Source organism: Delphinapterus leucas, chromosome 5 (genome assembly GCF_059928025.1).
Source record: "Delphinapterus leucas isolate spDelLeu-1000000601 "Yukka" chromosome 5, BTC_Dleu_Yukka2, whole genome shotgun sequence".
NCBI classification, from domain to species: Eukaryota; Metazoa; Chordata; class Mammalia; order Artiodactyla; family Monodontidae; genus Delphinapterus; species Delphinapterus leucas.
In genome coordinates this window covers 93823865-93965569 of record NC_143133.1, presented here as the reverse complement: position 1 = coordinate 93965569, position 141705 = coordinate 93823865, and the positions used below count along the sequence as shown (strand labels likewise).

The 141705-nt window shown below is 37.1% G+C and overlaps 1 protein-coding gene across 1 annotated transcript; it reads left to right on the top strand.

Annotated features, from left to right (window-relative positions):
• Positions 1-26096: 26096 nt before the first annotated feature.
• On the top strand, positions 26097-79020 carry LOC149749186 (uncharacterized). Its single transcript, XM_089911269.1, is given in 9 exon segments — positions 26097-26337; positions 27910-28022; positions 28024-28049; positions 35072-35268; positions 37683-37760; positions 38374-38433; positions 67647-67852; positions 74383-74442; positions 75117-79020. Coding segments are annotated over 9 exon segments (1224 nt in total). The 3' UTR covers positions 75360-79020.
• The last annotated feature ends 62685 nt before the right edge of the window (positions 79021-141705 follow it).

The following is a 141705-nucleotide window of genomic DNA, read 5'->3' as shown; positions in this document are numbered from 1 at the left end:
CCTATACTCTGACTCTGGCAAAGTTGGCTCACAAGAGACTGGTGATGTCATTCATTAATGTAGGAAGCTTTGACCTGGGCTAAAAGTCACTTCTAAGATAACTCACATTGTTGGCAGAAGACCTCAGTTCTTTGACAGAGGAACATCTTGTTAGAGCTCCTTGAGTGTCTCCATGGCATAGAAGGTTTTTCTTTTTTTTTAACATCTTTATTGGAGTATAATTGCTTTACAATGGTGTGTTAGTTTCTGCTTTATAACAAAGTGAGTTATACATATACATATATTCCCATATCTCTTCCCTCTTGCATCTCCCTCCCTCCCACCCTCCCTAGCAATGAGAGAGAGAGAGAGAGAGAGAGAGAGAATGCTTTCTATGACCCAGTCTTGGAAGTTGTACACTATCACTTCCACCATATCCTACTTGTTAGAAGGGAGCCACTAAGTCCAGCTCATGCTCAATATGAGGGTATTTGGCTACACCTTTAGAAGGAAGGATGTCAAAGAATTTGTGGACATATTTTAAAACTACCTACGCTACTATAAGGGGAAATATGAGCTTATCTATTATAATAGTTAACTTTGCTCTAAATAGGGAAACAATGAGTTTGGTTCTGGTCTCACAAGTTTACCTTTGTGAAATATATATATGCCAATTTTCAGTAGAGTTTCAGATGTATGGTTTTATATCTGAGGAGAGAGATTGATTGAAGCCATGGGAATGGATGAAAATAACTCAAAGAAAGTTTGGAGAGTATAAACAGAAGAGGGCCAAAGACAGAACCTCTTCTAGAGAATCTTTTGTAGGGAATACCTACAGTAGGAAGATACTGATGGAAGTGGAGCCCAAAAATGATTCTAAAAACTAACAGTCAAACTGTGTGCGGAGAATGAAGAAAGAGTGATAGTATTTTGAAAAGGAAGGATTGGCTGTGATGCACATCACTTTAGGTTATATGCTACTCTGGGAGACGAAGATTCAGGGAAAGGATGGTGATTTTTAGTTATCTCTTATATTTTATTTATTTTTTCAATAAGACAGAGTTCAAGAAAACATGGCAAAATGTCCACATCTGTTTAATTTGAATGGTGAGCAATGAATGTCTCATATTGTTATATGTACTTTTACATTTGAAACACTTGTATATTTGAAATACTTATATTAATAAAATTCAAAAGAACTGATTAACTTTGCCAAATCCTGCAGAAGGTCAAGAAGGGCAAGCACTGGAAAATGCCCACTGGATTTAGTAATAAAGTGGTTAATAGGATTTAGTAATAACGTACTTAATAGGGTCCTTGATAAAAATAATTTCAGTGAACTAGTGGTGGTAGAAGCCAGATTCCAGTGGGATAAGAAGTTAATATAGAGAGGTTGGCTCAAAAGGTCAGAAATACATCTTTGTAGGATCAAAATTATAGAAGTTATTATACTTTTGTTACTGCTCCCTTTTAAAGCAAGGTAACAAATTTATTTAGATACTAAGGGGGAAAAGCAAAGAGGGAAGACTTGTAACACCAGACCAAAACCCCTAAAGAGCAGAACAAGATCCAGAATGCAGACAGGAGCCTTGCCGTAAAAGGACGTGGGTCTTTCTCTTTTTTGTGTGTGGTGGGGAAAAGAAAAGTGAGAGGGTAAAAATAGTGGTTCCTGTCACAGTAGGAAAGCGAGGGAGCCACTGAGACAGAGACAGATGAGAATGGATAGCTTGATGAGAGTGATGAAAGTCTGGTAACTGTTTCAGGAATCAGAAACTGACTTGTCACCAAACTGTTCCTAGTGCCTGGGAGTAACTGCGTGAGTTACACAGGCTGGTTTCTCAGAAGCAGATGGTGAGATGGAGCTTGGGATGTGAATGTTTATTGAGGATCACTACCTATGAAGGAGTGGAAATCATCGAATGATTTTTTGCAGGCCACTGGGTGAATAAGCTGTGGATCATTCATATAGTTAAAATAAGTGTATCGATATAAATCAATTGCAAGAATTTAACATTGAGTGAAAGAAAAAAGCAGCCAAATTTATCTACAATATGAAAACACTTTTCAATTTAAAAAACAAAACAATAATGTATTTTATGTTGTGGATAAATATAGAGAGTAAAAGTATGAGAACATTCCTGGGAATTATGCAAATTAACTTGGTTACCTCTGGTAGCTGATGAAATGTGAAGGAATGGGAGGCTCTGTGAGGCAAATAAGTTAAGCCTTGTGCTTGACACATAGTAAACACTATAGGTGCTAGCTAATATAATAATAAAACATCTTAACATATGTTTATTCTTACTGGTGTACATGCAGGCGTCTGTTATATTGCCTCTTTGTTTGTTGTATGTTTGAAAACTGCCATACTAAATGATGAAAAACCCCCAGCACCATCAGGGACCCTTTCCTAATTATACAAGGCCAATAATACTAATTTCCAACATAACACGTGACTTTAATCTCAACTATCTGAGGGTCAAACCTCTTTGAATTGGTGAACGAGTGAAAAAGTCAAGTCAGACATATTCTTTGGCTGGACACACACATGCACACGCATATTCACACACACGAGCATCCTCTTGGTGTAACATAAGCACCAATAACCTCGTTTAAAGGCTAAGGCCAAGTGCATTTGTCTTTTCTTTTTACCTGATGAATTCTTCAAGGGCAGGACAGTGTCCCTTGATGCTCAGCCAGCCCTCCCTGGCGTATTGTGAGTACTCAATAAATAATAATTAATTCAGTAATAATTAATCCATTAATAAATAAGCATGCATTTACTCAATAAATAATAATTAATGACAGAATGACGGAAAAGAATGGCAAAACTTGAATAAAATGTTATAAATGAACTAAAACTGTTTAAATCTAACTAAATGTAATTTTTGTGGAAGATGTACTTAGAACTTGAGTCCTATGAATTTGATATAGATATTTATGTCTTAGATTTTAGGACACTCTTGTTCTTTTAGTTCATAGTGCCATCAATGTCTCAGCTGTATTCACATCATTTATATAAACCCATATTATGCATGTGTGCATATACATATATATGTATATATACATATCCCTACATATATACACATATATTTATATATTTGTACATGCATAAACACATTTTTTTCCATCTCAGTCTATATACAACTGACCCTTGGAAAATCTGTGAAGCATTGCATTTAATCTTTGTGAGTGTGTATACAGGAATAAGCCGCTCCATCTTATAACCCTGCTGACCCTGTGATGGCCTCCTTGTGCCCCAGATCTTCTATGCCCTATGTCCTCAACTATCATAGGTGTTAGCTAATATTATTACTGTCAGATTACTATTTAGTTAATCTCATAAACTAATTTGTCATGAGGCATTAGTAGCTCAATGTATTACTTTCTTTCCTTAATAAGGACTGTTGATACTTTCCTCTGAAAAAGTGGTTGCATGAATTCCAGAAATACCTCTGTTGGAATTACAATTAAACAGGGATTCTTTTGATGCTACTCAAATTATGGCATATTTACATACTCTTGCTACTGAGTTCAGATGGCAAGTGAAATATAAATTCACCATGTCATCTGTTTTCAGACCTCTAGCTTTTTCATCGAACAGATAAAACTATTGGAAATATTGATTTTGCATTATTTTACGTTACTTTTAGGTTGTACAGACACAGTCTTATTAAAAGTTAAAACAAATTTCAAGAGACCATTTGGTAAACAGAGCAGCACTTGAAAAATCATGTGATATGTTGTAAATCAAGCTAAGTTGATATGACCACAATCATCTACCAGATTTCTAGTTTGTTTTTCACTTGGATATTTTATCTAAGACTCATTCATTTACTCCTTTCCCCTCAATAACTGCAACTGAAATGAATACCGTTCATCTCATTCAGGATCCACTATGTGCCTCTTAGAAAAACAAATAAATGTCTGTCCTTTCTGAGTTCATTCCATAAAGTAACTACCAAGAGTGAGTACCACATTCGAAGAAACATGTAATTCAGACAAGGCTTTTACTGATGAGAACAATTATGCTAAAGCCTGAAACCTTTTTTAAAAGAGGATAAAGTAAGAAATAGATGTAATAAAAGGAATGAGTCCTTTAGATGACAATGGGGTGATAATACGAACTTGATGCTGTGCTTATGAGTTATTATGTTATTTTAGTCTAATGGCCCAAAAGGTCCTTTAAAAATCATCTAGGTGAATGGATATATATCATGCGGAGACAATAGCGTACATGGTTGTTTCCATTTGGCTTTAAAATAAACTTCAAAGTCAGAGAACTTTCTGTATTATGTTGGGCTGTCAAATTATGTACTTTTGAAAGGCATGGTTTTCATATGCATATTTCATATGCAAAATATCTTCCCAACATGTGCCTATTTTAAAAGAATTCTTTTACTTGAAATGTAAAAACACAAAAATAAATACCTTAATTTAACCAGGGAAATTGGTTGAGTACTCTAAGGGAGTAACAAGTCAACTCTGCCCCTTTAAAACTCACCTTTGTCTCTAATGCCTGAGCCAACACTGAAGATTAAAGACAGGATTCAAAGAGGGCTATTCTTCATATTTTACCTGCTCATTAAACGCCAAGATAGTTTTTTACTCAATTATACATCTACCAATGAAAATAGTGAGCAAAGACAACCTCAAGGCCATGTTTTCATTTCGATCATTGTTCCCTAGTGAATTACAAGGTTGCGAGCTCTCCTAAGACAATTTATATTGATCCAGGCTTCATAAATCTGGTACAGTAGACTGAGTTGCTGAGCTGTATGTTGTGATCACGTCTTTATACCAACAACATTAATCACTTGCTCAAGAGAAAGTAGCAGTTCAAGAGTGTTCTGTCTCACCGTCTCATCAGAAAGGACATCTTAACAGAAGCCTTTAATGTTGCCCTTTCTCCCCAGTAGTTTCAGTACTCACTCCTCTCTATAGGTTTCCAAGCTCTAATCTATCTTGTCCTGCTTCTTAGGCAATGTAAGGTGAGCAAAATATTTACAAAGACTTATATACCCATGAGAAAAATATTTATTTTGTAAGCTACAATTTCTAAAGATGGAGATACAATTAAAAGGACACTAGATGTACTTGCCTATGGAAAAATTTAATCCTCCATGTCTACAGTCAGTCAAAGTTGAAAATGCATCTGAGAGAAAATGATTTTTATTTAATTTTCTCCTTCAGGCAATATTAAACTTAACCGGAAACCTGCCAACGCATCTGTCTCTGAAATGTTCCAGGGCAGAGGTACAAACAATGGTTCCAATAGATTATGCATCTGGCCACCAATATTTTAAGTGGAGAAGAGGAGGGCTGTGACTAATACACAGGAAATTATGTTATTTGACACGATATTATATTAGAGAACAAACCCCCCCCCCAAAATTGGGTTAGTATGAATGAGATGAAATAAATGAGATTGTTTTAGGTATCACATACTGTTATCATGCCATTTCTTCCCATTGTTTTAGTGGATAAACAGAAGGAAGCATCACTTTATGTTTTTTACTAAAGAATCATTAAAACTAAATGCATTACATGCCCTTTTACAAACTGATTTTTCATTTGCCCTCTTGTAACTGTTATTAGGTAACTCTTATGGGAGACTGAATTTCTTTTATTTGTAAAGTAATTTATAATCACGTAGTCAATTATTTTAAAAAGTAAGATACATTTTGTTAAACACTATTCTCCCTGACACTACTGCCTAGTCCATAGACCATTTCTTTCTTTTCTTTACAGTAGTCTCTTAAAAAAGAAGAAAAAAAAAAAACAACTTCTATGAAGTACAAAGTATGTAGGGGACACTTAGTTTTAATTCTTAAGGCAAATATGATGGCATTTTATTGGGGAGAAACAGAAGAGTTCTCAACATTTTTTTTTCTTACCAGTGTGGAACACGTGTCACACTTTAAGAAAATGTTGCTCCTGTCCTTTGTTCCATCATTTGTGATAATTTTAGAAAACCATTTAAATAAGAGTTTAATTGTATACAATTTATCAGACTGATTTCTTTCATATTGCTGGCAGTTTTAATTACTGTTGATAATATTGATTTGCCAATTATACTGAGTCTGGAAATAGGAAGGTCAATTGAATTGACTTTTTAAAAAATATAAAATGGTAATAATTTTCCCCAGCTTTTTGTACAAAAGACTAAAGTTTTAATCTCATTTCTGCCACTAACTGGCAGCTTTTAAAGCCATGGATTCTCTCAGTTTTATCTGTATGATAAAGACCATTTTTAATGCTACAATCTAATATAGAACCAGATTGCTGAAAGATTTTTTCACTGCTTATTAAGTTCTTTTTAAACCATCTGTACCTGAGCTGCATTTTGCTTACAATAAAATTAAAATGAGTCTGTAGGTAATAAAGACATTTAGAAGAATGTTGGATAATACAATTCAAAGCATTAAAAACAATACCAGCACTAATATTATTTTGTACAAATACAATGCAATATGATAGCAAAACCATTGTAGCAATAATATTTTTTATGCTGTAAAATAATTTTTACAAACAGTCTAATAACTACCAGGAGATTCTGACCTAAAGAAGAAGGTAGATTGAGATTTATGATGAGATATGAATCCTCCCATTAGTAGAATCCATCCGCTTTGTCAGGTCCTGAGTTTGAACTCTGCTGGAAGGGTGGAGAATCTTCCACTTTGGAGTTTGTTTCTGTTGTTTTTCTGTTGCAGCCTGAAGGATGCTAACTTCCAGGGCACAGGGCAAGCCTCATCTGTTTAGCCTCATTATTAAGGGAAGGGCGTTTCAGCTTTAGTCTCTCTGGGAAGGGTGGGGATGTAAATGGTTTATGCTCTTACTTGTTAATTTTAAGTACATGCAGAAAGCCAGTGGTTGAATACTAGCTTTAAGACCAAAATCAAAATGAGACAAATGAAAATTAACAAGTTCAAGACATCAGACTAAAAGATTTACGGTTTTTCTAGAGAGATGCAGGAAAATAAAGATTAACTGCACAGACCCGAATAAATATTTGAATCAGCACTTTCTTCTTGATACCCATTTACATTCCTTTTAAAGGCCCTTTTACGTCTTCCAGTTTCCCTGACATCTTTCCGCTTCACCTACCACCTCTGGAAATACACTTGCTGTATTTCTCCTGCTAAAAGCTCAATTTATTGAGCTCCAATACTAGCATATTACCTCTATGATAACATTAAATCTATATAATAACTTATGATGTATGTACTATTAATAGTCCTTATTTACAGATGAAAAGACAAAGACACAGAGAAGGTAAGTGCCTTGCCCCAAATTACACAGCCTCTAAGAGTCAACTCAGACAACCTGATAGAGAAGGGACGCTTAACCATCCAGCTAAGCTATTGTCATCTCTTCCTTGCTCTTTGCTCCCTCTTCCTCAAGTATAACTTTGTGCCTTTACATACAATATCTAATTTAATCTTTGAAAATGACTTTGAAAGGTAGGACTTAAAATCTTTACAGATTAAAAAAACAAAAAAAACCCGAAACATTAAAGTTCAAAAGGTTGATTAACTTGCCCAAGTTTGCAGGGCTAGAAAGTGTTGCTGACACCTGAATTTGAACCCGTATCTAGCTACTTCCAGACTTGTGAGTCTTTCTACCTTAGAGACAAAATTTTAACAACAGAATTTCTTCCCAGGCCTATTTGTGTTTAGATAAATTGCTAGTCCACAAACTGTGACAATTCAGGCATCTGAGGAAGTTATTTGGGAAGACGGTGTAGGATGAAGCCTCCTTAAGTGACACTTCATAGAGGTCACTTGTTCCCCTTCTTGTAAGGCTGGTGCTGATCTGCGCTGTGGAGCATATGCAATGGAGACTTGTGGGCCACTTCTGTCTTCACCCACGTGCACTGCCAGGTAGTCAAGTTCTGCTTGGCATACAGGGATTGCTATCTAAACTTGTCATTTGACATTTGTTTGGCCACTGGATAACATTACCACTCCATCCGTTTGGAATCTTCTAAATTTGGCTCTTCTTTCCATCTAACCTGGACAGTTCAAACAAGGTGGCTCATTGTGATCAGGCTTCAGCAAGTGCTGTAGAGAAGGGATTTTTAATGGATCTTTGGAATCCATTTCCGTATATGATTTACCTAATTAGGTTTTACTTAAGCTAATTTTAAAATAGTTTGCATTCTTTGGGAAAATATATATGAAAGGAACCCAGAAGTGAGTTGGAAGTCAAGAGAGAACCAGGCAGTATGAATGTAATCGAAATAGTGTGGCATCCACACAAATTGTATATGTACTTTTCAGAATCTTGAAACCTCGGTACTGTTCTAGTCAACTGATATGTTAAATTTCCCTAGGTCTTATTTTCCTTATCTTTAAAGGCAAGACATTGAACCTGTAGAGTTTTAAGATCTTTTCCTAAAAAACATTTATCTTGGGCTTCCCTGGTGGCACAGTGGTTGGGGGTTCGCCTGCCGATGCAGGGGACGCGGGTTCGTGCCCCGGTCCGGGAAGATCCCACATGCCGCGGAGCGGCTGGGCCCGTGAGCCATGGCCGCTGAGCCTGCGTGTCCGGAGCCTGTGCTCCGCGGCGGGAGAGGCCACAGCAGTGAGAGGCCCGCGTACCGCCAAAAAAAACAAAAACAAAAACATTTATCTTCTCTATACTATAATAAGCTGTACCCATATATTTTTACTTTTTAAAATATATATGTTATCATTTCATGTATTCATCACTATTATTTCATATATTCATCTTTTTGTCACCTCCCCAAATTTATTGAGAGCCTACTAAGTGCCAGGCACTGTGTTGATGGGGTGCAATAAAGATAAATAAGACATAGCCCCTGCCCTCAAAGAGATCTCTGCAAAGAATAGGATAAAACTATACAGACGGCTAATGAAATTCTCACGAGTGACAAACTTGCCAGAGATGACAGAGGACAACTGCTTTTCTTTTCATCACAAAAACATACAAAAGGTCCATTTACTTCATAAGCCAGCAGGCACAAGCCATTCTAGCCACAGTCCTACCTTCTGTGCAACTTCCTCAGAACCAGAAGTTTTTTCTTTTTCGCTTTTTTTTGGTACATAAATGAATAATACAAGAGACAACTAATAGCCAGTTTATACTCCCTGCTGTCCTTCCAAAGCTTCATAGCCCAAAATAAAGGTGCTGCGGAGGTGGAGAACCCAATTTCCATTCTCAGTTTCACACAGTGGGTTTCAGTCAATTAAAATCTCTGTTCCTAAGATACAGTTGCTTGTGGAGGCAAGCAGCACCCACATTTTTTTGGAAACAATGGTCTTGGTCTGGAGGAACTATCTTCCCCCAGTCCTTGCTGAGACCCCAGCCAAGGGAGTCTAGTCAGTTGCTGTGAGGATGTCGTAAAGCCAATTTCATTTCCTTTCCCAGGCGTCAACTTTTTATTACCTCGGGTTTTGACTCCTCTCAGTGACACGATGAACATCTTGGGAGTGGGGGAACAACGTGTTTGTCGTTCTTTTTATCCTCACTAATGCATTGGAACTAGGCCATCTGGCTGCCTTTTGGGTAAATCCATTTTATAACAAGATTTGTGTGTGTGTGATTCAGTAATTAAGCCCCTTTGGATAGAGTTCAAGATGGACCTGCCTTATGCTGAATTTTGCTTTATAGCAAACTGTTAGCCACAGGTGCCAGTGATTTATAAATCAGGATGAGAAATCTCTTACAGATTTCAGAAAATTAGTCATCTCTCCAAGTTTCCTTTGACCTTAGTTTCACTCTTCTTCAGAGGTGAGCGAAGTAAGAACATGCTTAGAGTTACCCCTGGTCTAGCATTGCTAGGATTGTTATCTGCCAACTTTATCCTAAATCTAACCAACTAGCGCTAAAATGTTGAGATTAAGACAGGAGACTTGATGTTGTTACTCATTGCTAAGGTATTAACATCATAATAGACTTAACTATTCACTCATTCATTTAAAAATCATTGCTAGACACTAGGCTGAAGATTCAGAAATAACTAGAGAAACTCATGAGTTCAGCTTCATTATAACATGATTCATTAGACACCCAACGGCCCTTTCTTGTCATCATTACATGGGGGCTTCAAACATCAAAATGTGACATGACATGATATCATCTTTGTACTATTTTCTGAGAATAATTTATTTTGAGCAAATTACCTTGCCATGTCTTAAACTCAAAAAGTGTAAATATTACAAAAATGTGGTTAAAAGTCAAGTGATCAGTCATGGTTATTTCTGATATCTGGTGGGGAAAATTTCAACTTGGCTAGTTGTGTTCCCAGTTTCTTTGGCCATGGGTAGTGGAAAGTTATAGTCAGTTTGAGAATTTTCTTCTGGTCACTGATTCATATGAAAATCCCTTTGCAAAACATGATTAATTTGATTGGACTCTACTTCTTTGGTTTTCTTTTTGCTGTCTCCTTTTACCCATTTTCCGGTTGGTGAGATGAGCCATCTCTCAACAGGTCTGCGTGTTTTCTTAGCTATGATGTGGTTATAACGTCATTCATATCAGCAACACTGAGAGCTTCTTTGACAAGGAAAGCAACCCTTTGTGACAGTTAATTGGGTAACAATTTACTTTTTTTTTTCAATTCACTTTTATATCGAGCTAGATTGTTGGAACCTTTTAAAAAGATAATGAACTTGGAACCTCTTCTCAGGCATAAGAAAAGCTTGCCTTGGGAGAAGTAGGCTATTTGAGTTCTGGCATTTTCCCCACTTGGACATAGATTTGCTTTCCTGTTTAAGACCCTATGAATGGTTACTGTGGTCTAGCCTCCTTGAGTAGAGACAGAATGATCCTGGAAATTCACCAGATGGTAACAGACTTCAGAAAACAAGGTGACTTTGACCTCCTTGTACTTCTGTGTTGGCCAACATAAACCATACCCTCACGAATGGTTAGCTGATGTTTGTAATTAGAGAAGAATGTGCTATATGGCTTATGTGTTGACTCTGCAAGGACTAATAGGGTTACTTAATGAGTTTGGGGTCCTAGACCCATGACTGGAATTACATTTGGGGTCACATTTGGGAAAGGTTTTCATCTTGCTCTCACTGAGGTTCTTAAAAGCTACTTATATAATTGTAATTCACTTTGAAACTTCCTGAAAACAAACTTCGTCGAGAGATTTTTTAGGGCATATTTAGTTCTAGTTGGGTCTCAACTAAAATTATCTAAATTATCTAAGTAGATGCCAAGACACACTGCCATCTAGACATGTTCACAAAAAGGCAAATTACTGCAGGTGCAAAACCCTCTCAAGAGCTCACTGAGTTAGATAAAATTAAACACAGTTCATTGCAATATTGTGAAATGTATTTTTGTCACACTTTCTTGTGAGTACTATGACATGATCATTTCAAAAGATTATCAAACTGATCTTGTAATCACAGTATTTTTGTGTAGTAGTGGTTTTTGACTTGTGGGCTTTATTCTTCTTGACCACAGTTGAATGCTGTGGGGATAATGATAACTGGATGACTATTGGAAGGGATTAAAAAGTATACTGATGAGTTTTACAGCTTGTTAGCTGGAAGCCCTCCTTATTAGTGAGGGGATAAACTCCAAAGATTCTCCTGATGAGAGTAAATTCCTACAGACCTGTGCTTCCTGTGCCAGTGTAAGGCAGTGTTTGCAGACTACAGCACCTAGTGTTAAAAACCTGGGCTTAATTCAGTGACTCTGAGCTAACGAAGCCTCAAGTGAACAGGGGTAGGAGGCAGAGTGAATATTTGGAACTGCAAACAGAAAATGTACATCAAGAGGACTGCCTGTGCTGGTCAAATTAGTGACCAAGGCAATGGAGTGTGTCACTGTATAAACAAATGACTTGTATTTATTTTTTTTAGGAGTCAAACCTGAGATTAAGAACCAGCAGGAGGTGGGTCAAAAAGGATAGTGCTGTGATCTATGTCATAGAGTGTTCTGCCTATGTTTTCCTCTAAGACTTTTATAGTGTCTGGCCTTACATTTAGGTCTTTAATCCATTTTGAGTTTATTTTTGTGTATGGTGTTAAGGAGTGTTCTAATTTCATTCTTTTACATGTAGCTGCCCAGTTTTCCCAGCACCACTTATTGAAGAAGCTGTCTTTTCTCCATTGTATATTCCTGCCTCCTTTATGAAAAATAAGTTGACCATATGTGCGTGGGTTTATCTCTGGGCTTTCTATCCTGCTCCATTGATCTATATTTCTGTTTTTGCTCCAGTACCATACTGTCTTGATTACTGTAGCTTTGTAGTATAGTCTGAAGTTTGACCACCACCCCCCTTCTAGAGAAATGGAAATAAAAGCAAAAATAAACAAATGGGACCTAATGAAACTTAAAAGCTTTTGCACAGCAAAGGAAAACATAAATAATACGAAAAGACAGCCCTCAGAATGGGAGAAAATATTTGCAAATGAAGCAACTGACAAAGGATTAACCTCCAAAATTTACAAGCAGCTCATGAAGCTCAATATCAAAAGAAACAAAAAACCCAATCCAAAAATGGGCAGAAGACCTAAATAGACATTTCTCCAAAGAAGATATACAGATTGCCAACAAACACATGAAAGGATGCTCAACATCACTAATCATTAGAGAAATGCAAATCAAAACTACAATGAAGTATCACCTCACACCAGTCAGAATGGCCATCATCAAAAAATCTACCAACAATAAATGCTGGAGGGGGTGTGGAGTAAAGGGAACCCTCTTGCACTGCTGGTGGGAATGTAAATTGATACAGCCAGTATGGAAGTTCCTTAAAAAACTAAAAATAGAACTACCATATGACCTAGCAATCCCACTACTGGGCATATACCCTGAGAAAACCATAATTCAAAAAGAGTCATGTGCCACAATGTTCATTGCAGCTCTATTTACAATAGCCAGGACATGGAAGCAACCTAAGTGTCCATCGACAGATAAATGGATAAAGAAGATGTGGCACGCATATACAATGGAATATTAGCCATAAAATGAAGAAAAATTGTGTTATTGGTAGTGAGGTGGATGGACCTAGAGTCTGTCAGACAGAGTGAAGTAAGTCAGAACGAGAAAAACAAATACCGTATGCTAACACATATATATGGAATCTAAAAAAAAAAAAAAAAAAAGGTTCTGAAGAGCCTAGGGGCAGGATAGGAATAAAGATGCAGATGTAGAGAATGGACTTGAGGACATGGGGAGGGCGAAGGATAAGCTGTGACAAAGTGAGAGAGTGGCATGGACATATGTACACCACCAAATGTAAAATAGATATCTAGTTATCAAATATTCTATCCAATGTTGTGTCAAATCTCTTTATTTGATGCTTGTTCAGACCATTCTTAGTAACTGACCATTTCATACTTTCCAATTGGGGTGACACAGCTAAATCAGGAAGCTTTCCTTTTTCCCATTTGAATCATAGATCCCTACTAAATTTCTCTTTTGCTTTTAAACAAAATTTAATATAGTTTATTTCACAAACAGGCTAAGAAAAAGAGAAATTATTGCTCATTCTTTGAGTGTAAAAGAAGAGTAATAATCTGATACTGAATGTCTTTACAATAGTGTCTAGCTTTAAAGTATTTCAGAAACACAAGTGTTAGAAGAGAGAGAAACATATGTCTCAGCAAGCAGGTGGCTGTACAAGAAAAGGACCTCTATAATGGCTTGTCTGCATTTCTGGAACCTTGAAATACTGTACAAGCACAGCCTTAATATAACCATAACAGACAGCATAGTGTGACTTAATGATCAACTAATAAATAGCAAAGAAAAAAATTAATCTACACGTGTTACATGGTGAAGCATGAAATGGAAACCCTGAACCATGGGGCAGAACTCAGCCAAGTAATTTTAGCACTTCTGCAGGATTTAAAGATCTCTGGATTGAACTAAAATCCTTTTAAGAAAATAAATATTATGTCTTTATAAAAAATGTTTTACTCATATGTACTCTGTCTATTATGGTAGAAATTATTTCTAATTGGCTGATATTCATTCAGTCATTTACTTAACAAACCTTCACTGAGTGCCTATTCTGTGCCAGGCCTCATGTGAGGCACAATAGAGGCAAAGACATCTCACAGTTCATAGTCTTGCAGTAGAGATGAATAGCAACTGTACAATTACACTACAGGATGATGAGTTCTGTGATGAAGGAAGCAAAGGATGCTGTGTAAGGAGGGCCACCTAACCCTGCCTAGAAGACTCTCAGAGGGAGCTGATATTGAGCCAAGTGAGACTAACATAGAAGAATGGTTAGGAGGGTCCTTCTAGGGAGAGGAAGAAGCAGGTACAAAAGCATGAGAGACTTGGGTCAAATCAGTCATTTGGAATTGAGTACACTGGTATACAGGGTGCAAGGATTGGGCAGGTAAACTTAGATAAGTGCCATTGTAGGATTTAGAAAGATCAAACTGGTGGCAGTGTGGCATGTAGGTTAAAGGGATTACAAGTGAAGGTGGAAAGACAAAAAGCTATTATAGTAAACAGAGTGAGAACTAATAAGGTTCTAAACCAAGGTAACGGCAGTTGATATATGCAGATGTCAAGATCTAAGGAATAATTTAAAAAGTAGAATCACCTGAAAATCATGAGAAATTTGATATGAGATAAAGGAATAAAAGAAGGTGTTGGGTCAAAGATGATGTTCAGGTCTCTGATCTGAACCATGGGTATGGGTCTGACCATTCACCTAGACAGGGTAGTCTGGGAAAAGAAGCTGATATGGAGGGAAACTGATGGGTTCAGTTTGAGTTGGGTTCTGTTTACAGTGTCTTTTTAGGCATCCAAGTGGAAATTCCCATAGGTGGTAGTTTATGAAAGCCTAGAGTTCAGGAGGGAGATCTGGGCTTCAAGATGTATATTGGGAGTTATTGTATAATAAGAATGGTTGATGCCATTATTATGAATATATTATCCAGGAGGATTGGCCAAGGGATAAACCTAGAGAAATACTGATTCTTAAGGAGCAGATAGAGAAAGAGGAGATTATAAAAGAGACTGAAAAGCAATAGCTGATGAAGTCCAAGTGTAACCATGTGAGAGTTGTCTCCTGGAGTCAAAGGACTTCAAAGAAAAACCCTGGGCTCCAGAGGCAACTACTTCAGCACAATCAAGTGAGTTAGGGTTACAAAGTGGAAAGAGTGATGGTATAAATTATCATTCAATATAGAATATAATTGAGAATTAAAGGGATTGTGATGGTTGATTATATGACTGGTGCCCAGTGTTTTGGTTAAACATCCTGGATATGTCCATGAGGGTATTTCTAGATGAAATTAGCATTTGACTCAGTAAACTGAGTAAGGGAGATTGCTCTCACCAGTGGGAGTGGACATCATCCAGTCAGCTGAAGGCCTGAATACAACAAAAATGCAGAGGAAGGGAGAATTTGCTCTTTCTCTGCCTGACTACTTGAGCTGCAACATTGGTTTCTCTGGCTCTCCGATTGGGATTTATACACCATTGGCATTCCTGGGTCTCAGGCCTTCAGACTTGGATTGAAATTTACACTGTCAGTTCTCCTGGTTCTCAGGCCTTTGGACTTGGACTGAAACTACACCACCAGTTTCCCTGGGTTTTCAACTTACAGACAGAGTTCTTCTCAGCCTCTATAATCATAAGAGCAAAATCCTTATAATAAATCTCTTTCTACATCTCTAATTATATCATCTATCTCTCTACCTCTCTCTCTATCTATCTATCATCTATCTAAATAATCTGTTGGTTCTGTTCTTTTGGGAAAACCTGACTAATACAAAGATTGTTATTAACAATTATGACAGGACAACAAGTGTAAAATAGATGTTTTGCAAGACAACCAGGATGCATGATCATCCTACATTTGGAGGAATTATTTCAATGATGTGGTAAAAGTGAAGCCTGTGGATGGTGAGAGTTAAGGAGTGAGGTGAATGATAAGAATTAAAGTACTTGTGTACAGACTTTTATTTTTTTTTGCAATAGCTTGTATTTAAAGGGGAGAGACTAGATGGGAGTTAGTAGGGGATACAGGGTTAAAGGAGAGTGTTTTGCATGGCAGAGGCTTGAGCAATCTTGTATGCAAGAGAGAAAATGTCAATGGAGAGAGAGAAGTCAGAGGACTTACGATAAAAGAGAATAAATGACTGAACAACTTCTGTATGGAAGCTGGAGGGGATGGCAGGATTAGCTTCAGAAAAGAGGATAGAATATTTTGTCTAGAGAAACAGGAGAAAAAAATAGAGAACAAATGTAACATATGTGAAGGTGGGTGAATGTGAAGTTGGATAAGTTTTCACCTGATTGTGTTTTCTCTGTAAAATTGGAGAGGAGGTCTTGTGCTGAGAGTTAAGGACGAAATTATGGGATAGGGAGCTTGTGAAAAGCAGGTAAGCTTGGAATGGTTATCCTGGATAGCGAGAGACAAGCTGATTAGAAACATACTACAGAATTTTCAGGCAATATTAAGGGCCAACTGGACACCATTAACTTACAGTGACACAGATCTACACAGTTTTATGGTTTATTCCCACATCCCAATCCATTTTAAGTAGTGGGGATTGTGGCCTTGACCAGATTGAGGTTATGGCAGGCAGATGCAGCAGAAGGGAGCAAAGAATCGAGACACAAAGAAGTGCCTCAAATGCTGGATTATGGCCCACATGGGAAATGGGGACAGGAGGAGGCTGATAGATGGGCAAGAATGGAACAGTCAATAAATTTCAAGTCTAGTTAGGGATTAGAAACGAAGATGTTAATAGTACAAATAAGAAAGCTAGAAGAATAGGAAACTGTGCTTCTAGAGTGGACATAGAACTTTTAAGATTTCAGAGATGTGTCAGCTCTGGTGGGGTCTGGTGCTTATGGTGAGTGTCTGCAGCAAAGAGAAGATGCTGTCTGATTGGTGGTTCCACATGCCTGTGGGAATCCGTAATTATTATGATAAAACTTAGAGCAAAGAGGAGAACTTTAAACCAAATACAAAATTAGATAACCGATGTGGACAAAAATATGGAGAAGATGGGAGTGATATAGCCAGACATATTTTTACAAGTATTTAGAGAAACAAAGGTTTGGTGTTGCCAGGTGGAGTTGAAGCTACAAATGCTGCCTTTCAGCCTAACTCCCAAGAAGGCTCCAAGAGGTATGATATCATCAGAGTCACATTTTCACAAAGACGTTGAAATCAAGGGACCGTTCTGTGATGAGGAGAGTGGAAGGGTTCACAAGGGTAAGAGGACTGGTTAAGAGAAAAGAAAAGAAGACCAGCTTGGACATAAGCATATGGGAGAAAAAAGTGTAACTGAGAGGTCTGTCTGCATTTTGGGAGGCGGGCAGAGATGATGAGGAGTTTGTCTAACTTTCTACCATGTTCTCTTCTTCATTCCTGGTGAACTTAATAGCACCTGATATATATGTGCAGAATGTGAGACCTAAGCTCCAAGAAAGCAGGAACTTGTAGTATTCTGTTCGTTGCTGTATCCAAAGCACTCCATAGCACACGGTCAGTGTGCCACAAGTATTTGTGGGAGAGAGGAATAAATGATTCCTGGGAGGTGGACAATATAAAGGAATAATTAAGACCCTGAGCTCTCAAATCAGAGAGCCCTGAGTTAGGATCCCAGCTGGGCCATCTTGGGTAAGTTGTTTACTTTCTTTAGGTTTCAACTTCCTCATCTATAAATTATGTTATCTTAGTAACTATGCTTCAGAGTTTCCAGAAGCACCTGGCACCTAGTTAGCACTCAATAAATGGCAACTATTGCCACCTCTATTGATTTTAACTGCTTTATTTGGTGGGAAGAAATATAGTGTGACAATAGTTTGAAGCTAGAGCTCTGATTAAAAATTAGGTTTCTAAGCAGAATATTGGTAAGAAATCCTAGAAGGGGTGTGCCAGGTTCAAGATTAGTTAAACTGTTAGAAAGAGAGAATGCCTTCCTTGTACTTTAATAACCACTACGAAATTTCTACTCAGTTACTCTGAACAAGTGCTTTTGGGGATACCAACTTCCTGGATAAAACTTGGATCCTCTGGGCAGAATGACAAGGATGCTTTTTAATTCAGTGAATAGTGCAGTTATTTCTCCTGTTTCAAATCTACACTTACCTTTGAAGGAGGGTGTGATGGTGGTTTCTAGTTAGTCTGTGCCTTTCCTGGGTTTCCTTTGATTTTGTAAGCTCTTGTGTTCCAGTGATAATCACTGTCTAAAGTATTCACTTTTCCCAGAAATCCCGAGTCATGAATAAGAAATCTTCACACAAAATTATTTTAAGTCATTTAATTCATAGGAATATTATACTGTATCAAATGGGCATGTGGAGAATTTGGCTGTGATCTCTATCAGCAAACCCATTTATCTTAAGCAAGTCTGACATTTTATTCTTTTCCTGGGTTCGCCTTGAGATCTTGTACCTTAGTTGCATCTTGGTTTTCTTGACTCTATACTTGGCTCTAATTCATTCTCTATCAGCCCTGGAAACATCTTTGCTGGGGATAAGTAACTCCTTCCTTCTCCAAAACTCACTCTAATAACCTTAGAATGCACATGACTCATGGGGAAGCTATGAAAATCACTTCCAACCCTTTTACACTGATTCTGGTGCAGCCTACCGTTTCCTCATGCCGGGATCCTTTTGCTTTCTTGCTTTAAAAATCCACGGACTGCAAAATAGCCCTTACCCATCTAAGCAACTTTGCATGCAAGTCATCAAAATTCACCCTGATTTTCCCAAATAGTGGAGGTAATTTGATTCCTTTCAATGTTGAAACCACTTTTGTGTCACTAGATCTCTCATTCCCCCTCCAATCCATCAGTGAATTTAGGAGCCTTCTCAAGATTTTGATCCAATGCTAAGGATGGAGTCCAACCTTCCTGTGACACTTCCTTGATTTACAGTTGTGGTGTTTTTCAAATAATGTAAGTATTGGGCATGAATATTTTAAAATGAAACTTGAGATTTTTTTTTCAACAGAGCCAAAGCCATGAATCGCTCATGTCTGCTCTTCTGTCTAGTTTGTGCTGCTGGATACAAAGCCCTCCTAAAAGCCCTGAGAGTTCAGGGGTCTTGAAATGATGAGGTGGCTCTGTTGCTATGGTGATTCTGTAGCTGGCTAAGGGGTCACAGGTTGGTTTACCCAGCAGGAGTTTTTTGCAAAAATAACTTTGATGAGAGTAAAATAAAACTCCTATTTTTGTCTCCCTTGGAGGCTGTAGTAAAGATGAATCAATAAATATATTTTCCTTAATTAACCCTGAAGAGAAAATGGGAGAGAAGTACAGAAGGTCTTTGGTAAAAGAAGTTGCTGGAACTCTACTGAAGCAAGTGCTGATATTGTTTTTAAGATCAAAGACTAGAAGACTGGAGTTTAACTTGACTTGTTTCTCCTGTGATATGTGCTGAGAACAGAGGTTCAGGGAAGTTGAACCCCCTTTATACAGAGATTGAATTATGTGGTCATGAATTTCTGTAGGACTAATTAGCTTTAATCCAATGAGAAATAACTTGATAGAGTAAGCATATAATGCCCAGAACAACCAGAGGACCTGACCATTTTTTCATGCTATGTTGTGACTCTAAATAGCATTACAATATTAAGCAGAATGAGACAAACATTTTACTTATTTTCTTTCTGCTGCTCAATTTGTTACTTAGCATCCTGACAGTTGTAAGTGCAAAATCATCTGTGAGGGAATTAGAAATCTAAATCAGGCTTATATAACTGTGTTTGTAACTGCTAAACTTATTTGGGAGATAGATGCAATCTAGCCTGACGGATTCTTAAAAAATGTGTTTTACTGATTAAAAGATAAACTCATACACACACATACATACGTTCATAAATTGATCATTAGATAAGTATTTGTATGTAGTTATTAGGTTGTTGTGTATGAGCAAATAAATGGAGAAATTTATGGCACTGAAGTAGCCTCAATGGAAGCATAATATCTTATGTATATTACCTCTTCAAAACTGTCTGATGAATGAAGGGAAAGATGAATGAAAAAGCGTACTCCTCTTAGGGTATTGGGGCACCGTTTTACCTGAAAACCCCATGTGAATTTGTATTTTTACTATGTATTCATATCTGTCTTAGAATTATAAGTGTAACATCTCGTAATAACTTTTAAAGAGGAACAAAAATAGTGAAATCTTTGAGTAAGATGGATTTTCCAGAAAGATGTGTTCAGTCTTTATCCTACACTTTTGTGTACCACTGGGCACCCTGTAGTGTTGCCCAATTCAATGCTTGTTGCTCTAATTCAATTGTTGTAGAAACACTAGGGTACCTTTTTGAAAATGCCATTGCCTGGGCCTCACTGAAGTCTAATTAAATCTGAATCTCTGGGAAAGATTTTTCTACTCTCCCCAGATGAATCTAGTGTGTACCCAGGGACAAGAGCCACCTCTCTACCTAAAGACTTAGCCAGTTTGCGAAACATGGATGAGGTTATATTAGACACCATCTACCTGTCTCCACATCACACCTCTCTTTGAAATTGTTTCCTTCATCCCTGGAACCTTAGGACAGCTGTAACTACAATGGTGAACTGATTGTAGGAAAGTGGAAACCTGGTCCTCATGCAAACCCAGGCCTTGTGTGTAGCCCCCTTTAGATCCTGATGAACAGTATCCAAGCTACTGATTCAACAGCAAATAAACAGAGCTACTACTTCTTTACGCTTGGGTCACTGATTTTTCTTTTTTGAAGTAACTTCCTATATCTTAAGAAAATTTTAATTTGACAAAATCCAAATTGTTGATTCCTGGAAATCTTTAATAATTATAATTTTATCAGTTTTAAAACCCCACAAAACTCTCCTACAATATTTTCAGTATTTGCTGAAGGATAACATCCCCCTTGCCTTAATCGTGTGCCAGATTACTCGTAAACCTGGACCATATGCCACTGCAATTTGCTGATGGGCCCAAGCTGCTTTGGTAGATAAAAAAATCCAAGGGGATTAGAATGGCTCAGTCCTCACTGTGAATAGAGCAATGACAGTAGGCCAGCTCCATGCTCTCCTGTCTTTCCTTCTCTGTCCATTACCTATAGTCTCTGCCCTAAGGTCATTAGTAACTCAAAACCCAAGGGTCACATCAGTGCCTGCAAAAATGTATTTCACCCTAATAAGGTCTTTCTTTAGACACTTAGACAGAAACCAAGTTTCAGATAAACACAGAGCATGCAAGGGATGAAATAGAGATCGTTATGTGCAAAAGTAGGAAATATTTCCCCAATTTTGGCTTTAGGATGATCCTGGGGGGAAAAACACTCTAAAATTGATGAGGGACATAAATTGCATCTTTCTCCTTTACTTGGCTCATGTGTCCTGTCTAGCACGGTTAATGATGTTATTCTCTGCCATCAACGTTTGTATGACTACAAGTTTTTCTATTTGTAATAAAATGGACCTCTATGGCTCTTGACTTGAAATCAGAATCAGGTAGTTGATTAAATTATTAAAATTTAAAATGACCTTTGGGAAAATTTAATTTTCTGAAAGACACTTTCCCACACTTCCATTTTTCCTTTCTATTGCAAGTGAAATTTGCCCCAAATAAGGAGGTCATTGTGATTTATCTCTTGTATTTTGAGATCCGTTTTCTTGATAGCAGCCACTTGTTTTAAACATCTGACATGGTGTCTCTAAAGGTAAAGCAATAAAGTATATGGATTTGAAGTATACTAGTTATTCATACAACTAAGAGTGCTTTATACAAATATAAAACAGTAGGAAAATGCTAGTTATTCAGATTTCTGTGTTACTATTAAATAATTTGCATACCGAACAGTCATGTGTGGATTTTAGAGGGTAGGATACTTAAAGTTTAGAGTTGGAAGCACTGTAGAACTCATCCAAACCAACGCAGGAATGATCTGCATTTTGTTCTACTCAATTCAAGAGTCTTCTCTAAATATCCCTGAAAAATATTATTTGAACACTCCTAATGATGAAGAATGCAAGAGAATCATTCTTTTTATTGAATTTGAATCTTACACCCTATAGCTATTATTTATAGTTCTGCCTTTTAGAGCCCATCAGAATAACTTTAATTTTGTTTTTCTCCATGACCACCCTTCATATACTTGTCTGAGAGACACAACTCTATCCTCAGGAATGTGACAGTCACGATGGCAAACTCTGTAAAAGCATTTGCCTTTCACTAGCAATCCCACTTCCTATATACAGGGAACAATGTTCCAACAGCATTATCCAATATTACAATCAGCCAATACCAATATATGTGTTCAAAATGAATCACACACATATTGACTGAGTGTCTTTTCTTGGCAGTCAGAAAGGGATCATGCTCTCCTGGGAATCCTCCTTACTTTCTTTTTTTGTGTAACATTAAAGTACAGCTTAATTAGAAGATCATGAATCATACTAAAAAACAACTCAGATCCCTTTCATATTCCCTGTGGTGGGGAGTTCTTTCTTAATCACATGTAAATTTATTAATAAATTAATTCATGAGCTTCTTACATTGTCTCTTAATCAAGTTTCTTTTAGTTGACAGTGACACAAACATAACTCCAACTCCCATTAGAAGCAAAGGGATTATTACTAAACATTATTGTTATTATTGCACAAGCAAGATTCAGGTAAAAGATTGCAGGTTTCTAGCAATGTAACCAAGACTTCCTTTCTCTTGATCTCTTGACATGTGGGGGGAAATGCACTGTTTTTCTTTACTCTCACGTGACCGTCACACTAAAAACATTTCTGACACCACATGTGTAGGTTTATTTCCCCAATGATCAATTCTCCAACACCAGCTGGGTGTCTTACAATTCAGCTCAGTTCTGACACTACTTACCTGGAATTAGCGTCAGATCACACAAGTTAAGGGTTCAGTGCCATAAGACTGTCCCCACTTCAGGTGCCAATCACAAGCCCCAGGTTGTCTGACTAACCAGCTATCAAACAGCCTTTCCACAACCATCTCCTTGGGTTGGATAATTTGCTACAAAACTCACAGAACTCAAGAAGTCATTTACTTACAGGCTTACTATATAATAAAGGATATGATCAAAAGGATAAAGATGAACAGCCAGATGAAGAGATACAGAGGGTGAGGGCCAGAAGGGCCCCAAGCACAGAAACTTCTATCCCCATGGAGCTGGGATGCACTGCCCTCCTGGAACGTGGATGTGTTCACCAATCATACTTTAGAAAATTCTACAGCGGCTTTACCATGTACACATGATCAATTATTAACTCATTTTCCAGCCCCCTCCTTCTCTGGAGAATGGGGGGATGGGGCTGAAAGTTCCAAACTTCTAATTATGGCTTGGTCTTTCTGGTGACCATCCTGCATCCAGAAGCCCACCAAGAGTCACCTCATTAAAACAAGAGATGCTCTTATGACTCAGGAAATTACAGGGGTTTTAGGAGTTCTGTGCGAGGAATCAAGGTCAAAGACCATATATTAGCAGGCACAAGAGGCAGAGACCAAAATATGTATCTTCACACAGAGGGAGAGCGTGAAGATGGCACCTGCCTTCCAAAGTCTCTGGAAAGGATTACAGTGAGCATTTAGATGTGTGTTTAATCAGAAGCCTGCCCCTTGGGCTGCAGCTGTGAAGATAAGCTAATAGACCTCTTTCACAGGAAGACTGGGTGTTTCAGTCGGCTTCTTCTGCACTTGGCTCGGGGGTGTAGCTGTGGTGAGTCCTCACTAGCCATTTAAGAACTGGTTCTCAGTTCACTATAGCCTTGTGGGTCTTGTGGACACAAGCCCCGTGGACTTTCAAAGCTAGATGTTTTGGGTGTCATCTCTCAGGTGCCTGGTCTTAAAAGTTTAGCTGCCATATTTGAGGTTGAAACCATTCGCTCCTCAGGAGAAGTTTGGGGTTGTAAGTTACTACCTGATTGTGTGGGTTGCTGTGCTGGGGGTGAGGTTTATGATGAGATAGTGTCTCAGCCTCTCCTACCCATTTTGATGTGGGTTTTTCTTGTTCATCCAATGTGTGGGAGTTGCTTAGCTAGTTTTGAGGTTTCTCTCTTAGGTGGCTGTAGAGTTGGTATGTCCATGGGAGGAGGTGAGTTCAGGATCCTTATAAATTGCCCTCTTGAACCTGATCCTCTCTGGTTGTCACATATCTATGTGTAGGTTGGTCCCTGGATCCCCAGCATGTCCAACTTGGGCTGTAATCCAGTTTGTATGGGTTGGAGGGAATTCAGGTTTCTCACTCTTCCAGATTATCACTTGATCTGTTATTGTCCCATTTTCTCCAGCTATAGCACAGGCTGTAGTATAGAGAGGGAAGCAAAGTGTCTAGAAGAGAACTATAGATTCCCCATTGTTTTCCACTTGTTTTTGTAGGTCTCATTCTGTCCTACTCTAGATAGGTGTTCTCCATGTGGCAGGTGACATGTTTACATAGCCTTGAATTCATAACATCCCAATTCAGTGGGCCTTATAGGAATGAAAAAGTTCTTGTAAGCCTCTGTATCAAAAATTCTAGGGTTGCTGGGGCTACATATATACAGCTGAACTGGTGACCATGACCACTGGATTGACATCATGATTGGTCAGGCCAGAGTCCTTTATACCCCACATTATACCCAGGTTCCATTACCTGCATTCTTACCTGGTCTCTCCATCTCCTTTCTATATTGATATGGAAGGCAAGGTGGTGTGGTTTAATGTGAACACCATGACCTTAGGACTTGAAATTCCTAGTGATTTTTGGTATTTTGAAAGCTGAAAAATATTTTTTTTAATTACTATGATTTTACTCTACTGAACTCCATCCATGAAATAGCCTAAAAAAGTGAATACAGGGCTTCCCTGGTGGCGCAGTGGTTGAGAGTCCACCTGCCGATGTAGGGGACACGGGTTCGTGCCCTGGTCCGGGAAGATCCCACATGCCACGGAGTGGCTGGGCCCGTGAGCCATGGCCGCTGAGCCTGCGCATCTGGAGCCTGTGCTCCTCAATGGCAGAGGCCACAACAGTGAGAGGTTCGCGAACCGTGGGGAAAAAAAAAAAAAAAAGTGAATACATTTCTGAAAATAGTTTTTTTTTGTTCTAAGATTAATTATATCATCAAACCCACACAAAACATCTGCCATGAAGAAAAGATACAAGGTGGATTTCTTTACAGTGATTAGAAAACAAAACAACAGAATTTATATTTAGGGCTCTGAGTTATGAGAAATGTCTTTAAGCTATTAACTTAAAAGGATTTCAAAGTCCCATTTTGTCCAATGAAAGCTTAGCAATACCAAACTGTATAAAGATGTATTTATTTAGTTTTGAGAGTTAAATAACCATTAAAAACTCTTAAAATCTTCAAACATCTTAAGCAATTCTTATAAACAGAGTACAAGATGTGGGAAGTGTGAAATCAAAAATGTTTTCACTCATTAGAGATGACCTTATATAGTTTCACCACTTATGAGTTATCAGGACATCTGTAACTTGTGAAAATGATTTTCCTATCTTATTCCCAAATATTATATATTTTCCTTTATTTTTGAAAACATGTATATATGCAAACGCACATATTGAGGGAAATATTTTTCACATTTACTTAGTTATACCAAGTTGTCAAAATAGGAGTTAAAAAATCCATTTGTTAAGACATCCCAACAAAGACATAACTAAACATACCACCAAAATTATGCATGGCCTGGCTCCTTCACAGAAAAGGTCACCTTTACCGAGGCATAACAAACTGGTGCATTGGAAGTTAGAGAAACATCAGTAAAGGCAAGTACATTTTTCACATGTGTACTGAAGGTACAGGAAAGTGAGCATAAATTTTAAAAGTTTTAAAAAGAGAAAAATGGGGAATGGAAGATCAATGAGCTGGACGAAAGCGTTAAGCAGATAAAGAAATGGAAATCTGTTTCAAATCTGTTTCCACGCAATCACTTCAAGAAGAAGAGAGAGGCAGTGTTTTAAAAAGACAGATTGGAAAATTCAGGCTGACTTTTGGGTATAATTATGCCAGTTGGCATCTGTATTGGGTGCATCACAGGCACTGCCTCACACCTTGTTGGGCCACTTTTTACTCCAGCCATTGCTGCAGCAACCAGTGGTGTGCAGCCCTAACGGGACAGGACTTGGCCTCAGCTTCACAGCCATATCTGCATCTCTATGGAGTAGGGTGAGGCAGAAATGATGCCCACTGGTGCCACCTGCTATGGGGAAAAGTAGAACACGAGAGCAGAAAAGGGTGTCAGCGTATGGAGCAGGGCGGGTTGCAATTTTTAGTAAGGTGGTCAGTGAAGGCCTCACTGGGAAGGTAATATCACAACAAAGACCTGAAGGGAGTGAGAGAGTGAGACACTCTGGGACAAGGGCCCTGTGGACACAGGAAACAGAGTGCAGCAGCTCTGAGGCCGCAGCATGGCTGGAAGGTTCACAAGGAACCCAGGAAACCAGTATTCCTGGAACAGAGTGAGCCATAGAGGCAGAGAAACAGGATCTGAGGGAGGAGGTGATGGTGCCAGGATATCAAGAGCCTCATAGGCCTCTCTAAAGTTGACGTCTTGGACTCTGATGGGATGGGAACTCAATGGGCGGTTTTGAGAGAGGAACCAACATGTCATGGCTGGTGTTGAGATTAGACTGGAGAGCATGGGTCCAAGTGTGGAAGCAGAGACATCTGTTAGGACACTATTGCAATCATTTGGTAGAGAGATCATAGCAGCTTTGCAAAAGTTGGGAGCAATAAATGCAGGAAGGTGAGGTGAGATTCTGGATTATTTAGAAGGTAGAACTTGTAGAATTTGATAACAGGAAGATGTGAAACCTGAGGAGAGGAGTGAAAAATAATTTCAAGGTTTTAATTGAGATACAGGAGGAAGAAATTGCCATTAACTGAAACTGGGAAGACTTTGACTTGGTTGTTGTGTTTGGGATTAAGTTTTGGATACAATAAGATTGAGATACCAATTAGACATCAGAATGGAAATATAAATTAAGCAGTATGCTTAATTTGTTATGTGTATGTGTCTGGAATTCAGAAGAGTGCCTGGGATGAGTTGTAAATTGGGGAGTCATCATCATCTAGATGGTATTTAAAGTCACAAAATTGGATGAATCACTGAGGTAGTGTGTGCAGGGATAAAAGAGGTATGTGGACTGAGCTGTGGGTCACTCCAATGTGTAGAGGTTGGTGAGCTAAGGAGAAGCCTGCAAAGGACCAGAGAAGGAGTGGACATTGAGGTAGAGGGTAGCAAACAACTTCTAAAGGGAAGACCAGAATGAAGTTATGGCTGAAGGGGATCTGTGAGGGCAAGAGAAGGATTCTTTGGTTAATTTTGGAGAGATAATAGCACGCGTAGAAGCTATTGGTAGGCAGGGGAAATTGGTGATGCAAAAGAAAAGAAACAATTGTGGAGCTATGGCCTCGAGTAAGCAAGAGGCCATGTGACTTCATATACAAAGGACCTTTAATAGGAACACAGGTTGTACAAAATGACAGGATAACAGGAAGCAAGCTAGGAAGGATACGTGGGCACAGATGCCGAGAGGAGGTTAGATGTGGTGATTCAAGCTTTCAAGCTTTTGAGAGTTGTTTTTTCATGGTTGCTATTTCCCTGTTAAACAGGAAGCAAGGTCAACGGCTGAAGTGATGATTGGGAGGAGGTGTTGGGTGCATGAGGACAGAGGAGGTTTAAAATGGTCCTCTGGAAGTGTGGGAGAGCTAATGGATTAGGGAAACATACATTGTCGCTGAGCTACATTAGGGACCTGTTTGACAGTGGGGCACATGCATTTAAAGTTGTGTGCTTTTCTCAGCCATGTTCAGCTGCGGGGAGGAGCAGAGCCATCAGAGTCGAATTTAACCAAGATTGGGGTTTTGCCAGTTTAATACGGTAAAATGGGAGAAAGCAGGGGACTGAGCGTGTACACAAGGAAGGAATTTCACAATAGCAATGGTTATATACTGCATCTTCATGTTTTCTTTCGAGTAAATTCCCTCATCTGACTTTAGCCTTTCTACTAAGGTATCACCTCTTATTCCTCCAACTTTGGAATCCCAGAATCACTGTTGTGTCTTCTTTCCTCTCACTCTCCAAATATACCTAATCACCAAGCAGCAGCTGTCACATCATTCCCACCCTCACCAGGGTCACTGTCACAGAAGGCAAGTGTAGGAGCTGCTGATGCATGGAACAGAGAGAACAGGGTGAGGGGGACACAGCAGTCTAGTGTCAGAAGATGGAGGGTCTAGAAATCTGAGTTAAAGGATACTACACTTAATTAAATTCTCCATCCCAGGAGAACCAGGAAGAAGTTGCACGGTTCTTTCTGACCTAACCTTAGAAATCTGAATTAAAGAGTAATCTGTTTTTGTAAATGACTTTCATTGGAACGCAGCCACATCCATTTCTTTACATGTTGTCTATGGCTGTTTTGGCACTTCAACAGCAGTGTTGAATGATTGCAGCAGAAACTGCATGGCCTGCAAAGCCTAAAATAGTTACTATCTGGCCCTTTATGAGGAAAAGTTTGCTAACCTCTAATCTGAAACACAAAGGAGTGTCCTAAGTGGAAGCTTTCAAACTGATCAGCCTTGACCTTTGTTGTATACTGACCCTCATAACATGTAATGGAAACCTACAGTATTTATAGAGCAATATCTACCCAAAGATCAAATTCCTCAGTGAGGTTAAAGGGCCATCGCTACCCCTCATTTCCTATCTCCAGAGATGCTCCCTAAGCCAAGACAAAACACATGTACTGCACCCAGATTTAAACATTAATTTTGGGATGTTTGCCAGACCAGATGTTTAGAAAAGCTAAATACCGTTGATTTATTTCTTACCCTTTATGAGGCAACATTAGAGACAATGGACCTTATCAGAACAAATGAGAATAAACAACAGAACGCAGATCAGAGGAGAATTAGGAAGAAATTCTATTGGATTTTATGATGCTATAATTAATTTTGTATGTAGAAAATCACTAATTATTAGCAAATTGTAACCTGCACCAACCGAATTTTATCTCATGGCAGCTGTGCAAGGATGGACTTTTCTGTTTCATGACTGTCACTCTTCCTTGTACAGTACTGTGAGCATAATTTCCAGTACCCTGAGAATGCTCTCCTGCAAAGGCAATTAATCACCCATCAAATGCCTTTTGAGCACTTAGTACACAGTAGAGGCTGGGAAAACAGAGATTAATAAGCCCTGATTGCGACCAACAATATTGCAGTACAGTGGCGATTTGCACCCAGAACTGCAACTATTGTTCTTAAGTTGTTTTGGATCATAGACCCTTATGAGATTGTGATCAAACATACAAATCCTATTTTTAGAAAAAAAAAATGTGCCAAGGCACATATAAACATAATTTTACATACAGTTTCAACAGGTGTTTTATTCACTGAAGGTAATTTATGAAAGTCCATATGGGAGTTTACCCCGTTTTTAGAGTCCTTGAGGTATGTAGCATGGGCACAACTGAAGAAGTGAGCTGGGGTGTGTGTGTGTGTTTGTGTGCATGTGCAAGTGCCTTATTTTCTTCAGGAGATTAAGATGGGAAAATATAATATTTTCTAGGTGGGAGGAATGGTTTATGCAAAAGTAATGAGACATGATACAGCAGGGGAATCCAGAAAGTCAAGGCAGTTTGGTCTGACACATTCCTAGGTTTTGTATATTGTATGGGTAGACTTGTCACTTTTCCTGAAGAACTGTATGTCCCTCAGGGGGACACACACTATGAGACATACTGTTTATCACATAACACTTAAGGACACATATTTGTTTGCCTTTGGCTGGTTGTTTTTTGCTGATTTTCTTGATTTTTTTTTTGCTTTCTTTCTTTTTTAAAAAAATTAAAGTATCAATTTATGCTACAAAACAAGGATCTTTATACATACTATATCATAGAATTTAATCAAACTTCGTAGCAATCTCGCTAGGTAAAATTTATATCACCTATAAGAAAACTGAGATCCAGAGAGGTAACTAATGTGATCAAGCCCACACAGCTAAACATAGCAGAGCTGGTAACAGGACACCCTTTTTTTCTGACCCTAGGTTCTATACTCTTTCCTCTGGGCTTAAGACAATGCTCCAAGTAAATTTTGTATTGTAGGATAACTGATCATTTCTGGCTAATGTAGAATACTCCCTTAGAGTAAGTCAGGATATAAATTAAAACCATACTTTTTATTTAGTATTTTACATAACAATTTAGTTTGGGCCAAGAATTTTGGAGGGAATAGGACTTATTTCTAGTTTTCTGTGATCTTTCACTCTTACCTACCCTGACTCTGGTTTTTATTTTGGTAAAGAGGAAGCTGGAGGAAGGCTTATAGCTGGGATTGAACTGAACAAGTAGGACAGACTGGTAAAGGCTTGGAAGGGCTAACACCTGGATTACAAAGCCCTGGGAATTCCTCCAAAACACAAATTCCAAGCAGTAGACAAAATGACTCAACATCATAAAGAGAATTACACGTTAAGAAGTTTCTAATACATGTTTTTAGCCTTCTTCAGGGATAGCGAAAATTTATAATGACATAACCACAAAGCAGAGAGGGCAATTATGGCCGAAGGACAGGCGAAAGTCTACATATTCATTCACATGTAGAGTCCTCTCCCATGTCCAAATGTGGCTTGAATCCTGTTAGCTTTGTTTTTCGACATAATGGATTATTTCTACAAGGTCTTTACAAAATTTAAACCCAGTTAACAAATGAACTCATATTGACATTTACATGCCAATTAAAGACTACATGTTCTGAGGTGATAGAATAAGAAGGAAGTGGCAGCACCCAAGTCCTTCTTGGCTGTGATAAGATTCAGGGAGACCAGACTTAAGAGTGGTACTCTGGCATCATATGAGGGCAGTTTTAGGATGTCTAAAATCCAACAGACAAAGAAAAGTGATTGAAGATGTCAAAGGGAGGAGGCTTCAGTAGATTCATCTGTCTTGCTTCATAAGTTATGCTGAGGGCCTGCTCTGAATACAGTACGAGAAGATCCATCGCTTGGTGAAATAATTTATAATGAGACATTGGATCATAGTCATAAGAAAGGGAAAGAAAATGTCAAAGGCACCTCCCAGTGTTGCATAAGTGACAGGGAAGCAGATCTGGAACAGAAAATGTTGAGCACTGCTTGTCTGTCCCCAGTTGAAGAACAACTTCTAACCCCATTAACCCAGAGCCAGTCAGGTCGCAGCTCTGTTTATGTGAAAGCTTCTGTGACCTTTCCGGCAGCCTTTCCCCTCAGCTGAATCCCAAGCACAGTCCCATTTCACAGCCTTGCATCATCTCCTCGGAACCAGGCCAGGTGGAGAGGGAACAGCTGGGAAGGGATGATTGTAAAAAGCCCCTACGATTCTACAGAGGGTCCAGAAATCTCCTTCACTAAGTGAACTTAAGGAGCCCAAGGGCACTTTCATCAAAGACAATGGCAGTGTGAGGAGAGACACAAAATGCGAGTTGATTGGTGTGACCACATTGCAGGGCAAAAGACATTTATAATGAAGCTAAAAATTTTATATATTTCTTAGCATTTGGTAATATGACCACAGACATGTTCACTAAAGCCTAGGAACAGATGCTCTTGATTCAACAGTAGGGCATAAAGTCCCACAGCAAATACATAAAGTTCCACTGTATTTTCATAATTGAAATGTTTAAAGACACTTTCAATTGTTCAGTGTCACTGCATACATTATGACTCATTTAAAAAAGAATCTCAGTTTCTAAACTGACTCTTTAGTGGGTTTTCAGTAGATCCATAACATGAACTGAAATTATTTTGAGTATCAGTTGGTATCATTTAATCTTATCTCATTGCTCTAAATTGAAAGCCACTGTTACTCAAGCATATCTTGGAGAGATATGATGCCATTTTCCCCCTCTATTTTGGTTGTTTGAATACATTTCATTGCTGTTTCATGATTTACAAGCTGGGTATTACTGTGGAACTTTTAATTCTCTCTGAGTCTGTGTAATTGCAGCTACAAGATGGAGATGCCATCAGAATCTACCTGATACAGTTGTTTGAGAATTAAGTGGGATAATATATGTAGTGCTTAGCAAAATGTTGGGACATAGAAAGTGCTCCGTAAGTGCTGGCTATAATAATCTTTATCATCACCATCATTATTCATCTAAATTCAGGTTAGTCAGAGGATACATTAATATTAAAATGATGAATTTTACATTTGAAGATAGCTTATAACTTCTGATTATTAACTTAATGCAATTAACAATACCATCTAATTTGAAAATGTACAAATATTTCATCATCCTCCAAATTTGCTTGGTAAGGGAGTCATATATACAGAGGGAGAGCTGCTGTTTTTAATTATTCAAAATTTTTTAAATATCCAGGTTTAATTTTCAGGCATGATAATATTTCATATTTGGGACCAATCTAAAACTCTCAATGATTAAAATTTGTTGATAATCATATTTGCATTAAACATTTTATCTTATCTTTAAATCTAATATGCCAACATAGAATCTTTGATGTTTTAAAATTTGTTTATTCAAAGAAAACATAGAAACATTTGTATACCAAAGTGGAATGCTTTAAAAAATGTGCCACTCAGAGGAAGTTGGGAACAATGTTTGACCTCAAACCCATTTGTTTGCTCTATTTTAGGGCAGCAGATTCTCAAGCTTTATTGAGAAATGTTCAGAGATGAGCAGAAAGTGTTTTGAAATCAGAAAAACAAGATGTGTGTCAGTGCTTATCTGCCACAGCAAGGAGACCTCCTTTGTTTAAAGGCCAGCCAAGTATTGTCTCTGGATCTTCATGTACGCATCCTAGTGACATAAATGGGAGTGTCAGGTTGAAATCCTTCCAGACTTGGAGACCTCATATGCTGGACCTTTTAGACCTTGATATGAGAATAGTTTCCAGGCTTAGAATCAGATGTAATGAGAATGAAATCGTTTTCTAAAAGCTTCAAATCTAATTTAATCAGGGTAAGTCCTGACATAAAGTTTCCTAGGCCCCTATGTAGAAATATAATGCCTCAAAGTGGTTCAAACTTTCATGTTTCAGAAACTTTTCATTCTGGCTTACCATGGCCTTGGCTTCCCTAATAGTAATTTTTCTTAGACATTCTCTGAAGGCAGATTCTAAGACAAAGGTTTCTGTATAGGTAGTTAATTCATGTATGGATGTAAAACAAGAAGCAAGTGATTGCAGAAAGCAAGAAGAAATGGTGGAGGGTTGAACAGGAAGGAGGAAAAGCCAATGCAGGGACTGAGTTGGCCACACTCAGTTCTGTGGTTCCTTCTGAAGAGCTTTCTCGTATGTGTTTCAGAATTGATCAACTGGGTATCAAAAGGAACATCTATCCTTAGCTTCTGCCCCTCATTTGTCAAGGGAAACCTCACTGATCCTCCCTTGCAGTTTTGAATGACGTATAAGTATTTAAAGACTTCCCATGCAGGTGCATCAAACCCAAAACCAAACATAAAGCAAAAAACCCAGGCAGGAATTGAGAGATATTAACACAGGCCTGAGTCAAGCGCTGTCAGGTTGCACCTGTGGGAAGCTGGTTGAAGCCTTCAAAGAACTGGTCACCACCGTAGTTCTGGAGTAAGATGTAGAGAGGATTTGAGGTAGAGCCCAAGAGGTATCTGCTACTCTTCATCCCTTCCACCCCTCGGTTTCTTTCATTCCCTTTACAGTGTCCCTTTCAAGGTAGTGGCCAAACTTGCAAGGACTTAAGAAAAGAGGGTTAGTTGAATGAGCTGTAGCCCTCACTGCTGTAACTAATCCTAAAGCCATAATCAGTATCTCCTCTCCTCCACGGTCCATTCTGAATTTCCCTTAAATGTGGCAAGACAGTCTAGTTGTGTGCCCGGTGGAGTGACCCTAGACTTTTATCCTCAGGGTTCAGAATCAAAAACATATTTTGGAGGTCTACGTGCCATCCTCACAAGATGCCGTATCTGACTGGTGCCTTTGCCAGGCAGTCCTATTCTATTCTACCGTTAGCTATTCTACTCAGGCAAAGTGCTTCTGAGTGATGAGGTGCATAATAAGTCTAATGCATTCTGTGAATAGGTACCCATTCTTATGTCTCTTTTGCTGTAAAACTGGTCTGTAAAGAATTCTTCTTTTCAAGATGAAGCAGACAGAAGAGGGCAAGTATATGATAAATGCACGTGCAGCTTTCTTTGTAATCTAAATAATGATTTTGGGAGGGATGAAACCCACAAGGGTACCAAGATTCCTTTTGCGAATCATTCTGTAAATTCAAACTACTATGCAAATGTTATGATGGTTAATAGTTATCGCAGGATAGGGATTTTTAGTAAGAGAGCCATCCACACTGGTGAGGAGCTATTTTTTTGGTTACAGAAAGAGCTAGGCTGATGCCCCGAAGTATGTGGAAATCCCTTAATGTTTGCTACCTATTCCTCCCCTTTCTTCTTCCTGTAGAACAGCTGTTCTTAGCTTCCTTAGCTGTTCTTAGCTGTTCCTTAGCTTCAGGAACCTCAAGTAGTCTAGGTAACTTAGAAAAAGAAAATGCAGTTTGAAATTCTGCATTTGCAAAATCCAAGAATAATTTATAGTCATGGGTTCAAAAACCAAATTTTTATTGCCCTCTCACCAGCTTCAAAGTGTTTTGTACCAGAAAAAAATTGCAATAGTGCAGTATGGTACGTTTTTCAACTTTGAATAAAGACTGCTTGAATTTAGACAGAGAGCACAAGACACAGAGAGAGAGAGAGAGAGAGAGGGCGAAGTGTGTGTACAGGCCTCGGGGCAGGCACCTCACAGCAAGTCTAGGAGGCAGATGAAGTGGGTCTGTGCTGCCGCTGGAGCTCAGACAGTGAGCACTGTAGTTACTCACCAAGAATCCAAAGCACCAACTGGGCTACAAGGGCCATGAAGTAGCTGGAGTAAAGTGAGAACCTGTGTTTAAAGACAGTAGCTTCAGGAGGCTGAAAGCAGGTGTATGAGCTCGCCCTTTCTGTCCGATCCTCGTGGAGTTTATTGTAAGGGTGTCTTGGATGTTGAGCAGTTCTCCATGGTGAAAAGAGTCTCCCTGGACCCTACAGATGACACTTTCTACACTGAATTTATTACAGGGTGTGGACACATTCCCCTGCAGAATGAGATGAATGTTTCAATGACATCACTGAAAGTGAAAATGAGGAAAATATGGCATTAGAGCTAGAAGAGAAAACATGCCACCCAGCTCCCAGACCAAAGAGAAGTTTCTTCTGGAGCCTCCTCAGAAGACGGGGCTACCTCATCAGTGGCCCCAGGGAGGAGGAAGGACCGCCCCCAGCGCTGCACCCGCTCTCTTCGCAGAACCAGATCTTGATGCCAAGGAGCACGTGCTCAGTGTTTCGTCCTATCTGAGTTGTAATAGGGCACATCTTAAAATGTAAAAAACAAGAACCAGTCTGTTAGCGTGAGGCAATGCTGTATGTGATACCATGTCGATAGGCAGGCATTAGGTAAATCCTCTAACAATCGTGCCAGAGGAGGCTCTGTAGCTATAAAAGGAAAACCCAGGTGTCAAGTCTGGTAAAGACTGTACAAGGTGGAAGAGGCCCAAAGTAAGGACGTTGGCATCAGATGGTTGGCTAGTCTCCTCAGGGGTGGTTGCTTCTGGTGGAGGGCACTCCGTAGTGGCAGCAGCTAGACCATTCTTGATGAAAGAAAACTCATGCTAGGTAGTCCGTGTACAGCCTCTGTCCCTAACGCGACGGCCACATCATTCACAACTCGCTGCATCAACCACACTGGGCTGAGTAAACAAGGCGATTGACACTAATAGGGTGGATCATCTTGTCCAGCTGGTTGTTGAGTGCGTCTTTTGTGACGAATGCATGTCAGGGGGCATTCATGCGAGACATAAGTATTTGCCTACTCTATGGCCACTTCCAGAGTTCCATCTACCTGCTTCTTCGCCAGACTTCCTTGCTTCTGATCATTGATCGTTTTTCCTTCAGGCACAGGCGTCAGTGTGTATTCATAACTCAAACCACTATCCCCACCACACATGGTAAACAATAAACTGTACTGCTCACAATTTTGAACACAGACAATCTCATTCACCTCAGTCTTTTGAGGACACCTCTGTGGAAGGCTGCAGTGTGGCAGCAGTACATTTCCTGCTAGTCCTGATGTATTACATCTTCCCATCCATGGACCAGACCTGAGTTTTTCCTCCTCTGTCAGTTGATCATAATTGTTTCAGGTTGGGTATCCCAGGATGCACACTCGGTTAAAGGCATTTAACGTGCAGGGGGATTATTAGAGTGTGCTCTTGAGGACAGTATCTGTGGAAGGAGAAGGGGTGAGGCACAACTGGGCAGAGAAGGGAGCTGTGATGCAGTATCTCTGGAGTGCCTCCGTCAGCCCTGCAGAGAAGACTGAAGACCAGGAGACTCCTGAGAGCTGTCCTGAGCCGGGACAAGAGAACCAGATATTTATATGCCTCTGCCAGTGGTCACTGAATGTCGGCTGCTGAAGGAGGGGAGTGATCTTAGGAAAGGAAGCTTTATCCAGCTAAGGCAATCCCCAAAAGGGCTGACAGCTGAGAGCTGGTCATTACAGTGTGTGGGATAATGAGTCCTTTGTTCCTGAAGGGAGATCTGGGTGGTGAATCTCAGCATACGCCAGAGCAGTCAACATCTAGAAGGTTATGATCTGAGTGAGAGGCATTGGTACAGCAGAGATGGTTTTCAGGGGAGTCTCTTCATGTAATTTGCTTGTTCTTTCTGAACCTGCTCAAGTCTGAAACCAAATAAAACTTTGTTCCCTTTCATACACAGGATTGTTGCTGTGCCCACTGGACTTTATGGCCTGGCTGATTTTATAATACTCAGCTCACGATGGGCAGCTCTGGCCCCATAGTCATCTGGTATCGCAGGTAAGGCTCCAGATCTGAATGCTCATATTTTGAATTTATGGGAGACAAGCAAGCTAGATTACCATCTAGAAATTTATCACATTCGTGAAGGAAACATGTAGCTCTGCTTTCAATCTCTGTGGTTTATTGATGACTCTAGCAATTCCATGGAGAATCAGGGTGTTAGAACACTAGGGTACAAATCAAAGTTGAAAGTTAATATACGGTGGAACAAAAAAGAACATACATGATATAAGGTAGGAATCCTTGCAAGGTATCTTCAGCTTGCTCTTTTGGAAAGCAATATCTGAAAGTCACAGTTGAAGTTTCTTTGTTTATAATGTTTTCTTCTCAGAATGTAGTTTCATAGAACGCTTAGATTACTACAGATCTTAGCATCTTAACATCCAGAGATCTTAACATCTTCTAGTTAGTGCCTTTGTCTATAATTAAACGCCTATGTTTAAAAAATCAATCCTCTGGAAGATATACCAATCTTTTAATAATCTATTTTAATACTTGATACCTGTAAGTGAATACTTCTAATATCTATACCTGACCAATAGATGTAGATATTAGGAGAATTTATGTATAAATTATTTATAAAGGTATATAATAAGTAAAGTATATAAATACATACATATATACCTCCAATATATTATATACACCTGGTATATAAATAGGAAAACTTGAGAGAAAATTAACCGAAATTTCATGGCCTATGCATATCTCAAATCTGCAGTATTATATGGTGATTTTAAGAGCAATTGTTTGAACTTTGCCCCATCAAGATTTGGAGTCTAAAGTCCCCTCCCTTTGAACCTGGGCCAGGTTCTCTTATAATTCCCTCCCTTTGAACCTGGGCCAGACTCTCTTATAATTAACAGAGTTTAGTAGATGTGAGCTCTCTAACTTCAAGGCCAGTCAGAAAAGACCATGAAGCTGGCGACCCGGCTCTCTTGGAAAGCTCACTCTGAGAGAAGTCAGAAACCATATAGTAAGTCTGATTATACTGATACCACAATGCTACAAAAGTAGACACTCTGGTCAACAGCTAAGCCTCCAGCCTATAATCAACTCCAAGTGTCAGCATTTGAGAGCCGTCTTTGACAGACTTTCGTCTGACTGTGTCCCAACCAACATCTGAGTGCAGCCATATCAGAGACCCTTAGGGCGAATGGCCCAGCCAAGCATTCCTCAAATTTAAATCTGTAACATGAGAAGCAAAGTGAAATGTTTGTTTCTATAGTTTTGGGGTTATTTGTTAGACAGCAATAATAACCAATCAGTATGTGCCAAGCGCTCTGCTCTGCGCTCGATCAACTCCTTTAAATCTTGACACTGATGCAGAGTAAGTGTTATTTCATTTTAGAGATGAGGTGTTGAAAGTGGCCATCGAGAAGACGTGACTGCCGGTTGACCCTCGAGCTGCACCTGGGCAATCAGACGTTCCCCATCCCCTCCCCTGTCCTCAGAATGTATGTTCTGCCCATCATTCCCACAGCGGGAGCCAATTTCAAGGATGGACCCTTGAGAGAGCAGTGTGTTGTTAAGACCATCTGGACAGTATATGTGACTGAACCCTATTAAGACCTCTGTATGTTTTTAAGATTCTGGCAGGCGGGTGCGGAAATTTACTCTTCTTGTGGCCGTGCAAGACAAGTCTTCATGTAAGTTCCCTTGCTTCTTAAACCTACCACCTACCAATATAGAGTGGTCTGCCTCTTTCTTCAGTCTCTCCTTGCCCTCCATGGATGGGGGCCAGTTTCAAATTTCATCTGGGAAACTCCGGGGGTCACAAACCAAGATGATGAAAGTGAGTTTCAAAGAGGTTAACACTCTTGGCATGCAGCTAAGAAGAGGCAGAGTTGAAACTCAAACCCAAGCCTTGCTGACTAACTGTAGCCTGATAAATAGGATCTAAAGAATCTTATATTTGTAGAGTAAGGTCCACTCCTTAAGCAGGCAACATATCTGATATTGATTGAATTAGAAGTACCCACATTTAAATAAAATAATTAAAACACTTTCTAGAGTTCAGCATGTGCAGGCTGGAAATGAAAACTTTGGATGAGAGGGCCCTAGTGAAAAGCAAATTTAACTATTACCATATGAACACTGTTGCCTGAATAGTGATGATGCCAAATGGCTGAGCAAAAGGTATTGGAAATAATCTGTAACAATTTTTGTAAAGATGTTTTGGCATAAAAATGAAGAGCAATTTTATTTTGAAATACTGAGAAGCATGAGTGAAAATATAATTAGTACCTGTAAAAAGTGAATAATTCCAGCACTTTCCTTTAAATGACTTTTGATTAAATTCTAGTTCTTCCATATGCCATTACCCACTTAACCTAACATAAAAAAGGAGAAATCAGTTGTGTTTTTTTTGCCTTTCATCTCCTTTATACATCTACTGTCAAAACAGAAATATCAAACTTAAACTACCGTATCATATGCCAAGACTGATTGAGGGACTATAATTATTCTTGTTCACACATTAAATGTATTTTTTATTTGTTCTGATTATGTATGTGGTTTATAGTGTATTTATACCAAATAAAAGCTCTTTTCCATTTCTATATTCTACTTCACTTATGTAGTCTTTTACATATTAACTCTGAATACTGGCAAAGAAACTTTTTATCAGTAATTACCCCTTTACCTCTCTGATTGCTCTTTTATCTCCTTCTGAGGCTTTTTACGTTATCCCTGTATGATATTTAACATTTGGGGAATAGGTTGGATGTTTAGGGTACATTTATTAGGATTTGGTTTGTTTGCTCCATGGTTCTTGAGTATTCATACGTGTAAGAATCACCTGGGGAGTGCATGATTAAAACTCTGGATTCCTGGGCCATATTGCCAGAGATTCTGATCTGAAGGGTGCAGCGTGGGGCTTAGAGATTATATTTGTAAGGAGGATTTTAGGACTTTCTCTTGCAGATGGTCTGAGCATCATATTTGGATAAACTGTCCTAACTATAATGCCAGTAATTTCAGTAACTGCTATCAGATTGCATGATGCCATTTACTATAAGTTGCTAAGCATGTAGACCTCATCCATATAAAGGTATAAAGTTTCTTAAAAATAAAAATCTTTAAAAAACCTTTCATACTTTAAAAACATTCCTCAGAATAAATAAACGCTGAAAGTAAAACCAAATATATTTATTATAGCTATTTGAATTATTAATTAAAATACAATTTTAGCAAAATTTACAGTATGCAATAACCTTAGCACAGAATGTATGCTTTATAATACTGATCATAATTATATATTATTATATGTTTTATTACATAAAATAGATTATGGATAATATATATATTATATGTCATAATTATCTAGAAAACATAACAGTTATAATTATACATTAATTAAAATAATCATTGTTTAATGATTATTGTTTTATTGTTTAATTCATGAGAGTTTGCAAATAATAAAAGGTAGTCAAGGTTTAAGCAGTTACGTAGTGCTCGCAAGCTGGTTGCTTATTTATTCACGTGCTTGCTATTGTCTTGAAATATCAGAGGTTGCTATAAAACCTATGAATGCTCTTAATGACTTAATTGCTCTTAGACTTGATTTTTTACCTGTATACTCTTGTCTTTCAGATTATTTACTTCCAGTGTTTCTACCTAAAATTTCTTCTCATAATCTACAAAATTGTCATATCTTATCTTAAAATGGTCATCAAGTGAAATTAAAAATGGAAAGGGCAAAGCCAGTAAAATTTCCCTCACCGCAATTCATTTTTGTATTAATTCGGCAACAAACCTATTAAGTAATCTTTATTACCAGATAGTCCCTCAGTACTCAAAGCAACTGCTCACTAAGATGTTTAATATAATAAGTCTCTGTACTTCAAAATCTGTTTCCCTGAAGTAATCATTTCTCTTCTATATCCCTTCTTTGCTATTAAATTAGTTAGTGTAATATACTAAGAGAGGGAGCTTTGGAGTCTGCATTTGTAAGGACTCGATTCAAATCCTCTCTCATCAATGAACTGTGATGTGGAATAAGAATAATTTCTTTATCTATAAAATAAAGACAATAATATTTAATTCACAGAGGTTTTATTTTCAAAGTATTTCAAAGTTTTCAAAAATAAAATAAGGCAATGTGGAGGGCTCTACCTCCAGTATGACAGTGTGGAGAGCTCCGCGAACCTGCTTCCCAGAGAAACCAATAAAAAATGTTAAAAAAAAAAAAAAAACCCAGCCATTTAAAGCCTCTGGAAATGGATCTAAGGGCATACAGTAAATGCAAAAGTATTCATTCAAGACAATCTACTAAAACTTGGCAAGAGCAGCAAGAGTCAATGTTATTTGAACCAAGATCCACTCCCTTCTTTTCTCTCGAATCTTAGCAAGATAGAAACTCCACTCCAGACTTATATAACCAAGAACGCAAGACTCCCTCTCATTCTAGCTCCAAGTCAGAGGGCTATTTTCCTAGGAGGGGCAGGACAACAGCATTTCCCACCCTGCTCCTTGTTGTCTCTTGCTGAACCTAAGTTCTGAGCAAGTGTGACTGACAGGTGGGAGCTCCTTTCTTCTACTCAGCCCCCACTCATGGGACAGAGACTCTACCTCGGGTACAGCACCACTGAGAATACAGAAGCTTGTCCTTTTCCTTGCATGTAAGGTGGAGGTTCCATGATGAGAGAGGCAAGCTGAGAAAACCTGAGGCTACAGTTTGCACTCAGCACTCTGCTCCAAAGCTGTATGTCTCACCATTGTCCTCACACCTAGCACCAGAACCCTGGCTAATATATTTTGCCTGAAAGGAGAATCAGGCTCTATGTTAGAAAGCTCTGAATCTTTTCCCAAAAGAATGACTTCATTTGCAACAGAGTGTGGAAAAATTTGAACCTCGGGGAGTTCTCCAAACCAGCAGGGGTTGTGGGAACAAACATTTGATAAGAGATTGGTAGATTCATTGGGAATATAGGCAAAATTGTTGGCTAGCTGTTTGCCAGGGAGAGCCAGGGAAAGAGACAGTTGGGAAGAGCACTCCTTGGGTCAGAGCAAATCTCAAGTGCTGATCTTAGGAGCTGCCCCTTCAAAGCAGCCTAAATTTCACTAGATTGGTCTGTTAAACAATTCATGCCCAGGACGTTGTTGAAAACAATAAAGCAATTAGCTGGAAATTATTGCAGTTTAACAGGTAGGTGTAGGCAGGGAAAGAGACAGTCAAAGTATGTCCTGCCAGATCACGGTCATCTGAGGGTGATGTGGGCTATCCAAGGCTGTGTGTTTTGATGAACAGCATCAGAGACTTCATGGAGTTGTGGGTGGCGGTGAGATGGGTGATATACTTCACAAAAATAGTACAGTCAATAACAATAACAAGCCCTGGAGGGGAGGGAACAGTACTAGAATTGCTTCAATGTATTATCTATAATGTCATTTCCAACAAAAACATTATGCAAAGCAGCAAGAACATAGGATCCATACATTGGGAAAAAAACAGACTGTAAGTGACCAGATGTCAGATTTAATAGATAAATACTTAAAAGTAGCATTATAAATATGTTTAAGGAAACTATGATTAAAGACATAGTGAAAGGTATAATGACAATGTTGCAACAAGTGGAGAGTATCAATAAGGAGCTATAAATGATAAAAGGAACTAAGTGGAAATTCTGGAGTTGAAAGTTTCAATAACTGAAATGAAAAATTCATTGGAGGGGATCAGCAGTAGACTTGAACAAGCAGAAAAAATAATTAGCAAAATTTAAAATAGATTGATAGAGATTGTACAATCTGAAAAGCAGAGAGAAAAAAAGAATAAAGAAAAATAAACAGACACTCAGAGAAATATGAGACAGTATAAGTACACCAACACACACGCAATGTGAATACCAGGAAAGGAGACAGAGACAAGAGCAAAAAAATGTGTTTGAAGAAATAACTTGCCAAATATATTGGAAGACATTACACATCAAGGAAGCTCAACAAGCTCATAGGATAAATGCAAAGAGATCCATAAATAGACAAGTCATAGTAAAAATGGTGAAAGCCAAAGGTATGGAGTAAATCTTGAAAGCAGGAAGAGGAAAATGACTCATTGCTTATAGGGAATCCCAAGAAAATAAACAGTAAATTCTCATCAGAAATAATGGAGGTCAGACAGCAGTGGGCTAACATTTCCAATGTGCTCAAAGTCAAAACCGTCAACCAAGAATCCTACATGCAGCAAAGCTATTGTCCAAAATTGAAAGTAGAAAAAAGACATTAAAAGGTAAACCAAAAGTGAAAGAAGGTATTATTCACAGTCCCATCTTTGAAAAATACTGCAGGTAGTTTTTCAGGCTAAAAGCAAATGATCTCATTTTTGCAAATCCACACAAGAAAACAAAGAACACTATAAAGGAAATTATGTAATTGTGAAAGAGAAGATAAATGTATATTTCTTATCTTTTCTTCTCTTAACTAATTTAAAAATCAATTATATAAGACAAAACAATATGTATATAATGGATTTCTGAGCCTATGACTCATAGAAAAGTAATATATTTTCCATTAACAGCACAAAGGAGGTAGGTGGGAACACAGCTTAGCTGGGCTAAGGAAACGAATCCAGATGCTAACTTGAATCCACAGAAACAAATCAATACATCCAGAAGTGGCAAATGATGAATATTCTTGGCGTTTCCCATAATTCCTCTTTGCTGAATGTGATACTGACTTTACATGCGCTGTTTCTTACCCTCTCCTGAAATCTCAGGTATTTCCTGCACTGGTGTGCTTTTGCGATGCAAGAGGGAAAGAAAAGAGAGAAAAGGTCAGGAGGCAGGAGCCAAGGATCAACAAGGGGCCCCTCTGCCGCATTTCTCAGGGGAGCTGAAGATGGGGAGTTAGGAGAAGTATGTGAGAAAAGAGGACTTAAAGAAGGATAGTTGTGGAATCCCATCAGGATATTCAATCAATTTGTGTAAAAAAAAGAGAACCTATTTTGAAATTAACTTTTATTTGCTTATCTGCTCTTTTGATAGAAAGCTCTCCAAACTACATTAGGTCTTAGGAAAATAGTACCCACTACATTCTCTACTAGCTTCTGCTTCAAGTGTTTCATTAGTGATTTTTTTCATCTTATATCTTAGACATTTTGCCACTTGGCTTGAGTGATAGTTTGTATTTTTTACATCAATAATGTTAATTAATAATCATTTCATTATTTTATAAATAATATTAATTATTAACATTTCCTAGACAAATAAGAGGCAGTTTGGGTAGTATAGTCATTTTCACAATGTTGATTCTTCCAATCCAAGAACATGGTATATCTCTCCATCTGTTTGTATCATCTTTAATTTCTTTCATCAGTGTCTTAAGTTTTCTGGACACAGGTCTTTTGTCTTCTTAGGTAGGTTTATACCTAGGTATTTTATTCTTTTTGTTGCAATGGTAAATGGGAGTGTTTCCTTAATTTCTCTTTCAGGTTTTTCATCATAAGTGTATAGGAATGCAAGAGATTTCTGTGCATTAATTTTGTATCCTGCTACTTTACCAAATTCATTGATTAGCTCTAATAGTTTTCTGGTAGCATCTTTAGGATTCTTTGCGTATAGTATCATGTCATCTGCAAACAGTGACAGTTTTACTTCTTTTCCAATTTGGATTCCTTTTATTTCTTTTTTGTCTCTGATAGCTGTGGCTAAAACTTCCAAAACTACATTGAATAATAGTGGTGAGAGTGCTATACTACCCAAAGCAATCTACAGATTCAGTGCAATCCCGATCAAACTGCCAATGGCATTTTTCACAGAACTAGAACAAAAAATTTCACAATTTGTATGGAAACACAAAAGACCCCAAATAGCCAAAGCAAACTTGAGAAAGATAAATGGAGCTGGAGGAATCAGGCTCCCTGACTTCAGACTATCCTACAAAGCTACAATAATCAAGACAGTGTGGTACTGGCACAAAAACAGAAATATAGATAAATGGAACAGGATAGAAAGCCCAGAGATAAACCCATGCACATATGGTCTTTGACAAAGGAGACAAGAATATACAATGGAGAAAAGACAGCCTCTTCAATAAGTGGTGCTGGGAAAACTGGACAGCTACATGTAAAAGAATGAAATTAGAACACTTCCTAATACCATACACAAAAATAAACTCAAAATGGATTTAAGACCTAAACGTAAGGCCAGACACTATAACTCTTAGAGGAAAACATAGGAAGAACACTCTTTGACATAAATCACAGCAAGATCCTTTTTGACCCACCTCCTAGAGAAATGGAAATAAAAACAAAAATAAACAAATGGGACCTAATGAAACTTAAAACCTTTTGCACAGCAACAGAAAACATTAACAAAATGAAAAGACAACTCTCAGAATGGGAGAAAATATTTGCAAACAAAGCAATGGACAAAGGATTAATCTCCAAAATATACAAGCAGCTCAATATCAAAAAAACAAACAACCCAATCAAAAAATGGGCAGAAGATCTAAATAGACATTTCTCCAAAACAGACATACAGATTGCCAACAAACACATGAGAGGATGCTCAACATCGTTAATCATTAGAGAAATGCAAATCAAAGCTAAAATGAGGTATCACCTCACACCAGTCAGAATGGCCATCATCAAAATATCTACCAACAACAAATGCTGGAGAGGGTGTGGAGAAAAGGGAACCTTCTTGCACTGTTGGTGGGAATGTAAGTTGATACAGCCACTATGGAGAACAATATGGAGGTTCCTTAAAAAACTAAAAATAGAACTACCATACGACCCAGCAATCCCACTACTGGGCATATATCCTGAGAAAACCATAATTCAAAAAGAGACATGTACCACAATGTTCATTGCAACACTATTTCCAATAGCCAGGACCATTGCAACACTATTTCCATTAGCCAGGACATGGAAGCAACCTAAGTGTCTATCGACAGATGAATGGATAAAGAAGATGTGGCACATATATGCAATGGAATATTTATCAGCCATAAATTGAAACAAAATTGAGTTATTTGTAGTGAGGTGGATGGACCTCGAGTCTGTCATACAGAGTGAAGTAAGTCAGAAAGAGAAAAACAAATACCATATGCTAACACATATGTATGGAATCTAAAAAAAAAAAAAAAAATGGTTCTAATGAACCTAAGGGCAGGACAGGAATTAAGACACAGACTTAGAGAATGGACTAGAGGACACAGGGTGGGGGAAGTGTAAGCTGGGACGAAGTAAGAGAGTAGCATTGACATATATACACTACCAAATGTAAAATAGATAGCTAGTGGGAAGCAGCTGCATGGCACAGGGAGATCAGCTCGGTGCTTTGTGACCACGTAGAGGGGTGGGAGGAAGACTCAAGAGGGAGGGGATATGGGGATACATGTATACATATAGCTGATTCACTTTGTTATACAGTAGAAAACTAACACACCATTGTAAAGCAATTATACACCAATAAAGATGTTAAAAAAAAAGACAATGACAAACTTGATTCAGGATATAAGAAGAAGTCAAAGTTGATCAATTTAACTTGGAGGCCAGAATAACAGTGATGTCGTTAATAAAGAAAGAGATGTTGGGAAAAGAAGCAGATTTACAGAGGGAGACAATCAGTTTTGATCACATAATCTTAAAGATGATGTCCATTAGAAAAGAGATGCCGCTAATTCTCCTGATGTGAGAGAATCATTTATAAATAATTAATAAAGAGAATTGCAGTGTGGGGATGGTCAGGGGATGTTCATAGAAATTTGGAGTTTTGTAGTATCATGCTTTTAAGGCAATGACAGGCAGAGTATAAAATGGGATTGTTCTGATCCAACCTGATAATTCATAGACATTTTTAAAAATTTTATAGCCCCTGAAGTCTGAGAACTGTGTTATATATCTTAGATTCTCAGACACTATTCCTGGAACACAGTAGGTACTCATACTCTCTGATGATGATTAGATTATTAGAATTACGCAGATCTCTGAAGAGGCAAAGGTACGTTTCAGGGTCATTTGAACGCTGATTCTGCCTTCTTCCTCTGGGTGGTATGTAGCCTTGCTCTCTACCATTTCATATACACAAGGCTGCAGTCAGCTTTTATTTCTAACAGCCAGCACCTATGTCTCTTGGTAGACGGACGCTCTCAGACCTTCAGATTCCCCTTTCTTACCTGCACAGAGATCTCCAATGCCTGGGCGCTACTCCTCTTGCCTCACCACCATGGGCAATGTGTAAGCAATGTCTGGTCAGAGAGGAACTAATAACTCAGTCCTGTTAGCTTCTGATCTAGGATGATGTTGAGAAATGACCCACACTGTCTCCAGAGCTCCCTTGTGGAATTGAGCCAAAGTCTTTTCCTGGGACTTAGCTTGCTATGGTTTCCTTGCGTGGCCTCCTTTCCTTCCTGATTCCTCTTTCCTACTCCCGGAAGCAATTTTTCCTGGGAACACTTCCTAATAAAACACTTTACGTAAGTCCTCATTTCAGAGTCTAAAACCAACTTAACTGAGGTGTATTAGTTTTCCATTTGCTACTGTAATAAATGACCACAAATTTGGCGGCTTACAATAGCACGAATTTATTATCCTATGGTTCTGTAGGTTAGAGGTCCAACAGGAGTTAAAGCCAAGTCACTGTTAAAACTAATGCCTGGACTAAAACCAAAGTGTTGCAGGGCTGCATTCCTTTTTCAAGGTTTAAGGGGGGAATGTGTTCCCTTGCCTTTTCCAGGTTCGAAAGGCCACCTATATTCTTTGGCTGATGACCCCCTCTCTCCATCTTTAAAGCCAGCAAAGGCTAATCGATTTCTTCTCACATCACTCCAACTTCCTCTTCTGCTCCCTCTTCTGCTTTAAAGGACACTTGGGATTATGCCGGGCTCACTTGGATGACCCACAATAATCTCATGTTAACTTCAACTGATTAGCTAACTTAATTACATTTGTGATCTTCATTCCCATTTTTCCAGGAAACTTAGCACAGTCTCAGGTTCTGGATGTGGGGGGCTTCATTATTCCACCTATAGCAGTTGTTAAACCCCGAGTATAAAAAAGGCTTGTGGTGAGAAAAATCAGACTGTTTTCTCAGATCAGGCATTATTCTACTCTGTTCAAAGTGTTACCAGTTTCTGCCTTTTTGGGGGGAACTGGAGGCCCAGGAAAAGTCATATCAAGATAAATTACGTCTGTTTCTAACTTGTTTGGTCCATTTTGCTTCTGTTAATTATTTGTGTCCTTGGCTAATTAAGTTTGGAGTTTAATCTGTGTGTATCTGGGGAGGGTAGGGGAGTCTATTCTTGCTAATCCGCAACTAACACAAAAGACTGTAAGTTCAGCAATGATGATTGTAATGCAGTATTTTTTTCAGCTTGGACAAAAAGAATAAAAAGTGTGAGCAATACTCCTTTGCAAGCAAATTCTCTTTCTATTTCAGTGTTCTAAAAGAGATTGAGTAGCAACTGCTGGAGGATATTGTAATAAGAATTCAAAGTTTGACACTTCAAACTAATATAATATTGTATGTTAATTATAACAATGAAAAAGAATTCAAAGTACGATGGGGGTTACATAAGATTGTGTCTGAGATATCTTCTATCATATGTTTTGTTATTGTAATGATAGCAACACAATGAAGTTAATAATGATTTGGGAGCTGTCTTTACTTTACAGTATAACTCAAGTTGCCATCAGCAAAGCAGAAAGGAGACCATATCTGCAGCCCAAATTGCCCACATTCTGACCAATGAAGTAATGGAAAACAAACTGGGAAAGGACAGAATTCTGAATCATGTTACCAAGGAAGCTTTTAGGTTTCCAGGGAAGTTTGGAAAACTCTCCTTGGGATACTCTTTTAAGGGACACTGAGCCATGAATTAGGTGCTCATGTGAAAGAGGACTTTTTGAAGCCAGAAGAAGATAGATGTTTAAATATGCTTATGATATTTTATTTGAAGCCAAGGAAGGAGACACTAGGAGCGTTTGTCATATATTAACTGTTGCTGAGAAACTAAGAAAGGTATTTCCAAAGTAAGATGACAGCTAACTCTGGAAACCCTTGGGGCTGCTTGCCAAGACTGCAAACCCCATTTGTCACAGAGCCTGTGTAGAACAGAGCTTCTTCTAAATTTATCGTTTCCATTCGTTTTTGTCATAGAATTATAAACAATGTGAGGTTAGACACATGAAATTGCTATATGTGTTGCTTCTTTTAGCTCTGTCAGAAGCAGCTTTGTTTAATATCAACTGCACTGCTAAAGTCTATGAGGACTCAAATCCCACTAGATCCTAAAGTTTTAAAAGAGTTAGGTATGGTTATCTTGTTCCTTTCTGTATGCTCTAAATTGCCCCAATGAATGAATGAAAGAAGAGAATGAATGAACTGTTGACTAAAAATCAGTGTAGAGGTGCTTCTTCAATGTTTTGTGAAATGTGATGTTGAGCAGATATGGTAAATAGAACCATATGAAATTGTCTATATATTATTATTACTGATCGACACAAGTGGTGATTTCTTATGGTATCTGAGTAGATGACTAGTTAGCAGTTCACTTGTATTTCCTCTCCCCAAAATATCTTATTCAGAATAAATCAGTTTATTAGGCCCCTATTAAGGTCCAGATATTCAGATAAATGTTTTTCCATGTTATCTTATTTAACCCTTAAAACAACCCAAGTAGGCAGAATTCTAAAACGGCCTCTGAGATCCCTACCCCGGTGTACATTTTTGTACATTATCCCTGGGACTGTGAATCTTGTAGATTTTATTTACATAATTACATTATGTTAAGTAGCACCACTGACTTTAAGAAAGATTATCTGGGTGAGCCAGACCTAATCACATGAACCCCTTAAATAGCATGAGTCTAGAGATCAGACACAGAGGATTTGAAGCAAGAGAGGGATTTGATGTGAGGGAGATTCTTCTGTTGCTGGCTTTGCAGATGAAGGGAACATGTGGCAGGGAATGTGGCAGCTTCTAGGTATTAAGTGTGGTCCTACACCTACAGTAATAGGAAAACGAAAGACTCAGTTCAACAACAGCAAGGACATAAATTCTTCCAACAGCCCATGTGCTTTGAAGAGGAGCCTGAACCACAGATGAAAACCCATAGATATAGCTGACACCTGGGTTTTACCGGGTGAGACCCTGAACGGAGAACCCAGTCATGTGTGAGCTATAGAAAGGAAGAGATATTAACTTTATGTTGTGTTTAAGTTCCTATGTTTGTAGTAGGTAACTGGTTACACAGCAGTAGAAAATGAATACAGATCCCTTAAGCCCTTTCATTTCATTTTATAAAAGAGGAATGGAGACCTAGTAGTAATGCCTAATTTTCTCAGGGACAAACAGAAAATATTTTAACACAAAGATTTTTGACTATGTGGTTAATATTTGTTTTTCTACTATGCCCTTTGTAAAGAAAAGAGGTTTGGAAGAAGTGAGAAGTAAAGTTCTGTCAAGTCAATGGTAAATTCTCTGTAGATGAGAGGTCACAAGAAAGTCATAGGGGGACTTCCCTGGTCGCACAGTGGTTAAGAATCTGCCTGCCAATGCAGGTGACACGGGTTCGAGCCCTGGTTCGGGAAGATCCCACACACCACAGAACAACTAAGCCCGTGCGCCACAATTACTGAACCTGCTCTCTAGAACCCACGAGCCACAACTACTGAGCCCATGTGCCACGACTTCTGAAGCCCCCACACCTAAAGCCCACGCTCCTCAACAAGAGAAGCCACCGCAATGGGAAGCACACGTACCACAGCGAAGAGTAGCCCCTGCTCGCTGCAACTAGAGAAAGCCCACACAAAGACCCAAAGCAGCCAAATAAATAAATAAATTTATTTATTTATTTATTAAAAAAAATAGTCATAGGGAAGGTCCCTTACTTGTGGCTCCACTAGACCTTTTACATTTCTGTGTGTTTTAATCAGGACCACAAAGAGCTTCTGTGAACTCAATTTGAGTATGATCAAAAGTGTTTGGCAAGAAAGAATCACATGGTGTCAGATGAGCTTAAATATCTTTCTAAAGTGAGAGATGAATTTGCGGTTTGTGGCAACTTCCCAGAGTTCATGTGATTTCTCCTTATTTCTTTCTTTCTTGCTGAGAAAACAGCACACCAAACCCAACATGTGATGAACTATTTTTCTTATAAATCACATTATACTATTTCATCACATGTTGTTGTGTTTCCTGTGGATCTCCAGGACTAAGAAAAGCAGCATATAGCAAGATCGCCAAGAAAAATCCATATCTTATTACATTAAATGTTTTGCGTGTGTGTGTGTGTTTGTGTGTCTGTGTGTGTGTGTGAGAGAGAGAGAGGGAGAGATAGAGGGTGTGTGTGTGTGTGAGTGTGTGATATCATTCTGACTTCTAAAACTATGGCATGTGATGGTCATATTTTACATAAATCATGTAACTAAGAAAAATCCTAAGAAAATTATTTTTCAAGTTACTCATAATCCCAATACATAGAAATTTACTGGTTTTTAAAAATTAGCTTTATTCTAGACATAGAATATTTATTTGCAGATAAAATGATAGACAGAACAAAAATTAATATACTATAATAACATTTTGAAATAAACAAAATAGAATTTTACTTGGAAGAAAAGAAATTAAAGCTATGCTGAACTTTAGATAATTAACTTCCTTACCCCATGACATGTTAGTTCTAGAAGAACCTCTGAAGCAGAAGTGGGAAAACTTTTTGTGTAGAGAGCCAGATAGTAAATATTTTAGGCTGTGGGCCACACACGTTCTCTCTCAGGTATCCTTGTGTGTGTTTAGGGGAAGGGACATGTATTTTACAACACTTTACAAATTTAAAAACCACTCTTAGATTCAGGGCTGAACAAAAACAGGCCATAAGCCAGAACTGGCCCAAGTAAGAATAAAATATTATGACAAATATTAAAAGATTAATTTTTAGGCAAATTCTTTTATTAAAGCAAAATATACTAAGAAAATACACAAATCATGAGCACATAGCTCAAAACATTTTCATGAGGTGAACTCACTTGAGGAATAAACTGAACTGGAGTAAAGAAAAGCTACATTTTTAGCAGCTCTGAAGCTGCCCTTCTGCCTGTTGCAGCCATGGAGGTGTTGCCCCCATCTATCTTCAAGAAAAGACTGGCTTCAGCTGCCTGGAGTGCAAAGAGTTGACTGCCCTGAGCTGCAGCTTTTTCAGCATCTGTGGCCCCTGAGGCTCAGTTCTTCTGGGGCAGCCCCAGCCAATAGCTGAACATAGTGGGGTTATTAGAGCCTGACCATTTCTGGCCAATGTAGAACTCTTCTATTCGGCAGTCATTTTGTGGAGCTTCTCATTGGATTGGCTGAGACTTTCTCAAATCTGCGTTATGCTCTGAAGCTTATCTCAATTCTGTTTTCTCACACAGGTGTCAGAGCCACACAGGGTATAGAGACTTTCACTTCTCAACCACACTACCACCTACTTATATTTTTCAAGTGTTACCTCTCAGAAACCTGTTGCCATCCTAATCCGTCTCAGCATCTGCTTCCTGGAGGGCTCAGACTGACACCTGTCCCCTTCCATCCTCTCCTCCATCATATCAAGCATAACCACTACCCTCACTTTTAATTCCCTAGGTAGTTTCCTGGATTAAACTGAGTATCAATTGAATCATACACTATGTAGTAGTTTGTAACTGGCTTATTTTATTCAATATTTTATTTGTGAGATTCATCTTTCTTATTCTTATAGTTGTAGATTGTTCATTCTTTTTCATTAGTTTTCTATTGTATGAATATACCAATATTTAGTTATCCATCCTATGATAGATGGACATCAGGTTGTTTCAAGTTTGAGGTTATTATATAGAGAGTTGCCGTAAACATTGTTGTTATGTGTCTTTTGGTGAACGTTTGATTCATACCTTTTGCTTGGGTTTATACCTAGGGGTGCAATTGCTAGGTAGGTATACTATATGTATATGCTCAGTTTTAGTCAATTTTGTCAAACAAATTTTCAAAGTTCTATTATGAATTTACACTCCCATCAGCAATGTATGATAGCTCCAGTTGCTCCATTAAAATTTTTTTTTTTATTTTATCCATTCTGGTGGGTGTAAAGATATATTACATTATAGTTATAATTTGAGCTTTATTGAAAAATGAATGCAGTTTATATGTTTAGCGGCCACTTGGATGTTCTCTTTTGTAAAGTGTCTCCAGGCATTTTGCACACTTTTCCTTCTATTGTATGCATTTTTCATATTGATTTTTTGATGTTCTGGAGAAGAACAAAGCTGTTATTTATATATATTCTGGATAGTAATCATTTGTTGAATATATACATAGTTCAAATATATTCTACTCTTTTTTACTCTTCTAATGATGTCTTTTCATGAAAAGAAGTTCTTAATTATAATGTAGTCTAATTTATTATTTTTTCTCTATGGTTAATGTTTTTTTGTATTTATTTGCCTACCGTAGGAGATAATGTCATGAAGATATTTTCCAGAGTCATGAAGATATTCTCCTATGATTTCTTCTAAAAAGATTTATTGTTTTTTGTTTGTTTGTTTCTTTGGTTTGCGGTATGCGGGCCTCTCACTGTTGTGGTCTCTCCCATTGCAGAGCGCAGGCTCCGGGCGCACAGACTCAGCGGCGATGGCTCACGGGCCCAGCCACTCTGCGGCATGTGGGATCCTCCCAGGCTGGGACACGAACCCGTGTCCTCTGCATCGGCAGGCGGATCCTCAACCACTGTGCCACCAGGGAAGCCCCAAAGCTTTATTGTTTTAACGTTTACCTTTTGACTATATTTTTTGTGTATTAAGTGAGGTAGTGATCATGATTCACTTTTTAATATGAATATTCAATTTCCCCAGCACCATTTATTGAAAAAGCATCTTTTTAGCGATGCATTAAATAGACATCTAGATCATAAAAGAAATGATGTTTTCTTTACCCTCAATTTTGTTTTATTGGTCTGTTTCTACTTCTTTGCCTTATTACCCTATTTTCCTAATTATTACAGATTTATAATATATCTTGATATCTAACATTGTAACTTCCAGCTTTGTTCTTCTCCAAGAATGCCTTGGCTATTCTTGGGCCTTTACATTTCCATATAAATTTTATCATCAACTTGTCAATTTTCACTCAGTTCTATAAATTAAATCTATGGATCAACTGAATGACAATTGATATTTTTACAATACTAAATCTTCCAAACTGTGACCATGGTATAGACTTGCGTATATTAAATCTTCTTTAATTACTCTTACTATTATTGTGATTTCTTTTTTTGGTGTGGCGGTCTTGTACATATTTTACTATATCTATTTCTAGATATTTATTAGTTAAAATAATTTTTCTGTAGATTTTTTCAGACTTTCTATATAGCCAATCAAATTGACTCTGAATAATTACAGTTTTATTTCTTCCATTCCAATATTTGCAACTTGTATTTCTCTTTTTTTTTCTGTCCTTTTTATCAACACTTAAGGCTACCAGTGCAATGTCTAGCAGTACTAAAATGATGATAACAGGCATCCATATCTCATTCTCAACCTTAGGAGAAAAAGTTTCAGTAATTTATTATTAGGTAGAATATTTGGTAGATTTTTTTGTAGATAATCTTTCAAAGATTAAAAGAATTTTTTATTATTATATAAATGTTGAATTTTGTAAATGCTTTTTTGCATCTATTGAGATTATACCATGAATTTTCTCCTTTTGTTCATTTATTTTCTATTAAGCCAAATTTATATTCTGGAGTAAGCTCCTTTTCCTATATTGTTGTATTCAGTTTTCTAATAAGTTGTTTAGAATTTCTGCATCTATTATTATGAAAAAGAATGGTCTGTGATTTTTTTCCTTTGGTATCCTTGACAGTTTTTGTATAAAGATGACCTTGGACTCATACATGAGTGTTCCTTTTCTATAATTTCTGTAATAATTTTGATAAATTATTTTTCTTAAAATTGTGGAAAAATTCACTGGAGAAACCATCTGGATCTGGTGCTTTCTTTGTGATTTCAATTTCTTTGATAGATTTAGGATCATTAAACATTGGTGTCAACATTGGTAATTTGTTTTTCTAAGGAATTTATCTTAACTACAGAGTCAAATTTTTTTGGTGTAAAGTTGTTTCATTGTAGCTTATCCCTAATTTTTTTTTATATCTAGAATCTGACTCTTGTTTATTCTTTCATCACTATTATTGGCAATTTGTGTTCTTTCCCTTTTGGGGGAGGACATCTTTCTAGGAGTTTATCAATTTAATTAATTTTTTCTAAGAACTGACTCATGGCTTTGTTGATATTTCTCTACTGTAGCTATTTTCTCTATTTCATTGACTTCTGCCTTTCTGATTTGATTTTATTTTTCCTTCTACCTCATTTGGGTTTGATTTACTACTCTTCTAACTTCTTAAGGTGAAATAGTAGGTCATTGACTTACACTTTTCTTCTTTTCTAATATAAGCATTTAGAGTTATAAAGGGAACACTTTTCTTCTTTTCTAATATAAGCATTTAGAGTTATAAATTTTCATGACTTTAGCTATTTCCTAGAAATTCTGATATTTTCTAATTCGAATCTTTTCTAATTATCTATTTTCTTATTTCTTTTTTAATGTATGAGTTCTTTAGGAGTATGTTGTTTACAGGTATTTGCAGCTTTTCTAGGAATATTAGTTTTAGCCACTTCTATTTAATTCTGTGGTGTTAAGAAAACTTACTCTGAAATATTTGTTTTCTTGATATTTATTGAGAATTTTTTTCTTGGCCCAGCATATGTTTTAGTCTGATGAACATCCTTTGTGTACTGGAAAAGACCATATTTGTGCCACTTGTTAGGTTAAATGTTTATTAACATCAAGTAAAGTAAGATGGTTGATAGTATTATTCAAATATTCTCTAACCTGTTTGATTTTTTTGACTACTTGGTCTATCAATTACTGACAGAATGTTATTAGAGCTTCCAGTTATGAAGCTGTGTTTTTCTATTTCTTCCTTTAGTTCTATCTGTTTTTCCTCCATGTAGTTTGAAGTTCTGTTATTAGGTGCATGTACATTGTGATTTTCATGTCTTCTCAATGGTTTGTTTCTTCTACCATGACATGTTCCCTTTATCTCTGGTTCCCTTTATCTCTTCAAAATCTATTTTTTTAATGTTAATATAGTCATGACAATAGCATGGGATATAGCATAATTTTCTTGTGCTTATGGTTTTCATGGTATATGTTTTCATATTTATTCCAGTTTCTGTCTTAAAATGAATCTTTTATAGAAAGCATATACTAGTTGAATCTTACTTTTTTATAGTCTGACAATCTGATTTTTTTTCTTTTTTTATTAAATGCAAGATTCTTTAAATTCTATAGTGTTTTACAAATTTCAAAAATTTTTACACATATGATTTCATATAATCTCATAATAACACTTTTCCCCCTACCCCTATATTGCCCCTCCCCCTGACAATCTCTGATTTTAAATGGAATCTTTGATCATTTTTTATAGAGTACAATTATTTCATTTCATTGGATTTATATCTACCATTTTGCTATATGATTACTCTGAATGCCATTTTATGTGATTTTCTCTATTCTAACTGAAAAGTTTTTAATCACATAGGTTGTAATTTTTTGTTGTTGCTTTCAGTGTGGCTTTCTTCTCTAAATGTATCTGTTTTTCTCTTACAAGTTGTCTTTTTAAAAGCTTGCTGGTCCAATCTCATCTCTTGATTTTGTGTAATTTCATCTTTGAAAGTTCTGTAGTATTTGTTGGGGTTTTTTTCATATACAACAATGTCTATGAAGAACTATTTTTATGATTTTCTTTTCTATTTCCATAGGTATTTACTTTTGTGATATGTGTCTTTCATTTGCATTCACCCAATGTTCCAGTCCTTTATTTATCCCCTTCCCTACCTAAGAGTTTCATGCTGATTTCATTTGTTATCACTGTTATTATTTTTTATTGATGTATAGTTGGTTTACAATATTATATTAGTTTCAGGTGTACAGTATGGTGATTCAATATTTTTATAGATTATACTCCATTTAAAGTTATTATAAAATACTGGCTATAGTCCCTGTGCTGTAAAATATATCTTTGTAGCCATTTATTTTATGCATAGTATTTTCCACTTTTTAATCCCCTACCTTTATGGTTCCCTTCCCTCCTTCCCTTTCCCCACTTGTAATCATTAGTTTGTTCTCTATATATGTGAGTCTGTTTCTGTTTTCTTATATTCATTCATTTGTCTTATTTTTTAGATTGCACATATAAGTAATAATATAGAGTATTTGTCTTTCTCTGACTTATTTCACTAAGCATAATACCCTCCAGGTCCATCCATGTTGCTGCAAATGGCAAAATTTCATTCTTTTTAATGGCTGAGTAGTATTACATTGTATATATATATTGGGTTGGCCAAAAAATTTGAGTAAAAATAAAAGACACATTTTTCATTTTCACCAAGAACTTTATTGAACAACATATTCACCCTTTTGTTCCACTACCTTCTGCCATTTTTCAGGCAACTTCATAATTCCATCTTCCCAAAATTTTTTATCTTTTTGGGAAAGAACTGTTCTAGGTGCCTTTTACAGTCTTCCAGGGAATTGAATCTTTTTCCATGAAAAGAATTTTGTAGACAGAAATAAATGAAATCTGAAGATGCAATGTCTGGTGAATACGGAAGATGAATCAGAACTTCCCAACCAAGCTCTAACAGTTTTTGCCTGGTCATCAAAGAAACATGAGGTCTTGCATTATCCTGCTGGAAGATTATGCATTTTCTGTCAACTAATACTGGATGCTTTTTGTCAAGTGCTGCTTTCAGTCAGTCTAATTGGGAGCAATACTTGTTGGAATTAATCGTTTGGTTTTCCGGAAGGAGCTCACAATACAGGACTCCCTTCCTATCCCACCATATATACATCGCCTTCTTTGGATGAAGACTGGCCTTTGGTGTGGTTGGTGGTGGTTCATTTTGCTTGCCCCATGATCTCTTTCTTCCATTCCATGTTATTGCACAGAATCCACTTTTCATCACCCATCACAACTTTTTTTAAAACGGAACATTTTCATTACGTTTAACTAGAGAATCAAATGAGGAAATATGGTCAAGAAGGTTTTTTTCACTTAACTTATGTGGAACCCAAACATCAAAGCAATTAACATAACCAAGCTGGTGCAAATGATTTTCAACACTTGATTTGGATATTTTGAATATGTCGGCTATCTCCCACAAGGTATAATGTTGATTGTTCTCAATTAATATCTCGATTTGTTCGCTATCAACTTCAACTGGTCTACCTGACCGTGGAGCATCGTCCAGCAAGAAATCTCCAGCATGAAACTTTGCGAATTACTTTTGATGAGTTTGATCAGTCACAGCACCTTCTCCATACACTGCACATATCTTTTTTGACGTATCAGTTGCATTTTTACCTTTCTTAAAATAATAAAGCATAATATGCTAAAAATGTTGCTTTTTTCTTCCATCTTCAACATTAAAATGGCTACACAAAAATTCACCAATTTTAATGTCTTTTTTTAAATGCACACTGATATGACAGCTGTCACAATCTAACAAAATTGTTTCGAATGAAGTTAAAGACAACTAAGTGCTGCTAGAGCCATCTTATGGAAAAAACCGAACCTTTTGGTCAACCTAATATATTCACCACATATTCTTTACCCATTCATCTGTTGGTGGACTCAGGCTGCTTCCATATCTAGGCTGTTGTAAATAATGCTGCTATGAACATCAGGGTGCAGTTATCTTTTTGAATTAGTGTTTTCATTTTCTTCAGGAGTGGAATTGCTGGATCACATAGTAGTTCCAATTTTAGTTTTATGAGGACCCTCCATACTGTTTTCCATAGTGCCTGCACCAATTTACATTCCCACCAATGGTGTAGTAGAGTTCCCTTTTCTCCACATTCTTGTCAACTTTTGTTATTTGTAGACTTTTTGATGATAGCCATTCTGACTGGTGTGGGGTGATATCTCACTGTGGATTTGATTTGCATTTCTCTGATGATTAGCAATGATGAGCAACTTTTCTTGTGCCTGTTGGCCATCTGTATGTCTTCTTTGGAAGAATGTCTGTTCAGTCTGCCCATTTTTAAAATCAGGTTGTTTGTTTTTTTGATATTGAGTTGTATGAGCCATTTATATACTTTGATTATTAACCCCTTATCAGTCGTATCATTTGCAAATATTTTTTCCCCTGCAGTAGGTTGTCTTTTATTTTTTATTTATGCATTTTTTTTGCTGTACGCGGGCCTCTCACCATCACGGCCTCTCCCGTTGTGGAGCACAGGCTCCGGACGCGCAGGTTCAGCGGCCGTGGCTCACGGGCCCAGCCGCTCCGCGGCATGTGGGATCTTCCCGGACCAGGGCACAAACCCGTGTCCCCTGCATCGGCAGGCGGACTCTCAACCACTGCGCCACCAGAGAAGCCCCAGTAGGTTGTCTTTTCATTTTGATGATGACTTCCTTTGCTGTGCAGAATACTCTTTGATATAAATCGTAGCAATATTTTCTTGGATCTGTCTCCTAGGCAAAGGAAACATAAGCAAAAACAAACAAATGGGACTTAATTAAACTTGATAGCTTCTTTTATTATTATTTTGAATGAAGCTAATTATCTGTTAAAGAATCATGTGGGGAGAAATGGAGGTAGTGAAATAAGCCAGTCAGCTTCTTCATAGGATTACTGTTGCAAATATACTCAATAGATTTGTCATTTCCTTGCCCTAGGGACAACTTTCCTGTTGCTGTTATTGTTGTTGTTATTGTTTAAGAGGCTTATTGAAGAAGTCTTTGGGTCACAGCTCTCTGTGTTGCTACCAGACAACCAGTTTGTACTTTTTCTCCTTGATCCTATTTTACCTTCTAGTGGCTCCCTGGGCTACCATGATGTTTGTACAAATACCTGATCAACACATTTTCTCCTTTTGCTACACCTCCCTTCACATTCCCTGGTCACACACAACATCTCTAACAGGGTCTTATCCATTTTCTCATGTGATGCACACATGCCCCTAGTTCTCTTCTCTCTCAACAAGAGATATTTGTATAGGTCACTTGAGATAATGCTTCTTAATTTAGGAAAAGTATTTTAAAAATTGGTCAAATTCATCTTTCTTCTGCATTTTGGTCCAGATTCTGAAGGATTTTGCAAGTGTGCTTTGAGTTTCACATTTTCTATATTTTAACTATTTATTATTTTTCATGAATTTTAAGAAAAAAAGAAATTAAAAAAAAGCTTTATTCTGCTATATTTAACTGAGTCCAGCCAGTACTTTTTGAAGTTTTCAGTTTATATTGCACCCTTCAGATAAAAGTAATAAAGATAAAGTGATGTCAAAGATTTGAGATGCTTCCTTTGAGCATCACACGTGTTTTAGGATTTCTTGAATCCTGGAGTACAAATTTTACTGCATCTTGAATAAAACCCTCAGCTCAAGCAGTATTTACTAAAGGAGGTAGTATAGTACAGAGGTTAATATTGTTTTTAAGTTACACAGGCCTAGGTTAAAGTGTTAGATCTAACACAGACCTGTTGTACAGTTATGAGAAAATTGCTTAATTTCCGTAACTCCTAATTTCTCTTTCTGTATGTTGGTGATGAAAATACCCACCTCACAGAGATGTGGTAGGAATTAAATGAGATAACTCAGAAAGAACAATTGCTACATAATTGTTGCTAAATAAACTGTGGAATTATGATTATTATTCTACATAAAGATGTCTGATTGAATCAAATTGTGAAATTGTTATAAAGTTTTATTGCAGAATTCCACCTTTCATAATCCTTGGGTAGAGAGATATATGTAACTCTCCACATACAAATAAAATCATTTTGCTGGAGAAACAGAAAACTGGTAAACAATAATTCCTATGTCCTAGGACATTCGTATATGAGGGTTGAGCTTACTGGGAGAAAAGTTTTTCTCATGGAAGTGTATGCCAGCTGGTGGTATGTTATCTTTGTCTTGTCTACACCCTGACCTTTCAGCTTTATAACTTCCAAATGTTTATATAATGAGAACTGCCCTTTTAAAATTGATCCAGTGATTAAAACTGAAAATGAGAGCTGAGACTTTTCTCTAATAAATAGGCTGGATCTGAGCATACATCTGTCCAGCAAAACTCTTCTAAGCAAGCAGGCACACATTTCTTTGCTTGTATCTAAAAAGTGAAGGTGACATTTATACCGTTCAATAATTTTTCTCTCCGTTTATTCAATGGTGAGATCTAAGTTGGCAAATGCTACAGTCCCATTTATACTACTCCTAGGCTATCTTTCAAGTATTCAGCTTTCAGATGGATGCATCCAGAGCGTTGTTGGCACATACATTTCTTATAAATTTCAACTTATAAGAAAACACTCCTTCAAGAAGAGAACTGTAGTCAAAGCAGAACCCACTCTACTCTCTTGGCAGTTCATCTTGCCAATAGATCTCTCAGTTCCATCAAAGTTTCCCAGATCCTATAACAGGTTTTTTTAATGACTTTCCAATCATACATATAGCTTTCTTCATACCTGAATGGAGACGTGTTGCAATTATTCAAAACCATCTTTCTCAGTGACTAACAGATAAAAAAAATCCCCACAGCATAATAAAATACCCATAGTAACTTCAGCTTTATACTTTTCAAAGAGCATAAAGATTCATAGCAAAGATTAAGTAACAATACAATATTTTTATTCAAATCTAATTGAAATCAAGTCACAGATGTGAATTGGACATAGGGATTTTAATTTCTTCTTTTTCTTACCTTGCTTTCTTCTACCTAAATTCTAGTTACAGTGGCCTTCTTATTTTTTAGAGCATGCTAAGTTAGATCCTTTTCACTAGTTTTTAGGACCTTTATCATTAGCTGATTCCTCTCCTTGGAATACTCATTCTCCATATTTTAATATGACTCTCAATTCAAAAGTCACCCCTTCAAGAGGCCTTTCCTGACCATCACTGTTTAACACAATGCCCTGTTTTATTTTCTTCAGAGCACTTAAAATTATATAAAGTTTTTTTTTTTTTTTTTTTTTTTTTTTGCGGTACGTGGGCCTCTCACTGTTGTGGCCTCTCCCGTTGTGGAGCACAGGCTCCGGATGCGCAGGCTCAGCGGCCATGGCTCACGGGCCCAGCCGCTCCACGACGTGTGGGATCCTCCCGGACCAGGGCACAAACCCGTGTCCCCTGCATTGGCAGGCAGACTCTCAACCAGTGCGCCACCAGGGAAGCCCTATATAAAGTTATTTTATTTGTTTTTTTCCTACAAAAACATTCTCCCTCCACTAGAATGTAAACTACATGACAGCAGGTATTTGTGTTTTTCACTATTTCCCTGTGTATAGAAAAGGCTTGTAATATAGTAGGTGCTCAATAAATAGTTATTGAATAGATGAATGAATGAATAATATTTGCCACCCAGATTTCAGCTTTCTTCTAAGCTTCACTGAAAGTTGATTCCAACACCTTTTGTTTTAAACTAGGACCTCAAGCTAATCACATTAAGCCATCGTGACCACACTTATTTCGTGTGCTCTCTGCTTTTCAGGGAAATAGAAGGTGGTTTCTTTCATTTCAAAAGCCTGAATCTCCTACTTGTCCTTCCACTAAGTCCTGTATCTGAATTTGAGGGATGCATCTAAATTTTACTCATTTGTTAGGAAAAGACAATTGAAATCACTGGGTCAAATAAATGTGACTCGCTGTTCACTTTAAAGTAGTTCTGTCTCCCTCCTGTGGGAAACAAAATGTTCATGACATCTGAATATCCCTATTTAGAATATTTAATCATTTAAATATTCAAGTAATAATAATAAGTTTTTCTATCATTCAGTAATCTATAACAATCCTGAGAGGATAGTGAAGTCTCATCACTTTGTAAATGTACTTTACTATCGGAGCACGGCACCATACTAATTGATAAAAGTTGAGGCATGTAAGGGATCTCAAAATTATCCAGTCCAACTACTCTTCCAGTTTCTGGATTCTCTGCATAAGATTTCTTCCAAGTGATTGTCTTGTGAGTCTGTGTCTAAACACCTCTCTTAACAGGATTGACATAATGACTTGAGACAGTAAATCCTATCTTTGGACAATTTTGATGATTTAAAGAAAATTTTCCCCTTATGCTAAATATTTTTCTGAGGTGTACTTCAATTGGTTCCATTTATACTCCATGGTACACACTGAACAACTTTATTTCCAGTTACGAAAATAATTTTTCATTTGATATTCCTATTGTGAAATAACAAGGACTTACTCAAATAATATAAAAGTATATAAAATTAAAAGTATCTCTTCCTCACTCCATCTCCTAGCCCTAGTCTCCAGAAGTAGCCACTATCAAAATTTTCTTGGGGAGTCTTTGAGAAAATTCTCATCTAAAAACATATATACCTGCTTATACAGATATAAATTATACGTATTTTTAAGTACAGATTGGTGAGAGATTAGTTGTTAAGGAAGTGACTGTTTTCTTTATTGGCCTTCAAAGATAAATGTCTAGAAATGTATCAACTTATTCTTCTATAATAAAACCATTTTATTTTGAAATAACTTTAAACTTACAGAAAAGTTGCAAATATATAGAACAGAGAGTTCACACATACCCTTCACTCAGATTCCCATAATGTTTATAATTTTCAAAACCATAGTACAATGGTCAAACCAGGAAATTAACATTAGTATGCTCCTATTAGCTGAACTAAAGACTTATTCAAATTTCAGTTTCCCCCTTATATCCCTTTTCAGTTCCACAATCCAGTTAAGATCCCACATTACATATAGTTGCTGTGTCCTTCGTCTTCTCCAAGCTGTGACAGTTCCCGAGTCTTTCCATATCTTTTGATACTTGATAATTTTCATACTCATGGTCAGTTATTTTGTAACATCTGATGTTTTCTCATGATTAGAATGAGGTTTTGCATTTTGGCAAGAAAACTACAGAAGTGATGTGTCCTTTTCACTGCATTATATCAAGGGGAAAATGATTTTTATATGCATTATAACTAGTAGCGTAAACATCAATCACAAGGCTAACATGGTGTTTGTTAGGTCTTTCCAGTGTAAATTTACTATTTTCCTTTGGCAATTGATAAATATCTTGGGAGAGTTATTTGAGGCTCTGCAAATATTCTATTTCTCCTCAAACTTTCATCCACTTCCTTTTTCATCCACTGGTGGATCTTGCTGGTAACCATTGTAACTAGGGTGTTTACCTAATGATAATTCTATTATTTCCCTGTCTTTCTACATTTATTAATTGGAACTCCTCTGTAAAAAAGAGCTGCTACTTCCTTTATTTATTTACTCAATTACTTATTTATACCGATATAGACTCACGTACATTTATTTTATTCTATAGGTTATAGTTAAATACTATCATTATCTTTTGCTCATATTGCTCCAAATTTGGCTATTGGGAGGGTAACAAAATACCACAGAGTGGGTAGTGGTACATATCTCACAATTCTGGAGGCTGGAAATCCATCAAAGTGTAGGCAGGTTTGATTTCTCCAAGACCTCTCTCCTAGGCTGACAGATGTTTGTCTTCTCACTATGTGCCTTTTGTCTGTGAGGCACATCCTTTGTGTCTCTCTTTTTATAAGGACACCAGTCCTAGGGCCCCACCCTTATAATCTCACTTAACTTTAATTACCTCCTTAAAGATCCTATCTCCAAATGTAGTCAATTGGGAATTAGAACTTCAAGGTATGAATTCAGTATGTAACTGCATTTATTTATCTTCAAGCGTTTAGCAGTCAAAGCTGGCTGCTGCCCCTTAGCCTCTCCTTCTACTCTGACAATCTGCTTCTGTTCAGGCTGCCTTGTTTCCCTGATTCCTCATTCTACCTTTTCTCTCCGATTCTCTAGGATGAAAAGGGCTATGATGAAGCGCTCACATTTTTTCACTCTTTGCATTCTTATTGCAGAGTCATTGTTTGAGCACTTCAGGCCTGGATGATTGATTATAAGGAGACTGCATAATGAAAAGATTGGTAGGTGTTGATGTCCTCTCAGAAACTTTTGTTAGTTTGCTACAAATTCTACTGGATTTGGTAGCCTTCCATCATAGTACATGGCTTCTCTGTGCTTTCCTAGTTCTACTGCAGATGGAGTTTTCCCCTCTGTTTTTCATTCTCTTTATTGTTTTTAGTTGGCTTTGAGAAGAGCGGTGTGAAATGCCTTTATTTGGCCATTCTCATTAATTATGGATAAACTAAGTTAGTCATTGATATTATTAATATTATGGAAATTCTAAAGAGAGAACTGTGAATATTAATGGAGATTACATACTGATAAATTTTAAAGCTTTCCTCAAAATATTTGTTTGTGATAAACATAATAATAATTAAAATAAGAGCCACCAACGTTTATTGAACTCTTACACTATGCCCAGTATTGTGCTAAGTATTCATAATGAAAATCTAATGAACTCTTATGACCACTCTAAGACAGAGATAATAGTGTTACATTTTACAAATGGGAATACTTGTTCAAGGTCACAAGTGTGATAAATATTAGAGCTGGATATCAAATGCTTGTCTATCAAACTAAATAACATATTTTCAACCACGATCTTGTAGAGATTATCTTAAAAGAAACAAAAACAAAGAAATAAATACAAAAGAAACAGCAACAAAACACCCCTCAATATCTTATAATACCATTTTCTTTACTGAGTATTCTATTTCCAATAACTTCCCTACAATATATGTTAACTCATAAATGTACTCATAGAATAAAACAAACACATATATGTCATGGTCACTATTATGTGTAATTTTTCACTTACAAAAGCAACATATTGTCTCTACTCTGAGTAGCCTATCTGTTTCATAGCTATTTACTTCCTTATACACAAAATCTACACAGGAAATGAACCCTGGCTCTGGTTACTTTCTACTAATATAGCCAACACAGATTGATGCAGTTTTCTCTCCATGCCCAAATATCTATTAACATGGAGAAAATCTGGATTATCTGGTACTGAATGTGCAAAAATGAGTTTAGTGCTCTGTGCTGGATGATTGATTGAATCCTTGGATCAGCCTATCAAGGTTTAATTGAACTACAAATCCAATGATAATTGGAATAGAACTCTGGTCCAAAACAGGACACCAATAATCTAAGCTTTAGTTAATGAACAGAGGCAAATGGAGATTTCTGCTGTATTCATGGTATCCTTTGATTGTATCAGTCATTCAAAAACGATGGCATTGTAATATTTACAACGAAGAGTTATATAACAACAATTATGCAGTAGTCACTTTGTGCTCAGTAAATGAGATTAGAAAAATAAGATATAACAATGGAATATTTAAAAATACCTTCATCTGTGTTTCAGCTTCCTCAAGGCTCTATGTTTCTTCATACAGTATTAATGCAGCACTAGGTACATAGTAGTTGCTAAATTCGTGTTTTATTTGTTTGTACGAATGGTTAGTCTTTGGAGGAAATAGATGAGTAGATGAGGTATAATAGAATCCATTCATGATAAAAGTTTTATCAGTTGATAAAAAGGTTTGCTTACTGAATAAGATGTACGTCTAGTTAGTACTGTAGTTGCCACTGTCAGCATTTTCATCTGATATTTTGAGTGAGCTCATTGGTTTAGAATTACCAAAATTAGTTAAACTGCATGCAAATTCATCTAACATTGTCACTTTGTCAAGGTTTGAGAGCTGTGATGCTTATTTCTGAAATATTTTGGAAAGTGTTATTACTTAAAAAATTCACATTTACAAATGTTCAAGAAACTGAAGATAAAAGTGATTGAATAAATCAAAATGACAAAGTTGTAGAGATGGAGAAAAGATTAGAGGTTAGGAGGGGTTAGATATGAGTGAGAAGAGGGAGAGGGTGTGACTATAGAGGGTAGCCTGAAGGAGATTGTTGTGGTGATGGAATAGTTCTGTATCATGAACGTGGTGGTAGTTGTAAGAATCTATACACATAATCCACATGCTTTAAATGGCATGTGTAATAAAATGGCACAGATACATTGTATCAATATCAATTTTCTGGTCTTGATATTTTTCTATTGTTACATAAGATGTAATCATTGGGGGGACCTGGGTAAATGATACACAGGACCTCTCCACTAGTTTTCCTACTTCTTGTGAATCTATAATTATTTCAAAGTAAAAGTATAAAAATGATTGGTCAGAGTTAATCTTGGCTTAGTATAATAGTTGTATGTTTCTTTTCCTTACCGTTTACAGGTAAACGTTTTCTACAATTCTAGTTTGAGTGATGCTATTTACAAGCTGTACATACTTGGACTTTCGACGAGAAGTTGCAGGTGGCATATCAACTCATCAGCTGCCTCATGGACTCTTGTTGCTAAGTGATAAATGCATGACATTCAATCTGATACTTTTCTTTAGATTGCAGAATATCTCAAGTGTTTGGGTCCAAACACTGTTGTGACACTTGCTGGTTTCTACCTTTATTGCAAATATGGTTTTATATATTTCACCAGTATAATAAATGTGAAATACTGTAGTTGTACTGATTTTATAGGTATCTCTGTGATGTCAAGTATACTCTGAAACAATATATCCATATTCTGTAATTCACTGATTCTTTCTTGTGTTTATATATATATTATACTTACATGAATGGTGTAGATCTTCCTCATAATACATATATAATGCTGCAAGACACACCGCTCGGATCTTAGTATATATGTATAAAAGTAGATGAGAAAGATATTAGAAATCTCTTTCCTTGCCTATCTCTGTCAATACTAGGAACCCCAAAAGCAAATATACTATCTCATTGTTTCAATTTGCAGTTCCTTAAAAACTAGTGAAACTGAGAAATAATATTTATTTCCATTTGTGTTTCCTAGTTTATGAATTGCCTCTTTGTAGTGATTTGCCTATTTTTTCTACTTAGATAATATTCTTTTTTTTTTTTTTTTTTGCGGTACGCGGGCCTCTCACTGTTGTGGCTTCTCCCGTTGCGGAGCACAGGCTCCGGACGCGCAGGCTCAGCGGCCATGGCTCACGGGCCCAGCCGCTCCGCGGCACGTGGGATCTTCCCGGACCGGGGCACGAACCCGTGTCCTCTACATCGGCAGGGGGACTCTCAACCACTGTGCCACCAGGTAAGCCCTTAGATAATATTCTTTTCCCAAGTGATTTAAGGAGCTGCTCTGGCTAATTATATGGAGCTTTTTTTTTTTTTTTTTGCGGTATGCGGGCCTCTCACTGTTGCGGCCTCTCCCGTGGTGGAAAACAGGATCCGGATGCGCAGGCTCGGTGGCTACGGCTCACAGGCCCAGCCGCTCCGCGGCATGTGGGATCTTCCCGGACCGGGGCACGAACCCGTGTCCCCTGCATCGGCAGGCAGACTCTCAACGACTGCGCCACCAGGGAAGCCCTATATGGAGCTTTTGTTGTATATGTTGAAAATATTCCTCAGTGTATCTTCAATGGGAGGAAGGTAAACACGGGTGTACTCAAGAAATTGATGAGAAAAGCAAGCAAACAACCAAGCAAGCAAGCTTGCTGCGGCTGATGCACAGAGAGTGAAAGGAAGCAGGAGTGGAAAACTGTGACAAGTATAGAAACATGTAGGCTGTGTAAAGGATTTTAGTTTTTATCCTAAAGCAATGAGAAGCCGCTGAAATGTTTTAAGTTCGGTGTGGGTAGGATGAAGTATGGAGATGATGGTGGTGTTGTAAATGAGGTTTATTATAAAAATTCTTTAAAAGTAGTTTATCTAAAACGCTTAGCAAAGAATGGAACACAGGGGACTTCCCTGGTGGTCCAGTAGTTAAGACACCGTGCTTCCACTGCAGGGGGCATGGGTTCAATCCCTGGTTGGGGAACTAAGATCCCACATGCCACACAGTGTGGCTAAAATTTAGGAAAAATAAAAAAGAATGGAACGTAGTAAATATTTAACAAATATCTGCTGTTCGTTGTTAATATGAATGTAATGATTACTATTAACATTTCTGTCAGAAGGAGACTGAAGTCTGGTGAGGCGAAATAATTATTCCAATGACACAGCTATAAAGAATCACAGATAGATGTTTCTAGGCTACATCTCATTCTCATTCTGATATCCAGAGTGTAAGAATGTCTACAGCGAGAAATTCATGAGCTCACAACCCAAATTTAGCCTGGGGAGTGATCCTGTTACAGACTAAACATTAGGAGTATTAACAACAAAAATTCAACCATGCATTAGGTCACTCTCACAGGCGTCATACCAAGTGCGTGTGATTAATGTATTGGAGGCCAAAAGACTCGGTTACAATAGTGTTTACACAGACTAGGTCTTGGGAAACAGTATTATCCTCATTGTAGAGTTAGTCGGCCAGGATTTACAAGTGCCATTTTTCAAAATTAAATAATCTACAAGCTTTGTGTTCACAAACACGCACATACTCTATGGGTCCTCAATAAATGTTAGCTGACTGACTGACAGATAAACACCCCCATAAACAGATAAACACTTCTAAGTGAAGTGTAGCCATATATTTAAAGAGGCAGTATCAGATCTACGTGTATAAACTAGAGATTAAATATATGAGAAACATAGCAAAAATGCAATAGTGAGCTGCTTAAATAGCAAATGAAGATAAATTCCAGCAATTATTAAAGTATCCCAAGTGAAAGTTTTATAAAGTAACTCTACTGCACAAAATACATGCTCTCCAAAGATCATAAACAAATCCATTTTTGTAACTTTAAATCTTTACCCTGCCTATCAATTAACTTGCAAATAATGGAGACAGTGACCTTGTTAATATGTGTGGTATTTCTTGAGAAGGAGGTATAGCATAAGGAAACAGCAGAGACAAAACTAAATTCAAGAAGTGGACATTTGATTACACCCTCTCCTCTCAGTTTACAGTATGCTAAAGTCTTATTAAATATTCTTACCTAAATTAATGAGTAGATTCCTAATAATTGAAATGCAGCAACACAAACTAACACTCTTGAGTTTAATACTTAACTAGTTTAATGAACTTAGGCCAGATTTAACCTTTCTTAACATTTTTTGCTCTCAATGGGAATAATTTAGTAAACTCTTTCTTTAAATGTTTCATTAAATATGTGTAATATCTGGTACAGTGCTGGATATTTAATGAGCATGAAATAAGTCTTCTTTGCAGATATTATTTACTAACTCATAGTGACGATGACAATTTCCCCTGTAACAAAGCTCCATTTAGCTTTAATCTCTCCTGACAATGGGACTGTATTGAGGAGTTCCAGTTGAGGGAGTTTAGCTCACAGGATGAGACAGTAGATTAGTCTCTGGAGGACAGGACAAGTCTGGTTAGAAGGTGCTCTCCAGGTTGGCATAGGCTGGATGCTTGAAGTGTGTAAGTTACTGTGGCCAGACCCAAAGGAGAAACTGAAGACCACAAGCTCACCTTAAGGGAGAAGATAAAGGAAGTAAAGAACTTTTAAGTATGAGTTAAGAGGAAATCCAAACCCTGGAACGAAGACATGATCCAGCCTATTGCATTAAAGGGCCAAGAAGAGGGTTTTGTTGCTGTGGTCATTTGTATGTTTTGTTTTAAGAACTTGGAGGCCCCATTCCTTCAAGTTATATTGTGTATTGAGACTAACTGAACATTTTTCAACATCACAGTCACTGCTTCATTTTCTACAGAGGTTAGAGGTTCTTTGTAAGAAGCAGTGAAAAAATATAGTGACATATTTTAAAGGTTGATGCAAGTAGTAAAATTTGTGAATACCATATTAATAGAGTATTAATGAATACTATTATTGGGGTAGAAAGTGGCTCATAAATATCTAAAATTATGCTCTTTCTATATCCATTCCTTCACTTCCCTTCTTTTGCTAGAATTGGGGCTAAGATTGAATGGAATGTACAGGCCTGTTGTGCTAAGCGTTAAATTTATCTTCTAAAATGAAATCAGATGTTTTCTTTGTAGAGTTCTTAATAATCCTGTAAGAAGTTATTTTTAGGCCAAATTTAGCTGAAAACATTGATGTTAAGAGAACAAAACTAACAAGCCTAATATTAAATAACAAGTAAGAGATGGAATTTGAAACTAAGAATGTTTAAAATTCAGAAAGACATACCATGTTTCTGGTTGGAAAGACAATATTACAAGGATGTAAAACAATCCCAATCTATATACACACAATAAAGCTGCAATCAGAATTCCAAAGCAGCTCATTTTAGCTGATCAAAATAATTTCAAGTCTGTTCTCTATGTCTGTGTCTTTATTCCTGCCCTGCCACTAGGTTCATCAGTACCTTTTTTTAGATTCCATATATGTACATTAGCATACAGTATTTGTTTTTCTCTTTCTGACTTATTTCACTCTGTATGACAAACCCTAGGTCCAGTCACCTCATTACAAATAACTCAATTTTTTTTCCTTTTTATGGCTGAGTAATATTCCTTTGTATATATGTGCCACATCTTCTTTATCCATTCACCTGTTGATGGACATGTAGGTTGCTTCCATGTCCTGGCTATTGTAAATAGTGCTGCAAAATAAAACAAAGTGAGAGAGTAGCATTGATATATATACAATGCTAAATGTAAAATGGATGGCTAGTGGGAAGCTGCTGCAAAGCACAGGGAGATCAGCTCGATGCTTTCTGATTATCTAGAGGGGTGGGATAAGGAGAGTGGGAGGGAGGCTCAAGAGGGAGGGCATATGGAGATATATGTATACATATAGCTGATTTACTTTTCTGTACAGCAGAAACTAATGCAACATTGTAAAGCAGTTATACTCCAATAAAGATAAAACAAGAATGAAATTTAAAAACATTATTAAAAAATATATATGGAACAATAAGAGTGTAAGAATTGCCAAGAAATTTTGTAAAAGAATATAAGGGAAGAACTTCCCCTATCAGTTAATAAGACATTATAAAGCTGCAAACAGAGCAATATGACAGTGGCACAGGAATAAGTGGATAAATGAATGGTTCTGGCCATAAACTCCTAACTAAAATTACATGAAGAATAAATTTCCTAAGGACTACTTACCTTTACCTATCTCTATTTCTATATCTACTCCTAACCCTAACACTGTCATTACTCCTATTCCTACCCCACTCATATCTCTATCTCTTTATTCTACCAGGACCAGAACTCTCCCTCTCTCTTCTTACCTATCTATCCATGTCTATCTCCATCTATCTATCTATCTATCTATCTATCTACTTATCTAATATATTTATATCTATGCATAGATGTGGAGGGAAGAACCCAAGATAACACAGATGTATTGGAAAAGACTGAGAGGTTTGATTACAGAGAATATTTTCAATGTTTTTAGAGAAAATACATCAGCAGCAGAATCAGAAGATAAATAATATAATTTAAAACGTCTCCAACACATACAATAATGGGTTACTCCTAGTACACAAAGAGATTTTACTAATTAATAAGAAATAAATCAAGCAGCTCAATTGTAAAATGTATAAAGGAAATAAATAGGCACATCAAAATCTATATGGAATGTTATCTCTGCAACAATGTCTTTTATTCATTAAGACACAATTAGAACCTCTGTCAAAAATTAGCCAGAATTCTGCCACCTCTATTCCTCACAATTTTCCTTTAGGTTCTCCTCTTACCCTATGACCAGAGAATTCAGTACTCTATAAAATTGGCTCTTCCCTAAAATTCTTTCTTCTCCAAAATTTCTAGACCTTCCGATTAAAATCCCCAGTTGATTAGAGCTACTAATATCAGCTAGATATTGATTTTTCAAAATACACACTAAGGTAAAAGAAGGCTTATGCCTTTTAAGGGATCTGCATTTGCACAAGTAAAAACCACAACTGTTTGATCCTGTTTTATAGGTTGAGGAGACAGAAGGCTTCTACTGATTGGTTTTACAAGATTCTGGAAAGGGCTACTTTTAATATTAGAATTAAAATTCGGGGATAATTATCTTCTAAAGAGGTTATTCCTTATCTTCAGAGATGTAAATACTCAACATAAAGTACTCAAGCTTATCTTTTAAAAACATGCAGCAATTATCAGAGAAGACCCAAACCCAGAGAGATTTGTGCTATATACATTGGATTGACTTTATACTGTGGCCCAAAGGAAAAATGCCACAGCAGTGATACCTGATATTGCAATAAAGTCAGAAGAACAGTAAAAAAGAACTATGCAGTCAGAAGCAGAAGTTGGATCACTTACGTACCTGGGCTAAAAGACGGCAAATGCCAGAAATCAATGCAGATAAACGTAGAATATTGAATCTTGAGAAGAAGCAGAGTGAATGTTCAAAAAAGTAAAATAAAACAACAACAACAACAAAAACATTGCATCATGTTGCCCGAAGAACAGATTTGAGAGTTTTGGAAAAATTCTCTAAAATGGGCAATACATTGTATAGCTCTCCAAAGATGAAGGCAAAAAGATGGTGACACAGTTCCCCTTGAAATACAACATAAACCACAGGGAAAAGGGAAGGTTTTCAGATTCTCTCTAATGAAGTAACTAAACCTCTGGAGCACATGGCTGTTATTAGCCAGATCTATGGATGGAAAAGCCTGAGCGGTGAACACTCATCATAGACAATTTTAATGGCACCAAAAATTAGAATTTAACTTTCTTCCATATTTTTTGTCAAAATATTTCTATGAATTCCCCATAGGCAGTAAACCATGTATCATTTTAAGAGTTTGAATATGTCAATGACCTTGTTGTTAAAAAGAATAAACATTTTTACACAACACTAACCTTCTAACCCAATCATCCCTCTCAAAATATTGAATTGAAAGATGTACAAATTTTTTCTACTTTAGAAACACATTATTTTGAAAATAATTCCTGTTGATAAATGCTTATTTCTTCTCTCCCTAACTCCTTCTTCTCTCCCCTCCCTAATTTTATCTTTTCTTCCCAATAGCAGTTGATAGAAATTTGTTTTCTTTTCCCTAATTTTCTACTGCTGCTATCTTTTGCTGTCCTTAGGAAGATCCTAAAAACTTATTTACTAGTTTTTATTTCCTACTGTATTACATTCCTCGGTATCTTTGCCATAACAGATATGTGATTAACATTATTGGTGATTAGAGAATACATTTTATAAGATCAATAACCAGTGAAAATCTTATAGAAATTTTTGCATGCTCACTGTGTGCCAGGCATTAAGGGCTTTATTTTTTTTATTTTTATCACAGTTTATGAGCTAAATCTTGAAATTACCTTATTTGCAAAGGAGAAAACTGAGGCTCGGAGAGATTAAGATTACAGGGCTAGTCACAGCTAGAGATGCGGTTCGTAAAGGCAGAGATGTCTGAGTCTAGAGTAGTACTTACACCCTACTGTACCACTGTGAGATAAGTCCTGGAAACAAGACTTTTAACTCTTGTGGGGACACCATATTCATTAATAGTTTCAAACAATTCAAGGCATTGAGAAATAACATTCCACTGTGCAGTCCAGTGATAAGTGAGGAACTGTGCCAAGTCCTGGGAGAGAGAGGGTTTTCCATCTCTCTGCCTACTGCTTCTCATTTCTTTATACTTGTTTGTAAGATCAAATGCAAATGGATGAAATATTTAGTGAACAACTTGGCTTTATAAAGAAGACGTGCAGCCTGCTGGTTTCATAGATTTTCCAGACAATCATTCTTCAGACATATTTACTTTTTGCTGTTTCAGTGGATAAAAGGGACCAAATTGAAACTCTGCCCTCATCTTCATCTCCTGGTTGGGACAAAGGTAAATATACCTTCAGGTTTGATTCAGTAGGAAAGGCACATCCAATCGCATTTCAGTAAGCATCTGAGCAACTATCAAAGATCCATTACCTTTAGAAGGAGAGGGAAGAAATGAATGTCAGATTATTAAAGACATGACATCCTAATTAAAAGAGTCTGTGTAGAACGCCAGAGCAGGTATAGACAGAGCCAAAGTGACTGTGAAATCTTGTCTCTGCAGATGTCAATAGCCTAAGAGCAGATCCTTTAATTAGAATCTTCTTTTATTTTGTCTACGCTCTAGACATGAAAACTCATTGCAGTCACCCTGCCTAGAAGCTGAGTTGCTTAGAACAAAAAGGCCTGTCCTGGAAAAAGAAAATCACGGTCGTAACAGTCCAAGTAGATAAATATGTATATAGACTATCATTTTCTTGTAGCAAATGGTAAAAAGATATGCGGGTGACAGTGAGAGAGTCATGCGGAGGGCCTGTTTTATCACGTACCTCTGACTATGTCTCCCAAGAAGCGCTCCTCACCTATCCCAGGCCCCTGGCCATCATTAGTCCTTGCACATGGAAGCAATGAAGGTGTCTCTTCAAGTAAATCATTTGAGGATTTTTATAATCTCAAAAAAATTTTTCTAATATTTTTTTCTAAGTTTTCCAGGTTTAAGGTTTTAATGTTTTTTTACAGGCTCCAGACGCACAGGCCCAGCGGCCATGGCTCACGGGCCCAGCCGCTCCGTGGCATGTGGGATCTTCCCGGACCGGGTCACAAACCCATGTCCCCTGCATCGGCAGGCAGACTCTCAACCACTGCGCCACCAGGGAGGCCCTAATCTTTTATTATTTATTGAGCAGCAGTTTCGTAGAGCATGGTGAGAAACCCTGGGTAAATAGTTGGATGCAAAATCTGTGCCGTCCAATGCTCTATTAAAAACTAAAGAGTTCTTTCTTTTTCATATTATCACTGTTCTATCCTCTGGTGCTTAAAAACTAATAACATGTGGGTTTATAAACCTTTGGCTGTTGATCAGTAAAACTGCTGACAAATATATTTTAGAGATTGCACGGGAAAGTCTGCATATAAGTTTTTTCTTCAACCACTGGAAAGATCATAGGCACCTATTTCAACTGAACATATTTTCCAGTGTTTTTTTTTTATGATATCGGGATAAAGAAAATTACATATCAACATAACAAAATAAAATAAATCTATTTCAAACTGCAACTTTGAAAATTAATCAGAAAAGATGTAAATAAGACAAATGCTATGGAATAAAGTTAAATATTTCTCACTTCACTACTAATGAGGATCTGATAAAATATTTGCAAATCATTGCAAATAATGTCTTCTTGTTAGAATTAATGAGAATAAAATGAATAAGGAAGAAAGTACACTGTTCTAACTTCTTTTTTGAAAGTCTTATGTCTGTATTTATTTCTGGTATCAAGTAGAATTGATTTGCATCTGCCTTTTAAGTCTTAGAACTTAAAAGGTTCTGGTGGTTAGAAATTTATGAAACCTGAAAGGGTCTGACCCTTATCTAATGAGGAAAAAATAGAAAGATAGAAAGTAGGCACACTGAGAATCAGTACAAAATATGAAGTCATAATGACTTTGACTATTGAATTATTATTCTTGTATTATCTATGCATTTGTAAGTCCAACATGTATAGGAATAAGGGCAGGAAGAAAGAAAGAAAGGAAAGAAAAGGATGGAAAAAATGAAGAAGGGAAGAAGGAGGAAGGTGAATGATGAGTGGTATGTGATGAGAACGGAATCAAATATAAAAGGGCTTTAAGTCCTATGCTGCTTATTTAACACAATTCTAGCTGTATTTTTTCTCAGTTTTATAATGAAATATCACATCTATTCTTTCAAGATAAATATCATTCTTCCTTCTCTTAGACTATGATTTTGAAAAAACTTTAATTTTGGATTATGTATGCCATTTGGACCTTCAATTTATTTGTGGCAGCAAGCACTCTGATGAATGTACTGTTTGTCCTATAATTGCTGTCTTCCAGTGAGCATTTTGTTCCATTATGATCTCCTAGAACATTTTATCCTCAAAAAGATATGACACAGACTGATTCTTCATTTTAAGGATGCTTCTTTAACTTCTCCAGGTTTTAAACTAGTTAAAATTATATTTTGAATAATAAAAAGTGGGGGAGAAAAGAATTATGAGGACTGGGACACATTTTAAAATTCATATTGAATATTTCTTTTTATTTTGGAAATGCAAATATATCATGGAATGTAGCCTAACACTTATAGACAACTCATTCATGACATGCCTTATTAATATAAATATGTGGATGGAAACAAATTTTGTTGTAGAAATACAGAGTGTTTTTAGCAAACTATGTTTTTTAAAACTTTCCTTATGCAAGCTTTGTCATGAATGCAGTAATGCTGATTTTAAAATAAAGGCTATCAGTGACAGTATTGCTGGCTTTTTTGATAAGTAAAGAATAATGACTTTATGTGTTTTATGAATGCTACATTGTTTCTTACAAGCCATCTCTGTGATTTTTGAAAATGACGAATGAGTGATTAGGAGAATGTGCATTTTATTTCAAGTATATTAAGTAATTTAATTCTCAGCAACATTGTATCAAGATCCAAGTGAGACTATCTTTTAAGAACTTACTATAGAAATAAGTATTTTCAATGTATATATACTTGTAAAAAAATGATCTGTGGTGACACACAGCATAGCAGGATGGTTGGAAATAAAGTTAGAGAGGTCAAAAAACATATTCTCCAACAAAATGTGGTTGACAAAAAAAATTACAACAGGCCCAATGATTTATATTTAAATATAGCTCTGGGCTTGCAGATTGCCAAGCCAAATAAGACTATATTTCTCAATGTATGACAAAAGAAAACATACCAAATCTTCTGAAAGAGATCACTATGCAAAGAAAGAGTATCACTATGCAAACAATGTGGTAAATAATTCTGCAAGGAAGAGGCCAATTCTCAAGGCACAGGTTATAGATGGACTTATGCAAGTATTTAGATAGAAATTTCCTAGATGTTTCAGGAGAAGGAGGGAATATTATTGCTTCCCATGACTGTTAATTTTTTATATCCAGCTAATTTTTTACATCCATTTACAAATGTATTATATAACAATGTTCTATACATTGGGGTGAGCAGCACCTTTCTCGTTTGTAGTTAGTTCTCTGCCTGAAATGCTCTCCTTTCCCACTACATTTCAGTAACTTCTCACCCTTTAAGGCTCATCACAAACTTCATCTCTTAAAGGAAGGTTTATCTAGACATCCTGAAGCTTTCTCATAGCACCCCAGTATGGTACTTTTCATTCTATATTGTTATAGTTGATTCACTTCTCCTCACTAAACTATAAACTTCCTGAAGGTATGGAATATCTTGGTTAATATTTTATTCCTAGTACTTAACATGTCTTTGACACCTAGTAGATGCTCAATAAGTCTTTGGTGGATGGATGAATGGATGAATGAGTGAATTTAGGGTTGCACTGAGGAGTCTTGTCATCAAGAAAAATCCTTGTCATCAAGGGTTTGGGGCCAGGCAGTTGGGTGGGGAGAAGGAAAAGAGGGGGAAAGACAACACTATGTATGGAGAGGGGTGGGCTTATCTCAGCTTAGAGCTCAAATTTCACCTACTCTCTTGAGTAGCTTCCCATTCATTAAAAGCCAGCATGGATATTGATTCTTGTGAGTGGAATTAGGTGAGGGATGAGAAAAGGTTTTACTTAATCACAGTTCCAAAGCTCAAGCTGCTGTATACTTGGAGGCTGAAGGAGAGAATCAGAGAAAATCTTGATAAAATTCTATTCTAGAAAATAGATTTTTCGTGCATTTGTTTTTAAGTGTCTTTATCATAGTTGCCTTTGAGGAAGGCAATTTATATTTAGCAAGAACTGCTATTAATTAGTATTCACGTGCATGGCCTTTCTTTCTGTTTGTTCTGATGTTCCAAAATTGCAAGGAAAAAGTGCCTGCCATTTAATTATATTAAATCAGATATGTGAACAACAGAATTCTGGCGTCAAGGACTGTATTAGCAAATTGTGCCAATTAGAAACACACAGCAAGTACCATGCACTTTCCTTTTGCATTAGTGGCTTTTAAATCATATAGTGGCACAGTAACAAATACAGCTAGCATGGTATGACTGTCACATTTTCCACACATTCATTTTTAGCTACTTTGCCTTTTAAAGAAAACATACAGTATGCTGTAGGCCTACACATAAAATGCTTCCCAAAATATGAGATAATTATATGCTTTAAGGAGTAATATGCAAACACTCTTCTTCAGATAATTATGAACACTTATTTTTCCACATGGGAAGCTAGCCAAGAAGTAAAGACACACTGCACTTTGGGAAGTCATCCGTTTTTAATACACGAGGCAGTGCCCTATCAAGTATCACAAAAAGAAAGTTAACAAATTTCTTGTAATCAAATGAAAAACCAAAAGTAAAAAAAATTTTTAAATGACAATTAATATCCATCACACAGTGCCCCATTAAAAAACAATGCTATGAAGGGACAAAATCTGCTATAAGAATAAATTTTGTCAGCCATAAATAAACATTCGATTTTTTAACAGATTCTGAAGATATATATATCTTCCTCCAAGAATACTCTTTGAAAATTAATAGAAATTGAAAAGTAAGTTTGTGTAAGCCATACTTTTGGGTACCTGTTATTTACACTTAAGTAAATCTTGATTAATTATGGTAAAAGATAATTATAGCATTGAATGAAGAAGATGGATAATTGAAATATACAAGATGCTAACTTATATTTTAGTCCATTGCTTAAACATTCTAAAATCTAAACTTTTACCAGGTCTCCATTATGTTTTTAAACTAATTTGAGTATTAAGAAACTTTAAATTCTATTGCTTTGGAAATTTTATTTATTTAAGGGTAAAATAAGCTGATGATTGATTTTAGTTTCTTTTAAGGTGTTTTTGTACATATTATTAATTTATTGTCTCTTGTTTTTAAAATTTGACTAATACTGTATACTATCTGCTAAAGAAATTTTAAACATTCTTTTATTATTTTAGGTAAAGTTTACATAGAGTTAGATTCACAGCCAGTACTTTAATGAGTTTGACAAATTCACACAAATATATAACTAACACCCCAATCAAAGAACACTGCTATAACCCAGAAATTTTCCTCATCCTCCATTGCATCAACCTCTCTCACCCACAGGCACTCTTTTGTTTCTATCACCAAGAGTTTAGTACGTTCTTGAACTTCAAATAAATGGAACTACCCAGTATGTGTTTACTTATGCTATTTTTTTGAGAGATTTTTGAGATTTATCTCTCTAGCTGCATGTATCAGTAGGTCATTCTTTTTTTATTACTTAATAGTACTACATTGCATTATATGCAGCAATTTATTTATCTTCCTTCCTTCTGGTACATTTTTGGATTGTTTCCAGTTTGGAACAATTATTAATGAAGCTGCAATAAAAATACTTTTACAAGTTTTATGTGGACCTATGTTTTGATTTCCTTTAGGTAAATACTAGGAGTTGAAAGGCCAGGTCATATGAAAAGCATATGTTTAACAAACTGACAAACAATTCTCCAAGTTTGGGTCAGTTTATACACTCACCATCATTATATAAAAGGGATTCATTTGCTCCACACCCTTGTCAATATTTTGTGTTTTCAGTCTTTTCAGAAGTGTGTTGCTTACTTTTCAAATATTGGAGAATTTTCTAGATATCTTCCAGTTACTGACTTCTAGTTGAAATCCATTATGGTCTTAGAACATGTTTTGTGTGAATTATTTTCTTTTACATATGGTAAAGTTTGTTTAATAGCACAGAGTATTGCCTATCTTGATGAAGACTGAGTTTATGTTCAAACAATATTATACCCCCTCACATGTAGTAAGGACCTTATAACAGTGTATTCCTAATTCCTTCCCCTCATCCTTTGTTGTACTGTGTCATATATTTTAGCTTTTACATGTGCTATGAACAGCACTGTTATCTTTTGCTCCAGTTATCTCTAGAGCAGTAAAAGTTAAGAAAAACATAAATTTAATTTATTCCTGTTTCAATGCTCTTCATATTTTGTGTAAATCTAAATTTCTTACATTCTTTCTGCCTGAATAACTTTCTTGAGTATTTATTTTCAAGATGGCCTGTTGGCAATAAATTCACTAACTTTTTGCTTGTTTGAGAAAATATTTATTTCTCCTTAATTTTTGGATTATATTTTACTGGTATGGAATTCTAAATTGATAGTCTTTCTGTTTCTTCCAGTACTTGAAAGATATCACTCTATTGTACCTTTTCTTGCATGATTTCTGATGGGAAGTCTACGGTAATTCTTAACATTATTTCTCTGTAGGTAACGTGTCTTCTTTCTCTGCAAGATTTTCTTTTCGTCTTTGGTTTTTAGCAATTTGAATATGATATGTATAGGTGTTCCCTTCCCCCTCCTAAACCAAATGCTTTTCTGAAATTCTTAAATCTGTGGTTTAGTGCCTTGTCACTAACTTTGGAGAATTCTCAGCCACTATTTTTTCAAGTAATACTTTGACACTGTTTGCTCTCTTCTTCTAGAATTCTAATTATACATGTATGTTAGAGTGTTTGATATAGTCCCACGACTCATGGACACTCCCTTGGTTTTCACTTTTTTCTCTTTGTGTTTCAGATTGGGTAATTTTTATTGACTTATCTGTGAGTTCACTGATCTTTTCCTTGTTTGCATAAAGTGTATGATGAGTCCATTGAAGGCAGTCTTCATCTCTGTTTTTTTTTTATATTTCTAGCATTTCCATTTGATCTTTGTAGTTTTTATTTCTCTCATGAAAATATCTATCTGATCTTACATGTGGTATACCTTTTCATTAAGAGCCATTAACATGTTAATTATAGTTATTTTAAATTCTTTGTCTGATATTTCCAACATTAATGTCATATTTGACCCTGGTTCTGATGAAAAAAGTTTTTTCAAACTTTTTTCTTTTCTTTTTTTTTTTTTTGCATTTCCACATGCTTTGTAAATTTTTGTTAGAAGCTGGACATATTGTATACAAGAGTAGATAATGAGATAAATACTCTTTTATACTTGGATATGTGTGTGCCTAGTCTTATGCTAGGCTTTTAGTGTGGAGGATTGTGTTAATATACTCAGGATTTGGGCTGGGTTTGCAGTTTATTGCACAGGCTTCAAATCCCCTAGTTATAGGGTGTGGATGAGCTTTCCAGAACGTTTTTACTCAATACATTCTCCCCAGAGAGAAAACAGCTCTCTAGCTACATCCCATTGTTAAAATTACCAATGCTTGCTGGCAAGGTGATGGAAGGTGGAGGAGGGGGAAATGCTCTCTGCTGTTCTGATTAAGCCTCATTCTTAGGCAGGGCGAAACTGCATCTCAGTGTGGGGTGGCTTTCACAAGTGTTTTTTGCTCTTGCTCCAGTTAGAGTACATATAATTTTGCTTAGCACACATTCCTGCCCCTTCCACAGAGGTAGAACTTAACTTTTTCTCTGTTTCTTTTCTCTAGCTTTAATGGGTTCCCAACAGTGCCCTAAGCAAGAGTTTTGTGACTATTCTCCCTGCAGACCATCTCCCTCTAGGGGAGGTAGGGGAGATGGGTTTGGGTGGAGTTTTGACAGTGGCTGCAATTCCCCGCCCCGCCCCCCCCCCCCACAAGTGTCATGAGGTAACTATTCTCAGGAATCTACACAACTTTCTCTGAGCATCTGGTGTGGTTCATGGAGAAAAAATTACGTTAGAGGGCACAGACTCCCCTATAATTGCAGCCACAAATGACTTTATACCTTCCTATCAATAGATATTTGGCCTTTAGTAGTTCATTTAAACATATTAACTGACTCTTTTTACAGCTTTATATGGCATCTGGTGGCATTTGACTCAACTATACAAATTCTGGGCTCCTTTTTATCCATGAAGTTTCTGCCCTGAAGTTAAAGTTTTCTGATAGATTCAAGAAAAAGTCATTAATTTGAAGTTTGAGGTTTTTTTGGGTTTTTTTTTGGTAATGGTGAGATCAATGTTTTTTACTGCTCTCTATATCTCTGAGATGAAACGAAGTTTATCTATGTTTTTAGTATATCTATTTTAGTGGGGGTGAAGTGGTATCTCATTGTGTATTTTAGTTGAATTTTTGATGGCTAATGATATTGAGCAGCTTTTTATATGGTTATCAGTCATCTGTATGTCTGTAGTGTAGTTGAAAGAACTTTATGTGCAAGTTTTTTTACTTGGTTTAAAACTTAATTGGTTAATTGGTTTTTTGGTCTATTATTGATTTATAAGTGCTCATTACATATTTTGGATACAAGCCTTTGTCATATAGATGTATTGCAAATATTTTCTCCCTGGCTATGGCTTGCCTTTTTATTTTTTAATTATTGATGAAGAGAAGATTTTCATTTATATGAAATTCAATTTATCAGTTTTTATGGTTCTTGTTTCTTGTGTCCTTTTGAAAAAAATATAGCCTATTCCAATAACAAAAACATTCTCTTATTATTTTCTTGTAGGAGCTTCATGATTTTAGGTATTTAAGTCTATGATCCATTTCAAATTAATTTTTGTGTGTGGTACAATGTAGGAGTGAAGGTTCAATTTTCTTTTCCCTAAATATTTATGTACTTGTTTCTAAAAGCATTGGCTGAAAAGTGTTCCTTTTCTCATTGAATTATGTTGATACCTTTGTTGAGAAACAGTTGGCCACATATATGCATGCCTATTGCTATATTCCATATTCTTACCATTAATATACTTGTCTATCCTTAAGCCGATACCACACAAGTGTGATTACTCTAGCTTGATTGTTCTTCTTTGAGGGTGTACTGAAGTTGGATGGTGTTTTATGTTGTGGTGAGAGGGAACTGGAGTTAGATTCATAAGACTCAGAGTCTTGTGTCTGTTTCAATTTCATTAGCCGTGAAATGAAGCCAAGACTTTTAAACCTTGTGAGCTTTTCTACCTTCTCTCCCACCCTCTTTTCTTTATTGACTTTCTTTTTTCCTTTTTATTTTACATACTAAAATATAATATCTACCTTGCCTACCTTGCCTAAAAATGCTTTGAAACAGCATTGCTCCATATAGAGTTATAAGGGATTTTGTATTTGCGTTATGTGAAAGGTCATGTGTACCTCTTTAGAAGCTTCAGATTTTTTATTTCTGATTTTGACTTAAAGACAAGGAGAACCAGGGACACAAAGCCATAGCAGAATGACTGTTGTATTTCAATTAAAACAGGGCCTCTTTTCTTCTCATCACCCAATACTTCTAGCTATAGTCAGGTAAAAACCCAATTAATTATTAATTGATGTGCATTAAAATTCATTAACTCTTCATGTGAGGCCTGGGCTATAATTAACTGTCTTTCTTACCTTTTGTTCTGAAATCTCTAGGTAGAAGATCCCATCACTAATAAGAAGGAGGGAAACAGTTTTGCCGCCTGTAGTTAGTCAGAAGCAAGGTCTTCAGAAGGCTGGGTGACTGAGTGCCCAATGTCTGATCATAACCAAGCAGCATTGTCAAATCTCCCAAAACTATTTTCCTATATGAAGTTTATCTTTGACATATTTGAAAAGGAAAAAAGAGTAGTAATAGTTACAATGTTCTGTTCTCATGATATTTGCACATTAAATTACACTTTGTGTATGTCTTCAACCTAATAAAAATTTATATTCAAACTTAAGATCCAAAAAAAAAATACTCCCTGAACGTGCAGTTTCAAATAGTTTTAAACTTATCAATTTTAAACTAAATGTATTGAAATCACTATATATTTTCTTAAAAGACACCTTACAAATGAGTGATAGACAAAATAAATTATCTCAGACTCAACAGAAGTAAGAATTTTCCTAAATAGCTTGCATTAGCTTCTCAGCATGACATTTGGACAGATTTACAGTCACAGTTATGTTGGAGCTTTGGTATCTGTAATCTACAAAAATAACCAAAAAAAAAAAACCCCAAAAAACCCCACTGTTATTCCCTATGATCTCAAGCTCCTTAAAAACTAATTATGCACAGACTTTAAGGGAAGATTTTAACCCATTTTACAGTGGATTCCATCCATGTGTATACTCAAAAGAAGGAAAATCATGTGAAATGAGAAAGAAATCTTAAAATTTAGAGAAAATCATTAAGAATTTTCAGTCCTTCCATTTCTCCACTCTCTAAATTGGACAGCTGGGGCCCCATGATTTAAATGACTTTTCCAAAACTATAATTCTGGTAAGTGCCAGAATTGTAGGACAAACCTGTTTTCTACCTGGTTCACAACTAGTTCTCTCCAGGACATAAAAATTAACTCTTAATTCATTCCTGAATCTAGAAAACTCTCACTCATTTTTATGTTAATCTGGAGATACTATAGATGGCTCAAGCTCCCAGAAGATAACATGTGATGCTCATAGCTGATATTTATTTCAGTGCTATTATGTTCTAGGCTTTGTTCTAAGTATTTACATCTACTAAATAATTTAACCCTTAGATTAGTCCTGTGAGATAGATCCTATTATTATTATCTCCATTTCACAGATGAAAACACTGGGGCTCACAGAAGCAACCTGCTCAAAAAAAAAAAAAAAAAAGTGAAGGTCCGTGCTGAAAGCCTATGCTCCTAACCTCTGCATATGAACGTCTATATATAATAATGACCTACTGTGGTTAAGTATACATATGAGTCCAATTCCATAATATCAGCATTATGAGAAATTTCTCCAAACTTTTAACAATATTTTCAAATAATTACCTATTGAACTACGACTTAGACAATATCCACTTAGGTCTTGCTGCTTTAGATTCTCACTAGTGCTGAGGTGAGAAATGATTGAAGAACAGGGTTCTATTTCACTACTCATATATTTAAATATCGAGAAATTATTGAATAAGATGTATTCTGATTCTTCTGGGTCTCTTTGCTGACTCTTCCTCCTCTCAATGTCAATTACCCAGAGCTAGGTCCTGGGTCCCTCTTCTCCTTCTACATTCTCTCACTAGGTGTTTCCATTCAGTCACTGGGCTTTAAATCCATGTATATGCCCATGGCAACTAAACTTCTATCTCTAGCCATGACCACTGAGTTCCAAATTTAAATATTTGTTGATGTGCCTTTTGACATCTCCACTTGAATTAATAAATATCTCAGATTTAATATAACCTAAATAGAATTCTGTAATCCCTTCTGTTCTTAAACACAGATCAGAGAACAAAAGCAAAACCAAAACTTATTCTTAGTTCAATATTTTCCATGTCAGTTAATATCACCCTTATCCATCCCCCAAATTAGAAGTCATTCTTAATCTCTGTCCCCTCATCTTCCACATTCAGACCTTTAGCACATGCTCTCAATTATTCTTCCAAACCATACTTCCTATCTATTGTCTTTATTTCTTCTTTCTGCTATCATTCTAAGCCAAATCACTTACATCTCTCACCTGGATTACTTGGGAGCCTGATATTTGATGTCCTCACTTCCACTCTTTCCCCCTTATAATAAATTCTCTATATACCAGCTAGAGGTACATCTTTAAAATGTAAATTTCAGTATGTTGCTCATATCACTTCCCTGCTTAAAGACCTCCAATGATTATCCATTGCACTTAGAATAAAAACCAGCTCTTCACTATCAGCTCCCATAATCTATAGGATCTCAGTCTCGCTTACATGTCTGATTTCATTGTCTGCCACTTCCCGCTCTACTAATTATGTTCCAACCACAAAATTTTGGTTCCAGTTGCTTGAAAAAGCCAAGCATGCTTTACCTTGGTGCTTTGCCTCAAGACTATGTTACTAAAGATTGGGAGTTAAAAAAAGTCACCAAGGTACTCTTGAAAAGGGGGTTCCTTCCCCAGCCTCCAAGTCAAGTAGTTTCAGAAACCTCCTCAGAGTACTCAGTGTGGGGTGGGAGGGGATGAAGAATACAGAAGCTGCAGCCTGACTTTCATCTGAAGATGTCTGAAGGCTAATAACCTGAGAGTGGAGTAGAGAATATTACAGATAAAGGAAGTTGGGCTTCCACTGATGGAAGGATATTGTGAATTTCCCAGTGGGGTTAGTCAGCCCTTGAAGGACAGGATTTGAAATTGAACCCTGTCTGAAGGGGCAAGGTATCCTCAACAGACTGTCTGTGTGGAATGGACTGCCAAAAGCCAGGGGTTGAAGGGCTATCATGAGCATTCAGCTGGAAAGAACATTTCCCATACCAGGAAATCCTTAGTGAAAGGTTAACAGCAACAGTAGTGCTATGGACTGAATTGTGTCCCCCTAAAATTCATCTATTGCAGCTCTAACTCTACCTGGAGGTGAGGCTTTGGTAGATGAGGTAGGTTTAGATGGGGTCCTGAAGGTGGGGCCCTCATGACAAGATTAGTGCCCTTATAATAGAGACATTATAAGAAAGACACTAGAAAGTGGTCTCTCTCTCTCTATCTCTCTGCAATGTGAAGACACAAAAAGAAGGAAGCCACTTACAAGCTAGGAAGCGAGCTCTCACCAGAAACCAGCCATGCTGGCACCTTGGTCTTAGAATTCTAGCCTCTGTAAATGTGAGAAAACAAATTTCAGTTCTTTTCCAGCAAACTATGAAATTTTGTTATGGCAGCCACAGTTAAATGGTTTTCATTTAAAGATAAAAATTTTCTATAAGTGAAAGAACCCATTATTTATCATTTGCCAGACTCAAAGAGATAATGCCATCCTAAAGCTTGAAAGGCAGCTAAGATTTTACTCTTTTCATGTAATCCTACCTCCTTTGCTTGATCTGGCTGGGCTTGAAATGGCACCTAGTGAGTTGGGGAGGAGACAGTACATGGAAGAGGAAGAATCTGACCAAAATCCCCTGCTACTTCAAGGGGATTTTCTGAGTCTGAGTCATGCCTAAACTAGAGGAAAAGAGAATCTTTAAATTGGATAACAGATTAAAGGTTTTTTTTTTAATTAAATAACTTCAAGCTTTTCCACACATGAAAAAAGATGAGAAAAATAATAAGATCCACCTAAGGTTTGATCCAGAGTCAAGGAAGAACTATTAAACAAAGTCAGCGTAAAGGGATAGTGATAAAGTTGCTCTCTGTTTTTCTCTGCAAAATACAGATTATTGAATTAACCAGATATACAATTAAAATAATGCAATACCTACCACAGAAAAGCATGGAAATGCCCTATAGGAATACACAGATTATTGAATTAACCAGATACACAATTAAAATAATGCAATACCTACCAAAGAAAAGCATGGAAATGACCTATAGGAATACACAGAAGTGGTGGGAGGGGAGAGCTTGGAACAATTCATGTTGCCTGTTGGGTCCGTAAGGCTACAGAAGGAAAAGTGGCTTTGAGCTGGGCCTTTAAAAATGAATAGAACATTCTAAGACATAAAAGGGAGGAGGAAGATAAAGACATCCCAAGAGGGGTAAATAATGTAGCCAAAGGAAGAGAAATTTGAATGTCACTCAGGGCTCATGGAATGGTGCTTAGTCAAGCAAGCCTAGAGAAGAAGGTGTTTGTGGCAGAGAAAGTTGGAACTGATTCTGCCAAGGTAGGCTGGGGCCACCTGTGCCTTGTTAAGTAATGTGAACTTGAACGATAGATGTAATGGAGAGTCACTTAAGATTTTTTAACAGAGAAATAACCTTGAAAATTATGTGCATGTAGTAGTAAAGGAGATTACTAATGGAAGACATACAGAGAGATTAAAGTGGGAGGACTGAGAATGGAACCTGGGGAAAACTCTCCTGTATAAGTTGAGCAGAGGAAGAGGATCCAGTGAAAAGTCAAGGAAGAGTCATAGAGGGAGAGAAAACCCAGAAATACAGGGTCATAGAAGCCCAATGAGAAGTGAGTTTAAGAGGGAAGTGGACAATGTCAAATCCTGCAAAGAGATCACAGGAAAGATGACTGAGAAGAGACCGCAGGTTCCAAACTTGTGTTTTAATTTCCGTATTTAGAAAATAAAGACCACTTTTCAAGTATGGTGTTGCAAACCAAACAAAATGAAACCACACAAAACTAAACACTAAGTTCTAGGAAATCCAGATTTTTCAAAAGATTTAAATTATTTTTTGCACCCTTAGAGAATCATAGAGTATGATGGGTATGCTGTGAACCATAAAGTATGCTGTGAAACTCAGAGGTTTTTTTGTTTTGTTTTGTTTACATTGTTTTATGTTTCCTCCCAATTTTAAAGAGTCATCCCAAGATTTGGCAACTGAAGATATAATAAATTTTTTAAAAGTCGTGCAAAATTGTCATTTCACCAAAAGTTATATTAAAATAGTAGAAATAAAGTCCTTTCTTTATATGTAAATGTAACTGGGATTTTACAGCCAGGCGGACCTTCGTGTCATTCAGTACATCCTCCCCACCCAGAACCCCTAATCCTGTTTTGCAGATGAGGAAACTGAAGTTCAGAGAGGTCAAAGGACCTTCTCAATATTACTTGGATAGTTATTGACAGAAATGGGAATAGAAATCAAGTCTCATGATACCTTTTTAAGGGCATTTTTTCACTATATCACACTGGTGCTTCTTAAAAATTAGTGACTGGAAAGTAGAAAATGATCATTAGCAACGGGATGAAGCCCAAGCAGATGCTCTGATGAGGTAAAGCTTATGGCACGGAGCAGAGACACAATTAACAAATACTGTTGGATTTGCCATGGAGGAAGTGAGTTTTGTGACTCATAACAAAACTCCACAAAGAGGATTTTGGCAGTCTCAGGTCAACTTTCAGCAGCCCTTGCTTAAGACTCAGCTTGCTTAATGGGCTGAGCTACCCTAAGTCCTCCTGGGGTTCAATAGATAAATGACTATGGTCTTTAGACCTTGAGATTTGGAGCTGAAGCTGCTTGTGCTGGAAGAGGCAGATTAGCAATGACTGTTAATATAAAAGAGCAATAGATCAGTGGGATTTAAATTAGGGGAAGCAATGCCAGTTCTCTTCTGAGGGCATAGAGACATCATACAAGGAATGGGATGAAAGTATGTTCTCAACTATACCTTAATCACAGAAACTTGAATCAGCTATGTCTTCTCATCTTTTTGCCCCTTCATTCTGGGTTGCACCAATAAAAGTATTATTTTCTACCTATGCCAAGAGATAAACGTTGCATTAAAACAAAACATAAAGTAAAAATGGGGGAGTTATTTGTTTCTCTGAGTAGCACAAAAAATGATGAAACTGCAACAAAATCTAACTCACAAATCTACAGGGCAGGTAACTCCTACATCATTAACTCAGGCAGCCCTTCTGATGGTTGTTACCAATTTAACATCCAAACCACAGAGCCTTAAATTTGTGTCTTTCTTCTCAAGACCTCTAGGGTTTCTGGGAAATTAAATAATAAATCTTTTTTTAATGGGAAAAAAGTCTTCTTTAAAACATATGGATACATAAATAAATGAAGGCATCTTTCACCAGCCGCATGGTCTCAGAGCCTGGTAACTGGTGTCAATAAGATGTTCTAGTCCTGGGGGAGAGGAACTTGGTCTTGCTGTCTGTGTGGATGACCTTTCAGAGTTTAACCAGTTGAAAGAAATTTTGCTGAACTTCCTTCACAGTCAGTGATACCGGTGAGATTGGATGTGCTTGACTGCATTCTCTTTTACCCCTAGAAGGGTTTCTCCTCAAAGTGGGCTGCATTAGCTTATTTAGAAACATTGCAAAAGTGATGCTAATTCCAGTAAGAGTTCGTTTCTTGCAAAGCCCTCTGGGGGACTTAGATGGTTAGGTTTTCAGTTTTAGACTGAAGAAGAGAATTCGTGAAATAAGAAGATGGGGCTGAGCCTTGCTAGTCTTATAATAATAAGGACTAAGAAGTGTGCACTAAATCTGCTGACAACTGATGCATTTTAGTTATGAAAATCTCTGAACGAATAACGTACAGTCACAAGTTTGCTGCTTGTATTGAATTCTGACTTCCATTCTGTTGGGGAATTTTCACATTGGACTGGGTTTGATATTTCACTCTGCCAAGAATAATCGTTAAAGAAAGTGGTGCATACAGATCACTGTAATTCATTTAAAAATATTAATCTTACAGTCTCCTTCCACTCAAGATTGTTTTTACAAACCCTGACAATATTATTTTCTCTTGAGTGATAGATCGATATCAGCAGTCTTGAAGGGGGGAAAAAGCGCTATTGGGAGAAGTTTTGAAAATGTAAAGCTCAACAAAATCCTTAAAAACATAAATCTATTGTTATTCTTATTTCACTAATCCTAAATTTTCTAGCATTGCCTGTGATGTCTTCTTACTTTATTAAGCAGGAGGGAGCATGCCAGTTAGAACAGTAATTAGCAAAGTGATGAAGCCAACGTTTCTCATAAGTTGCTATCTAAATACACCTATTGAGACTTCCCTGGTGGTACAGTGGTTAAGAATCCACCTGCCAATGCAGGGGACACGGGTTCGAACCCTGGTCCAGGAAGATCCCACAATCCGTGAAGCAACTAAGCCTGTGCACCACAACTACTGGGCCTGTGCTCTAGAGCCCGTGAGCCACAATTACTGAGCCTGTGTGCCACAACTACTGAAGCTCGCGTGCCTAGAGACCGTGCTCCATAACAAGAGAAGCCCCTGCAATGAGAAGCCCGCACACCGCAATGAAGAGTAGCTTCCACTCGCCGCAACAAGAGAAAGCCCACGTGCACAAACGAAGACCCAACGCAGCCAAAAATAAATAAATAGATAAATAAACACACACACTTATTTTTCTTTGATTGCTTTCCTGCACTCGCCACTGTTTCTGAATCTGGAAGTTTGAGGCCAGCAGAGAGATCAGATGGATTTGGTGGCTGATGCGAAGGCACAGGACAGTAGCAGACACGCGCTTGCCATGGATGGCCACACCGAGAGCTCTGGACCAGTTGCTTCTGCTCTATGCTCTGTGGCTGTCCAGTGGGATGACCACACCCTCTATTTCCCAATTACAGCTTGGTTGCTGTAAAAATGATGACTAATAATTGACTCATGTTGATTGTTCTTCATTTGTTTTGAGACACATTTTATTAAGTATACTTTCCCAACTTGTAAGTTATATTCTACGAGAGGTAACCCCAGAAAGTCACCCTATTTGGAATGTACCATGGGAAGGAAGGAAAGGGAGGGAGGAAAAGTGGGTAGTGCATTCACTCCATGATTCTTCGAGAAATGAAATTGCTACCAACAGGTGTCACTCTGACAAATTCCTAAGCAAATTTTAGAGGTTCGGAGAGATGTTTAAGGGGCCTGCATTAGCCAGCAGCTGTGAAGATCACCAGCGAGACTGAATGATCCTCTGCATAAACTGGGCATAAGCCCAATGAACAGAAAGATGGGGAGTGGGGAAAACAGGCATTTTTTTCCACACTTCTATGATTCCTTAGAGATTACTGAGGTGCCCTGTGAAGACCAAGAAGGTGTGTAGGGCATATTACTCTAGTCATTACTATCTATAAATGATGAACAGCCCCAAATGACAGTCTCTGTCTGAAGGAAAAAAGACAAATTTAGGAAGTGTCTTTTCAGCCCACTGAAGCAATGTCATCACCCAGCATTTAAAAAAGAAACAACCACAAGTAATAAATAGTGATTATTCCAAATATGCAGAACATAGAGACCGCACACTACTGCCTTGAAAGCAGAAAAGTTTTCTTCTTTTCTGAAATCAGTGACCCCCAAACTCTGTCATTAGTAAAAATAATTAAAAGGTGCTCTAAGAGGGAATGGATGGATGATTGCCACTAAGAGGCACATTCTCAATAATTTATTACTGATTTTAAACTTTGCTTCATTAGGACATGTCTGTTGAAGGCCATTTAGGACTCAAGGGATTTGCCTGTACTTCACGTTGCCTCCATATTGGTTCCAGGGAAGGAGGATCATTTCAGTTTGTTGTACTCCATGTACCTATACGTACAGGGAGATGGAGGGAAATCTACTGCCTTGTAAATCTTCCAATCAAGGAAGTGGTCAACTTCTTTAGGATGCTCTTGGGACTGACTGGGCTTTTAGGAGTCAGTTCTGGGAAACAATCATAAGCTAAGCAAATTGTGAAGCAGTTCACATGTCATTTATGCTTCTGCCTCAGTGAGAAGTATGAATAAAATTCGACCCTGTCCCAGATAAATTAGGTAGCTGAAAGCACACTAGGCTTAAATTCCCTCAGTATCTTTAGCTCTTTCTGTGTGTCCAGCTGTCACATACTTCATGAAGATTGCCTCATGGGAGAGGAGGAGCTCCCCTAAACATCTGATCTTAAGCCCACGCAACAGGTGCCATCACACCTGACAGTAGAGGGTTCATCTGAGAAATAATCTCTAGATGAGTTCACAGAGCAGAGATCTTTTTCTTTTTAAAATACTCTTGGCCAAGTAAATTATTCTAATCATGTCTCTGCCTTAGGGCTAAACATCTACATCTATGTCTCTTGGTTTCCCCATGTATATCTCTTGTGATGGGGGTGTAAAGACGTAAATTGATCTATCCCAGAGTTGGGCTGCCACTAAGGAGACTGGAATTAGGCATTTGTTGGCTGTCTATGGCATAATTTGCTAGAGCTTGTCTTTGTCTCCTATAAAATAGCAAATGCCATACCAAATAGCCTTGAACTTTATTTGAAAGGATCAACTATTTAGGAGTCTCTAGAGTGAAATTTTCCCCATCGATATCATTGTTTTCATTTCCACAAAGCCTAACACAAAACCTGGTATAAAGTAGAGCCTGAGTAAATGAATAATTGAATAAAGTGTTAGTTCATGTCATGGATGCAGTGGGCTTTTTTATTCTTTTCCACATGGTGTTAGGTATAGAGAATGAATCTAAGACCATCTGAAATAAATTCTTGAATAAAAACTGGAAATCATATTTGCTTTCGTCATGTAAATAAAGTATTGCTTTGTTTAATTTGGTGGAAGCCTTGGAAATCTGGATTATGCTTTTAGGTATTTTTTAAATGAACTTATTTATGACAAGAGAACATTCAAATTGCCATGGTAAAATAAATGCACAAAATGAACCCATTAACCAATACTCATAGAGCACTGTTTGTCAATGATTAACAAATCCAACTGATATTAAGAACTTAGCCCCCTCTAATGGAGCAGACCACAGGGAAATATCAAAGAAGTGGTAACAGCTGGCTTGTTAATATTCTCAGTCTTTTTTCTTTTACAAGAGAAAACAAATGGGAAAGCACAAAAGTAATTATACAGTAGTCCTCTTTAAGATAAACCATAAAAAGTAAAAGTACTGACTAGACTGAGAGCATTACCATATCCCAGATCATAAATTCTAACATTGGATATCAGGAATATAGAGTGTTATTAGCTTAAGGAACACTAATAGATAAGGAATTGATTTTATTTGGTAAATACTTTACTATTAGAAAGACACAATCACAGATCCTAATGGAGAGGAGCATTTATCTCATTAAGTCACTACTACACACCATCTGTATCCAAGTCAAGCCCCTATGAAGGAGACTTTCGAATAGCAAAAAAGAGCATAGAGATTGCCAAATCTTACCTTGCCCTCGTGGTTTTTAAAAATATCTCAGTTTATTTTGAACCACTATGAAAGTAGTTATTTGAAATGGTAAAAATGAAAGATAAATACAGAGCTAATCCTTTCAAGAAAAAGGTGCTACCCTGTCTTTCGTATTCCCTCTGCCCTTCCTCACTCCCTCCTGAACACACAAACTGGGTCAAAGTTCACTTGGTCAAAGTAGTCTTCCCTGACTCTTAGATATAAAAAGATCCCCGCTCATATAGAGTACATGTTCGCTAGATCATCATACACATCATATGCGAGTTTGTTCCATTCTTTTTAGTTCCATTCTTTTTAGTACTCAGTAGAGTGCCTGGCACATGGTAGATATCCAATCTCTATTTGTTAAATGAATGAACAAGTGGATGAATGAAACACTTAAATGGTAAAGGTTCAACTGTCCCAGCCTCACCCTAAACCAAGTAGAGATTTTTAGATAATATTTTATTAGTATTAACTGAAAAGATACATTTAAAAACACTTTTTAATCAGCAGAACTTTATGCTTATTAGGCCTGATATACATAAGGCAGAGAGGGCAGTTAGATCCCTCTATAGCCTCTTGCATTAAGATACTACTTAAATTCCTAAAAGATCATTTGTGGAAGATAATCTTTCTCTGAGTCATTGTAAGTGCCAGTTCTCAATGACTTCTTGGATCACCTGAAATTTTTTTTCGTTTTTCAACATCATTACTGGAGTATAATTTTCTACAATGGTGTGTTAGCTTCTGCTGTATAACAAAGTGAATCAGCCATACCTATACATATATCCACATATCCCCTCCCTCTTGCGTCTCCTTCCCACCCCGCCCAACCCAAAGAGTGTCCATGCCACTCTTTCACCTCCTCCCAGCCCACCCCTCCCACGCCGCGTCCTCATGTCCACGCTCCACATCTGTGTCTTTATTTCTGTCCTACCCCTATGTTCTTCTGATTTTTTTTTTTTTAAGATTCCATATATATCTCTTAGCATACATTATTTGTTTTTCTCTTTCTGACTTACTTCACTCCGTATGACAGACTCTAGGTCAATCCACCTCACTACAAGTAACTCAATTTCGTTTCTTTTTATGGCTGAGTAATATTCCATTGTATATATGTGCCACATCTTCTTTATCCATTCATCCAATGATGGACACTTAGGTTGTTTCCATCTCCGGGCTATTGTAACTACAGCTGCAATGAACATTTTGGTACATGACCCTTTTTGAATTATGGTTTTCTCAGGGTATATGCCCAGTAGTGGGATTGCTGGGTTGTATGGTAGTTCTATTTTTAGTTTTTTAAGGAACCTCCATACTATTCTCCATAGTGGCTGTATCAATTTACATTCCCACCAAGAGTGCAAGAGAGTTCCTTTTTCTCCACACCCTCTCCAGCATTTATGTTTTGTAGATGGTTTGATGATGGCCATTCTGACTGGTGTGAGGTGATACCTCATTGTAGTTTGTATTCTAGACTTGCATTGTCGATTTGCATTTCTCTAATGATTAGTGATGTTGAGTATCCTTTCATGTGTTTGTTGACAATCTGTATGTCTTCTTTGGAGAAATGTCTATTTAGATCTTCTGCCCATTTTTGGACTGGTTTGTTTGTTTTTTTGATATTGAGCTGCATGAGCTGCTTGTATATTTTGGAGATTAATTCTTAGTCAGTTGCTTCATTTGCAAATATTTTCTCCCATTCTGTGGGTTGTTCTTTCATCTTCTTTATGGTTTCCTTTGCTGGGCAAAAGGTTTTAAGTTTCATTAAGTCCCATTTGTTTATTTTTGTTTTTATTTCCATTTCTCTAAGAGGTGGGTCAAAAAGGATCTTGCTGTGACTTATGTCATAGAGTGTTCTGCCTATGTTTTCCTTGAAGAGTTTTATAATCTCTGGTCTTACATTGAGGTCTTTAATCCATTTTGAGTTTATTTTTGTGTATGGTTTTAGGGAGTGTCCTAATTTCATCCTTTTACTTGTAGCTGTCCAGTTTTCCCAGCACCATTTATTGAAGAGGCTGTCTTTTCTCTATTGTATATTATTGCTTCCTTTGTCAAAGATAAGGTGACCATATGTGTGTGGGTTTATCTCTGGGCTTTCTATCCTGTTCCATTGCTCTATATTTCTGTTTTTATGCCAGTACCATAATGTCTTGATGACTGTAGCTTTGTAGGATAGTCTGAAATCAGGGAGCCTGATTCCTCCAGCTCCATTTTTCTTTCGCAAATTGCTTTGGCTATTCGGGTTCTTTTGGGTTTCCATACAAATTGTGAAATTTTTTGTTCTAATTCTGTGAAAAATGACATTGGTAGTTTGATAGGGATTGCATTAAATCTGTAGATTGCTTTGGGGAGTATAGTCATTTTCACAATGTTGATTCTTCCAATCCAAGAACATGGTATAGCTCTCCATCTGTTTGTATCATCGTTAATTTCTTTCATCAGTGTCTTATTGTTTCCTGCATACAGTTCTTTTATCTCCTTAGGTAGGTTTATTCCTAGGTATTTCATTTTTTTTATTGCAATGGTAAATGGGAGTGTTTCCTTAATTTCCCTTTCAGAATTTTCATCATTAGTGTATAGGAATGCAAGAGATCTCTGTGCATTAATTTTCTATTCTGCTACTTTACCAAATTCATTGATTAGCTCTAGTAGCTTTCTGGTAGCATCTTTAGCATTCTCTATGTATGGTAGCATGCCATCTGCAAACAGTGACAGTTTTACTTCTTCTTTTCCGATTTGGATTCCTTTTATTTCTTTTTCTTCTCTGACTGCTGTGGCTAAAACTTCCAAAACTATGTTGAATAAGAGTGGTGAGAGTGGGCAACCTTGTCTTGTTCCTGATCTTAGTGGAAATGCTTTCAGTTTTCCACCATTGAGAATGATGTTGGCTGTGGGTTTTTCGTATATGGCCTTTATTATGTTGAGATAGGTTCCTTCTATGCCTACTTTCTGGGTTTTTTTTTTTTATCATAAATGGGTGTTGAATTTTGTTGAAAGCTTTTTCTGCATCTATTGAGATGATCATATGGTTTTTATCCTTCAGTTTGTTATCACATTGATTGATTTGCGTATATTGAAGATTCCTTGCATCCCTGGGATAAACCCCACTTGATCATGGTGTATGATTCTTTCCATGTGCTGTTGGATTCTCTTTGCTAGTATTTTGTTGAGAATTTTTGCATCTATGTTCATCAGTGATATTGGCCTGTAGTTTTCTATTTTTGTGACATCTTTTTCTGGTTTTGGTATCATGGTAATGCCAAGGCCACAAGGGTGGCCTTGTAGAATGAGTTTGGGAATGTTCCTCCTTCTGCTATATTTTGGAAGAGTTTGAGAAGGATAGATGTTAGCTCTTCTCTAAATGTTTGATAGAATTCGCCTGTGAAGCCATCTAGTCCTGAGCTTTTGTTTGTTGGAAGATATTTAATCACAGTTTCAATTTCAGTGCTTGTGGTTGGTCTATTTATATTTTCTATTTCTTCCTGGTTCAGTCTCAGAAGGTTATGTTTTTCTAAGGATTTGTCCATTTCTTCCGGGTTGTTCATTTTATTGGCACATAGTTGCTTGTAGTAATCTCTCATGATCCTTTGTATTTCTGCAGTGTCAGTTGTTACTTCTCCTTTTTCATTTCTAATTCTATTTATTTGTGTCTTCTCCCTTGTTTTCCTGATGAGTCTGGCTAACGGTTTATCAATTTTGTTTATCTTCTAAAAGAAGCAGCTTTTAGTTTTACTGATCTTAGTTATCATTTCCATCATTTCTTTTTCATTTATTTCTGATCTGATCTTTATGATTTTTTTCCTTCTGCTAACTTTGGGGGTCTTTTTTGTTATTCTTTCTCTAATTGCTTTAGGTGTAAGAATAGGTTGTTTGAGATTTTTCTTGTTTCTTAAGGTAGGATTTTATTGCTATAAACTTGCCACTTAGAACTGCTTTTGCTGCATCCCATGGTATTTGAGTCATTGTGTTTTCATTGTCATTTGTTTCTAGGTATTTTTTGATTTCCTCTTTGATTTCTTCAGTGATCTCTTGGTTATATGGTAGTGTATTGTTTAGCCTCCATGTGTTTGTATTTTTTACAGTTTTTGTCTTGTAATTGATATCTAGTCTCATAGTGTTGTGGTCAGAAAAGTTACTTGATACGATTACAATTTTCTTAAATTTACCAAAGCTTGACTTGTGACCCAAGATATCCTGGAGAATGTTCTCTGAGCACTTGAGAAAAAAGTGTATTCTGTTGTTTTATTCTGTTATAAGATGGAATGTCCTATAAATATCAATGAAGTCTATCTTGTTTAATGTATCATTTAAAGCTTGTGTTTCCTTACTTATTTTCATTTTGGATGATATGTCCATTGGTGAAAGTGGGGTGTTAAAGTCCCCTACTATGATTGTGTTCCTGTCAATTTCCCCTTTTATGGCTGTTAGTATTTGCCTTATGTATTGTGGTGCTCCTACGTTGGGTGCATAAATATTTACAATTGTTATATCTTCTTCTTGGATTGATCCCTTGATCATTATGTAGTGTTCTTCTTTGTCTCTTGTAATAGTCTATGTTTTAAAGTCTATTTTGTCTGATATTAAAATTTCTACTCCAGGTTTCTTTTGATTTCCATTTGCATGGAATATCTTTTTCCATTCCCTTACTTTCAGTCTGTATGTGTCCCTAGGTTTGAAGTGGGTCTCTTGTAGATTGCATATATATAGCTCTTATTTTTGTATCCATTCAGCCAGTCTATGTCTTTTGGTTGGAGCAGTTAATCCATTTACATTTAAGGTAATTATCGATATGTATGTTCCTATTACCATTTTCTTAATTGTTTTGAGTTTGTTATTGTAGATCTTTTCCTTCTCTTGTGTATCCTGCCTAGAGAAGTTCCTTTAGCATTTGTTGTGAAGCTGGTTTTGTGGTGCTGAATTCTCTAAGCTTTTGCTTTTCTGTAAATGTTTTAATTTCTCCATCAAATCTGAGTGAGATCCTTGCTTGGTAGAGTAATCTTGGTTGTAGGTTTTTCCCTTTCATCACTTTAAATATGTCCTGCCACACCCTTCTGGCTTGCAGAGTTTCTACTGAAAGATCAGCTGTTAACCTTATAGGGATTCGCTTGTATGTTATTTGTTGTTTTTCCCTTGCTGCTTTTAATATTTTTCCTTTGTGTTTAATTTTTGAAAGTTTGATTAATATGTGTCTTGGCGTGTTTCTCCTTGGATTTACCCTGTATGGGACTCTCTGCACCTCCTGAACTTGATTGACTATTTCCTTTCCCATGTTAGGGAAGTTTTCAACTATAATCTCTTCAAATATTTTCTCAAACCCTTTCTTTTTCTCTTCTTTTTCTGGGACCCCTATAATTCGATTGTTGGAGTTTTTAATGTTGTCGCAGAGGTCTCTGGGACTGTCCTCAATTCTTTTCATTCTTTTTTCTTTATTCTGCTCTGTGGTAGTTATTTCCACTCTTTTATCTTCCAGGTCACTTATCCATTCTTCTGCCTCAGTTATTCTGCTATTGATTCCTTCTAGAGAATTTTTAATTTCATTTATTGTGTTGTTCATCTTTGTTTGTTTGCTCTTTAGTTCTTCTATGTCCTTGTTAAACGTTTCTTGTATTTTCTCCATTCTTCTTCCAAGATTTGGGATCATCTTTACTATCATTACTCTGAATTCTTTTCAGGTAGACTACCTATTTCCTCTTTAGTTGTTTGGTCTGGTGAGTTTTTACCTTGCTCCTTCATCTTCTGTGTATTTCTCTATCTTCTCATTTTGCTTAACTTACTGTGTTTGAGGTCTCCTTTTTTGCAGGCTACAGGTTTGTAGTTCCCGTTTTTTTTTTGCACCTGCTCCCAGTGGGTAAGATTGGTTCACTGGGTTGTGTAGGCTTCCTGCTGGAGGTGACTGTGTTCTGCTGGATGAGGCTGGATTTTGTCTTTTTGGTGGGCAGGGCCACATCTGGAGGTGTGCTTTGGGCTGTCTTTGAACTTAGTATGATTTTAGGCAGCTTCTCTGCTAGTGGGTGGGGTTGTGTCCTTGTCTTGCTAGTTGTTTGGCATGGGGTGTCCAGCACTGGAGCTTGCTGGTTGTTGAGTATAACTGGGTCTTAGTATTGAGACAGAGATCTCTGGGAGAGCTCTCACCGTTTGATTTTACATGGGTCCGGGAGCTCTGTTGTGGACCAATGTCCTGAATTAGGCTCTCCCACCTCAGAAGCTCAGGCCTGCCACTCAGCCTGAGCACCAAGACCCTGTCAGCCACATGGCTCAGAAGAAAAGGGAGGAAAAAAAGAAAGAAAAAAATTAAATTAAATTAAAAGTTTATTAAAATAAAAATTAAAATTTATTAATATAAAAATTAAAAAGTAATAAAAAAGAAGCAACCAAACTATTAAACAAATCCACCAATGATAATAAGTGCTAAAACTATACTTAAATAAAGGACAGACAGAACCCTAGTACAAATGGTAAAAGCAAAGCTATACAGACAAAATCACACAAAGAAGCATACACATATACACTTACAAAAAGAGAAAAAGGAAAATTATATATATATATATTAAGAAAAAAAGAAGAGATCAACCAAATAAACAAATCTACCAATGATAGTAAGTACTAAATACTAAACTAAGATAAACATAAAACCAGGACAAATTAGATGCAGAAAGCAAACCCCAAGTCTACTGTTGCTCCCAAAGTCCACCGCCTCAATTTTGGGATAATTTGTTGTCTATTCAGGTATTCCACAGACGCAGGATACATCAAGTTGATTGTGGAGATTTAATCTGCTGCTCCTGAGGCTGCTGGGAGAGATTTCCCTTTCTTTTCTTTGTTCGCACAGCTCCTGGGGTTCAGCTTTGGATTTGGCCCCACCTCTGTGTGTAGGTTGCCCTCTGGTGTCTGTTCTTCCCCCAGACAGGAGGGGGTTAAAGGAGCGGCTGATTCGGGGGCTCTGGCTCACTGAGGCTGGGGAGAGGGAGGGGTACGGTTGCGGGGCGAGCTTGCGGTGGCAGAAGCCGGTGTGATGTTGCACCAGCCTGAGGTGCGTCATGCGTTCTCCCGGGGAAGTCGTTCCTGGATCCCGGGACCTTGGCAGTGGCGGGCTGCACAGGATCCTGGGAGGGGAGGTGTGGATAGTGACCTGTGCTTGCACACAGGCTTCTTGGTGGCTGCAGCAGCAGTCTTAGCATCTCATGCCCGTCTTTGGGGTCCGTGCTGATAGCCGCGGCTCTCGCCTCTCTGTGGAGTCGTTTAGGCGGTGCTCCGAATTCCCTCTCCTCGCACACCCAGAAACAATGGTCTCTTGCCTCTTCAGCAGCTCCAGACTTTTTCCCGGACTCCCCACTGGCTAGCTGTGATGCACTATCCCCCTTCAGGCTGTGTTCATGCAGCCAACCCCAGTCCTCTCCCTGGGAACCGACCTCCGAAGCCAGAGCCTCAGCTCTCAGCCCCCACCCATCCCAGCAGGTGAGCAGACAAGCGTCTCAGGCTGGTGAGTGCTGGTCGGCACCGATCCTCTGTGCGGGAATCTCTCCGCTTTGCCCTCCGCACCCCTGTTGCTGCGCTCTCCTCCGTGGCTCCGAAGCTTCCCCCCTCTGCCACCCGCAGTCTCCACCAGTGAAGGGGCTTCCTAGTATGTGGAAACCTTTCCTCCTTCACAGCTCCGTCCCACTGGTGCAGGTCCTGTCCCTATTCTTTTGGCTCTTTTTGTTCTTTTTTCTTTTCCCCTACCCAGGTACGTGGGGAGTTTCTTGCCTTTTGGGAGGTCTGAGGTCTCCTGCCAGCGTTTAGTAGGTGTTCTGTAGGAGTTGTTCCACATGTAGATTTTGTTTGTTTGTTTTTGGGTTTTTTTTGCGGTACGCGGGCCTCTCACTGTTGTGACCTCTCCTCCTGCGGAGCACAGGCTCCGGACGCGCAGGCTCAGCGGCCATGGCTCACGGGCCCAGCCGCTCCGTGGCATGTGGGATCTTCCCGGACCGGGGCACGAACCCACGCTCTCTGCATCAGCAGGTGGACTCTCAACCACTGCGCCACCAGGGAAGCCCTGTAGATGTATTTTTGATGCATTTGTGGGGAGGAAGGTGATCTCCATGTCTTACTCCTCCGTCATCTTGAAGGTCCTCCAAATCCACCTGGAATTTTAGTTTCAGTTTTAAATCGGAAGAGAATCCAACTAGTTATTATTCATTTAGAACTCATTCCTTAAGCCCTCTTCTTCCAGCTCTTTGAAATAATAAACTTCCTAATCATATCAGAGTATTTCCCTGCACACAACAACTTACACTAGGTCTAGGGACCCATGCTGAAAAAAATCTAACTGTATGTGGAAACTATTTGAGGATAATTTAGCCCAGCAAATAAAATTTAAGGCAAGAGATTGGTAAAATCCAGTTCTGCTAAATGGAGAAGCATTATGATTTATCACCTTATACTTTGTGTAGTAATCAAGCTCTTTCAGTTTAAGTATGTCTGAAACAAGTATATAAAAATGAAAATTAATGTTCACACACCTTCATGAATACTAAATGGCTTAGATGATGAAATAAGACAAGGAAGGAAAGAAAGGTGTAAAATATCATTCACAATTGCTTCTATTTCACTCTTTGGTGGAAGAGGAATTCTTGGTGTAGGTTACAGCTTTTAGTTGTGTTGGCTTTGAAAGATGGTGACAGCACAATGAATTAAGAAGCTGCTGTAAACAACTTGTTTTGAAATGAGCATCCACTTATATTTAATTGTACATTGTTGAACTGGAAAATGGTTTGGGGTTTTTTTTGATAGTTATATTTATAATTTTTATATTAACAAAATGTTTTAGAAAGCCATTATGTGGCAATCTTTTACTAATCATCAGATCTGATTACTGTTTTCTTTTTAAAGTTATTTTTATTGGAGCATTGTGGCTTTACAATTTTGTGTTAGTTTCTATGGTACAGCAAAATGAATCAGCCATACATATACATATATCCCCTCTTTTTTGGATTCCCTTCCCATTTAGGTCACCACAGTGCATTAAGTAGAGTTCCCTGTGCTATGACAGTATGTTCTCTTGGTTGTCTATTTTATGCATAGCATCAATAGTGTACATACGTCAATCCCCATCTCCCATTTCCTCCCATCCCCCCTTTCCACCTTGGTATCCATACATTTGTTCTCTACGTCTGTGTCTCTCTTTCTGCTTTGCATATAAGATCATCTATGCTATTTTTCTAGATTCCACATATATGCGTTAATATACATTTGTGTTTTTCTTTTTCTGACTTGCTTCACTCTGTAGGACACTCTCTAGGTCCATCCACGTCTCTACAAATGACCCAATTTCATTCTTGAGTAATATTCCATTGTATATGTGTACCACATCTTCTTTATCCATTCCTCTGTTGATGGACATTTAGGTTGCTTCCACGTCCTGGCTATTGTAAATAGAGCTGCAGTGAACATTGTGGTGCATGTCTCTTTTTGAATTATGGTTTTCTCAGGGTATGTGCCCAGTAGTGGGATTGCTGGGTCGTATGGTAGTTCTATTTGTAGCTTTTTAAGGAACCTCCATACTGTTCTCCATAGTGGCTGTATCAATTTACACTCCCACCAACAGTGCGTGCGGGTTCCCTTTTCTCCACACCCTCTCCAGCATTTATTGTTTCTAGATTTTTTGATGATGGCCATTCTGACCTGTGTGAGGTGATACCTCATTGGAGTTTTGATTTGCACTTCTCTTATAATTAGTGATATTGAGCACCTTTTCATGTGTTTGTTGGTCATCTGTATGTCTTCTGTGGAGAAATGTCTATTTAGGTCTTCCACCCATTTTTGGATTGGGTTGCTTGTTTTTTTGTTATTGAGCTGCATGAGCTGCTTGTATAAAAAATGGTTTAGGGTTTTTAAATTGCTCCTGAAATTACTTTTATTTCATTCCAAGAAAAAATCCTCAACTTTGCAAATATTTCTTTTCTGTTGTTATGTATATGTGTGTATGATAATTGTTCTGTTTCATCTTCACTTTTGTGTTTATGTTAAGTATATGTCTGTGCATATGATAATTGCTATTTTGTTTCATCTTCTTTCAGCCTCTTTTGTTCTTTTTGATTACAAAATAAGTAAACTTAATAAAAGATTATTGGAAATAAGCATTAATCTTAAACCTTTTAAAGGAAAATAATTAATGATGTCTTTTCCTTGTGCCTATTTTCAATGTATAAATATTAACATGGACTCAGCACTTAAAAGAATAGTGCTTCCAATTTATACGGTAGTGTGAGAAATTACTAAATACGTAGATTCGAGCATCTATCCTACTCAAGCTAATATTCTTCCTGTTAAATACCTAATGATCCCTAAAGGAAAACTGCAATGTACCAGAGAGTTTTTGCACTTAACAACACCCTCCACTGGGAATGCAGCAATATATAATGTAGCTAATTTCAGTATGATCTAACTTTGCTCCTATAATTATAAGTGAAAGTTTTGCTATCCCAATACATATGACATCATGGTAATCTTTTTAATACAATTTCAGAAGAATGGAGAAGGGAGGTTTACGCAGTGATGCGGGTTGAGGGATCTTAGAGTGACTACAGCAGAATAAAAAGAGGATGAGGTTTATAAATACTGATAAAAGGCTGAAGTGTGTAGTTGATGAGAGAAGAAAGTAAATTCAGGTGGGGTTAATGAATGGGGAAAGTCGTCTTCATTAAGTCTAAGGCCTAATGAAATAGGAGTAATGGACTGAAAACTGGATGAATGAGAGTATTTTCAAAGTGGGATAATTAAGTTCTCAGAGGTGAAGGAAATCCCAGTAACGATTAGGCCAGGAAGCATCAAGAGAATGTGCTGTGAAAATAGAAAAGGGATAACAGAACTTTGAGACTACTTAATTGAAAAAGTAATGACTAAAATAGCAGTAGCATTTGGGGCTGGAGGAAACCTGTGACAGAGATGCCACGGTTATCAGGGAATTTGTTAAGGGTCACTTGGAGGTAGGCAAAATCGCAGGGGGTAAGGCAACAGCAGGAGAGCCAGAGCTCAAAGAGGGACTTATCCCTGGGGTGTCAGAGCAATGGATGTATGATCTAGAAGCCACAGTGAAGAACTGTAGAAAGCTAGTTTTGTTGTAGACAGAGAAAAAGCAGGCTCTGTTGTGAGACCTGTAAGTGTGGGTTCTTTACTCATGGGCCAAGTTTCCATAATGGAAGGAAGTGAAGGAGCATCGTGTGAACAACATGAGACAGTACAGGATGCTAGCAGACACTGTGCTGGGATCCCACCCAGATCCCCTTCGATCCCTTCTATGGGTTCTGTGGGACCCGCTGCCTACATCCCCATCCCCATGCCGCCATCCCCACAGCCCTTAGGATGAAAGCCCTGCAAACTGACCTTCATAGAGTTTCCAGATTAACTAATAAAATCCAGGATGGCCAATTAAACTTGAACTTCAGGTAAACAACAAATATTTTTTTTTTAGTATAAGTTTGTTCCATGTAATATTTGAGACATACTAAAAAGAATTCGTTGTTTATTTGAAATTCAAATTTAATTGGGTGTCATCTTTTATCTGTCAACCCTCCGAGGGGACCAAACTTGCAGGTGTAATTTAAGCTGCAGAGCTCCTCTGAGGGACCAGGTGAGGCCAAATCTGTGCCTGAAAAGAAAAGGGACCCTTTCCTGACCTCTTCCCTCTCCCTGCCCTGCTTCCCGGAATCTCTGACAGGTCTCTCCCGGTACCACAGTGGGTACCTTGTACACAATTCTTGTCTCAGGGTTTATTTCTCCAGGATCTGAATTAGAATGAGGAGTTTACTTTGAGAGAAACTGAGTATAAAATTGAAAGAGTTTGCAGGGACGATGAGTCAAGAAGGAGCCAAAGGAGGGAAGTTTGGCCCAGTTTTACGGATGAGGAAGTTTCTTAACTTGCCGGGCTAATAGAGATAAAAAGTGGCATTGCTGAGGTTCAAACATAGGTCGGTCTAGTGCCTGAGCCTTTGCATATGTTTCCACCTACACTCCCTCCCTAAGGCAGAGAAAGGAGCACGTAAGGGACTGGCTGAGCACAGGGCCTTGACAATAGACCACTGACTGCTATCCACACGGTGAACAATATGCTTATATCAAAGGAAGGAGCCTGGTTTGTATTTTGTGTGGTGCCTCAGAGGAACAGAGATCAGAGCAATGGATGGAATGAACTGATTTCAAGGTCTGAGGCCTGAAAGGAACATTTTGGTAAAATTGTTAGAGTCCAGAGGTAGAATGCTTCCATGTGCTTCCTGAGCACTGAAGCCATTGGTAGCATCTCCCTGTGGCACTGGGAGGACCAGAAGTGGAATGGAAATCAGCTTTCCAAATGCCCTTAATAGAACATACACGTGTTCTCAGAAGACTTTCCAATATGAATCACTTCTGTGCTTATAGGCACATGTTTCTCCCTTATTATTTAAATTTTCATTATGAAACAAGTTCCAGGTTAAAAATCAGAAAGATTTTTAGGTGAAAACATGAGGACATTATTTTTAAAGTAAAATGTAGTTACTTAAGGTGCCTTAGTAATTTATGTAATGCTCTTTGTGATTTCTTTAATATGACCTATTTTTTAAATTCTCAACACACATTCCTTAAATATGAAATATTAATGATACTTAATAAATAATAATAGTTATTGTTTTTCAATTGGAGGAGATTAAAAGTTTGGGGAATATGTGGCTGGGGGATATGGAATACATCTTTGGCATTTGGACAGCTGTGGTTCCAAAATTTGGAGCTAAGAGGCAAGCAAAGAATGTTTTATTGCCAGTATCTAAAACAAATTTTATTGGAAACTTTTATGTTTGTAGCTTTGAGTAGTTTTTATAGTGAAGAGTTCTGAAAACTGCCATAAAATTTTGCCTTGGGGGTTATGATTACATTTGTATATTTCTCAAACTTAGATAAATAAAAAAGACAGTTTTTACTGTGAGAGCTTAAAAGGTTAGAGAGGTATTTGGTCTGTGATGAACCTTTCATAGGTTTGATGTTATAGAAATTTATTTTTAAAATATCAATAAAAGTACAACTTTAGAGGCCTTGATAAAGAAATTTCAGGAAACTTGATGTTGAAGTTTCCATTCAAATAGACTCACCAAGATGATGTAATTAACTTATTGTACTGTGCAAACTACCTTTAATATTGGCTGATGCTACAATTTTATATGGTTGTGATATGTAACTTATAATGTTTTTGGTGGCTAGATAGTAACAGATAGTAGAATTTTTCTTGCTAGAGCTGTTTAAGCATCGGCTGGACAGCCACATGGCTTGGAAATTATAGAGAAAATTGACATCTTAGAGGAGACCAGATGAACCCTAAGATCCCTTTCCAAACCAGACATTTGATTTTTCAGCTGTAAGGAGATAGTTTAAAAATAAGATGTGGAAATGTCCCCCTTTCTTCCTCTTCTTCACACCCGAGGTTTATCTTGAAAAACAGGTTCTATACCAAAAAGATAAGAGGATGTAGAAGGAAGAAAGGGTGGGAGGGAGGGAAGAAAAAAGGGAGGGGGTATTTACAGTATAAATCATGTATCACACGTGATCTAAAATAACTATGTAAAGAAGGAAATATATCCTCATTTTCTAAATAAGGTAAAGGAGTCAGCATAGAGCTAGAATTCAAACTCGAGTCTCCTTGATACCCAGACCTGTACATTTCCCCATTATATCAGTTTTTAAACTTTACTACTTAGAGTGAAAGTTGAGATGAAAAGTAAGGAAGTGATTGTCAATTTATTATGCATAGTAATTAATGTATAATAGAGAACATGGATTTGGGCTTCAAAGGCAATTGTCTGGAAACTTCTGGGTGAGTCAATCAATCAACAGATATCTACTGGGCACCTATTATGCATCAGACACTGTTCTGGGCATGGAAGACTCTGCAGTAAACAAAGTAAATAGAGTTCTTGACCTTAGAACGTTTACCTTCTAGTGGGGAGGAGACCAACAAACATAAACATAAGACAATTCCAGGCCTTGATAAATGCTTTGGAAAGAAAAAAACTGAGCAAAAAAAGTAAATTTGGTTTGGCTAAGAGTGTAAGGGAGTGAGGATGGCAGGAAAGGTTGAATGTAATTCACTGAGAGCATTGAAAGCTATGCTAAAGATTTGAGGCTTGATCTTGCAGGTAGTGGGGTATCCCATATGATTTTTTTTTCTGGAAAACTACATGATTCAATTTGTGTGTTAGACAATGGCCTCTACTGATAGTATACAGACTGTAATGGAAAGGCAAAACACAAAAGGAAAAAGCAGGAAGCTCTTCTGGTAATTCAGGAATGAATGATGAAATTACCAAGACAATGAGGTTAGATTCATGGACTATTAATGAAGAATAAGGGCAGGTATTAATGACTGGGTATAGAGATGAGGGAGACGATGAGTTGCACAGGCTGAATTTGCTATTCTTGGATAGAAAGATAGCTCTCTTAGTCTTAGAAAGATGAAGGATATAGAAGCAGGCAGAGAGAAAAACAATAAGGTGTTTTCCCAGAGATTATAAATTTGGTTCCAGACAGGTTGAATTTAAGGTACTTGTGGCATCATCCAAGTTGATTTTTTTCAGTGGTCATCTGGAAATATAGTATTCTGTTGAGAGCAGTTGGGTCTGTAGATAAAAATTAGGGAGTTAGCAAACTTAGATGTATTAACTGAAGCTATGAGAATGGATTGAAGATGACGTTACAAAATTTAGAGGAAATGGATATTACGTATACATTAAGAAATATTTGTGATCATCCTGCTTTTCTTTAGAAACTAATATAGTAAGAACCAAAGCTACTTGAAAAATATGCAACAAAGGAAGTTTCCCTGGAGTGTGCCCTCATCTTTTGCTGCCTTGTTACCAGTTTTCTCATCCTCTCTTTCACTCTTACTTACTATTACTGTGCAACTTCTTCATTCAAGATAGTTCTCCCTCTCCTCTTTTCTCTTCAATCTTATTCTCTCCCTCCCCACATGCATACAACTTCTCACTTGGTTCTAATGGCATTTTATAAGATACTCAGCATTTTCATTTCCTTTGTGATAAAAAAAACTCTTAAAGAAAATTAAAGTTATAGGAAGAAGAATGCTCTTATATCAACCTTGTACAGATGAATAAGAAGGTTACCATGGTATACTGGAAAGATGAAGAAATATGCTGTCAAAAAACCTGGGTTTCCAGTCCAGCATTTCTACTATGAGCTAGCTCATTTACATTAACCCCTTTGAATTCTGTATTCCTCTTAAGAATACACACTTCACAAGACTGTAAGAAGTATGAGACAAAATGATATATTTAGATGTGTTATATAGAGGGCTATACATATATTAGGTTTTCATCTACTGTCTGGTTTACTCAATAAATGTTTGTTGAATGAATGATCACCTCTATTAAGGATTCTTGGATCTTCCGTTATAGATCTGTCACTCTCTACAAGATTGTTTCTTTAAGCCTTTATAACTGCCAAGATTTCTGGCCTTAAGTATGTGTTTACTACCCTCCTGTATTTTTGGTTGCACCAGCTTTATCTTAAGTAGAAAAGGTATTAAATTATCATATAAAATGGGTATCATATAATTATTATTAAATTATGCTAGCAATAATACGAAATTTTTCTTTTGGGGTATGCCTTTGCGAATATCTTGATTTCTCTTTTTCTCTAAATCTTTTTCATTCAGTTCTCAACTACACACAAAGAACATAAAAATATTTTAAATACTCTATAAAACTAAACATAAAGGTATAGCAACCAGAGAAGGCTATCATTTATTTAAGTTCTCGTTCAGCCATGATTTTTATATTGCCTACTAAATCATATTTACCTGATAATATTTTTCTTTACTGTAAAATATTCAAAACTGACTTGGAGACTTGTATTAAAAACTTGAGACTTGAAAAAAATAATTATTTCTTAGACCTCCTGGTGGACCTCTCAGTATAATGATTTGACCTCAGAAGGGCATTGTGCTCCGGTCTGCAGCTTGCTTTCTCTTCTATGAGATACTATGAAGCTCCATTCCATGTTATGCTAATAGATTTGGTTAGATCTAAATCGAGTCCAAGTGAACTGTAGAGACTAATGACGAGGAAAACATGAAACTAGGCTATAGGCTTCATGAAAACAAAGGCAATGCCAGATATCTTTAATATATTTCAAGATCCAGCATAGAAATCATTCATAAAAGCTTATGTTGAACTAATAAATGTTGTGTGCAGCAAGTTTTAGATTGTGATTTCACAAATATTATTTCACGCAATTTAGAGTTTCTTTCTCAATAATTAGAAAGCATGCACTTGCTGTCCATGGGCTTCTTGCTGTTCTGTCAATATACCCAGCTTGTTCTTATTTGGGGAACTTTGCCTTAAATATTCTTTCTGAATGGAATTATCTTCCTTCATAGACCTATATATAGTTTGGTCTCTCACTTTGTTCAGGTCTCAAATGTCCTTTAGAGAGTCACTCTTTGACCACATTTAAATAGTCTTTCCCTTCCTTAACCCTAATTACCAGTCTCTGTCTCCTTTTTCTAAAAATTTTTATTTATAACATTTATAATGACCAGAAAGTAAACATTTACTTTACACTTTTATATTGTCTGTCTCCCCACAACCCAATAGACTATAAGGTTCACGCAGGCAGGGTTCTTGTCTGTGGAGATCACTGCCATATCTCCAAAGCTTAGGAGAATACCTGGCAAGTATTAGGCGCTCAGTAAAAATTTGTTGAATTGATAAATGAATTCCTGATATTTATATTTAATTTATCTCCCAGGAATCCTGGAAGACCTTTGAGAGAAGAAATTACATCCTATATCCTACCGATCCATAGAGCATCAAATTCACTGAGTAAATATTTAAATAGACCATTTATTGAGGACTTATAAGCCAGGCACTTGCATTTTCCCACTTAGTCCTTGAAACAACTTTCTGAGGTAATTATTATTATCCCATTTTTATAAGGAAACTGACACAGAAAATTAAATAATTGCCTCAGAATCATTCTGTTGTAAGTAGCAATGCTGGCATACAAATCCCATTTAGTTTGACCTAAAACCCTATGTTATCTATCATTAAGTTGTATTCCACTTCATATGGAAGCCTTTAGAAGCCTCCTGAATGGAAACACCACATTTGTTTCTATTCTACAATCCAACGGCAAAATTTTCCACAGTCTACCTAGAACTAAATCTTAAATTCAATCTTGAGTTCAACAAGTCAGCCTGATGCCAATGCTCTCAAGATTGGAAACATGCTTTCCAGCCCCAAAAACCGATACTGCAAAAACAGCTTCCCTGGACCTAAGGGTGCCCAAATTTTCTTCTATTATAATTCTTTCATCCATAACATTTTACTACCACATTTTAGCACCTGGGTGAATGTTATCTGCTCCATATCCCTCCTTTGGGCATCATATAAGTACAACTTTATTAGAATCTGTGTTGTTACTAATACACTAGGTATAAAATGATTTGATGGACAGCAGAAGTTGTCAATTCATTACTGACAAAAATAAATACCAAATATTTCAATACAGAATTGGTCCCCAGGATATGAAATCAAGGAGAGAACTGTCAAAGAAAACTTGTATCAGACAAGTTAAACAGGCAAAGAAGACTTTACTTTTTACTTATATCTTAAGCAATTGAAATAATGTGCAATTCATTGCACACAATTTCTTGATATTTTCATTATGCTTCATACTCCTAAGAGTTTATTTCTCTAATCTATTATATATGCTTAGTTGTTTTGAGTAATTGGGAAAAGGTATAATTCTGTTTTTAATTCTAGTAGTGGCACCTTTTATAACAAATAATAATGTGAAAACATATTTCTTAATCTATCATCCTCGGAAATGAGGTAATATCTAGTGAATACCCACTGTGAAATAGGAATAAATTAACACTCTTACAGACACTTTCATCCCTTCCCTCTTTCTTCTGTTTCTCAAGTTTTGTTAATTTGCTCTGATTTTTTTCCTCCAATCTATTTTAGGAGACATATTATTATTTGTTACATGGACATGAGTGCCTCAATGACAGCCTTAGGTCCATGTTTAAAGAGATTCAATGATTCCTTCCCCTCCTTTCATACCACACCTCATGGTTGGTTAATTTACACCCCCAAGGTAAATTGAGAACATAGTCTATTCTGTGCAACACATCAGAACTAGTGATTCAACAGTGGTTAGGGCAGCCTCTAAAACTATCCTACTTGACAGTAGCTTCCAGTGTAGTAAACAGAACTTCCAAATGAGGAAAGGAAAATTGCTTCACTTTTCTTATAATTTTAATAATGTTCATTAAAAAAAAAAATCTTTCATTTCATTCTTTTACTTTTCCTTGAGATCTCACTTGATAGCAGGAACCTCTACAGACACTCCTGTCTCATCATTTCATTTGTGTTTCTAGGCATGCATACTTGACATTTTAAATTTCTATTCTGTTTAATTCTCATAGCTTCACAAGCAGCTCTTCAGTTTACCTCTGAGTAAGGAATTTTCCCTGTCTCGTCTGCTTCATTCACTCTCACATATTTGTTTTGAACATTTGGATTTGTGCTTGTTCAATGGTGTGTGAGTTTGAATTGCCAGGGCGGGGTGGGGGGTGGGGTGGGGTGGTGGGGTGGGGTGGTGGTGGTGGTGGTGGTGGAAATAATTTGACAATGTAAAGTACTCAAAGTTTAAAAGCTTAATTATGTTTCAACTGCTCTACCACTTGTCAGAAGCCACTATGTTAAATCTCAGATGGTTATCAGGAAATTCCTGTGCCTTGAAAAGTATCCTGGGAATGAATTTTTAAAGCATTGTCTTAACTCATTTCCTTACAAATCTCTTTTCATTCACAAATCATTACCACTTCCTTACCAAGTTTCTTGTGAGAAGGGAATCCCTGAGAGACTTAAAGAATCACACACACACACAAAAAACAGAGCATCTAAATTGTCAAATGGAAGGAAATTCTAAAAGGTAGGAAACTTTGTTTTAATTCCACATCAGAAGTCCTTTAGCTGTCAGTGTGGTCTATGAAATTATTTTACTAATTTATCCCTTTGTGAAATGAAGGGAGGAGAAGGAAAGCAGTTGCCCTTAAATCATTGTCTTGAAAACTGGGTAAGTCCACTTGCAAAGAGATTTGGAAAGAAGTGCCACCTAAGCTGCCTTTCAACAGAATACATGTTTCTTAAAAAAGAAAAATCCATAATACAACTTTTTTCATAAAAACTTCATTTTATATTTATATTTCTGAAAGCTTCACAATGTGTATTAGTACGTAAAATGTTCTATTATGTCTTGTGAAATATAAGAAACATATTTAATTTAATTAATTAATTTATTTATTTATTGATCAGCTCATCTTTTTCCCAATTTAATTCAGTTCATTCCTCCATGAAACATTGAATACCAGTTTGTTTTTGTTGTCCTAGGAAACATAGTTTGGGGAACCTTGCCTTACAGACATGCTTCTCACGAAGCCTATGGCTTTGAGATTTAAGTTAATGATTTACTTTAACTTAAGGATGACAGAGACTCATTTTATTTTGCACTTGACTCTTGACTAACTGGAACACGCAAGTATACTTACGTCTGCATAGAAAGAATGCTACGTTGAAAAATTCTGTCTCTATACTTAGGTCCAATTCTAGAAATAGGATGAATATGTGGCTCTTTGTTCCCAAAATACTAACCTAACTCTTATCATTCCCAAATGCTAACACTTTTCTATATCATTTTAATGCATAAAAATGAAATCGTATTTAAGCTAATATTATTGGATGTATGTTCACTCTGAAACATTATTAAGAAATACCTTAAGTCCAAAAGGATTCCTTAAATTCAGAGCTAGAATGGAACACAGAATTAGTGAGATCATGAGGGAAATGGACAACTTTGTTGGCACTTGAAAAGAAATTTCCTCAACGTAGAGGTAGAGAGACTACTACAAAGATAAATTTTCCTGACTTGAAAATTTGGTCTACTACCTACTCTAGCTGTGTTACATAAAGTCACTCCTAAATGCACATTTATAAAGTGATTTTCCAAAAAGAATGTACCAATTGTTATTCAATGGTATTGTGTGGTAGATGTATCTCATTGTACTCTTGCCAGCATTATTATAATATTTTTTATCTTTGCCAGTTTTATGTAAAATAATTTCATTTGTTTGTTAGAAATTATTTGTGCTTAAATATTTTTAATTTTCCTGTGAACTATATTTCTATCTTCTCATGCAACGTGTATTGGCTATGTAGCAACTAATACTTTAATCTGAATAATTCTGTCCCCTTAATTCACTTTTGTTCTCTCAATTTTCCTGCTTTATGAACACACTCAGTGAGTATGAGGTGTAACCAAAACCAATTTGTTGTCTTATCTCAATAACCCTAGGTGTGATTTGATGATTAAGTCACTCAAAACTGTCATGAGAATACAGTGGAAGATTGTTTGTGCATTCTATTTACCATGATGTTTTTAAGTTGGCTACTTTTGTCAATATTTTTAATTTTAGCCATTCTCTTGGATTTGTAGATTTTAATTTACATTTTCCAGAAGAATAATGATTTTGAGCATCATTCATGTGTTTATTGGTCTTTCATATATTTTCTTTGTGAAATATCTGTTGAAGTCTTTTGCCCATATCTTACTGTTTTTTTATTCTTATTTTTGAGTTGTAAGGGTCATATATATATAGTCATATATATAAAATATATTTTATATGTATTTTGTCAGATATATTTATTACAAATATTTTCTCCCGAAGTGTGGTTTGCCTCATTATTTTCTTGTTTATGTCTTTTGAAGAGCAAACATTATTAATTTAAATGAAATTCAAAAATTTCTAATTTATAAATTTGTTATAGTATAAGTACTTTTTGTTTTCTAAGAAATCTTTACCTACCCTAATGTCACAAAGATTCTCTACTCTGCTTTCTTTTAGAATTTTTATGGTTTTAGAGTTCTCATTTAGGACTGTGACTAATTTCAAATTAATTTTTGTGTAGAGTATGAGATAGGGCCAAGGATTATATTTTGATCTAGTGTCATTTGTTTAAAAAGTTATCCTTTCCATTAAATTATTTTGGCACTTTTGTTTAAAATAAATTGACTGTACTGTGTGGGTCTTTTTCTGGAGTCTCTTTTTTGATCCATTAATCAACTTTACAATTTTTAGTCTATAACACATTCTCATAATTATAACTTTATAGTATGTCTTAAAATCAAGTAGCATAGGTTCTCCAGTCTTCTTTAAAAATCTTTTGAAAAGTTATTTTAGCTATTCTAGTTTTCTTATTCCACTATTATTTTATTTTTCAATTTTAGACATTATGTATTGATTACTTAATTCTCAAGAAGGGAGTTTAATTATCCTCCTTTCCCCAATGTAATTTAATCAAAAATTTTGGTTAAATTAATATTCAATTTATTATTTAGCTGATATAGATGATTCATATGATGTATAACAATTTACATTCTCCTTCTTGTAAAGTAAAGTTTCTTGCATAATTTTTGTTTCCCTTTGCCTTGCCTTACATTTCCATTTGTTTAACCTTAGATATAGCTATCTTTAATTCTCCCCTAACTCTATATCAGGAATTCAAATCTCTGCAAAATGTTCAAATATATTATTAGTGCTCCATCATCTTCCTGTTCTAGTAATAATATTTTCTCTCTAAACCTGATATAAAGTTCTCATCCCAGAATTTATCTCCATTACTCTGGGAATCCTTTTCATTTATCTCCTGTGTTATATTAGGAATTTCAGTTTCCTGCGTCCTATATCTTCTTTTACTTAGTATGGAACACATCCTCCAGTGGCTAAGTAAGAAATGGTGGACAGCAGCTAAATTGTTTGAGAAATTGTGTTTGAATAGTCTTTGTTTTTCCCCAACTGACATTGTGAATGGATGTAAAATTGTAGGTTAGAATTCATTTTTTCCCTTAGAATTTTTTTGGTATTACTCTTTTTTTTTTTTTTTTTTTTAGTTTGCTATGTTTCTGCTGAGAGGTCTTCTGTTATAGTTTTGAGTCTAGATCCTTTTATGAGTGTGAGTGTATGTTTGGATGCTTTTAAATTCTTTTCATCCTCATTTATCTGAAATTTCATGCTAATATACCTTACTGCTGGTCTATTTTGTTTATTGCACTAGGTACTTTAGGCACTTTCAGTTTAGACACTCATGCTCTTCAGTTTGGGCATATTTTGTGGAATTTAAACTACAGTTACCTGGTTTCATTTTCTCTTTTTTTTTTTCTTTTGGGAAAACCTGTTATTCAGGTATTGGATTGCTTGGCCAGGTTTTCAAATTTTTCTCATCTTTACTATGCTATATTTTATATCTTGGTACTTTTATTTTAATTTCCGGATGTTTGCTCAGATTTATTTTCATATTCTTTTTTTTCTTGAATTTTTTTACTGTAGTAAAAAACACAACAAAAAATTTATCATCTTAACCATTTTTAACCGTATAGTACAGTACTGTTAGCTATAGGCACATTGTTGTGCAACAGATCTCTAGAAGCCGTTCATCTTGCAGTGCTGACACTTTACATCAATTGAACAACTCAACATCAATTGAGACATTGGGCTATAGGAGTAGCGGGGGGGGTCTCACTTTTCATATGTAGACTTTCACATAACTATGTTTTCATTATAGCCTTTCTACTCTCAGGTTAGCTGGGTGATATTATGGCCAGGGTCCTTTTGGTTCAGTAGAGAGTAAATTCTGGATATAAGATAAAATATTTATAATGAATATAAGAATGGGAATGGGTGATAGTTACTTTGCTGTTGGTGGATGGACAGGGTCTGGGGTCTCCAGTAATATTCTTTATTGCCTTGAAATAAAGACTGAGTAAATGCTCACTGGTTGGTTGATCTTGTCTTTCAGCATTAGTGGACTGATTGCTGGCCTGAGGAGCAGATAATTTAGTCAAAAGAAGTACAAGTTCAAGAAAGAAAAATATTGATACTGTTGAAAATAAAAGTTATTAAAATTGTTAGATTTCTGAAATTCTAATTGTAACCCATTAGTGATTGTGAATATATGATATCCTCACAAAGTCATTTTTTTGTTTGTTTGTTTGTTTTTTTGGCTGTGTTAAGTCTTTTTGTTGCTGCTTGTGGGCTTTCTCTAGTTGTGGTGAGCAGGGGCTACTCTTTGTTGCAGTGTGCGGGCTTCTCATTGCAGTGGTTTCTCTTGTTGCAGAGCACGGGCTCTAGGGTGTGCGGGCTTTGATAGCCATGATGCACAGGCTCAGTAGTTGTGGCTTGCAGGCTCTAGAGTGCAGCCTCAGTAGTTGTGGCACATGGGCTCAGTAGGTGTGGCTCACAGGCTCTAGAGCGCAGGCTCAGTAGTTGTGGCGTATGGGCTTAGCTGCTCCGTGGCATGTGGGATCTTCCCAGACCAGGGATTGAACCCGTTTCCCCTGCATTGGCAGGAGGATTCTTAACCACTGCACCACCAGGGAAGTCTCCAAAGTCATTTTTTAAAGAAACAATATAGAATTTATATCTATAATATTTAAAACTCTGCTGACATAAGCAGAAATATTAGAAACTTAAATGGATAATCACTGAAGTGAACCCGTTTAGTTTTTGCATGTAGAATTCTAAATATCTCTGCCAATAAGATCAGAAATTTAAGAAATTCTTTAGGAGAACAATTTCATTTCCCCGAATAGCTCATCATTTTTCTTCTGAGGTTTTTCATATGGGCTATTTAGGTGAATATTAAAAGTGTGAATGGAAATATTTTGTACCCATGATGTTACAGATTGGCATCTTCAAAAGACAAGCGATATTGCCAAGTCTATTGCTAGTCAAGTTTTATAATTTACAACCTGTGCAAACTGTGGGCTGAGAACCACAGCAGTTGTGCTGAGCATTTCTGGGAAGTTACCATCATTCCAGGACCAATTATTAAAACCTCTTACACATATTAAAGCTATAAAGATTAAAAATATAGCACATTTGTCATTAAATATGGATGACTTCATGTAATATGCATTATATACAAAAACAATGTCCTGCCACTTGAGCTTTATCACTACCCTACGGAAAATCCACAAACCCAGAGTCCCACAACAAAACTCATTTTGGCAAAGCCAAGGAACAACTTTGTCATGCAAAATAAACACAGATGTTCCACACTCAGGCAACTGGCTAAGAGTAGATGGTACATAAGGGGATGCATAGCTCTGTAAAAGATAATGCCTTCTTACACACCCTACAGCAATCTTCTGTGGAGGCTGCAAATGCTGTTTTAAAGGACTGATTCTTCCATTAAAAAAAAAAAATGTCTTTCCCGACTATAGCTGTTAATACACTGAACTAGTTCTCTCTGCATGCATGTGGAAGTATAAGCACACTGTCTGAGGTTGTAGGTTTGGCTGTTTTGGAGCTAAAGGAGAACTAAATTTCACATGCATCTTAAGCAGTGCCTTTCTGGTCAGTGATTTATTGATTTCTGTCTGTAAGATATAATATTAATAACCATATTAATTTTAAGAAGGTCTGAGGAAGGAAAACTTTCTAGCCTCTTCCGTTAACTGACAGTTAATGCTGGGTGGTTCCAAATGACCAGACAGCTATAATTGACTTCTTTGTTCCTTTCATTCTCAGCTAATTGCAATAAAATATCTCTGCTAAATAAACATTTCTGGGACTCAAATGTATTTCCCCCAGGAACAAAAATAGAGTTGTAAAAGATGAAGAACGCATGTTTGGGATTTCTGATATGTGGCCTACAATTGCATTGACATTCAGTTATGGCCTATTTAAAATACCTGCTCAACACAGAGTTTTCCCTCTTTCCGCATATTGTCATGCAATTGAGGAGGAAAGGATAGGGTATGATTGGAAAGAGAAGGATAAGATTTGGGGTTATTGAGATTTTGGAACTATACAATTTTTGTGAACACCTCAATCTTGAAATAGTTTTAATCTGAAATAGACATGAATCTCATGGAGGAGGGGAGTGTTAGATGGCCAATAAAATCTCCCTCTGTTCTGCCAGCAATGTTGTCTTGATTATAATGGGAAATCAATCCTACTAGTCATATTCTAGTTAGTAGAAAAATATATAAAAAGCATTTTAGGAAACAAGTAACCTCTTGTGAAGACCAGGAGTCTTGCCCATCATCTTCCATCATCTTATATTTTAAGTATCATGCCTTAGGTGTGACAGGCAGAAAATTTCAGACTGTGTTCCATTTGCCTTTCATGCTGCAAGTATTTCTGTTCTCTTCTGTTCTCCTTATTGCAATGTCCTTTACACTTTTCTAACCATGTACCTTATCAGTATTTTGAATACAGACGCCATATATATATTTATTTATTGTTTTAATGACTTATAAGAATAATATATTATATACATTGTAAAGCATACTCAAAAATAAAAATCAAAAACAGAAGTGGCAAGGATAAAATTTTAAAGGGAATTTTAATTTTATTTCTTATTATTAGTTTAAAAACCCTCTAATATTGTAATTTTATTTTAGATCATAGAACCCAGAACCATGTAATCAATGTGACTATGTTTTACAAATCTAGCTTAACCCTCACAATACAGTAACTTAAGGATCTGGTTCTAAGTGCAGTTTACTTTGATACATGGTTATAGTAACTGCCATAGTGAAAAGCTACTTTGTGCAAATGTAATGAGCCAAATGGGACATTTTTGGCTGTCATTAATAAATCATGATACTCATTTAAAAAAATCCCAATCACCCAATTAAGAAAAACCATTTTTCTTAAAATTTGACTCATACATTGCCGTCTTCCCTGATGTCAATCAGGTTTCTTTGCAAACTAATAAGTGGTTGTTATACTAATTTTAGCAAATTGCTTCAATCCACTGAAAATTTTATTTTTGAGTATTCAGCATGCACAGATTTGAAAATCTTATATAGATTTATTTATTTGGGGCTAAAAATATTAATTCCCATTAATAATAGGAACATTCCCAAATATTAGTTTTCAAGATGCCCTCTCCATAGCCAAGTTACTTTCTTACTTATTATTAAAATGTTACCTTTACCTTGAAGGAACATGTTAATATTTTCCCCCAATTATCTATTTGGTAGCATACCCCTGTCAGCCACTTGTCATTGTGGAAAAGCTCAGTAAATTTGCAATACTTTACTTTTAATTAAAAAAAGAGTAACTCATATTTTAATTCAAACAACTGTTCATACTTTAACCACAATATAATCAGTGAATCTCTGTGAGCTAAAAAGGTTCATGATTTCTCCCTGTTTTATTACAAGATGATATGTGTATTCTATTATATTCAAAATATCTTATACAATAACTATATTATGAAATACTCTAGTGTTTTTCTATTTCTTATTTCAACTTCTTTTCTACAATAGTTTTCTAAAAATGATATAATGACTAAAATTCATAAACATTGCTACTGATTATTGGAATCCCAGAATTCCTTTTTAAATTCTATTTAGAGCAACAGCTCAGAGTTTGGACTTCCAAAGTTGGACTTATATCAAATATTGTGCTTAGAAACATATTATTTTTATTTAAAAAGTCATTACTGTTAAAATATATCTCCTCTGATATAGCTTTTCTTAAGCGACTCATATAACAATAGTTATTTGTGTATGTCAGTATTGAAGTAGAATCTGGAAAACAGCACAAGCTGAGACAACACCTATGGGCAGATGATCGTTGGAAAAGGTAACCTGAATGAAACTCCCTTTCCCTCTATTTCTGACTTCCAGCTCTTTTGTCTTTGGTCCTGGGACCGAGGGACAGCTGGGAATGAGTCCTAAGGCTCTGTTGAGGTCCTTTCAGAAAGAATAGAAGAGCTGACAATGAGCTTTCCCCATCTTTCTTGCTGTGCCCCATCCATGGGTCCCTTTCAGGGGCCTCAGCAGGGGCTGACAGCCTACCAGATTCTACAACGCTGGTTCCTGGAGGTAGAGATTTTCTCTGATATTCATGCATTTAGGACACTTCAGAAAATAGAAATAAATCCCATTAATCCAAGAAAAAAAAAAAAAGTCAGAGAGAGGAAAAGTCCGAATAATCAGTGGCAGGTCCAGTGAAACAGAACAGCTTGGGGACACAGAGAAATACATAATTTTAAAAAATAAAATAAAATAAAAAACAACAAGTCAGGAGATTTGAGTGCCACACACACACACACACACACACACACACACACACACCAAGTTTCCTGAAGCTTAAAAAGTCTTAAACTGAAAATTCAGTAGATAACATGAAGGAGAAATGGTCACTGTTGATATTTGTATGAATCATGTTATCTACAAAGAAAATATCAACATATTTTAAAAAGTAGAAATTATAGAGGTTACTCTGATAATAAAATTAAAAATTAAAAAATAAAGTGAAAAAAAGCCTTACCTACATAGAAATTAAGAAGTATACTTAAAGAGCAAGTGAAAAGAAAATTTAAATCCAGATTAAAGAAAATATTAATATTAGAACATATGGTAATGGAAAAGTTATAGGAATATTTATACCTTTGTTATTAAAGGTGAATGGCCAAAAGAGAAAAATCTGAAGATATTAGAAGACATTAGAAATAGAACTGTAAAACACATACCAAGAAACTAGAAAGATGGACTTATTAAAGATAAGAGTTGAAATTTAAATAGAAAATTTAAATTGAAAATCAAGAAATAGAAGGAAAAAATAAATCCAAAACATATTTCTTTGAAAAAGATTATGATAGAATTACCTCAAGGGGAAAAGTGAAAGAAAAACAGAAGAAAAAGCTATGAATTAGAAAAGAGACAAAATTATAGATGTAGAGATAATTTAGAAATTTTCATTTCCTTACAGCTTTGGGGATCAGATTTTATTAGATTATCATAATTTCTGCCACATAATGTGGCTGGTGAAGAGATCACACTAAGAGTAAAAGTTGCCCATACTTGTATTCTAGAATACTTTTCTTATTCTCTTCTAATCCTACTCCAACCAAGCTCTTGCCCCACCACATCACTGAAGTTCCTCTAGTCAACATTACCACACCTTTGTGTTGCTAAATCTAGTGTTCAGTTCTCAGTCTGCATCTTTTCTGGCCTTTTGGCAAGATTTGACACAGAATTACATCTTTCTCCTTGAAACGTTTTTCTTCTCATGAGTTCCCAAGACCTCAAACTTTCCCCGCCTTCCTGTTACTTCACTGGTCATTCTTTCTCAGGTTTCTTTAATAAGTTCCTTATGATCTCCCTAAACCTCTTCCTGTTAAAATGTCCTTGATCCACTTGTCTTCACGACTTCATCCAGCCTCATGGCTTTAACTACCACCCAATCTCCCAACCACTATTCACACACACACACACACACTCTTGCCCTACTCCATTTGCCATCTTCCCCATTTCCATCCTTCCAGTTGTTCAGATAAAAACTGTTGGCACTGCCCTCAACTCCTGCCTTTCTCTAGCGTCCTTGTCCACTTTGACAGGAAATCTTGTTGTTTTACTTTCAAATTATACCCAGGAACCGCTGGAAGACAGAACAATAGAAGTTACTCAACGTGAACAACAGAAAGAATATAAACTGGAAAAAAATGAACAGAACCTCAGAGCCTTGTGGGACTATAACAAAGGATCTAACATGCACGTCATCAGAGTCCTGGAAGGAAAGGAAAAAGAGAGCAGGGTGGGAAAAGTATATGAAGAAGTAATGACTGAAGACTTCTCAAATTGCCAAGACATGTAAGTCTACAGATTGAAAAGGCTGAGTGAAACTCAAACGGGATAAACTCAAAGAAATACACACCTAAACACATCATAATTAAGATTCTGAAATAAAGAGACAGAAAAAATCTTGACGGCAGTGAGAGAGAAACGTCACCTTACCATTATGGTAAAAACGATGAGAATTACAGGAGTTGTTTATCTGAAACAAGTATACAAGCAAATATATGATACAGCAGTTGTATTCCTGGGCATTCACCTCAGCTAAATGAAGACTTATGTTTACCGAAAAACCTGTGCACAAATGTTTGTAGCATCTTTATTTGTAATGGACAAATAGCGGAAATAACTCAGATGTTATTCAATGGGTGAATGGTTAAACAAACTGTGGTACATCCATGCCCTGGAATACTATTTAGCAATAAAAAGAATTAAATTATTGATACATGCAACAATCTGGACAAATCTCCAGAGAATTGTGCTGAGTAAAAAATGCCAGTCCTAAAAGGTTACATGCTGTTTGATTCCATTTATATAATATTCTTGAAATGATACAAGCATAGAGATGGGTAAGAGATTAGTGGGGATTAGCCAGGGATTACAGAGAAAGCAAATTGGGAAGAGGTTGTGGCCATAAAAGTGCAAAATGAGGTATCCTTTTTGTGATTGTGATTGAGGTATCCTTTTGGTGATTGAAATATTCTGTATCTTAGCAGAAGATGCAGTGTCAGTAACCTGGTTATGATATTGTACTATAGTGTTGCAAGATGTTACCATTGGGGGAAACGATTATTTCTTACAATGCTTAATTATAAAATACAAATTTGGAAAACAAGCAGAGTAAGCAAACAAACAAAACCATGTATTCTTTCTAAAATGTATGATTTTCTTATTACAGTGCATAGTACGCATAGTCAGCTGGTAACAGAGCAGTCAGAACTGACCAATATCATAAACCCTAGCTGTGCCCATAATTAGCCATACTTCATTAATTGTGTATGGTTCAAGACACAAAGTACTTTTCCCCCTGATCTTCTAATCAACTGATTTTTCCTCAGAAAGTAGAAAATAGTCATTGGAGTAAGTATCAGACAGTTTAAGTCAGAAATAATTAATTACTCTCAAATCCCTGTGCAAAACATTCAATGCAAGTAATTTGGAGTCTTCAGGCCTTACTGAGTAGCATTTAATGATCTAGCTCTTTTTAGTTGAGACACAATTCCAAAGTAATTTGTTGTAGGTATGAGAAGCACTTATAAAGAAGGTCTTTCCTACTACAGTTGTGAGTATTCATAACTGGAAACTTTTAAGCCCTCTGAGGATTTGCTCAGAAGCTTTACATTGCAGAGCCAAGCTGTCTGGGAGTGTGTGGCCACTTCCTCCTGTCTTAGATCTAAGAACTGCTGTGGAGCCGTGTGCCACCATGTGAGCGCCAATGACACTATCGAAAGTTCAACTGTAGTAGGGCTCCTGCTTCTTCCTTTCGTTATTATGCAGCAAGCAATAGTACAGGTGCTATCTCTAGCTTCATTCATGTGTGGTCAAGTCTCACAAAGGTCCCTTCTTTATTAAACCTCAGGGAGGTAAACATTTAAACTATAACTAACCCCCTGGAACAATTATTTTTTCTATTAGCCATTTCATGACTGAGTTGGACTAAGCCTGAAACATCTGCACATTACACTTTGTCCCCAAATGCACCAGATCATCAGCACCTTGTTGGGAGGCACTGACTCTTAGCAAATATTGTGCCCTCATCACTTGTCATAGTAACTCCTGAGAGTAAGAGCTGAATAAACACTGCTGGAATGCAAACTTCACTGTTGCCTTATTTTAAGAAACTGCCACAGCCATCCCAACCTTCAGCAACCCTGAAGTCAGCAGCCGTCAACACAGAGTCAAAAGCATCCACCAGCAAAGACATTATGACTCACTGAAGGCTCAGAAGATAGCAGTTTTCAGCGATAAAGTATTTTTATTTAAGGTATGTACTTTGCTTTTTTTAGATATAATGCTATTGCACATTTAACAGACTATAGTATAGTGTAAACATGCTACATTTATGTGCACTGGAAAACCAAAAAATCTGTGTGACTTGCTTTATTGCAATATTCATTTTATTGCGGTTGTCTGAAACTGAGCCCACACTATCTCTGCGGTATGCCTGTAATCAATTTAGCAATCTTTTTTATTATGGTTAGTACTTTTTTGATTTAAGAAATTCCTCTCTAATCCAAATATATGCTTCAACATTGTCTTCTAAAGTTTTAAAGTTTTACTTTTCACACTTAAGTGTTTATCTGTAACTAATTATTACGTACAGTATGAGGTAGGCGTTCAATCAGATTTTTTTCATGTGGTTATTGATTGCTCCAGCACCAGTTATTCAATAGTCCCTGCTAGCTACGCTGATCTGCAATGCTTCTTCTAATCCTTATCAATCACAGGTCTATGTCTTTATGGCTTCCTTGCAGGCTTTCCATATTTTTTCCATTGGGTATTTTGTCTTATTTCCATTGGTCAAACTGTCTTAATTTCTAGATCTTTATCTAAATCTTGACATCTTGTAGGGTAATCTCTCACCGTGATTTTCCTTTTCAGAAATATTATGGCTCTTCCTGCCCAGTCGTTGCTTTAGCTTGTCAAATTTCATGAAAAACTCTTTGAGAGCTTCACTGTAATTACATTGAATCTGTACATTAATTTGGGGAAAATTGACATCTTTGTGATCTGAAGTTTTCCTAACATGAAATTTGGGGTATCTACTCACTTATTGTTTTGTATCTTTTAATATCATCCAGAAAAGTTTTATAATTTTCTGCATACAGGTCTCATGCATTTTTGTTAGATTTTCTCCTCCAAGCACCTTAAACATTTTATTCTATTGTAAATGCTTTCTTTCTCTCTACATTTTCTGTTTGTTGCTGGTGTATATGCCAGTCACATTAATAACTCCTCTTATTTCTAAAAATTTGTGTTTAGATTCTTTGGATTTTTCTATATAACAATATCATCTGAGAATAAAACATAAATGTCTTTCTATCCAATCCTTATATCTTAAATTTATTCTTTGTCTTACTGTATTAAACAGAACCTCAAGAGATATTGAATATAACTGGTGACAGTGGTCATTCTTATCATTTCCTTATTCTGAAGGTAGTGCTTCTAATACTTTCTCAATATTGAATAACATTTACTTTAGATTTATATTGTATGTAGACAATGGAATATAGGGCATAACTTTGGAGATTAAACTGTGGTGATATTATTTATTAACATCAGAAATCTAGGGAAATGAGCAAATGTGAGTAGGAGTAGAGGGCAGAATTTCAACTAGCGAATGGTAACATACAAGTCCAAAACTGAACTCTTCATCTCTACTCAATGTGCAAGTATGTTCATCCTTCAAGCCCCTTGTATAACATTCTTTGATTCTTTCAGGAAATCTTAGACACATCTTTCCCTATATGTTCATTAAACTATGTGCACAACAGCTTTGCAGCATTTATAGCACTGCATCGAAATAGTGTGTTTACATGTTTAGTGGCCAAAATCCTATCTGCTATTCTTTTCCATTTTTTCCAATCCACAACAAATCTCTCAGTTGAAAATTCCTGTCAATTTGTCACTTTATCTATGAAGCACACTTTGAATCCATTTGATTTCATCCTCACCTTTACTTCTTTAGTCTAAGCCACTATTACTGCTCACCTGGGCTGGTATGGTCTCCTGTTGTCCCTGCCCCTTTCTTTTTTTTTTTTTTTTTTAATTAATTTATTTTATTTTTGGCTGCGTTGGGTCTTCATTGCTGCGCACGGGCTTTCTCTAGTTGCAGCGAGCAGGGGCTACTCTTCGTTGCGGTGTGTGGGCTTCCCATTGCGGTGGCTTCTCTTGTTGTGGAGCACGGGCTCTAGGTGCGTGGGCTTCAGTAGTTGTGGCACGTGGGCTCTAGAGCGCAGGCTCAGTAGTTGTAGCACACGGGCTTAGTTTCTCTGCAGCATGTGGGATCTTCCCGGACCAGGGTTCGAACCCGTGTCCCCTGCACTGGCAGGTGGATTCTTAACCACTGTGCCACCAGGGAAGCCCCCTGCCCCATTCTTGTTCCACCCCAGTCTGTACTCCATAGCGCTGTACTGATCAATTGAAATTATAAGTTAAATCAAACCACTTCTTTGCCAATGGCTTCCCATATGCTAGGAATAAAATTCAGATTTCTTACCTGGGTTTAAAAAGTCCTGTGTTATTTGACCTCTTTTTACTGCATCCCAGAATTAGTGGCCTTCCTTTAGTTGCTTGAGCAAACCCAACTCAACCAATCACTACCTCAGAGAGACCTTCACTAGTAGAAGAAATAAGACAAATAATATGTATACTTGTATATATAAGTAGATAAATAATAACACAAATAAATAATAACCTAGTAGAAGAAATAACACAAAAAATAAATCCTAGGAATAGAGAACAGCTACATAAAAACAATGTAAGAAATAACAACAATGTAAGAAAATTCTCCAGAGAATATAAAATTAAAGCTTAGGCCAAGTTAATAAAGTGCAATGTTATTGAATTTTGACTCAGTAGTTCTGGGGGTGGTCTGGTTTTTTTAATTTTTAATTAGTTAATTTAAATTAATTTTAATTTTAATATTGGTGATTCTGATGCAGACCATCTATGGACAACACTTTGAGAAATATCACTTTAGGAGTTCAAAGGAGGAAGACCACCTGGAATGAAGGGAGTTAGGAAATGCTTCATGATAGAGAATGGTTATAATCTGGGCTTCATAGGGGTGTTTGATTTGACATGGGGAAGTATGAAGAAAAAGCAATATCATTCAAAATAGAAAGCATAGGAGTAAAGATTTTCATAATATAATGGTTTCTAGATAAATAAGAAAAATTATTGACTATTCAAATAATTTTTTTAATTTAAGTTTTAAGATTTCAAGAATACTCACGTATTGTCAATTATTCTCAAGCTATGGGGTAAATGTTCATTTGCATTCCAGAATACATTACAGTTACGTTACTAGCTACTATACGAGAATATCAGCCCAGCGCCCTGAATTCATTTCCATCAGGTCAGAGAACAACTAAGGTTTGAAAAATTGTGTTACTTTCTCTGTATTGAGGTCATAAAACTGCCCTGAGTCTCAGCACAGGTGGCCACTGCCTGCGTGAAATGTCCAAGCCTGTAAAACAAGAAGGTATGTCATGGATCTGTGGTGATCGCTGACAAAATGAGCGCCTCCCTCACGGCATCTGCCTGAGAACTGGCATAAGTCAAAGACTTCATACGAGGCAGAAAACACAAAGCAGCCTAATTAACAAAATCCTTTCCCATGGAACTTGCACATTTATTTGGGAGCTGGTGCACCAATAAGTAGAAATGTGGTTTGAATGACTTGTTTGTTTTCTACAGATTTCTACAGATTTTATTACCTATTAATAACTCACTAGTTATTAGTGAGAACTCACTAGAAAGAAGTGAGTTCTTTAACTTACCCAGATGATCATTTTATTTCAGTAGATTTTGTGGCTACTGATGTCCTTTCTTACTAATCACAGATGAAGAATTCTATAATTAAATAATTTTATGATTAACTAATACTAAGAGTTCAATCTTTTAGTTTTTAGTAAACACTATCTTTGTCATATTTCTGAGATTTTTGGCGATTTCTTTAGGGGCTTTTTTTGGGGGGAAAGAAGGAGTCAACCTGTTCAAATATGACTGCGATGCTGTCTTTATAATATATTACAATCACCATATATGGAAATATACTGATTTCTAACTTAGAAATAGAACAGCAAAAAATAGAATATTTATATTTAAGAATGGGTATTTGCATTCATCATTGTTTCTGGTCATAATTTAGCTAATGAGGCTAGATACTGACTTCCTCATGGTATATATTCTCTTTCCTTTAAAATATTCCCTACACAGGTTTATATAAGTTCAGAGGTATTAGCCTATATACCTCATTTGCATACTAGAGAACAGAAATATAATTGAGTTATTTATTTTGTCCTGGGGAATATGATGAATGGAACAAGTAGGAGTCTCAAGACTGCAACATTAATAGACTATTTCACAAGGACTAAAGATGAGTATACGCTACAGCTACCAGTTACCAATGAAAACGAAAAAGCATTTTTTAAAGAGAGAAATAAAAGTAATGGCCTTTGAATATTGTCACTCGACCTTCCAGAACAGCAGAATCTGGAAGCTAAAGTGTCAACACCTATAAGCTGTTCAACAAGGGAATATATACTGTTAAATATTGGGAGTTATTTAAAATGCCAGTGAGTATAATAGCAGTGCTCTGAAATAACCATTTCATCTGCCTACATTACTCTAAAATTAATGAATAATGAAGCGATGCCCTTCACATTCTCTTCCCTTTCCATTCCAAGATATATTGATCAGATGACATTTATTTAAGTTTGGGATAATGTATTAATTTCAAGATAATTATTCAATATACTTTTGTCACTGTTGATATGCTTCAATGTCATCCAGCGGCCGGGGGATGAATAAACTGTTATCTGACATTGCTGGACAGGGTGCTAGAAATAAATGCAATTTTTCTCCTTGAGATTCACTGACTTGGGTTTTTATTTGGGGAGGGGCATGGAAAAGGAGAAAGCTGAAGGTGGAGAGAGTATGATGATGTAACCTGCAGGTTAAGAGGATACGGATATTTTAAAAGACAGTTCTTTGGGACAAAGTGCTTTTCCATTGTTGCTGGGGTCAGACTGATCCTCAGCAAAGCTGACAGAGCCCATCCTTAGTGGATGCCACTACAATATTAACACTCATTTAGAGCAGATGAGGCTAAAAGCATGAAACATTGAACAAACAGCTGCCACAGATCCAGTGCCATTGCATAAGCACTTATGTTCTATTAATGCAGTGGATTGCTGAGGCCAGTAGGGCAGACGTTATTCCCCACAGTTCTTTAGCAGATGGGCCAAAGGATGGCTCCCCTATTGAAGCAAACCCTCCATCTTATGTAAAGATTCTAATACAAAATCATCTACCCATAAGAAGGATGCATCTAAGGTCAGATTATGCTCTGTCAAGATATTTTGCAGATGTGTACTTCAGTATGGGTTCATTTTATTTTACTGTATTCCATTTTATTCTATTCTATTTTGATTTTGATAGTGTGCCCATGCTACAATGTTATTTCTCTTTTCTTACCTTGTGATTGTGTGTGTTCACACATGATATGTAAAAGGCTGTTTCTGCACAGACAATAAGTCAAGATCTTGTACTTCAAACTTGCATCTCTGCTTACCTGATTCAGTGGACTCAGACATGATGCTTCCATATCTACAACTGCCAATTTGAAACCTGTTTGGGCTTCTGAGTTTTTCCTCTGTTCACTGGGACAAATTGAAATTTAGAACTACAAAGCAAAATTATCCAACATTATGGGTCATAACTATAATTTGTTCATAATAAAAATCAAATCACCCGCTCGTCTGCAGTGCAGAAGCTACATGGTAGTATTTGCAAGTTTAAAGAGAAAAAGAACAGGCAATAATTCTAGCTTGTTGTCTCTCAGGCTGATTTGTACTCTGTTGCCATCCCACTCCCCCATGCATATGAGAGTTGCTTGGGTAATTAACCCTTAACAAGCCAACATACTGATCTCCAGCAAGTGGGTAATTCCTTCAAATTGAGTGGAAGCGGAAGAGGTGCTGTATGGAATTATAGTTTTAAGGCTTCTCAAAGAACAATGTTTCCTAGCCATAACTGTACTTCAGCATATTATGTTCTCTACTCCAATGTCAGTAGGAAGGAGGAAGAAAGAGAAGGAGTGGGTGAAAGAGAGGGTAAGTGGAGCTATAACTGGAAAATGACAGAGGAAAGCAACCAGCATTCCATCTATTCACTCTCCTTGAGGTGGGGCATGTACCATGTGCCAAGCACTATTGCAAGGATACAGTTAGGGATATATTCATTAGGTCAATGATCGCATGAAGTTTTGATTTCAACACAGAGCAACTGATGAAAAAAACAGTAAGGCAGTAACTTAAACCAATAAATTAACCATATCATTTCAGATTTTGATAAGTGCTATAGACAATAAAACAGGAAAATGTATTAGAGAGTCCCACGCGACAGCACGTTCCTATAGACTGAACGGTCAGGGAGGACTTGTCTGAGGAGGAGCTATTCAAGTGCTGAGATCTAAAGGGTGAAGATGGGAGGTACAAGAGTCCCAGGTGGTGGCACAGTTAGGGCAAGGGTCCTGTGGCAGAAACAAGCTTGGTCTGCTGGAGGACTGGAAAGAAGGCATTGTATTTGGCTGTGCTTAAAGCCTCTGCATTATGATGTAAATTCACCCTTTTGAATTATCTCAAGGTGGGAGTTGGGGGAAGAAGGGATACAGAAGGAACTTAGCCCTGTAACTTTGACCCTGTGCAACTAGTGTGTCCCCTGAGGACCCCTGAACAGTAGTAGTACACATGGCTCTGTTCTGTAGTCAAGATCACCCTCCAAACCCCCTAGGCTGCTCTCTCAGGGACATGACACCCAGAAAGGAAACAGGCAGGTAACTGGGACTGTCTCTGTTCAGCCACAGTCTGCCATCTGTCCTTCTGACAGCAGTGTCCATATTCTCAAATATGAAGGACAAAGTGGAACTTTATCATGGGTCTAGCAAATGTCAGGAGAGAGCTGAATAATGCCTTCGAGTTTACCCAGGTGTCTCAGAACTGAACGGAACCACAGAGGAAGTCAGCTCAAAATGTTCTCCTTTTTTTTTTTTTTAAACCTAACTTGAAACAAATCCAAAGCCAGGAAGCAGAGCAGCTCTAAACAAATTGTGCTAGATGCTGCTTAGAAACAGCCAAGAGACAAGGAGAAGTGTGAAATGACTCTGTCATGTAAAATCTTCACTGTTCTTGTGAGACAGAAATGACTGAAGCCTACCTTTCTTGCAACTCTGGAATAAAAACATGAGCAAGCCCCGGGTTAGCAAGTTGACATTGATAACAGCAAAAGAAAGGGGGGATATGTTAGCCTAATAATAAAACCTCACACTGACCTGGAAAAAAGATGAACTGAGGTGTGGCAAGGGAGGGACCCTATACCCAGGTCCAGAAACTTGCATATCAGCACAATATTTTAGAGACAATGCATCTGTAGCCTTTGCTTGAACTTAAAATTGTCACCTGGTATTCTTGGCTTTATTTTTAGGATCATAGAATCAAAAAGTTCTTGATGAATTAGCACATCCAGCGATTTTCAAGAGGTATTTTCCTGAGTCCTAGAGCTTTAGCTAAGGTGTTTATCCCCTGGGGATTGAGGGGGTTAAGAAGGTGAAAAAGAGCTTTCAGCTCCCCACCCCATTTCTAGTTGGTTCCGCTTTTTAAAGAAGCATAAAAAGAAACATTGGCTTTGTAAAGACAGGAGGTGGAAGGAAGTTTTAACTGAGGCAATATGGTCTCCTTCTTCTTTTGGGTAAGTTTGATTTCTTGGACCTCTGTGATGGTTTCAAAGCACGGATTGCAATCGAAATGGAATTTGAGCGGACGTAGCAGCATTAATAGGCTTTTTACAAGGCTCCTTTCTCTGTTTCTAAAAACTATCACAACCTGTCTTGTTCACCAGTATTCCCATATAGCTCCTGGCATATGACTGATTCTCAGTGACTGAAGCTCGTTATAGTAATCATCATTATGTTGTGGCAGACGAAACTCTGACTCCTAGTCTAGGGCTCTGTATGATGAGGCCTTTGGTGCCCAATCTTACCCATGCTAAGGCCTAGCCAAGTGTATCCCTTCTCCTTCATGCAGCCTCCTTGTACCATGCCAGGCCTCACAAATCTCTCATTTCCTCCTAGCCTAGCTGCAGGAGGAGTCTAGACACAGTCTCCTTTAAGGCTGGCTGCTAATTCTTTCATTAGTTTTGCTCTGTCAACACATTGTAATGCCCTTAAAAGCACAGAGTTGGTCTTAGTTTTTTTAAGTGTATTTCTCGAATATGTAAGTACCAGAACAGTGCTGAACTCATTACAGGCGAGCAATAAATATTTGTTGATTGCTAGGCCTTTCTCATTTCAGAAACATCACAACTTATTGAAACTTCTTCCAACTTGGAAGACAACTCTTATAACATCTGCTTCCTATATTATCTCTGCTCTTGAAGGGATTTAGAATTCTATAATAAACATTTTTCCCTTCTCTAGTACATATATACTCCTATTCTAGACCAAAGTGAAGAGAGGTCTGTATTCTACTGTCTTTCAGTCCTGTCATTTGAGGTGAATAGACCATGGACACACATACATTGGCACCACTCAGAGTTTTATACACTCCACCAACTGACATGCTGGCTTGTGTGTGAAAATGCCATTCGGAACTCCTGGATTTCCATTATGACTCTACCTCAAATTTTGCATGACCCTAATTCCAAAACATCATATCTATATTTTAAGGTTTCTAATTTCTAAAATGGTTGGATAGCATTTCCTCCTCTAATTTTGAGCAGTGTTCTAAGTCTGATTTAGAGGCCGTCTGTCAGGTGCATAAAAACCAGAGATCATTGTTATTGTGTCTCCAAGACACTATTCCAAGAAATGTAATTCCCTGTCCTCAAATGCAAGTTAAATGATACAGCATATGCTTTGCTTGGAGCATTGATGACTCTGGTAAAACTGCCACCTGGCTAACAAGCCCAATGAGAAATGTACAGGGGGCTCCGATGTCATTTATAACAATGCCTATACATTGGATAACAAGGGCAGTGTTGGCTCCCACCTCTGTTGGCTGTCTTAACTGCTGGAAAGACTAATCTGCCTTCTGAGCTGCTATTGGCCATTGCCACCTGCTGGCTCTGGCACACGACTCCCCTGGCTCTCCTCCTGGTGCTGTCCTGGCAGCCTCCCGAAACTGCCAAGTTAGAGCCAGAGAGCGCAGGGATGGTTGGAGCTTTCACATTGCTGAGGCTGCATCATGCAAACTGGCTGACAGTGGGGCGTCTTGGTACTCTCCAGGGTCAGTGTATTGACTGCTGTGGTGACCAGCTGGCTGGCAGCAGCGGTGATTGGAAACTGCCCCTGAGAACGTCACATATTGGCAAGGAAAGGGTACCGAGGGAGCAAGCCTTCATAGAGAAAATAAACAATGCTTTATGAGGTAGTTGTGAGCATTTTCTATCCAGCCTGAATTCATTTTAGGTATTCAAAACTTTTCTCAGTGTTACGTTTAAACATTTATATTTTAATCTTGCAACTCTTCATTCCATTGGGTTTACTTTTTTTTTTTTTTTTTGGCGGTACGCAGGCCTCCTCACTGTTGTGGCCTCTCCTGTTGCAGAGCACAGGCTCCGGACGTGCAGGCTCAGCGGCCATGGCTCACGGGCCCAGCCGCTCCACGGCATGTGGGATCTTTCCGGACCGGGGCACGAACCCGCGTCACCTGCATCGGCAGGCGGACTCTCAACCACTGCGCCACCAGGGAAGCCCCACTGGGTTTACTTTTAAGTTCCTACCTAGAACTGAAATGTTCTCATTTAGTACAGGACGGGTCTAAGTCTGTCTGGGGTCACAATGGTTTCTGGTGGCAGGTCCATAATGAAACATTAGGGTGCTCACCGTGTCTAGTGCTTTAAACACTGACATAACTTGTTTCTGTATTTAACCATCTGCGTAACAAAAAGCGTTTATATGCATTGTCAATACACTTAACAAATCTCCCTTAATATGGGTGGAGTTATTTATGAGCTGTTGTCCAAACCAGGCTGCAAAAGCCCCAGTTGGAGTCACAGCTGACTCTGCACTGTTAATGCCCAGCACAAACAGACTCATAATAATAAACCTAGCATTCCAGGGAGTGTGAATCCTGCTGCGAGACTGAGGCTTTCTGGAGTGTTTTAAAATATAGATTTTGTTTTTATACAGATATGGTGAGGCTAACAGCTCAGGAGACAATTGCCATTGAAAAGAGATATGTTGGTATATTCATACACACCAAGAGGAGGAGGCATGCCATGCCATGGGTGCCACATGGGAAAGCACCAGGGTCGGCCAGGAAGCAGAGGGAGCAGAAGGAAAGCACGGGCAAAATCCTCGATTGCGGTTTCCATAGGAAGGAACAGGCCAGGCAGGGTGAGCAGGTTTAGGATTGGCAAGTTTGAAGAATTTCAGTAGGTTCTGGGGCAGTGGGGCTGTCCCTGGTTGTGAGGTACCTTGACCAGGGATGATTAGGGCAGAGGCACAGTGGCCTCTTGAGTGTAAGAGCCCAACAGAGGAAGTGGTCTGACATGAAAAACATGCTCCCAAGTAAGTTGTTTGCTGTCTCTAGGAATTAGCTAGCCCTGGGCAGGCAGTAAGGCCCTGGATGTGGAAGCATCAAGAGTACATAATAGGGCTTCCCTGGTGGCGCAGTGGTTGAGAGTCTGCCTGCCGATGCAGGGGACACGGGTTCGTGTCCCGGTCCGGGAAGATCCCACATGCCGCGGAGCGGCTGGGCCCGTGGGCCATGGCCGCTGAGCCTGCACGTCCGGAGCCTGTGCTCCACGATGGGAGAGGCCACGGCAGTGAGAGGCCCGCGTACCACACACACAAAAAAAAGAGTACATAATAAAAAGAAATGCCTAACACATGGAGTTAACCAGCATGCACAATATCATGTTGCAGTGGATTTACTACAGCAGAGATGTAGCTTATTTGCTCTTTATATTGTCTTCACTGAAGAAATCTCAAATCAAATAGTCCTTCAAATTTTCTAACTGCGTGTGGTACAGCGAGGAAGGGTACAGTAACCTGTGACACAATATTGTCAGCCACAATTACTACATGGGTATGTGCAGAGAGGGGGGAAATATGAAGAGAAGGAAAGAAAAGAAACCGCATCAGAAGCGTAACTATGTTCAGTAATTCATGGTGGCTGATCCAGTTGATACGCCACAAATCTGATGAGGGAAGAGACATATTAGAAAAGCCCCAAATTCTAATTTTGTTTTGTTTTGCTTTATTGTGTGGCAGGGAGCAGGGAGCTTTTGTTTTGACTTGAGATTATGTGGATTGTAAGCAATGGTCAGTTTTGACAGCTTTGGAGGGATCATGACCTGGATTGGGACCCTGGCTCTGGCACTTCGGATTTCTGTGATAATTAGGTTGACTTTGCTAGGTTTAAGTTCCTTTATCACTAATATGGAGATAATATATGGAGATAATAATAATAACTTGAGTAAGTGCTCAAAAAAAATGTTAGCTTTAAGTAAGTCAAATCCCATTAGAAAGAGCCAGAATATGATTTGATCAATCTTGCATCCAGTATATGATTCTCCCTCTTATATCAAACCCTTATTAACAAATATAGTATTTTCATTTTCCATTTCCATCCCCTTCATCTTGATGTTACATTTCTAATTTTTCTACCAAAATTGATTCTGAAGAAAGGGTAATTTGAGCATGTATTAGCATTAAAAAAGAACACAAGAAGACTGAAAAGTACAGACATTCTACAAGGGAAAGTTAACACATCAAGAAATTGCTCTAGTCTTAGCGTTCTGATTTTCCTTTTACTTACATATAATAGTTGAGAGATATTTATAACCTTTTGCTTTTTTGAAGCTGTGTAGGCTCAAAAAATGTTCTATAGGAGAAAGAAGAAAAAATTTAAATTACCCATAGTATTTCACTCTATTTTCATGTTTTCTCATTGTCTTTTTTCCCTAAATCAGTATTTAAAAATTATAATTGTTGCTCATATGATACATGTAATTCTCATCTTTTTATTTAACATTGTATCATAGCTGTTGCATACTCTATTGTATCATTTGTAGTGTCTAAATAATCTCTTTAATACTTTTCTGGTTATTATAAGAATTATTGAGACAACTGAGAAAATGTGACTATGGAACAAAGATCCAAGCTGATGCCAGTGGGGTAGACCATCTCGAGGACACACTTGGGAGGACCAACTTTAAAAAAACAGAAAAGAAAACTTTTTAAAAAATCAAAGAAATTTATTCAAAAATATGGATTTCTGCTTTTCTTGAAAACCTGTACCTGGCAATATTGCATCTGCATTTTCCTGTGCAAGAATCTTTGGAAATAGAGTAAAATCCCCTTTCTACTTGGAATGAGCTTTTCAGTCCATTCAGCTATGCAATCTCCTAAACCCTGTTGCTCCCACTCACTTAATTTAACTACATTTGAGACTAAGAAGATTTAGGGAGGATTCGAGCTAGGTGCATGGTTGAGCTAGATGCCACTAAGGTCACACCAAACCAGAAGAATCTAAGGCATTCATTTAGCCATGAGGTCCAAGGACAAGAATGGTGGTAGGAGTGAAACTAGACAACTCACTGGATATGGCATAGATGAAGGAGATTAAAAGATACAACATTTGAGTCTGGTTAAGTGGAAGAGTAAAAGGTTGGTGGATGACAAATCTGGCTTTTTATCTATGGATGATTTTTTCCCCCCAAATACTTTTATTTCTGGAGGAATTTAAGAGTATAAATTACTACTATTTGTTTGCATTAACTATGTTGCTTCCTGAGGCAAATATGATTCTTAAGAATGGCCAGCAGCATCTTTGATTTCTCTTTCAGATGTTGAGCTGAGACCAGAGGAAGAACTGAACTATGGTTGACAAAGTCAAGCCATCAGGTCAGCCAGGGTAACGGGCCCACTTTATTCTTCCACAATCTGATCACATTTTGGGTGTTGAGCCAAGTCACTCTGTCCAAAGGAGAAAAGACTCAAGATCTCCTCACAGGAGAAATTATTAGAATAATTAGAACATCAGCTTGATGGACATGACGACTGCTTTCAAGAACTTAAGGGTGTATTTGTATGAAAAAAGAATTCATTTCCTATGGGTGACCTTGAAGTATAAAATTAGAAATAATAAGTAAAAATTCTACTTTGGCAGGTTTAAGAATAACTACAATGAAGACCCTTCTAAAAATTAGAGGTTGTCAAAAATAGAAAAGTCTCCCTGGAAAGTAGTGAGTTTCCTTTCACCAGAGACTCTTAAACTGATAGATAACAGTAGCAACTCCGAAACACAACTTGCACTTCTAGTACAGCCAAGAACTTGAGAGTAATCTTCTATCTCCTACTCAGATCTGTACTGGTTGCCAAACTGCAGGGGAGTAAAAGGCTCTGCGTTATCTTGATAGACGAGCTGGAGAATCCCACACAGCTGTGTTGTGGAAATGTTCTCCATTTCCCTCATGATAACATTGAGTCATAAAAGAGAGAAATGTACATTTATTTGCCAACTCCACCTGTCTGTTGGGCCCACCATATCTATATTAGCATCAAGGGAACTTGCCTATAGTGCTGAAATTTTTACCAGTAGGAGAGAAGCAACTGTTCTTTCCCTTAAATTGTGGTTAAAGCCAGTTCCTTTCTTCATCAGAAGTTAAATGATAAAAATTGAGACTTGGATGACTTGTTTGTCGATATTTACATTTAGTAAAGTGTTTGGAACCAAAAATCTCGAATCTTTTGAACTTCACATTTTAAAAATTTAGAACTAGGGTGAAAATTACTTTTGTTCTGAATCCAGTATGAATAGAAGAAACAGTCTTTTATTTAGAAAAGAGGGAAAAAAAGACTATTTTTGTTTTCTAGATAAAAGCAAGATCAAATGGAGGAAGAAAAGGAGGTGAATGAAAATTCAAGAGGAACAATATTTTCTTTAAATCCAAAGTCCTGGGATTTATCCTTTTCTTTTCTTAAATTTCTTGGTAAATTCATTATTTCTGAAATCACTGCAATGACATCTTTTCCATTATCAAAGAGGAATAATTTTAGAGTTGAGTGGGAAGTGAGTTTTCAATCTATCCAGATTCACTGATGCACTAATTAAAGTGGCTCTTTTCTTTTTATTTATATTTGCAATTAGATCATCTGCTTCCTTTATACTTTTATTTTTTATTTCATTTTTTTATTTTTTAGTTTTTTTAACATCTTTATTGGAGTATAACTGCTTTACAATGTTGTGTTACTTTCTGCTGTATAACAAAGTGAATCAGCTATACGTATACATATATCCCCATATCCCCTCCCTCTTGCGTCTCCCTCCCACCCTCCCTATCCCATCCCTCTAAGCGACCACAAAGCGCCGAGCTGATCTCCCCGTGTGATGCAGCTGCTTCCCACTAGCTATCTATTTTACATTTGGTAGTGTATATATGTTCCTTTTCACTTTTAGGACCAGATATTTGTTAGGCAGATTCCTTTTAAAAATTGAACCTACTATACACCTTTGACCTACACTTTCATGTTGAAGTGTAGGTATGACCTAGTACGACAATGTATGTTGTTCTGTTTTTAAGAATAATGAGAACGCCAAACAGAAATAATCAATAACACAAAACAAGTTCTCTGGACCAGAAGAACAAATCAGACCTGGCATCTGTACCCACCACCTTCACCATTTGATTGATAACTGTGATTTGCTGACTCTCTCAATTAATCTGGTTTCATTACAGTCTGAGAAATACGCCAAGCACTCATTTTGCTTTTATTATCTTTCTAGCTTTGTACTTGCATGAAATGCCCAAAACTGGAAAAGGAAAAGGATTAGGTAAATTAACTATAGCCAGAAAAAAAAAAATCAGTTCCTTCAATGTGACCCTGCAATCAGTATCATATTGCAGTATTTTCAAAAAACATATAGAAATGCACACTTATCATTCAGGGTACTGCAAAGCAGCACACAACTTGCTCTAAGTTCTTCCAATGTGCAGCTCCTATGTATATTTGACTTTTATTGTGCTAATAAAATCCCCTTTCTGGTCTCAGGTGAATAGCCATTTTCCAGTCCGTTGTAACAGTCTCCTTCCTCTGCATCTACTTGGTCACTGATCCACACAGGATATGGTTTTGTAATGACCTTGAACTAAAGGGGCAACATGGAACTTTATGACTCTAGCAATTTTTGAGTGTTTTAATTATGTAAAATTTGAAAACAGCAAAAATGACAAATTTTGCCATTTTCTGGATAGTAAATATTAGAACATGTAGACTGTTTCCCACAGCATCTTTAAGACTGGGGACTCCCAAGCTTTGAACTAGCATCTCAGGAAATGCCCAAGCCTTTACAAGTTTAAATAGAACTTCTAACTCTGGTCACTAAATGCTGGGGTCAATCTTAAGATAGAGGTTAACTCTAGTTGTTAACTTTGTTCGTATTTTCTTTGATAACTTTTAGTCAGAAATCCAGCTTTTGTCCTTTCTTTGATTTCTACATTCTGCAGTCATCAACAGGATGGTGGTGGATTTGTTTCCAAGTGTAATCCAGATGTATGCCAGACAATAAACATTTTATATGGTGCCACCTTAGATAATAACATTTTGCATTTGATTTTTATTATAATGCAGATTAAAAAAACACCATGAAAACACAAGTTGACCCCTCTTGAATTCTTTTTCCAACCTGGGTATTAGTATTTTCGTTGATATTCTCCTTCAAAAGTTAACACCTAACAGTAGTTTTTCCAATTACACTACTCTTCTGGCCAATGCCCCACTGGGGCTCTTTGCCATTGACCATGTGTTAGGATGGAATTTGAAACGGGATCTTTCTCCCTATGATAACAACATCCCAACCTGAAACTTAAATCTGGGCCTTTTTACACTTGGTCCCCCTCCAACCACTTTCAGCATAGCTGCTTCTTTCTTACCTCATCCACTCTTGCTTACATTCTTCCCTGGGTCATTTGTAAGCAATCTATTTCCTGAACTACATGGCAAGTTCTTTCAGTGTTAGGGTCCCTTCCAATGAATCTCTGTGGTCTTCCCAGGTCCAAACACAAATCTTTGATGTAATAAAGCATGTACTAACTTTTTGATATGTAAATAAATAGAACTGAAAAATCATCTCTATCATACTGTTCTTGGGTAAGGCTAATGTAGAATATTAAATTTTGCTTGCTTAACATTTACCTTAATTTTCACGTTAAAATTTTATCATTTTCCTAAGATCACAAACTTCTAAGTATGAATTTTCTAAAAGTTCTGAAATTTAAAAATATTTGTGTAGGATTATGTGTAATTAAAAAAAATTCTTTGAAGAGTAGAATAACTCCACATTAAACTCTACTTTTCCATTGTTTTCTACACATTCTTATTCTTGTAAAAGCCTTTCATAGATAATAGTGTAGGAAGCCTCATGTCTTTCCTTACAGATTAACAGACCCACCGAAGGCAGAATTGTCAGTGAATGATATCTCTATTCGGTGACAACATTAGCCTTTTGACTCAGTCCAGTTTTCAGATACAATCTCTCCTGCATATGTTTAATAACTTCAGAAACACCACACCTCTAGTATAAAGCATTCATGAGAGAGATTGCAAAGAATGAAAAGACAGAGGATGTCCAGGAAAAGAAGAAATGCTTAATGATTTATGTCATATTTCCATTAAAATTATATATTAAGCACCATGCTTAATACAAATATATATAATATATATAATACAAATTTCACAAGATCCAGATGGTACCATACCTGTAATGCTGCTTTGTTGGGAGACTATCTCAGAGCTGGTTCATAATCCCTTTGTTTCTAATACATCACAATGATATATGATGTTTACTCCCAGGGACTGAACACTGTTTTTATGAGCTTGGGCATAAATGACATAATACCCAGATTATGTGCATTTCCTTTTTTAATCATTGTAGCACTACCTCTTTTTCTATCACTGATCTTACGCTGAGGGAAAAAAAAAAAAGGCAAGACTCCAAACCAGTTGTCAGTTGTGTAAACACAAGTGTGGAAAGAAGGTATAAAGTCTTATCATAACGTTATGCCTTATAGAAGTTTTAGAATGAAAAGATACCTATCTCATTTTTCATTCAGCTATTAAGTTCCAGGCACCACTCTCTTGGTTTAGAAGCTAATAGCTCCTGAAAAAGTGGAAGACTTTGATGAAGCTCTTAGAGAGTCAATCAATGATGAACACAAACAGAAGAAGCTCCTGTTCTCATGGAGTTTAGAGTCTAGTAATCTTTAGCATGAAAAGATATTCTACGTGCTTACATCCATACTATGTTACACTAGGTCAGGAAT